A 144,179-nucleotide genomic window follows, 5' to 3' on the forward strand; every position below is an offset into this window, starting at 1 on the left:
AATTCTTGGAATTCCATTCCGACCCTTATATCAAAATCTCACCTATCAACCGAAAATCGCCAAAATATCAACTTCGCCAATTAAAGCCTAATTCTACTCCGAACCTCCAAAAACAATTCCGATCACGCTCCTAAGTCATAAATCACCTCCGAAGCTAACAAAACCATCGAAACTCACATCTGAGCTCTCTAATACATAAGTCAACATCCGATTGATTTTTCCAACTTAAACCTTCTTAAAAGAGACTAAGTGTCTCATTTCTTACCAAATCCTCTCCGAAATCAAACTGATCAATCCGATCATATAAAAGACAGATAACGAAGCATAAAGAAGTAGAAATGGGGAAAATGGAGCGGTAACTCATGAGACGACTGACCGGGTCGTCACAGCATAATTGTCAAAACCCATTCTTACACGATTAAAAAGGGGTAAAGTAACCATTATTGGGAGACCAGACCTGATTTTAGGGAGAAAAAGAAGAGGAGATTCATCTTCAAGTATCAAAAAAAATCAAGAGGAACAACACTTTGGAGCAAGGATTAAAAGAGTTTTTCTAAACTTTCTTCTAGTATCTATTTATTTGATGTTTAAGAGTAATATTGTTGATGTTTATATGAATATGAGTGGCTAAAAACCCAAATATTTTGGGGTCATGGGTGTTAGATGATTATGTTGTTTGAAGCTTAAATTGATGATCTTGAATTTATCGTTATGGGTAATTTATTTGATTCTGCTATTAATTATTTTACTGCGTAGCTAACAGTGAAATACTATTTATGAATCTTGAGTTAAACTTGAAAAAGAAAATGCTTGATTGCATATAGAATCAAATAGAACAAGATCTTGATCCTGGGCATCGGGTGAAAGATTCGCGATTAAGATAGAAATATACTTAATTGCCTTGTTTGGTTGAAAAATAGGAATTGTAAATGCATTTTAGTTAATATTAATGCCAAAGAAATATAGGTATTAATTTAACTTAAATAGGTGCATAAGAATTCGACGGATTCTTATGGATATTATTAATCCTATAATCAATAATCCAGATAATTCAATAAATCATTCTTAAGCTAAAAGCGTAACATGATCTCTAGCAAGCCCATGACCCTGAAATATCTCTTTTATTAATTTTCAAAAGAAAATTGCATCAGTGGCGTAGCAAACTTTGCGTTGTATTATTGTTTGATACTATATAAAATGTAAATTGGTTATTTATGTATTTTGTGATGAATTAGCTTGAATTGATAATTGTTTGAGTTTACATCAGTTGATAAGTTGATCATAACTCTTCGTGGGAACGATACTTTACTTATTAATATATTACTTGACGATCGTATACACTTGCGTGAGTGTTTTGGTCGCAACATTGATGAGAAATCCTATTCCCCTGCCTGAAAGTGTGCTGGAGGGTAACCCTCTGCTGGTGTATTAACGACCTGCAATCATTAACAATTTTGTTAAATAATTTGTTACCCACCTGTATTGCCTGAATTACCTCTGAGCAGTCCGTCTCTATTTCAAATGGGAAGAGTTTTCACTCCTTTGTTGTCCTTAGACCTTCTTGTAGAGCTTTCAATTCTGCTGCTAGTGAGCCATTTGCATGAGTTATTTTTGTAAAACCAACCACCCAACTACCATGTGTATTTCTGAAAACACCACCTAAACCACAATTTTTGTTATAGCTGTGGAAACTGGCATCAACATTAAGTTTGAACCAACCCTTGGAGGTTTGTGCCAATTAATTTTTATTAGTAATTTGGGAGAGTGTATAGAGATTTTTTCCGTAAGTAATTTAAATTCTATGGCCCTCTGCATGATTTGAGAACCACTAATCAGGTTGGTAGTGTTGTTGTGGTTATTATTGTTTCTATTAACCCAAATATGTCAAATGATAAAGGGAAAATAGGTATTCATTTAGAAAAGCATGATTAAGAGGATAGTTAAGGTCCTTTATTTAGGTAAGCCAGTGTTTACCATTTTGGTTAATGTGGTGGTGCCATTGAAGGTCGGCCCAAAATTTGTTGACGGCTTTGCATTCTAGGAAGATATGCTTGATAGATTCTCCAATAGGGCTTTTACAGATGGGACAGTTAGGGACAATGTTTAGTCCAATATGTGAAAGGTATTTTCTGCAAGGGATTCGATCATGAAGGCATTGCCATAGGAAATATTTTATTTTATTGGGACAGTCTAATTTCCAAATCCAGTCAAAATCTAAGTTGATGTTATTAGGTGATTCCAGAAGCGTATAACATGATTTGGTAGTAAATACCCCTTTAGTGGTGAGAGACCAAATAGGTAAATCAATTGAGGGGCCCCTGAGACGAATTTTTATTTTAGTGATATTTGCTAGAAGTCCCGGAGGAAGAGGAAGGGATAGTCTGTCCAAAATTCAATTGTAACCATCAAAGATATCTAATATTTTTGTTAATGTATCCCTAGCGGATGGGGGACTATTACATATTTTCTTAAATTATCAAAATTTGGGATCCAATTTGTCTCCCAGATGTTAAGATTCGATTGAAAGTGGGGGGACCAAATGATGCCCTTGGAGGAAATTTCCCAACCTTTCCAAATACTTTTCCAAACGAAGGAAGATCTATTCATTGAGGAACTACTACAATAGTAAGAGATGATAAGCTTGGCCCATGGAATTAATGCATTTGTAAGAAGTCTCCAACTTAGGCTAGCTAGAGTGCATAGATTTTGATTAGGAGCATTGTGGATGCCTAAACCACCATTTGATTTAGGTTGTCATATGGTAGACCAGTTGACTAGGTGAATTTTCCTTTTTTCTATTGAGCTACCCCATACGAAGTCCCTTTGGACTTTATCAATCTCTTTTAGGGTTTTTCTACGAAGAAGGGTGTATTGCATGTAGTGGTTTGGGATGGAATTTAGGCACGATGTTGCAAGGGTTGTTCTTCCTGCCAAATTAAAGAATTTCATTTTCCATGAGGCAAGTTTAGTTCTCATCTTATCGATTAGGAATTGATAGTCCCTAGGTTTTGGGCTATGGTTTAAGATAGGGAAACTTAGGTAGGTGCCAGAACTATTACTTTTCTTAATTTTATCTCTTATAAGAGTATGGTTACAATTTTTAGAGAATAGTAATTTTGATTTTGTAATGTTGATGCATTGACCTGATAGAGAATAAAATTGGTCAAGACCATTTTTAATGTCTTGAAATGATTTATCATTTGCTCTAGCCATTAAAGTAAGGTCGTCTGTAAATAATAAATGAGAGATTTTTGGACATTTATATCCTAAGGATATAGGATCCCAATTCTTAATGTCCACTTGATGTTCTATATATCTTGTGAGTATTTCTAGGCAGAGGATAAAGATATATGGGGAGATGGGGTCTCCTTGTCTAATTCCTCTACTTGGCTGAAAAATATTTGTAACGGATCCATTGACTAAGATTGCTATATTACTAGTTGAGATGCAACTCAGTAATAATTTGGAAAATTTTGGTGGGAATTTAAACTATTCAAGGGTGTGGCGAACGAATGACCATTCTTAATGATTAAAAGCCTTTTCTAAGTCAATTTTAAGAATCATATAGACCTGCTTACCTTTCAATTTATTAAATTTAGAAATTAGCTCCTGAATGATGATAGCATTGTCAGATGCTCTTCTATTTTTTATGAAACTAGCCTGATATGGACTGATCAATTGATCTAGGAAAGGTTTAAGATGGTTGGCTAGAATCTTAGTGATTAGTTTGTAAATGGTATTGCATAAGCCAATAGGTCTGAAATTTTTAACGTTGTTGGCATTGTGGATTTTGGGAATGAGGCAAAGAAAAGTTTTGTTAATTTCCGGAGGGATTTCCTGATTGTTAAAAATGTCGTGACAAAGATTGAAAACTAATTGACTTATGTGATACCAATATTTTTGAAAAAAGAAAGGGTGCAAACCATCTGGACCAGGAGATTTAAATGGTTTGAACGAGAAGATAGCTCTTTTAATTTCATTGTCTAGAAGGGGGTATCTAGATTATCTAGGTTAATCTTGTTATAACTAAATTGGGGATTTAGGGGGTTAGCCCAGCTAGAATGTGTGTGAGAAGAAGTAAATGTAGAGGTAAAATAATTTTGAACATGATACATAATTTGTCTATGATCATTTATCGAATTACCAGCATCATCTTTGAAGAAATTAATTTTGTTTCTTCTTTTCCTATTGGTGGCTAAGATATGGAAGAATTTTGTATTTGTGTCTCCATCATTAAGCCACAGGATCCTAGACCTAAGTTTCCAATAATCTTCTTATATTTTTAGAATATCATTGAACTCATTTTTAAGGTCTAATTCTAAGTTTCGAAGAAAAGTGCTGGTAGTATAGCTATTGAAAGTTTGGATACCTTAGAGTCTAGCTAATAATTTTCTCTTCCTTCCCATAATGTTACCAAAGGTGCTGTCTTTCCAAGATTTTAACTTATCCACAAAATTAAGGCTAGCTTTGAAGTAATCACTATCATTCCAATTATTTTTTACAATTGTCTGGAACTCCGGGTGTTTACACCAAAAGGTTTCTAGTCTAAATGAAACTTTATGGAGAGACCTATTTCTTGGGATCAACTCTATAAGAATAGGGTTGTGGTCAGAGTGGATTATGGAGCTTTTAGGAAAGAGTTCAATCCATTCCTCATTTCCGAAAACTTTATCTAGTCTTTCTAATATAAGATCTTTCTTATTATGTCTGTTGTTTGTCCAAGTATATTTACTACCTTTGAAGCCTAGATCAAGCAAGTTACACTTATTGATTTTTGACCAAATTAATCTAGCTCTACTATCCTTAATAGGTTTGCCTCCAAATTTCTCACTAGTGGCTAAAATATCATTAAAGTCACCACCTACTAACCAAGGCCCTTTATAATAATTGCTAATATTTTCTAGAAGATCCCACATAATATTTTTATTAAGTACCAGCATATATAGAAGTAAAACACCAAGGTTTACGTATGAGAATTACATCTATTGTTGCATGAATCACTTGATTCCTACGAACTGCATTTTAAACGTTGATTACATCATCATTCCACTTCATTACCATGCCTTCTGACTGACCCTCTGATGGAATTTCAATTATTTCAGTGAATCCAAAATCATTAACCATGGCTGCATGGTTGCCCATCCTTGTTTCCAACAGTGTCACCATGCAAGGCCTATGTGTATCAATCATTTCCCTAAAGCTTCTCCGGAAATTTTCATTATGCCCTCCCTTTATATTCCATATTATGAAATTTGTAGGATGGTTCATTGATATATTAGATTTAGGGTTTAACATCTCTCCATTCTCCCTTAACCCTCCCAGTAGGACAGGATTTCTTCTCATCGAAGGTACTAGAATCATCGCCTTGTTGCCCACTGTTGGGTCATGTGGAGGGTGGATATCCATAGAGCACTTGTATTGGGCTAACGGGCAGCTGAGCACATGCCTCTTCTCTTGCCTCTCCGTGAAGAGAAATTTTTTTATTTCGTCTAGGTTTGAGAGTTCTAGGGTTGGCCCTAAGTGTAGGTTTAGCGGGACATTGTCCTCCTCCATTTCTGCCTCTACTGGATAGGGTAGGGGGTACTAGAGGGGGTGGAGGGGGGCTGGTATCTCTTGGTTCCCCTGGTTGATGTCCCAGGGGAGAAAGATGGGATTGAGATGAGTATACATCTCCCTGGGAAAGAAGGGAAGGTCCAACGGGGCATTTTGAGGATTTATGAGGTTGAACTGGGGTGGCATTCTCCATTGCTCCCTCATTACTTGAGCCATTTGAGGGTTCATTGATGGAGCCATTGGATGGATAATGTTGTTGAGCCAAACTTGATTGAGGTAGTTGTTCATGGCTAATCTCATTCACTTCATAATGAGTTGTGCTAGATATTGGGTATTGTGGAGGATCACAATAGCCTCTTGGCCGTTGATTGGAATTGTGAAGGATATTGCATGGCCCATGAGGCCTAGCTCCATCCAACTGGTAGGTTGGTAGTCTTGGGGTTGGGGTGGTTGTGCATAAATTATCTGGGGTTGTTCTTGAGGGTGAAGGGGGGAATATTTTCCATGTTGAGGGGTCTGTGTTGTGTAGGATTTGAATTAGATGATTCCTTCTTCGTAAGGATGAAGGAACTCTTGACATTTTTGGTGGGGTAAGAAGTATGTTTACCGTGAAAATGATAACAACAATTAAATTTATAAATGGGATTCTAAAAATACGTGATCTATTCCTAATCTAGTTGTTAGAGCAGTTGATGCTAAGAATGTGATGTATAATGATGAAAAGCGAGCTAAAACGAGACAGTAATCAAATCGAGGGGGCCTAATGCAAAGCTGGTCGACAGGGACCTCTGGGCCAAGGTTCGAGCCGAACTCGAGCTATGGGGGCAGTCGGGAATGGGATAACAGGCAGAGATATTATTGAGCGAGGCTCTATGTTACCAATATTGAGCAATGTAGTGTAGAACAAATAAGAGAATGATAAATGCTAAAGCGGCCTGGGGCCGGTGAGAATGAACAAGTTCAGAAGAGAAGAGAGAGAGAGAGAGAGAGAGAGATATTATTGCACTTGTGGAGAAATGGAGCAACATCAGCATGTCCTACGAAGTGGTGGGGATCCCCTTTATATAGGAGGGGAATTTCTTAAAATACAAAATGCGTTAACCGTGAAGGTACAGAGACAGGATGGCTAGATGTGACATCTTGTAAATAGGCCTCAGATAGGCCGGCCTTGTCAGGTCAAGTCGCGTCACTTGGGAACTTCCCCCTCACTCGCTGCAGCCCGCTGCATTAGTCAGAATGCAATACCCTTTGAATCTGCTCTAGTCGAACCCCGAGGATGAGTCTCGACCTTGGCCTCGCGCTTCAAGGGGCATGACCGCAAGACGACTCTATGACGGGAAATTCGGGCCCTGTGATTCACCGTATACAAAGTATTAAATAAACTGGTAGTAGGCATGGGGTTTTGGGTAGAAGAAAGGGGTAGTCGATTGGTGGAAGAACCAATGATTGTTTCTTCCAAGTTTGTGTGTTTTGGGTGCTCTATGTCTTGATTTATAGGACACTTAATAGCTTCTTTTAGGTTTTCTAAGGGTGTGGCCATTTGGCTACCCTTTACTACATCCGATGTCATTTGGCCAACATGCATGGTGGAAGTAATCTTGCCATATCTTAAGGAAGGATCTTGTTGAGATCCTTCGGATAACACAATATTTTGGGTAGATTTTTGTTTAAGGGGTGAGTTTAGGGTAGTAGGGGTTGGATTATTAGAATGGTTAGAAATGTCCGTTATAGAGCCATTTTGCATGGCATTGTTAGTATCTATTTGGTTGGCATCATTTGGTGCACATCTGATTCACTCATACAAGTGTCAGTGCCTTCAAATGCCAAGTCATCATTTAATTGAGTAAATTTATTTTTACTAAGAAAATTTGTATTAGTCGTGGTAGTTTTTGGCAAAATCATTTGCTTATTGTCTATGTAGTGGTTTTTGTTTAGAGTATTGTTTTGTTCCTTAGCAATGATAGGCTAGATAGTAACTTTTGAGGGTTGATTAGAGGTGGGATGATCTTTAATTTTATATTGAAGCAATTGAGTGTCCAAGTATTTACCTATATTAGCATTGAAAAGTTTAACCAAAATACCTGGACCATGGCTGCTTTTAACCTGGTTGATGGTAGGTTGAGGAGGAAATCTTCTACCTTGATTTTTCTTTTTGTTGAATGAAACAACGATCCATTCCGCTTCATTATCTCCATTTGTAGCCGTAGGTTGATGAATTTGTCCTGCATGGAGAGGATCATTGCTTTGTTTCTTGATAAAACTGCACTGCCTTATTGTGTGACCAAAACGACCATAATTTTTGCAAAGAAAATCTTTCCCTTCGTAGTGAATACATTGCTTATGTTGTCCAACAAAAAGGTAGGGTTGGACTGGAATTTCCAGAGGAATTTCGACACAAATTCTTGCATATCGACCTCTGAGGGTCGTTGATGCACATATGTCAATTTTTAATAGGCGTCCTATTGCATTACCAATTTTTTCTAGGATTTTACCATCATAAAACTCTGTTGGCAATTGGGGAAGCCTAATCCATACAGCAGAGGTAGTTAATTTTTTATTTTTGGCCACAAAATTTGGTTTCCATCTAGAAATGGACAGGAAATGGTCATTTATAAACTATGGAAAGTGGATAGATTTATCCATGTTTTCCTTCTTCTTGAATTTGATAATATAATAGTTTTCTCCAAGATCAATAAGAGAGAATTCCTCCACTGGATTCCATAGATCTTGAATTTTCTTTTTTAAATAATGATGTAGCATACGTTTTCCTACTAATTTGATTATGATAGAGTATTTCCACGGTTCATAGATACGTTGTCTATCCTCCGTTGAAAGGAAAATTTTTATGACACCTTCCTTTTACCTTCTGGATCATGCACAATCTCTTTATCTTCCGTTGAGTTTGTGGTGTAGAGTATTTCCTCTTGTTCAATTGTAGGAGCAAAATCCATTGGGTTTGATTCCATCAATTTGTCCTTGAAGGATGTTGAATTTTCCAAATCATCAAGTGGTGGGTTGTGATGGATTATGTTGGGTGGTTTTAGGGGGATAGTGTTTTGGCTTGCAAAAGGTTGGGAGTTCATCCTAGAGAGAAACTAAGAGAGACACTACTACAAAAAAGACCTTTAACGGCAATACAAAACGGCTATTGCCGCTATATCTTTTACCATCCATTAGTGTTTTGCCGCTGATGCGGGGGTCGGCAAAGCCTTTAGCGGCATTTGTCGCAAAAGCTGGTAAAAGGTATGGTTTATTGCTGCTAAAAATTATTATCTTTAGTGGAAATTGTTTGCGGCAATTATAATGGCTACTAAATCCAATAAAAAACAACCAACTATACTTCTTTAGTAGCTATTTTTATAGCCGCTACATTTAAAATAATTGCCGCTAAACGTTCGTATCTTTAACGGCAATTGTTTGTGGCAATTATAATGGCTATTAAATCAAATCCAAACGGCTAATTATACTTCTTTACCATCCATTTTTATAGCCACTAAATTCAAAATAATTGCCGCTAAAAGTTCACGGCAATTGTTTATGGCAATTATAATGGCTACTAAATCCAATCCAAACGTCTAATTATACTTATTTACCCCCCATTTTTATAGCCACTAAATTCAAAATAATTGTCGCTAAAAAGTCCACATCTTTAACGGCAATTAGTTTGCCCTTTTAGCGTCCATTTTAATAGCTAATATGTTTGACTAAATTGCCGCTAAAAATTAATATCTTTAAAAGTCACTAGCGATAATATCAATAATTTGGTGACAATTAATAATAGTTACTAAATTTGTATAAAATATGACCCAAATAATAAAATATATTAATATTAATTCAAAAAAATGTAATATATCTCATTAAATCTTAACAATCAAAAGGAAGTACTAATCAAAAATATTAATATCACAGTAACTTAAAACATAAAAATATATTGTTTGGACTAAATTGCTAATGTCATCATAGTAATAATCCAGAATGATGGACTTCAAATGATTTTCGCAACTTTTCATCATTTTGAAATCTTCCAACCGCTAAATTGTCGAACATTAGACTGTATGACCTGAAATTATAAAATAATTGTGTGAAAGGACCTATTTAAAATTGCCCAATCATTACTAACAGGCATCATTTATTTCGACTGCCATTTAACAAACACTCATGTTTGCAAAGGACTCACACCTTCAGACCACATAACAGCATATCCTTTGGTCCATCTTTGAGGATTGGACATATACAGAAACAGGAATAAGCTACAACCATGAGTGTTGTACAGAAATAGGAATTCTTGATCTGAGAAACAGGAATAAACTGAGTAACTCTAAACATAGCCATAAAGATGAAGTGCTGAAACAGAAGACTAGTGTTATAGCTAACAGCGCATTTTCTTTTGCAGGAACAATTGAATTTTATTCTTTCTCATAGATTTCTAGTGCTGCAAGAAGGCTACAAACTCGACAAGTCACAAACTCCTACAAACAAACTGCTGATATAGTTTCCCATTGTAAATAAAAGAGAGATACAAGTTTCACAACCAAACAAAATGTTCCAGATTTTACGAATCAAAATTTGCTTTTAGGAATATTTCCAAATGTAAAATTTTAACCAAACAATTGGTTTCTTACTATAATGTGGCAACTGTCACTTGAGCTGAAAATACCATCACACACTATGATCAAAACTGAAACAGAAGTGATTAGCAAGCATTCAAATTACGACCTAAATTAATGAAGGCGTCGCGTACCACTGATATCTTACCTAACCAAGTAAGGAAAATAGCCGTTGTCCCCTCCTAATACCCCTACTTTCCACCGCAACAAACAAAGTGTAAGTTTTGCTATCAAGCCAGGATAATCTGAAGTAGTAAGATCTTTTGAGGTTTCCCTGTTTTCTTCATTGTTGATAGAACTCTTGTGTGTTCTGAGCTACTATTTCAGAGAACACTACCACTTTTGGTAAGAGTTTTAATTAGTTTTAAAAAGATAGAACATCATTTAGGCGCTGAAGGAAGTATTAAAGTGGTACCTACTGAACTTTTTTGTCACTAAGCTTAATTAGGCTATATACGCAAGTTTTAGTACTGAAGTGATTAGTACATAGAATAAAATTAAAAATAAAAAGGTAGGAAAACTACTCACTGAACGAGGCAGTACATTTTATTTGTTAAAAGTGAATAGTTACTTTAAACAGACTACATATCTTGTTAATTGATGAATTCAGTTTACTATTACTCTAGTTTAATTGCTATTAAGGTGTGTTGGAAGCACTTGTGCCAGTATATGTCTGGTGTGATGTTAAGTACTTTTCATGAAATATATTTTCCATATACTTGGTGGAGCATAAAAGCTGGTTGCATATGATAGTCGGAGAAGTGGATGGTGCAGCAATTGGAAAATACCTTTCTACTGACTGCAATTAGCACATTAACATTAGCAACGTGAGATTTTGCGATTTTAAGGGAATACGGTGCAAACTTTTTCCAAGAATATCATACGGATTTTTCCCTACTCCATGTATATTAAGGTTATCTCTTCTTTCTTTTGGCATAATCTATACGACACGAATGAAATGAGCAAATACACAAATTCCATAAATAAATCTATTCATAGAAGTATTAGAGATGTTTATTTTCTTGAATGCCCATATGTCTTATTATTCTATCATATGTTCATGGGTCTCAAAAATAAGTAAGTTGGTAAAGTTTATTTCATGATATTAACCAGATGTATAATGGTCTTATGAAGTACTAAGAGATTTTATTGACATATTTTCATGTGCATTTCATCCATCTACATATGCATATTGACTCATGACCAGATGGCATTATATACGCGTATATATATATATATATATATATATATATATATATATATATATATATATATATATATATATGTATATGGGATATTGGAAAGGTTATGGCGTTATATACGTACCACCACCTGATCAGTTGGTATATGTTGATGATTTGCCCACAGTGACCGAGATGATATGATGGGATGCCCTCAGAGGCGTGATGATGTTATGGCGTTATATACGTGTATATATATATATGTATATATATATATATATATGTATGTATATGGGATATGGGAAAAGGGTACGGCGTTATATACGCATCACCACCTGATCAGCTGGTATACGTTGATAATTTTGCCCATAGTGGCTGAGATGATATGATGGGATGCCCTTAGAGGCTTGACGATATTATGTACGTACAGACCTATGCATTACATGACATATACACGCATACGCATGACCTTATAAATATTTCATGATTTACAGAGCTATCCAGATTTACAGGTTGGGTTCTTTACTCCATGTTTCTTCCATGTTCTTTATATACTGATTAACATGCCTTACATACTCAGTACATTATTCGTACTGATGTCCTTTTGTTGGGGACACTGCATTCATGCCTACAGGTATAGACAATCAGTTCGACGAGCCCTCATAGTAGACGAGGTCAGTATTCAGCGAAAGATCGCTAAGACTCCACCTCATTCAGAGTGCAGCCGTGTATATAAGTCATCGTGTTAGAGTTTTGCTACATACTTATGGGTAGGCCGGTACCCTGTCCCATTTTATATCAAATAATCTTAGAGGCTTTGTAGACACATGTTTATTATATACAGTATGTCAGAGGCATTGACGGCCCATATGTATTCATGTTTTATGAACGATGGTTCATTGATATAATATTTGTCCACTTACAATTGTACATTACGAGTTGTGGCTATGTTGGCCCATGATAGTTATAAAAGGAATGAATGAGTTACAGAGTGGTTCGCTTGGGTCAGTGACACCGGGTGCCAACCACGCCTCCCAAGGTTGGGGCGTGACAAAGTGGTATCAGAGCGGGTCGTGTCCTAGAAAGTCTACAAAGTCGTGCCTACTAGAGTCTCACTTATAGGTGTGTTGCGCGTCACATTTATAATTCAGAGGCTATAGGGCATTTAGGAAATGTTAACCTTCATTTTTTTCCAGATCGTGTCATAGAGCTGAGTCGTACGAAGTCAGTATGAAGCTTTCGCTAGATTTTGTATTCATTAGAGGTGCTATCACAACAAAGCTTTAAGGCGTAGATGTAATTTCTACCTTTGTGGAATGGAGGTTATGAACGCGACAGAAAATACAATGCGATACAGAAAGGTAAGTAAGTTAAAAATGAAGAATAATTTATAAAAGGTTGTGAATAGTCGAGACTTCATATATAGTTTGGATTTTAAGTTTACTTTACAAAGGAGATCCTAGTGAAAATTTCGCAAATCTATAAGAGTTAACATTCGAGGACGAATGTTCTAAAGGGGGAAGGATGTTACACCCCATAAGTTTAAAATCCTTGATACCATTATATATATGTTTGATGTGGTATTTTGAGTAGAGCATTTTCGTAAAATTTTTGAAAATATAATTTTAAATAGTTATTAATATTACTACTTCCTAAAATGCTTTAAATTGTACACATAATATGATATAGTTTATGAGATTTTCTTTATCGTAAAGATATGAATTATTTTCTTTCACAAAAAAAGAAGGATATCTTCTTTTTTTACCATTTTAAGAATTAAGTGTACGAAAATTTGTACTTGTTATATGAGATTAGGAAAATTATAAGTTGAGAAAATATATGTATTTTAATATGGATATTTTAATGAAATAATAGTGTATGTATTGATTTTATATTGTATCACATGACTATGATAGTAAAGTATATTATAGTAAGGTGTATAAAGTGTATTAAAAATAAGTATAATTTTGAGTAATTTGAGATAATTTTTAATTATATGGGTAATTAGTTAATTATCGGGTAACAGGTCATTAACTAGTTAATTAATAAGTTAGGGGATAAGATTAAACATCCCACCCCACGTGGCAGCCCCCTTACAAATTTAGATGACTCATTAGTCATTTCTTATAGGTGGCATATTAAAGAACAGTTCTATCTTCCTCCCTTTTTCTCCTTTCTTACTTACTATTTTCTTCATTCTTGATAGAAACTCTTGTGTGTTCTTAGCTACTATTTCAGAGAACACTCCCACTTTTGGTAACAGTTTTAATTAGTTTTAAAAAAATAGAACATAATTTAGGCGCTGAAGGAAGTATTAAAGTGGTACCTAGCTAGTGAACTCTTTTGTCACTAAGCTTAATTAGGTTATATACGCAAGTTTTAGTACTGAAGTGATTAGTACATAGAATAAAATTAAAAATAAAAAGGTAGGAAAACTACTCACTGAAAGAGGCAGTTCATTTAATTTGTTAAAAGTGAATAGTTACTTTAAACAGACTACGTATCTTGTTAATTGATGAATTCAGTTTACTATTACTCTAGTCTAATTGCTATTAAGGTGTATTGGAAGCACTTGTTCCAGTATATGTCTGGTGTGATGTTAAATACTTTTCATGAAATATATTTTCCATATACTTGGTGGAGCATAAAAGCTGGTTGCATATGATAGTAGGAGAAGGGGATGGTGCGGCATAGGGAAAATACCTTTCTACTGACTGCAATTAGCACATTAACATTAGCAACGTGAGATTTTGCGATTTTAAGGGTATACGGTGCAAAAATTTTCCAAGAATATCATACGGATTTTTCCTACTCCAGGTATATTAAGGTTATCCTTTCTTTCTTTTGGCATGATCTATACGACACGAATTATATGAGCAAATGCACAAATTTCATAAATAAATTTATTCATAGAAGTATTAGAGATGTCTATTTTCTTGAATTCCCATATGTCTTATTATTCTATCGTATGTTCATGGGTCTCAAAAATACGTAAGTTGGTAAAGTTTATTTCATAATATTAACCAGAGGCATAATGGTCTTATGACGTACTACGAGATTTTATAAACATATTTTCATGTGCATTTCATGCATCTACATATGCATATTGACCCATGACCAGATGGCGTTATATACACGTATATATATATATATATATATATATATATATGGGATATGGGAAAGGTTATGGCGTTATATACGCACCACCACCTGATCAGTTGGTATATGTTGATGATTTTCCCACAGTGGCCAAGATGATATGATGGTATGCCCTTAGAGGCTTGATAATGTTATGAACATATATGTATATGGGATACGGTAAAAGGTTACGGCGTTATATACGCATCACCACCTGATCAGCTGGTATACGTTGATGATTTTGCCCACGGTGACTGAGATGATATGATGGGATGCCCTCAGAGGCTTGACGATATTATGTACGTATAGACCTATGCATTACATGACATATACACGTATACGCATGACCTTATAAATATTTCATGATTTACAAAGCTATCCAGATTTACAGGTTAAGTTCTTTACTCCATGTTTTTTCCATGTCCTTTATATATTGATTAACACGCCTTACAGACTCAATACATTATTCGCACTAACGTCCTTTTGTTGGGGATGTTGCATTCACGCCTGCAGGTATAGACAATCAGTTCGACGAGCCCTCATAGTAGACGAGGTCAGTATTCAACGAAGGATCGGTAAGACTCCACCTCATTCGGAGTGTAGCCGAGTATATAAGTCATCATGTTAGAGTTTTGCTACATACTTATGGGTAGGCCGGTACCCTGTCCTATTTTATGTCAAATAATCTTAGAGGCTTTGTAGACACAGATTTATTATGTACAGGATGTCAGAGGACTTGACGGCCCATATGTATTCATGTTTTATGAACGATGGTTCATTGATATAATATTTGCCCACTTACAATTGTACATTACGAGTTGTGTCCATGTTGGCCCATGATAGTTATAAAGGAATGAATGAGTTACAGAATGGTTCGCTCGGGTCAGTGACACCGGGTGCCAGCTACGCCTCCCAAGGTTGGGGCGTGACACTTGTCCCCGTGTGTTTGGGACATTTTTTGGCTCTGGGCCATTTTGTGAACTTGATGTTGCCTCATCGAGGGCTTACGAGTTTGAAGCTCCAACCCGTAGGTCATATGGTTTCGAGTTGTTGATGCTAGTCCCGAGTGTTCGGGACATATTTTGGCTATGGGGCCATTTTTGCAAAAAATACCGAGCTTCCTTGAAACGCGAAATGCTTTGATGAAGGGGAAAGTGTTATTTGATTACTTGGTACAAGTATACACATTTTCGCTATTAAGGGTTCGGTTATTCTATACGGACACAGTTCGTTCGACCATTTGGCCCGGTACATTATTTTCCTATCGAGACCTCATTTAGCGCATCTTGGCTTTTTCGAGTAGGTGACCTTTCGGGGGGATGCCCCCCAATATTCAAGGTTGATTGCAAAAGAAACCTTGAATACTTGTTGAGTCTTCCTTATGTAGCATATAGATTTTGCCTCGTTAAAAACCTTGCCGGTAAAACCCTTCTTAGAATAAAAACCTGATCGAAGGAAAAGAGTACAACGCATGCTTTTGAAATTTAAGGCCTTTGAGCTTTTAGCAGTAATAGCGTTTGAGCATTGATACATTCCAATTGCTTGGAAGTTGTTCGCCTTCCATGGTGCCGATTTTGTAGGACCCTTTGCCAACTATCCCGAGGACGCGGTACGGTCCTTCCCAGTTCTGACCTAGCTTTACTTCATTAGTATTTCGAGTGTTCAAGGTAACCTTCCTTAGGACAAAGTCCCCGATTCCAAAATGTCGGAGATTTGTTCTCTTGTTGTAGTATCTTTCGATCCTCTGTTTTTGTGCGGCTATTCGGACCAGCGAGGCTTCTTGATTTTCATCCAATAGTTCGAGAGCAATAGCCATGGCCTCATTATTCGAGCTCTCGGTGATGTGTCGGACTATGGAGGTGGGTTCTCTGACCTCGACCGGTATCAAAGCCTCGGCGTCGTATACCAGAGAGAAAGGCATTTCCCCCGTGCTTGATTTTGGAGTTGTTCGATATGCCCAGAGCACTTCGTGAAATATTTCTCTCCATCTTCCCTTTACGCCTTCCAGTCTCTTCTTTAAGTTTTGAATAATGGTTTTGTTTGTGGACTCGGCTTGGCCGTTTGTACACGGGTGATAGGGTGTTGACAGGATCCTTTTAATCTTGTGATCCTCGAGAAACTGAGTCAATTTGCTTCCGATGAATTGCTTCCCGTTATCATATGTTATCTCAGAAGGAATTCCGAATCGGCATATGATGTGGTCCCAGATGAAATTAATGACTTCTTTTACCCTTATTTTTTTGAAGGCCTATGCTTCAACCCATTTCGAGAAGTAGTCAATAATAAATAAAATAAATCTAGTTTTACCTGGCGCCGTTGGTAGAGGTCTGACGATGTCCATCCCCTATTTCATGAATGACCATGGTGACAAAACTGAATGTAGTTGTTCACTAGATTGGTGGATCATTGGGGCGAATCTTTGGAATTTGTCACATTTGCGGACAAACTCTTTGGCATCCTTTTCTATGTTGTCCCAATAGTAGCCTGCCCTGATTATTTTTCGAATTAAGGTATCGGCATCGGAATGATTTCCGCAGGTGCCCTCGTGGATCTCTTAGAGCACATACTCAGTATCTCCCGGCCCCAGGCATACTGCTAGAGGGCCATCAAAGGTTCTTCTGTAAAGAGTTCTGCTTTTGTCGAGCGAGAATCGGGCTGCTTTGGTACGTAAGCCCTCCACTCTTTTGGGTTCGTGGGTAGCTTTCCGCTCTCCAAATAGTCGATATATTTATTTCTCCAATCCCATGTTAGGCTAGTGGAGTTGAACTCGGCGTGGCCTTCCTCGATCCTTGACTTGGACAGTTGAACAACAGATCCAGGGAGTATGCCATCTTCCTAGACGGACGATCCCAGGTTTGCGAGTGCATCGTCTTCGCTATTCTCCTCTCGGGGTATGTGGACCAGGGTCCATTCTTTGAAGCAGTGCAATGTGATTAGAATTTAGTCTAAGTATCTTTGCATCCTATCTTCCCGAACCTCGAAGCTCTCATTTACCTGATTTACCATCAGGAGGGAATCGCATTTCGCTTCGATGACCTCAGCTCTGAGGCCTTTGGCCAATTCGAAACCTGCAATCATAGCCTCATACTTAGATTTATTGTTAGTTAACCTTATGGTTTTTAAAGATTGTCTAATCACGCCGCCCGTAGGTGGCTTTAGGACTATGCCGAGCCCGGACCCTCTTACGCTCGAAGCACCGTCAGTGAACAAGGTCCATATCCCCGAGGATGTGCCTATTTTGTAGCAAAAGTTCCTTCTCGACCTCAAGTACGAGAGAGGGAGTGAAGTCGGCTACGAAGTCTGCCAAAATTTGAGACTTTATAGCCGTTTGAGGCTGATACTTGATATCGTATCCCTCGAGTTCGATAGCCCATTTGACCAACCTGCCCGATAATTCGGGTTTATGCAATATGCTTCGAAGGGGGTACGTTGTTAAAAGGCAAATATGATGACATTGAAAGTAAGGTTTCAATTTTTGAGATGCACTTATTAATGCAAGAGCTAGTTTTTCCAGATGCGGATACCTGGTTTCGGCGTCACCCAGGGTCCGACTTATATAATAAACAGGGAATCGCGTACCTTGTTCTTCTCAGACCAGCACGACACTTACCGCTATCTCGGATACGGCCAGGTACAAATACAATGTCTCGTCCTCTTTTGGGGTGTGGAGCAGATGTGGGCTCGTCAGGTATCGCTTCAACTCCTCCAAGGCGCGTTGGCACTCCGGAGTCCATTCGAAGCTATTTTCCTTTTTAAGAAAGGAGAAGAAATGATGACTTCTGTCCGATGATCTTAATATAAATCGGCCCAGGGTTGCTATCCGCCCGGTCAGCCATTGTAGACCTTTACGTTATTTACCACCGTGATTTCTTCGATGGCTTTGATTTTATCGGGGTTGATATCGATTCCTCTGTTCGATACCATGAAACCCAAGAATTTGCTCGATCCTACCCCGAAGGCGCACTTCTCGTGATTGATTTTCATGTTGTAACTTCTGAGGATGTCGAATGTTTCCTGCAAATGAGTCAAATGGTCCCCTGCGTACAGGGACTTAACTAGCATATCGCCAATATAAACTTCCATGGATTTTCTTATTTGATGTTCGAACATTTTATTAACTAGGCGCTGATATGTGGCCCCTACGTTTTTTAGCGCGAAGGGCATTACACTGTAGCAGTACGTACCGTACTTTGTGATAAACGAAGTCTTTTCTCTATCCTCGGGGTTCATCTGAATTTGATTATACCCCGAATAGGTGTCGAGGAAAGTAAGGGTTTCATGGCCGGCCATGGCATCGATCAATCGGTCGATGTTGGGCAGTGGGAATGAGTCCTTTGGGCTGCCCTATTTAGATCTTTATAATCTACGCATATTCTTAGTTTATTCCCCTTTTTAGCAACTACCACCACATTGGCCAGCCATTCGGGATATTTAACTTCCCTAATAGACCCTATTTTGAGGAGCTTTGTTACCTCGTCTTTGATGAATGCATGCTTTATCTCGGATTGGGGTCTCCTTTTTTGCTTCACCAGTTTGTATCTAGGGTCAACGCTTAGTCAATGGTGCCTATCTCCGGTGGGATCCCTGTCATGTCTAAATGAGACCAAGCAAAGCAATCGATGTTGTTAATAAGGAATTGGATTAGTTTTTTTCCTGAGTTCGGGGGTTAATCCCGTCCCTAGGTACACCTTCCGATCTGGGAGATGCTCGACCAATACGGCTTGCTCCAATTCTTCAATAGTCAAATTTGTTGCATCTGATTCTTCGGGGGCAATGAAAGTTCTGGGAGCGAGGAAGTCTTCTTTATCATCCTTGGGGGTTGGTCAGTTTTCCAGCTCTTCCGAGGTGGCGTGCACAGAATTCGGTACCTCTTCATGGACCACAAACATTTCCTTCGCCGCGTGTTGCTCTCCATACACTGTTTTATTCCATCCTTTGTCGGAAACTTCATCATCTGATGCAGGGTCAATGTTACCGCCTTCATATTATGTATCCACGGACTACCGAGCAATGCATTGTACCTTGTATCACCTTTAACAGAGTATCTTGAACTGTATCAGATATGTTAATATGGAGGGTGATCTCTCCTTCTGTTTCCTCGCTGGCAATATTGAAGCCGTTGAGGATTCGGGATGTAGGTATGACCTGATCGAGCAATCCGAGTTGTTCTACCACCGTCGATCTAATTACATTGGCCGAGCTACCTGGATTCACGAGTACACATTTAATTTGGATGTTATTTAAGAGAAACGAGATTACTAGCGCATAGTTGTGTGGATGAGACAGAGTTTCAAAATCTTTTTCGCTGAATGCGAGGATGTCCTCAGATGCCCAGCCCCAGGCTTGCCCTTGCGTTGTCGTAGAAACCTTTATCCGCTTGATCCCGGACCCCTGGGGAATGTCGGTCCCTCCGATAATCATATGAACTATGTGCCGAGATTTTCCTACTTCGCTTCCCCTGTTCATTTCTCTTTCTCCCCGGGCGATGTTCTTCCGAATGTCCAGTTGATTTTCTCGGCGTATACTCCTGTCAACGTGAGAAATTACGCCGATTCATTGAGAGTTGTGTGATACCACATCCACGGGAATTGGTCCTGGTGCATTCTCATGGTTTCGGGGTGATACACCAACACCTGGAACATCCACACCATTCTCTCCATGGTCTTCACGGTTGTTGTTTTCACGTGCATTTACTGAGTTAGATATTTTGACCTGAAATCAAAGATCTTAGACAAGAAAAAGCATGAAAGATAACTTGAGTTATGTAGTAAAACCAGCAACAAAATAATCACTATTATTTTTATCCCCACGGTGGGTGTCAAACTGTTTACCTTGAAAATGGTAATTACAATTAAATTTGATTGTGCGGTTCTAAAAATACGTGATCTATTTTTATGCTAGTTATTTAGGCAATAAATGTTAAGTAAGAGACTAGGAAACAAGATAAGAGCTTGTAGATAGTATAATGACCAAACTAGAGGGCTGAAAATCGGGGCCTCGAGCTGGCGTATACGGGCCTCGAGGTCGAATTGGATGCTCGGCTAGGAGCAATCGAGAGGGGATTAACAGTTATGATGGCTTTGATGGAAGCCTTTTATAATCAATAATGGGTAATAAATGAAGAACAATAAACAGAACACAATGAATATAAACAATAAATGCAAGTAATGAGATCAAGGGAATATATTAGAAAGCAGAGAGAATGTTCTTATGTATTCAATATTGAGCATCAGATCCTCCCAAAATGACAAGGGTCCTCTTTTATATATAAGGGGAAAACCCAACATAGTACAAACACATGTGTAATTATTACATAATGTAGCTGGTACAACCACTCAATCAACCTGGTGTAGACTGTCACTGTTTGCACAGGCGTTTGTCAGAAGATACAGCTCCTAGGGAACTTCCCGCTTATCGGCAATAAACGCTGGTCCATTGTGCCCCGATATCGGACGCGAAGACTCCCCGAAGGCATCGAACCCCGGGCTATCTTCCGGGGCTGTCACGACCCAAAATCCACTAAGGGTCGTGATGGGGCCAGACACTGCTGTCAAGCAAGTCAATCATAAATACTTAATTTAGGACTTGTTTTAATAATGTTGAAAACTATGATTTTTTCCTTCAATTGTACTAGTAAAGGATAACCGTTTCGAATTAAATAAAAATGTTTGAAATTAATACAAATACCCCATAATCATCCCAGAATCCGGTGTCACAAGTGCATGAGCATTTACTAGGGAATGACATAAAAATACAGTAACTGTCTGGAATAGAAGTGGACAGAAATGAAATAATACAATACAATATTCTGAAGGAGACTCTGCTGGCTGCGGGGCGTCTCGATAAATGCAGCTCACCTAAGTCTTCGTACCAACCATGCCGTTATGCAACTACGCCACACGTGGACCTGTGCAACAAAAATGCACAGCAAGTGTAGTATGAGTACGAAAACAACGTGTACCCAGTGTGTATCCCGTCTAATCTCGAAGAAGTAGAGACGAGAAGTCGACTTCGACACTTACTAGTGGTCCAATAGTAATATATTATAAAGCGAATAATCGGATTTATTAAAAATGGTAGCAAATTCAAGTAAGTCAAGAAACAAGTAAACATTTCTTTCTATATTAAGAAGTTTCCAAATTGATAATCTATTACTTATTAATTTATCTCAAGCCAGGGAGAGCAAATATCAACATCTATAAATCTCAAGGCAAGCAATACAAGCATGCGCAAATCATGTCGAGGTCGTACAGCCCGATCCAACAATATTTAAATTGTGCACTACCAGAGGGTCGAATGGCGCGAACTATAGATGCATCTATTTAATCTACCGAGGCGTTCGGCCCGTTCCACAGTATATAAACACATTCAAACAGTCAATCAAGAACTCATCAAGGAGCAAATTATCCAAGAAAAGGATATTTCTCTATTAAAGAAATCAAAAAACGATGACTAGCCTTTTAAAAATCATTTACATGTTCGATATGTTTTAAGCATTTTTAAATTAACAACAAGATTCCAAATATTGCACGTAAAGCATGCTTTTAGGGTCCTAAACTACCCGAACTTAAGCATAATAGTAGCTACGCACAGACTCTCATCACCTCGTGCGTATGTAGCCCCCACAAATAGAAGCACATATCTAATTAATTCACCTATGGGGAGAATTCCCTCTTACAAGGTTAAAAAGGAGGCTCACCTCGCTCCGAAGTCTATGTTCCGATTTAAAAACGCGCTCAAACCTCCAATTCGGAGCCGAACGATCCAAAACTATTCAAATGGGGTAAGAACTAGTCAATACATACTCAAAAGTTTATAATTTGATTATTAAACCAATTTTCCAACCCTAAATGCAAGGATTCCTAAAATTCACCCTCGGGCCTACGTGCCCGGATTCCGATAATTCTTGAAGAAAGTTGTTACCCATTCTTATTTTTATCAAAACCCTAGGATTTTCATCTAAACCCTTGATTTTCCCAAATTTTCACATGTTAATCTACCCATAATCTATGTATTTAACTCATGTTTGTGTAGAAATTACTTACCTCAAAGTGCTAGGTGAGAGCCCTCTTCCAAAAGCTCCAAAATCGCCCAAGAGATGAAAGGAAATGAGCTTAAAGGACTAAGTCTCGAAATTAATAGCTGTGCACATGCCTCAGATGTCGCATTTGCGACACCTGGTTCGCAAATGCGACGGTCGCAATTGCGACAAAACAATCGCAAATGCGAACATGGGCCTCCCCTGCCAAGGTCGCAAATGCGACCAACGAGTCGCAAATACGGACTCTGCTAAGGTCGCAAATGCGACCAAAACATTGCAAATGCGAACTCTGCCTCAGGCCAGGCTCCATCGCAAATGCGAACTATTTCTCGCATTTGCGAGACCTGCAACTGCTGCTAAGAACACCAAAAAATCTAGTGTGTTTCCAACCTCTCTCGCACGTCCGAAACTCACCCGAGGCCATCGGGACCTTAACCAATTATACCAACATGTCCCAAAACATGATACGAACTCGCTCGAGGCCTCAAATCACATCAAACAACGTCGAAATCATGAATCTCACTCCAATTCAAGCTTAATAAACTTTAAAATTTCAAACTTCTACTTTCGTTGCTTAAACCTATCAAATTACGTCCGATTGACCTCAAATTTTGCACTCAAGTCATATTTGATATTACGGACCTACTCCAACTTCCGGAATCGAAGTATGACCCCGATATCGAAAAGTCCACTTCCGGTCAAACTTCTCAAAAACCATCAAATTTCTATCTTTAGCCAAATGACTCCAAAATGACCCACGGACCTCCGAATTCACTTCCGATCGCGCTCCCAACACCAGAATCACCATACGGAGCTATTCCCAAACTCGAAATCCCAAATGGATATCGATAACACTGAAATGCACTTCAACCCAAACTTCTGAAATTCTTCAAAAATGCTAACTTCCACAATAGGTGCCGAAATATACCCGGATCTTCCAAAACCCGATCCGGACATATGCCCAAGTCTAAAATCATCATACGAACCTACTGGAACCTTCGAATCTCGATTCCGAGGTCGTTTACTCAAAACTCCAATCTTAGTTAATTCTTTCAACTTAAAGCTTCCGAAATAAAATTCTCTTTCCAAATCAATTCCGAACTTCCCGAAATTCGATTCTGACCCCGCATACAAGTCATAATACCTAAAGTGAAGCTGCTCATGGCCTTAAACCGCAGAACGACGCGCTAGAGCTCAATGACTTGTCGATTGTAAAATTGGTCTTCCCGATTTTAGCCGTATACAAAAATACTGTATATAAGATGTATGCTTGACGAATTCTATAAAATAAAAAATTGTATGCAAGTCGTATATAAATTCTATGTGTTTGACCAGATATGTACATATTTTGTAAAAAAAAAAAAAAAAAACTAGCTACATTTTGTAAATAGAAAAACCTAGCTGAAACGGGTAAATATTATCCTAATTGTGTATCTATAATAAATATTCACCGAAAGAAATGGAAAGAAGGAAAGAAAAGAAAATGAGGCCTAGGTGTGCTATTTCATTTTGTGAATGCCCTATTCAGTATATTTCTCCAAGAAAAAAGAAGAGCACATGATTTTCTTTCCGTGGTCATTATCCCCAAAATTAAGGTGTTACAATTAGAACTGCTAACAGTTTATTCAAATCAGCTACATAATTAGTGTAACATTGAAAGTTTTAGGACCTCTTGTGTGTTTTATGAGTCCTATTATAAATTAGGATTTCTTCAAAAGTTTATTATCTATGACAATATATCGTCCAATATTTTATGTCTTTTCAATCTAGAGGGGATTTACATATATAATATATCTAGTTTTACGGTGACTATTGAAGTTATACTTATATTGCATAAAAATTTACAAGTTTACCTGCTTTAGGCTCAATTTCAGTTAGCGAATTTGAAGTTGAAATTCGCGTTTGAAGTTGCAAACTTAAGATGCACTTCAGATTGTTTTAGTCTAAATCATGCACTTAAGACTTTTTTTAGTCTGAAGTGCAAAAATTACGCCTAAGATGCACTTAAGACTTAATTGGCCAGTGCAACTAATTTTTTTATGCACTTGACTTTAGTCTAAACTCTGAAGTGCGAATTGCCCATAAATAAAAATTTCTTCGTTCCAGCACCCAAATCTATTTCAAATGAGCTCAAATTTGAAACATAACAACAAATCTAACAAACTCATTTTGCAACTAAGAGGAAGAAGAAGAAACCTCAAGCAGTAGCAAAGAGAGGAGCATCACATCAGCTCACTACTGTAAAATACCATAAATCGTCTTAAAATCTTCTCATAAACATCATGTAAATCCATTGTCACCTTTGCTTTCACAGCAACTAAGAAAAAGAAGAAAAAGAAGAAAAAGAAGGGAGGAGAAAATAGTCTGAAGTTACCTGTACTTTGAGTAATAATTAATTTTTTTTAAAAATTAATACAAGTTAAATGAGGGTGATCAAATAGCGCGCCCCGTGAAATTTTTACCAATCTCATTCCTCAACCATCTACAACCAAATGCCTTTTAGAATCCGAATGGGCTTTTCTTTTCCTTTCTTTTTTGTGATATGAAAAAGGAAATATGAACTCTTAGTAGCCACGCACTGTGTTTTTCAGTTTCCAAATAATAAGTTTGAAGGGTTGGGAGAAAATAAAAAGTTTAGAATTAATACTGCATGAACGAGAATAAGCTTTATGAATATGCAATTAAATCAGGCTTCTTTACAACCATTATTCATGGAAATATAGATACATTAAGCAAGAAGCAGCAAAGGGAAAAAACGCAAAAAAGATCTTTCACTCGTATACCTTATTTTTTTGTATTTGCATGCTTTTAATGCTTCTATCGAATTTGAGCAAATTATTCCAGCAGCTACGACCAACAAATGTCAGGAAGACCAATAAACAAATCAGTCTCCACCTCTGTATTCTGGACACTATGGCTACAGCTTGCCGTTTCTTTCTGTTGGGATATTCGTGTTAGGGGAGGTGGTGGTGCTTCTGGTTTCCGCCTTAGCCCACACTATCAACATGATGATAAGAATTGTCAACAAAACCAGTTCATACATAAACTTTATGAGTAATATTTTGGACACTGATGTTATTTAGAACTTTTACAAGATTAGATTAAGTTGATTTTGACAAGAAAATGGACCTTGGACTTAATAACTCCAAACTCTAGTTTATGAGGTTAGAATTACCTAAGACCATATAAGAAGTCCAATTTTCCTTCTCATAGCCAATATGGGACTCAATGGCCCTGTACGCTTAGGACTGAACATCTAGAGTGTGAACAAAATAAGATGGGGGTCAAACATCGAGTAAACAACAAAGTGAGAATTCTGATACCATGATAAGAAAATGAACTTTGGACCTAACTCTACCCTGAAAGTTAGCTCACGAGATGAGGATTGCCCAAAACCATATAAGAAGTCCAAATTTCCTTCCCACATCCGAATGGAACTCAACGGACTTACAACAACAGGTAATTTCTCATATCAAGATTGATATGGTAACCTAGAAAGCAGAGTAATTAACGACCTCTTCTAACTGGTATGGTATATAATTTTTTTTACTGTTAATGCATATAACTTAAACTCATATTTTAGACAGGCTTCAAACTTTAATTATTGGGTCTAAGATTGCTTTAGCATTAACATTAGTCGTATATAATTGCAGAGTTTACTCTCACATGTGGTTCTTGGAATTGAACATGCAGTTTCATAAACTGTAGAGCTTCATTGATCTAAACCCCTTTAAGTTAATTTAGTTTAGAAGAATAAACCAAAAAAAATGATACAAACATGGCCCCGACCACTTTGACAAGATATATTATTATTATTCGGCAGAGCAGATATATGGGAAACTTAATTAATTCACCTCTTCAGATAACCTTTCATTTTCTTCAAGCAATTGTTTTTCCTGCACAAGAGGAAACAAAAGGCTGCTAGTAGAGGGAACATTTAAATAAGTAGTACTAATTAATAAACACCCTGAAATGCGTTGAAGTTGTTTCATCATACCTTGGCTTTTAACCGTTCTATTTCGTCCTTCAATAATTGAGTCTAGAAAATGACCAATAAACAACTGGTTAATCAATGAAGGCAAATCACTTATACATTTTAGGAGTCACCAATTACCAAAGAGGAAGAAAAGGGAATCAACTCCTCTTTGCAGGACACATATTGGTTACACTATCCGCGTATATAATTTAAATTGGTATATTAATACCTTTCTTGCCCTGATATTCTTCAGGCTTTTTTCCAGCTGGCTGTCGATCTCTTGAAGTTCATTCATTGAACATGATCCAATACCTTGACCCATTAGCTTCCTAAGCATTTCAAATTCAAGATTGCACTGAATATGCTGAGAAATATAAAAGAGAGAGTATCACAATGAAGAATGCAGGGGGAAATGTAACTGCTAGCACAATACCTCTTAGAAACTTCAAGGATCTCGATCTTCTTTGCTATGTTTGCTGTTTCTTCCTTCAAGTGCTGCAAATCAAAATCAATTACTATGTAATAGCATGAGGAGAAAACATGGGGAAAATTTCCACGAGGTGAAAAAAAAAAGAATTGCTTATCTGATCCATCTTTACATCACAACTAACAACTTTATGTTCTTTGGGGTGATCATTTCATTTACTGATTGAATATAAACATATATATTACAAAATTATAAACACGTAATAATGGGGGATTGAATTGATCCATGTTTGAGTAATAAATGATGAAGTAAATGTATATTCATCTTTTGGGGGCAAAGTAGGGCATGTTATGTTGGAATAGTAGTGGAATAACAAAAATAATACTGCAATATTATATTATTGAAATCAAAATAGCAAAAATATATTTGGAGAATAGGGGCATGAGGCCTGACCTTCTCAGAATCTCAAAAATAATTGGCATTTCAAACTCGAGAACAAAAGAGACTATAGTGTAGTTTGTATAGGTGCTTTACAATGTACTTCTTATAGATATCCCTATCAGGAAGGTCTATCTACTGAGATCCTACTACAAAATCATCCTAGGGAGTTAGAAACTAATTTATTCTTGCTATTTATCTATGCAGTTTTTCTATCCACTCCAATTCTTTCCTATTTTGCTGCATGTGCATTCTCATCTCAACTCTGCAGAATCCCTCCTCCTTGATTTTCTGCCATACTTTCTCAGCCCATGGTACCTTGTTTTGCCATAGAGCTACATTCCTTGCCTTCCGTTTGCCATATATAACTGCTGCCATTATTGTTATCACAAAAGCTGTACATAGTTTCTCTTTAATTACTCTGCTCAGTCTTTTCCAGATCCCCTGTAGATCAAGCTATCTGAGTCGAATACCCAGCTAGTTAAGCATTGCTTCAATACATTTTCTGGAGGATTGACAGTTAAAGAATAGTGGTTGCAAGGATTTATCATCTGCACCACCAAGTAAGCATGTTCTATCTTGTCTTATACCATATTTGTTTAGTCTATCCAAAGTTGTATAAAGTTGTTGCAAGGATTCATCATCTGCACCACCAAGTAAGCATGTTCTATCTAGCCAGCATATAAAGTTGTGTTTTGGTAGGTTATTCTTGTTCCATACCCATCTTTCATAAGGCCATTGTTCTACCTTCCCTCGACTCTATTTATATCCTTTCTTTACTGTATATTTGTTTCTTTCCTGTAGCCACCCTTTCTGTATAAAACCAGGAGAATAATTATTCTTGATTGTACATATTTTCTTCAAGTGCCAAGCGCAGTCCTGAGGAGGTTGATATTGCCACCATTTTGCATCTTTTAAGTATATATGGTTTACCCATTGAACCCATAATGTATCACTCTTTTTGGCTATATTCCACAGATACTTGGCTAGAGCTGCATCATTCCAGGTTATGCATTCTGAGATGACAAGTCCTCCCTCTCTTTTTGGTCTACATACTATGTCCCATGCCACTAGTGGGGCCCTACTACTTATTGCTTTCGCATCCCACAGATAGTTCCTGCATATGCTAATAATGCTCCATTGTCTTCTTTGGTAGCATGAAGATAGACGCACAATAGGTGTGAAGGTGCATTAGTACTGCATTTATAAGCTGCACTTTCCTTGCATAGTATTGGTTCCTCAACCGCTACCCTTTGATTTTAATCAGCAACTTGTTCATTAACATTTCACAATCCACATCATTCAACTTCTTTGATGATACAGGCACCCCAGGTATATGAATGGTAATGCACCTCTTTGATAACCTGTTAACTCACATAAATTTGCTATCTCTAGCACATTCATGTTTGCACAATATACATTGGACTTGCTTACATTTACTGTTAGACCTGATGCCTTTGAAAAATTCTCAAACCCTCTAAGCATTAATAGCACAGCATGAAATTCTCCTTTACAAAATATTAAAACATCATCACCAAAGCATAAGTGGTTTAACTTCATCCCTTTACTTCTTGTATGATATGCAAACCCCTCATGTTTTGCTAAATAGGCTATAATTCTGGTGAAGTATTCCATGCACACCATAAGTAGGAGTTGTAAAATTGGGTCACTTTGCCTAAGTCCTCTCCTCCCATTAATATTGTCATATGTTCCTCCATTCAACGCAATATTATACGGGAGTGTGGATGCATGCCATTATCACATTATGAATTTCCTAGGAAAATTCATTGCATAGAGCATTTCTTCAACAAATTCCTATTCCACTGAGTCATAGGCTTTCTTTAAGTCGATCTTGATCAAACAAATTTTGATGAAGTTCTTTCTTACCTTACCAAGTCTTGGCACACCAATATATTCTGCTTAATTGTTCTTCCAGCCATAAACGCACTTTGATTGGGTGAAATAATGCTGGGCAGAACCGTCTTCAGTCTATTGCACAACATTTTGGAGATAGTTTAGATTGTATTGCAGCATGCAATGGGTCTATAGTCTCCAATTGTTGTCGCAATACTTCCTTTTGGTATGAGTGTGATCAGTGTACTATTTTAGGCGAAGAGCATTCTTCCTTCTTGAAAGAACTCCAACACTTCACATGTTACATCCTTCCCAACTATGTCCCAACTATCTTTAAAAAATTGACTCGCATAACCATCTGGTCCTGGTGCTTTATCTCTTGGAATATCCCATAAAGCTTTCTTGACCTCGTCACTTGAGAATTATGTTTCTAACATGTTTCTTTGATAAGCTGTTATCACCTTTCCTGCTTTAATTATGTTACTGGCCACATGCACCCTTTTGTATTGTGCAGTCCCCAGCAATGCTTTGTAGAATTCCTAAAATGCTTCTGCTACTTCCTTTGTTGAGGTCACTGTTGTTCCATGTATATTCTTCGCTGTAAAAACTATATTTATTGTTCTTCTTGCCTTTATCATGTTGTGGAAGAATTTGGTATTCTGGTCTCCATATTTTAACCATTGCACTTTACTTGTTTGCTTTAGGAATTCATCTCTAGCCTTCTTCCAATAGATACATTGTTTTGTCGGCATGACCTCCTAATTTATCAGCTTCTCATTTCTAGGATCCTGCTGCCTGACAGACCCATGGATTCTGCATTGCTTTATCTGCTTGCTTTTCTGCTTCTGTATCTTTGTTTAACTTCATGAATATTCTCTTTAGTCTGTTTATCTTCCCTACCAGCTTGTACATTTTTGTCCCATATATGTGTTTAGACCAGCTTTCACTCACCCTTGTCTTGAAGTCCTCAACTAGACTCCACATGTTATAGTATTGGAGGTTTGGAGACAGACTCTTGAGTCTAAGGGTTTCAAATTGAGCAGGTCTAAGGCAGAGTACCTAGAGTGCAAGTTTAGCGTTGAGTCGAGGGAAGTAGGCGGGGACGTGAGGCTTGGGTCACAGGTCATCCCCAAGAGAGATAGCTTCAAGTACCTTGGGTCGATCATTCAGGGAGACGGAGAGATCGACGAGGACGTCACTCACCGCATAGGGGCGGGCTGGATGAAATGGAGGCTTGCATCTGGAGTCTTGTGTGACAAGAAAGTGCCACCGATACTCAAAGGTAAGTTTTATAGAGTTGTGGTTAGACCGGCCATGTTGTATGGGGCAGAGTGTTGGCCGGTTAAGAACTCTCATATCCAGAGGATGAAAGTAGCAGAGATGCGGATGCTGAGGTGGATGTATGGGCACACTAGGATACACAAGATTAGGAATGAAGATATTAGGAAGAAGGTGGGTGTCGCCCCTATGGATGACAAGATACGGGAAGCGAGGCTCAGATGGTTTGGGCACGTGCAGAGGAGAAGCCTTGATGCACCAGTGAGGAGGTGTGAGCGGTTGGCCGTGGTGGGTACGAGAAGAGGTAGAGCGAGACCTAAGAAGTATTGGGGAGAAGTGATCAGGCAGGACATGGTACGACTGCAGATTTCCGAGGACATGGCCCTTGATAGGAAGGCCTGGAGATCAAGCATTAGGGTTGTACGATAGGGGTTGTAGAGCTTTCCTTACTTCATACCGGGGGTGAGGCGGGGTTGGATTAGGGTTGACCTTAGATGACTTGCAGTTTATGTTGAACCCACACTATTCTTGCTGTTTATCTTAGCCCCAGGCCTTAGACCCTGGTTACTGTTAGTGCATGTCATTCATCTTTTGGTTTTTATGCTTCTGTTACTATTATGGTTTCTACTGGAGTTACTAATGAATTCTCTTTTCTTGTTTGTTATTTCCGTCTTTCTGAGCCGAGGGTCTATCGGAAACAACCTCTCTGCCCTATCGAGACAAGGGTAAGGTCTGCGTACATATTACCTCCCCAGACCCCACTATGTAGGATTTTACTGGGTAGTTATTGTTGTTGTAATGATCAAACAGTCCCTCTTGCATATATGCACGTCAGAAGCAGGATGGCTACAAAATCAATCTTTTTTATCAATACCTTGTCGATTCTACTTATTACTCTATCGAGACCCTGTTGCTTGTTATTCCATTTTTATCAGAAGACTTCATATCAAATAAGTCACAGTAGTCTAGGGGTGTCAATGGATATTTGAAAACCGACTAAACCGACCGAACTGCACCAAACCGAACCGATTTTTAGGTTTCTTTCAAAAAACCCGTAGATTTTTATATAAATCTATAACTGTACCGATAATTAGGGTAGGTTTTTTATTTTATAAAAATAAACCGAAAAAATACCGAACCGTACAAAATAAATTTTATATGTGAAAAATATATTTATATAGTAAGTTTAAATATAATAAAGCATTAAATTTTTCTTTGGGTCTTGGAATTATGAAAACTATTACAAGCCAACAAGTAATTAAACTCAAAATACCTATTCCTAAAACCTATTATGCTACTTCTACTTAAACTAAGTTATTTCAAGTATTTGTATTAGCAAGACACAAAGTATTCTAGCAATTATGATTAGTATTGAATATGTTTCCTTTCATATAATTTAGATTTATCTTTTTGAATATTTAATCTTCTATTGACTTTATTCTTGGGTCCCAACTTGGTTAATATCTTTCCACTCGTGTGATTGATATTTTCTTTGCTTTTACTTGGATGCTTTTATGTTGCTGTAGAATAGTTGATGGATCTATACTCTAGTTATCTTTCATGTTTTTTTAATTCATCACCCTTTAAACGGTAAAAATATCTATAGACTTTTGCTAGGTCATATAAAAGAACATATGCTACTGCATTCTACGTCTACTAGTGAATTTTACATGACATTAAAAGAAATACCAAAAAATAATCGAACCGTACTGATACCGAAGAGAAACCGACGTGATTGGGATGGTTTCGAAAAGTTTAATTTTGGTTATACATAATAGAATAACCGAAAAAAGGGTATGGTATAAATTTTATAAAATAGTTGACCGAACCGAACCATTGATACCCCTACAGTAGGCCACAAGGTTTCTAAAGTCTCTGATTTCGGCAATTCTTCCTACTTTGTCCTCTTGATGTAGTAGAGAGTTGAAATTTCCCATCACAACCCAAGCACCTTGCATTTGTCCAGCTAACAGTTCAATGTCTCTCCACAATGTCTTTCTCAATGCGTGATCATTATATCCACACACCATTGCGATGTTGAATTTCTTCCTTGTTCTTAAATGAATAATCTCACTATGAATTAGTTGCTCAGTTACCATTCGCTACAAATAATTAAGGTTTCCACAATAGCCACACCCTTCGTGCTGGATGGGATGAATGATTGATAACATAAGTGTGAGGTCCATACTTCACCTACTACATTGAATAAAAGAAAAAGAAAAAGGAGTGATTGACGGGGAGAAAAACAAAACAGTGGGTGCCAATGGTTTGCAATTGCTAATTGCAATGAACTAATTTATCTAATTGGTTTCTTGGGCAGCAATGATAGCTATAAATAGCAGCCTCATTCTCTCAATTCAAACATACCAAATCGAAAGAATCAACAGAGATTTAGAGAGAGTAATCCACAGATTGTAGTATGTGAGATAAATAGTGAGTGGGAGTAATATTGTAGTGAGGTGTTTAAAATAAAGAGTGTTACTTCTTTCGAAGTTGTAGTAGTCTCATGACACTACCAAGTTGTAATATTATAGTGGTATTATATTGTTCCGCTCAGGTATTGTAATTTACCCCGTTAAAATATTTGGTGTTGTTGTTACTCTCTTATGTCATTGTTATTTACCGTGAATATTATTCCTGGGCGGGATATATATTATTTTTTATCCCAACAACGTGGTATCAGAGCCATGACGAATAATAGTCCGCTGTCTTTTTAGTACCCCCGTCTGACAAAAGATAATTATGAGAAATGGTGTCTACGTATGAAAGCCAATCTTGGCTCCCAGGATGTGTGGGAAAGGGTAGATAGAGGGTATGCAAAACCCGATAATGAGGAAGCTCTGCCTCAAAATGAAAAAGAGGTCTTGGCAAAGACAAAGAAGAAGGATCAACAAGCCTTCATGCTCATCCACTAACGTTTGGATGATGCCATGTTTGAGAAGGTGGCAAATGCTACCACCTCAAAGGAAGCTTAGGAGATTTTACAAAATTCTCTTCAAGGAGTTGACAAGGTGAGGAAGGTAAAACTTCAAACTCTAAGGGCTGATTTTGAAGTTTTAAAAATGAAAGAATCTGAATGCGTTTCGGATTATTGTTCAAAAGTGAAGGCTGTTATAAATCAATTGAGACGATACGGGGAGGACATAGAAGATGTCCGTGTGGTAGAACAGATCCTTCGCACTTTAACACCTAAATTTGATTTTGTGGTGTGTGCTATTGAAGAGTCTAAAGATTTAGACTCAATGATGGTGGAGCAATTGGAGGGTTCTTTACAAGCCCGCGAAGAAAAAATCAAAAGGAGACAAGAAGTGCCACTAGAGAAACTTCTTAAAACTCAGGCATCCTTCAAGGATTATGGAGGTGAAAAGAGCTATCGAGGGAATGTACGGGGACGAGGCCGTGGCGGTCATGGACGAGGAAGAAGTAACAGTAACAACTTCAACAATGAAGCTAAAATCCACCAAATATTCAGAGGTCGTGGTCGTGGACAAAGAGGAGGAAGAGGGCGTGGCTACTACCAAGAAAATAATGGACAAAGGTATAACAAATCAAAAATTAAGTGTTATAATTGTCATAAATTTGGTCATTACTCTTGGGAATGTCGTAGCAATGTTAAGAAAAAAGCTAACCTTGTTGACGACAAGAAAGAAGAAGTTGAGTCAACGTTGTTGATAGCACTCAAGGAAGAAGACAGGGATGATTGCAGCTCGTTGTATTTGGACATTGGAGCAAGCAATCATATGTGTGGATGCAAAGAAAAGTTTGTGGAGATCAATAAAACGGTGAGAGGTAATGTTTCTTTTGGAGATACCTCAAATATTCAAATCGAAGGGATAGGTACAATTCTGATCTCCTGTAAAGATGGTAGTCACAAGCTAATTCAAGATGTTTATTATGTACCAAAATTAAAAAGTAATATTTTGAGTTTGGGCCAACTTCTTGAAAAGGAATATGATATCCACATGAAAAATATGCATCTTTGGCTTAGAGATTCAAGTGGAATTCTAATTGCTAAAGTGCATATGACAAAGAATAGATTATTTTCTCTGAATCTTAAAATAATTGATGCAAAGTGTTTGAAGGCTAATGTGCAAGATGAATCATGGTGTTGGCACATGCGATTTGGGCACTTGAATTTTGAAGCACTCAAATCAATGGGAGAAAAGAACATGGTGCATGGGATACTATCAATCAACCATCCCAATCAATTGTGTGAATCTTGTCGTCTTGGAAAACATGCGAGGAGTTTTCCAAAGGAGGCTATGTCAAGATCAACCAAGCCGCTCCAGCTTGTTCACACTGTTGTGTGTGGACCAATCAATCTACCTTCTTTTGGTAAAAGTAAATACTTTCTGCTTTTTATTGATGAATTTAGTAGAAAGACTTAGGTTTATTTCTTGCACCAAAAATCTGAAGCTTTTGCTGCTTTTAAAAATTTTCAAAGTACTTGTGGAGAAAGAAAGTGGCTATGAAATTAAAGCTCTGAGATCCGATAGAGGAGGCGAATGCACTTCAAACGAATTTAATGACTTCTGTCAATCTCATGAAATTCGTCGCCCTCTAACGGTACCTTATTCACCCCAACAAAATGGTGTTGTAGAGAGAAAGAATCGAACGATTCTTAACATGGCTAGACGTATGTTGAAAGCGAAAAGTATGCCCAAGGAATTTTGAGCTGAAGCTGTTTATTGTGCAGTGTATTTGAACAACAGGTCTCCAACAAAGAAATGTTAGAGATCAAACCCCTCAAGAAGCATGGAGTGGAAGAAAACCAAGTGTCAGCTTGAGAATCTTTGGGAGTATAGCCTATGCTCATGCGCCACATCAAGGGAGAGAAAAGCTTGACGATCGAAGTGTCAAGCATGTATTTGTTGGCTATGATACGAGTTCAAAAGGCTACAAATTATACAACCCAAGCAATGTCAAGGTGGTGGTAAGTCGCGATATTGAATTTGATGAAGAATTGGCATGGGATTGGGAAGCTCAAGAAAAAACTTCATATGATTTTCTTCCATAGTTTGGTGATGAAGAAGAACCAGAGACCGTGGAACCTGTGCAGGATATAACACCACCTCCTTCTCCAACCAATGTTGCATCTCCCTCTTCTTAAGAAAGTTCAAATGAACAGCCGCGACAAGGAGTATTCAAGAGCTCTATGAGGACACAGAAGAAGTTACTAATTTTGATTTTTTATGTTGTCTCTTTGCTGACAGTGAACTAATGAACTTTGATGAAGCTGTTACAAACAAAAAGTGGAGACAAGCCATGAATGAAGAGATTGAGTCAATAGAGAAGAACAACACTTTGAAGTTAACAACTCTTCCTAAGGGTCATCGAGCAATTGGAATGAAATGGGTATACACGACAAAGAAGAATGCTGATGGAGATGTGGAGAGATACAAGGCACGACTTGTGGCTAAAGGCTACAAGCAAAGGCAAGGCATTGACTATGAAGAAGTCTATGCACTTATTGCCCGCATGGAGATGATTCGTTGGTGATCTCTTTAGCGGTGTAAATGAAGTGGAAGATCTATCAACTAGATGTCAAGTCAGCCTTCTTGAATGGCTATCTTGAAGAAGAATTCTATGTTGAACAACCATTGGGTTTCGTGGTCAAAAACATGAAGATAAAGTGTTGAAGTTGAACAAAGCTTTATATGGATTGAAGCAAGCCCCGCGAGCATGGAATAGTTGCATCGACAAGTATTTTCAAGACAATGTGTTTACTCTTTGTCTCCATAAATATGCTCTTTACCTTAAAGTTCATAATAATGAAGATATCTTGCTTGTTTGTCTTTATGTTGATGATATTATTTTCATGGGTAATAACCCAAGTTTGTGTGAAGCTTTTAGGAAAGATATGTCTCGTGAGTTCGAGATGACGAACGTAGGGCTCATGTCATACTACTTGGGCCTAGAAGTGAAGCAGATGGAGGATGGAATTTTTATCTCTCAGAAAAGCTATACAAAAGATATATTGAAGAAGTTCAACATGCTAGATTGCAACCCCATGAACACGCTGATGGAGAGTGGGACAAAAATGTCCAAGTTTGATGAAGGAGAAAAAATGGACCCCATATTTTTCAAAAGTCTTGTGGGAAGTTTGAGGTACTTGACTTGTACCAGACCAGATATACTCTTTGCAGTTGGAGTAGTAAGCCGCTTCATCGAAGCTCTTACCTCCACTCATTTGAAAGTCACTAGAAGAATTCTTCGTTACCTAAAAGGTACGATTGACTTTGGGTTATTTTATTCTTCTTTTAATGATTTCAACCTTGTGGGATATTGTGATAGTGATTATGCGGGAGATATTGATTATAGAAAAAGTACAACTGGTTTTGTATTTTTCTTGGGTGATTCTGTTATTTCTTGGAGTTCAAAGAAACAGTCCATAGTTACTCTCTCGACTTGTGAAGCGGAATATATAGCAGCAACATCATGTACCTGTCATGCTATTTGTCTAAGAAGATTATTGAAGGAGCTCAATTTGCCATAAATTGAGGCTACAGAGATTTGTATTGATAATAAATCTGCACAGGCACTTACCAAGAATCTGGTGTATCACGATCGAAGCAAGCATATAGATACAAGGTATCATTTCATCAGAGAGTGCATTGCCAAGAAGGAAGTCGAGCTCAAATATGTGAAGTCTGATGATCAAGTTGCAGACATTTTTACAAAGCCTCTCAAGTTTGAAGATTTTCAGAGATTGAGAACAAGACTTGGACTGAAGAAGAAAAATCAAAATTAAGGGAGAGAGTTGTGGGGTCCATACCTCACCTACTATATTGAATAAAAGAAAAATAAAGAGGAGTGATTGACGGGGAGAAAAATAAAACTGTGGGCGCCAGTGGTTTGCAATTGCAAATTGCAATGAACCAATTTATCTGATTGGTTTCTTGGGCAGCAATGATGGCTATAAATAGCAGCCTCATTCTCTCAATTCAGACACACCAAATCGAGAGAAGCAACAAAGAGTTAGAGAGAGTAATCCACAGATTATAGTCTGTAAGATAAATAGTGAGTGTGAATAATATTGTAGTGAGGTGTTTAAAATAAAGAGTGTTACTTCTTTCGAAGTTGTAGTAGTCTCTTGACACTACCAAGTTGTAATATTATAGTGGTATTATATTGCTCCGCTCGGGTATTGTAATTTACCCCGTTAAAATATTTGGTGTCGTTGTTACTCTTTTGTGTCATTGTTATTTACCGTAAATATTATTCCTAGGCGGGATATATATTATTTTTTATCCCAACAATAAGGACACCTTGCGCAAAGAATAAGAGAGGCCTTAATTGCCTTAGCCCTCTTAATTATTTTCCAGGAGCCCAAATAATCAAACCTTCTGTTTGTGCATGAACATGTTCATTTCATGTTGTTTGGCTATTTTATTTAGGCCCCTAGAATTCCAGAAACCAAAGCTATCCATAAGGAGGGAGGGGATCGATCCCCCATCCATCCCTTCTGTGCTTCCTCAACTGTTTATTCCTTCCTGGTTACAATAAGTCATGCCCTTTCCTGCTTCCTTTGCACTTATCCCATTGTCCCCTCCTGCTAAAGCTGCATATGTATTTGACCTGTTGAGGATGTACTATCATGTTGTCTCTACCAGTGGTCTGACCTTGTTGAGTATGTACATTCATATTGTCTCCTGCTATGGTCAAGGTCTAAGTATCCTTAGGTTTTTCCTGTTGTGCATCACCTTGTTTTGGCCTTGATGTGCCCTTGCCACTTGCCGCTCCTCCATTCTTATTGGCTGGTTCACCGGTTCCTTCCCCTCTCTTTTCCTCATTTCATCATCAGTTTTATGTGTCGTCTCTTCTCTTACCTGCTTCCTGCACTCCTTCAATTCATGCCCAAAGCTCCCAAACTTAGAGCAAAATACTGGCTTCCATTCATATGAGACTTGTTGTTCAATGATCTTTCTTCACCCATACTCAAACAGGATTTTATTAGGATATTCCTGCTGTAGTGATACTTATATTAGCACTCTAGCATATTGCAGCCTCTCTTTCTCAGTCGTAGCTCTATCGGCTTTTAATGGTTTCCTTATCATTTCTGCTATTTTTGTTAATAATGTTTGTCCCGATACTTAATATCCAATCCAATTAATTGAACCCACATAAGTCTTTCATCAGTCACCTGTTTGTTGAACTCGATGTCTGGTCTCCATGGTTTCACCACAATTGGCTTCTTATCAAAAATCTTAATGCCTTCTTCTACATATTTTGTTCTGTTCTCAATCGTGTGGAATCTCACCATGAAAACTCTTCGATTGAAAAAAGGGCAGTCCGTTGCACTAAGCTCCTGCTATGTGCGGGGTCCGGGGAAGGGTCGGACCACAAGGGTCTATCATACGCACTCTTACCCAGTATTTCTGTAAGAGTCTATTTCCAGAATCCTCCCATATACTTTTGAAGTAACCTTCCATAACCGATTATGGGGGGTTTGACCCCATGCCATAACATATTACGGCTGATTTCCAATAGTCAATTTCATCATTAATGCCATCCATTGTAATTTGATGTTGTTTCCCGTATTCTGCTCCATTGCTAAGTTAAAACCCTATTTGATGGGGGTTTTGCCCTACCACCTCGGTCCATGACCCCTTCAGACCTGAGTTCTCCTTAGGGTTACAATTACCCATTGTTTTGTTCCCTTACGTCTGCTTCTTCGACCATGTCGGCCCCAGATTTCCTCCCTTTACCGCTGCTTCCAGACGTATTAGCTGCCTCAGATGGGTTTGATTCCATCACCGGCCGTTGGCTAAGATCCAACGGGAAAATCCCTTGCATTACATTAATATTCCTAAATTTATTCACATCACTTGAATTTGGTCCTTGCTTCTGCCCAATTTCGATGTTACTACTATTGAATTTGACAAAATGTTTGTCCCACATCGGTGGGAAAACAAAAGTTGGGGGGAAATTTCCCCTATAAAAGAAGGCTTAATGTTTAGGTTTTAAACACACCTCTCATTTGTCTTCTCATCTGTTTAAGGCATTTTTATCTTCTCTCTTTAGTATTATTTCACTTGTATTTTTGGAGTGGAATAAAATATTGGTTGTGTCCGAGGAGTAAGCTAAATTAGCCGAACCTCGTAAATTATGGTGTTCCCTTTATTGTTGCTTTATTGTCTTATTTATTATTTGGTGGTTGTCATAATTTTTGGTATAGTAGTTGTGACTTATTCACACTATATACATTTGGCTTCCGCAACAATTGGTATCAGAGCCAAGGTACTGTCTAAGTATGCTCTGTGGTTGCAGCATAGTCTGATCTTCCACATCAGAAAAGATTTATCTTGGTAACTGAGTCAAGGTTCTGTCTGAGTATGCTCTGTGGTTGCAGCTTAGTCTGATCTTCTACATCAGAAAGGAAATAATCTTGATTTGTGTCGTCAGCTATTAAATAATATTTGTGTCAAATATGGGAGACAATAAACAAGAAGAATCTACATCAAGTGTCAACAATACGTCATCATTGGCATCTTCGCTTATGACAAGAATTGTGTCAAATGCGAAATTTGCGGTAGAAATATTTGACGGGTCCGGACATTTTGGGATGTGGCAAGGCGAGGTTCTAGATGTCCTTTTTCAACAAGGGCTAGATCTGGCCATTGAAGAAAAGAAACCAGATGTTATTGGAGAAGAAGATTGGAGAATTATCAACCGTGTTGCTTGCGGTACCATTCGATCCTACCTTGCTAGAGAGCAGAAATATTCATACACAAAGGAAACTTCTGCAAGTAAATTATGGAAAGCACTGGAGGATAAATTTTTGAAGAAAAACAGTCAAAATAAATTGTACATGAAGAAGAGACTGTTTCACTTCACCTATGTTCCTGGTACCACGATGAATGAACATATCACCAGTTTCAATAAGTTGGTCACAGATTTGCAAAATATGGATACAACTTATGATGATGGTGACTTGGCCTTGATGTTGTTGGCGTCACTTCCTGATGAGTACGAGCACCTTGAAACTACTCTACTCCATGGAAATGACGAAGTTTCTCTCAGAGAAGTTTGTTCAGCTTTGTACAGCTATGAACAAAGAAAGCGAGAAAAACAGAAGGGCGGAGAAGGAGAAGCACTATTTGTGAGGGGTCGTCCTCAAAATCAAACGAGGACAAAGAAGGGAAGATCCAAGTCAAGATCCAGACCCAGCAAAGATGAATGTGCCTTTTGTCGAGAAAAAGGGCACTGGAAGAAAGACTGTCCGAAGTTGAAGAATAAGGCCAAATATAATAATGGAAAGGCCATTATGGATTCAAATGTAGCTGATTGTGATGATTCAGACTTCTCATTAGTTACAACAGAGTCATCAACATCATCAGACATATGGTTGATGGACTCGGCTTGTAGCTATCATATGTGTCCCAACAGGGACTGGTTCGTGGATTTTCAAGAAGGAGAATATGGAATTATTCACACAGCGGATAACAGCCTTCTTACCTCATATGGGATTGGTTCAATACGATTAAGGAACCACGATGGAATGATCAGAACATTAACAGATGTTCGATATGTACCAGATTTGAAGAAGAATATCATCTCTGTGGGAGCCCTTGAATCAAAAGGGTTCAAAATCATTGCAGAAAATGGAGTGATGAGAGTATGCTCCGGTGCACTAGTGGTAATGAAGGCTAATAGGAAGAATAATAATATGTACCGCTATCATGTCAGTACAGTTATTGGGACAGCGACAGTGACATCCAGTGACAACAAAGAGGCAGAAGCAACCAAGCTATGGCACATGCGCTTGGGACATGCTGGAGGAAAATCCTTGAAAACTCTATCAGATCAAGGATTGTTAAAAGGAGTAAAGGCTTGCAACTTGGAGTTTTGTGAGCATTGTGTTAAAGGGAAACAGACAAGGGTTAAATTTGGTACAGCGATCCATAATACTAAAGGCATTTTGGATTATGTACACTCTGATGTTTGGGGTCCTTCCAAAACACCTTCATTGGGTGGGAAGCACTATTTTGTAACCTTTGTTGATGATTTTTCCCGAAGAGTATGGGTGTATACAATGAAGAGCAAAGATGAAGTGTTGGGAATTTTTCTCAAATGGAAGACGATGGTGGAGAATCAAACAGGCAAGAGGATCAAGTGTATTCGCACAGACAATAGAGGTGAATACAAAAATGATCATTTCAATAAGGTCTGTGAAAATGATGGCATCGTCCGACACTTCACTGTTAGACATACACCACAACAGAATGGAGTGGCAGAACGAATGAACCGGACCTTGCTGGAGAAGGTACGGTGTATGTTGTCCAATGCTGGCTTGGGCAAAGAATTTTGGGCTGAGGCAGTTACATATGCATGCCACCTCATTAATCGCTTACCATCTGCTGCTATTGATGGCAAGACACCATTTGAAAAATGGTATGGAAAGCCTGCTGTAGATTATGACTCTTTGCACGTGTTTGGCTCAACTGCATATTATCATGTGACAGAGTCAAAATTGGATCCAAGGGCAAAGAAGGCTATTTTTATGGGAATTACTTCTGGAGTCAAAGGATATCGCTTATGGTGTCCTATGACAAAGAAAGTAATATTCAGCAGGGATGTTACCTTTGATGAATCTGCTATGGTAAATAAGGTAACAGAAGATACCAAACAAAATGAAGGTGCTTCTAAGCAGGTGGAGTTTGAGGGAAAATTTATTTTTCCTACACAAGAAGCAGAGGAGGAAACAAATGAAGATTATCCTCTAGAAGGAGAGCCAGTAGAGGAGATTCCAACTCAGGAACCTCAACAACAACTTGAATCAATAGCAACCAGCAGGCCAAAAATAACAATAACGAAACCTGTTCGTCTCATAAAGACGGTTGCTTGTGCAACCTCAATTGTAGCTGATGATGTTCCTACTACTTATAAAGACGTTGTCCAAAGTTCAGAAGAAGATAAGTAGAGGATTGCCATGAATGATGAAATACAGTCCCTTCATCATAATCATACATGGAGATTGGCCAATTTCCCGAAGGGAAAGAAAGCAATTGGGTGCAAATGGGTATTTGCAAAGAAAGAAGGATTTCTTAACCAATTAGATGTTCGCTACAAAGCAAGATTGGTGGCCAAAGGATATGCTCAAAAGGAGGGAATTGATTACAATGAAGTGTTTTCTCCAGTTGTAAAACATTCCTCCATTAGAATTATGTTGGCTTTAGTAGCACAATTGGATTTGGAACTAGTTCAGATGGATGTAAAAACTGCGTTTTTACATGGAAACTTGGAGGAGGAAATCTACATGACTCAGCCAGAAGGATTCAAAGTTGCTGGAAAAGAAAATATGGTGTGCAAACTTGAAAAATCGTTGTACGGATTGAAACAATCTTCTAGACAATGGTACAAGCGATTTGATGAGTTTATGTTGCGGCAAGGGTACAAGAGAAGCAAATACGATCATTGTGTGTATTTGCACAAGCTTAAAGATGGTTCCTTTGTATATCTTCTCCTATATGTTGATGATATGTTGATAGCTTCCAAGAATTTGGAAGAAATTGATAAGTTGAAGATTCAACTGAAGAAGGAGTTCGAGATGAAGGATTTGGGTGAGGCAAAGAAAATTCTTGGCATGGAGATAATTAGAGATAGACGTTCAAAGAAACTCTGTTTATCTCAAAAGGAATATTTGAAGAGAGTACTTCAACGTTTTGGCATAGATGACAAGACTAAGCCAGTTAGTACTCCACTTGCTTCCCATTTTAAGCTAAGTACTACTATGTCGCCAATGGATGAAGTTGAACGAAAGTATATGTCAAAGGTACCATACGCAAATGCTGTTGGTAGCTTGATGTATGCAATGGTTTGCACAAGGCCTGACATTTCACAAGCTGTTGGAGTTATTAGCAGATATATGCACAATCCAGGGAAGGAGCATTGGCAAGCTGTGAAGTGGATTCTACGGTATATTCATAATACTGTAGATGTCGGGTTAGTTTTTGAGCAGGAAGACAATCAGTCTGTAGTTGGATATTGTGACTCAGATTTTGCGGGTGATCTGGACAAACGAAGATCAACTACTGGTTATGTGTTTACTTTTGCAAAGGCACCAGTTAGTTGGAAGTCTACTTTGCAGTCAACAGTTGCTTTGTCTACAACAGAGGCAGAGTATATGGCTATTACAGAGGCTGTGAAGGAGGCAATTTGGCTTCAAGGATTGCTAAAGGAGCTTGGTGTTGAACAAAAAGGTATCACAATTTTTTGTGATAGTCAAAGTGCTATTCAATTAGCGAAGAACCAAGTTTATCATGCAAGGACGAAGCACATTGATGTTCGGTATCATTTTGTACGAGAAATCATAGAAGAAGGTGGAGTCACAGTGAAGAAAATTCATACTACGGAGAATCCTGCTGATATGCTGACAAAGGTGGTGACTGCGATCAAGTTTCAACATTGTTTGGATTTGATCAACATTGTTGAACACTGAAGATTGAAGATGAAGACACAACCAAAATTTGTTATTGAGAGAAAATTGAAGATGTGGAATTTTGCCAAGGTGGAGATTTGTTGAATTTGACAAAATGTTTGTCCCACATCGGTGGGAAAACAAAAGTTGGGGGAAAATTTCCCCTATAAAAGAAGGCTTAATGTTTAGGTTTTAAACACACCTCTCATTTGCCTTCTCATCTGTTTAAGGCATTTGTATCTTCTCTCTTTAGTATTATTTCACTTGTATTTTTGGAGTGGAATAAAATATTGGTTGTGTCCGAGGAGTAAGCAAAATTAGCCGAACCTCGTAAATTCTGGTGTTCCCTTTATTGTTGCTTTATTGTCTTATTTATTATTTGGTGGTTGTCATAATTTTTGGTATAGTAGTTGTGACTTATTCACACTATATACATTTGGCTTCCGCAACAACTACTTACTTTACTGCTCCCTCCACCTCCGAACTTCGCCTTCCTAGTCATGTTCTACTGAAGCTGAGAGGATGGTTCTCTAGAGAGAGAAACGTTACTTGTTACAATGTATTGTTTAAGTGCTAGTTCTAAACTCCCAAAGGCAAAAATCGTAAATGTATTTCCATTTTGAATAATGACTTAAACACAAAACAATAGAAGTCCACAATCAAACATCCTCATTAATACTTTTGAAAATGAAGTGATGAGCATGATTGACTAGAGTAGGAGGAGAAGGAGAACAAGATGAAAGTGAAAGAGGATTCATGGGTGAGGGAGTTGGATTATGAGTATTGGAAGAAGTTGACATTGCTAGGTTAGGCTCTGCTACAGTGTATTACTGAAGTGCTAGTTAGCGCTAGTTCTAAACTGACAAAGCGAAAGATCGTACAATATATAATTTCATTTTGAACAATGACTTAAACACAAGACAATGGACGTCCATAATCAAACATCCTCATTCACACTTTTGAAATGGTATAGCAAGTACCCTGGAAGCAATTAATCATGTTAACCAGATTATTCATAAGAAATCTGACCTCCATGTGGTGCTCCATTTCAATGCTGTTATTGCTTATTAGCGGTTCTTTTGTATTTTCACGATATCTTTCAATGGTCTTCTGCATGCTGCTGAATTATTCCAAGAAGTTGAAGTAAATATTAAGACTTTATAGAGGTAAACACATTGCAAACAATGAAAGATATATTGAACTAGGTACCATGTTTAATTGCATCAGAAGATAAATGAACAAATTGTTGAAATCGAAATAACAGACGTCACCAAAATCTAAATGATAAAAAATATACAAAAAGAGGCACAATACTGTGATATGGTTTGATCAATTGGCTTATGTATGAGAAAAATACTACTTTAAACAAAAATTATCAAGAGAATAATCTCCAACTAAGCAAAATTATTTTAATAACTACATTGTGGACGCTATTCTATTGTTGGATTTTCAATTTATAGAAGTGCAAACCATTTCCTCCAAAAAAATAATTTGTCAAATATGGTAGTATTTTCCTTTTAGGAAAAGTGAAACTCAATTATGATACTCTTTTTCTTTCCTTCGAGAGAAAAGGTAAAATCGAATATGATAAGAAAATAATGACAAACCTAACAAAAATCTCCGTGGCTATATCCTTTACAATTAAACCTCTCTTAGATTCTTCTGTTGAGTTTTCGACGTGTGAGTTTGTATTTCTCCCTTGGATTGAATCTTGTAGATGAATGCTAATTTAATTGCTTTCAAGTTCCTTTACTTGTCATTAGCTGGTTGCATCAACCATTTGAACGATTATCCTTTCGTTTCTTCTCAATCTTGGGTTAAGGTTTGACCAGAACATCATGTTGGACTTTAAGCCATTGGGATTTAAAGTAGAAGAAGTGTGAATTGGAAATTGAGGGAAATAAAATGGAGGGAAAATGAAAAATTTGAAGAAGTGAACTTTTGTCTTGCACTTTGTCCCTCATTGGTGAGGGACAACCACATTTGTGTGCTTATATATAGAATCACTTCTTAAAGCTCTTAAAAGGAGTTGAAGAGAATGAACCCTCGCGCCGTCGTCGTCGTCGCTCGCTCGGCTCGACTTTGAATTTGGAAAATGATCGATAAGATTATTTTTTGGACAAGTCACTGCTGAAAATACGCCAGAATCTTGCTGAAGATTCAGAGAGCCTATCTGACCGCGGTTCTGCTGCGGTCGCGGTGGAACCGCGGCAGGCAGATTCAGAGAGCCCGGCAGAACCGTGGCAGACAACGTATTCTTCTGAAAAGGCACTTTTTCCAGACACCTCTTCTGATAATTGCCTATAAATTCTGAGGCAAGGCTCCATTTTCTACATACGAAAAATACTCCAGAACTTCTTTCTTTCTGAATACACTGCATCCTAATTCGCAGTTTCTCTCTCTCAAATTCGTAAGTGTGATTTTGCTCCGTTCTTTGAGTTCGTTGGGATCCTGCAGTTTGTATTGCCACTGTTGCAGGAAGGTTTATTCCGTTTTATTCTGGGACGATTTAATTCATTACCTTGACAACGTGTGAGGGGGTTAAAATACCTTAAGGACACACAAGAAAATTGTGGACTCGGAATATTTCTAATTCTTTATTGTGTTCTAGATTTCTTTATTCTTCTAACAGTTTTGTTTTCTGATTTTTGTTTTAACACAGTAACGCTCACAAGCTTAAGGAATTTTAAATTACTAACGTTTCTGTGTTGATTATTAAACTGTTTTCTATATACTTTGTTGGAGACTAAAGCCTTGTTGCTTTCTACTCCTATAATTGTTTCTGTCCGGTTTAAAGTACATAAAAACTTTGCCAGAATAATAAACGTACGGATTTGAAGTATATAAAAACTTCACCATTGTTACGTGTTGTATGTTTGGTTTGGTATTCAGTTTGAAGATATCAAAATTTCACTGATTTAACAAGTTCTGTATTGTTTTCAACTTTATAGAAATATGACGAATGAAACCAAACTAATGGAAGTGTTGCGGGAACGGGTGCTACTGTTACGAGTGTTGCTGCCTCGTCAAGCCGTTCTACTCCTGTTCATGCTATGGAACCGGCAGAAAAACCCGGAAAGTTTTCCGGTATTGACTTCAAACGCTAGCAAATGAAGATGCTCTTCTATCTTACTACGTTGAGTTTGCAACATTTCATCAAGGAGGATCCTCCGGTCATGGCTGAAAATACTCCGGATGATGAACGACTTGTTGTAACTGAAGCATGGAAACATTCTGATTTCTTGTGCAAAAACTACATATTGAGTTGTTTGGAAGATGGCTTGTACAATGTCTATAGTGTCATGGAAACTTCAAAAGCGTTATGGAATGCGCTTGAGAAGAAGTACAAGACTGAGGATGCCGGAGTTAAGAAGTTCGTGGCTGCAAGGTTTTTGGATTTCAAGATGATTGACACTAGGTCAGTCATAACTCAAGTCCAAGAATTACAAGTCATTGTGCATGACCTCCTTGCTGAAGGTATGACCCGAATCAATAATTTTATTAATAAGATTTATCTTATTATTAATTATGAATTTGTTATTGAAGGTATGGTCATAAATGAGGCCTTTCAAGTCGCTGCTTTCATTGAAAAGTTACCTCCGTTGTGGAAGGATTTTAAGAACTATCTTAAACACAAGCGGAAGGAGATGACACTAGAAGACTTGATTGTTCGTCTGAGGATAGAAGAAGACAACAAAAATGCTGAAAAGAAGTCACGTGGAAACTCGACAATAATGGGGGCAAACGTTGTTGAGGAGGCGCCACAAAATAAGAAGAGGAAGAAGGCTTCTGGACCAAAGAATTATCCAAGCAAGAAAAAGTTCAAGGGTAATTGCCACAACTGTGGAAAATCTGGGCATAAGGCCGTGGATTGTCGTGCGCCAAAGAATGTTAAGAAGAAAAAGAATCAAACTAACATGGTTAAAGATGAAATGGAGGACTTATGTGCCATGTTGTCTGAATGCAACTTGGTAGGAAATCCAAAAGAATGGTGGATAGATTCTGGAGCCACCCGCCATGTTTGTGCTAACAAGGAGTTATTTTCTTCTTATGCCCCCGCAGGACCCGACGAGACAATCTTCATGGGAAATTCATCTACGGCCAAAATTGAAGGAGTTGGCAAGAGATGACGTCGGGAAAAATAGTGACTCTAAACCAAGTCCTCCATGTTCCAGAAATTCGCAAGAATCTTGTGTCTACCTCACTTCTTGTCAAGAATGGATTCAAATGTATTTTTGTTTCTAATAGTGTTGTACTTAGTAAGAACGATGTATATGTAGGAAAAGGTTACCTAAATGAGGGCCTTTTTAAGCTAAATGTAATAGCAGTTCCTATCAATAAAGTGAATGTTTCTTCTTACTTACTTGAGTCAAACACTTTATGGCATTCGCGTTTAGGTCACGTAAACTTCAAAACATTGCGGAAGATGATAAATCTAGAAGTATTGCCAAAATTTGATTGCATTAATTCCAAATGTCAAATATGTGTGGAATCAAAGTATGCTAAGCATCCTTATAAGTCCGTTGAAAGGAATTCAAGTCCTTTAGACTTAATTCACACAGATATTTGCGACATGAAGTCAACACCATCTCGCGGTGGGAAAAAGTATTTTATTACTTTTATTGACGATAGCACGAGATACTGCTATGTTTATTTACTTAATAGTAAAGATGAGGCAATTGATGCTTTCAAGCAATACAAGAGTGAAGTTGAAACGCAACTAAACAAAAAGATCAAAATGATAAGAAGTGATAGGGGTGGCGAATATGAATCTCCTTTTGAAGAAATTTGTTTGGAAAATGGCATTATTCACCAAACAACTGCCCCTTACTCTCCACAATCTAATGGAATTGCGGAGAGGAAGAATCGAACATTGAAGGAGATGATGAATGCATTACTAATAAGTTCTGGCTTACCACAAAACTTGTGGGGGGAAGCTATACTTACAGCTAACCGGATAATCAACCGTGTACCTCATAGTAAAACACAGTCCATTCCTTATGAAAAGTGGAAAGGAAGGAAGCCTAGCTTGAAATACTTCAAAGTGTGGGGGTGTTTAGCTAAGGTACAAGTTCCTAAACCTAAAAGGGTTAAGATAGGTCCAAAAACGGTTGATTGTGTGTTTATTGGATATGTAACCAATAGCAAGGCATATCGTTTTCTGGTTCATAAATCAGAAAATCCTGAGATTCACATTAATACGATAATAGAATCAGATAATGCTGAATTCTTTGAAACTATTTATCCGTATAAAAAGGAAAGTGAAGTGACCTGCCAAAAGTCAAAACGACCTCGGGAGGAAATAACAGATGGTATGCCTAATGAAGAAAATCCAAGAAGAAGTAAACGTCAAAGGATATCTACTTCATTCGGTCCAGATTTTCTGACTTTTCTGTTAGAAAATGAGCCTCGTACCTTCAAGGAAGCAATGTCTTCCTCAGAAGCACAATATTGGAAAGAAGTTGTCAATAGTGAAATAGAATCCATATTGAGCAACCATACCTGAGAATTGGTTGATCTTCCTCCAGGTAACAAAACATTGGGTTCTAAATGGATTTTCAAGAAGAAAATGAAGGACGATGGTACTATTGACAAATACAAGGCAAGACTTGTTGTCAAAGGATTTAGACAATGAGAAGGTCTTGACTATTTTGACACATACTCGCCGGTAACAAGAATTAAATCCATTCGGATGCTAATAGCGTTAGCCGCCTAGTATGGTCTTCAAATCCATCAAATGGATGTAAAAACAGCATTCTTAAATGGTGATCTTGAGGAAGAAATTTACATGAACCAACCTGAAGGGTTTGTGGTTCCGGAAAAAGAAAAGAAGGTGTGTAGACTTGTCAAGTCCCTTTATAGACTATAACAAGCACCCAAGCAATGGCATGCGAAATTTGACCAAACAATGTTGTCAAATGGTTTTAAGATTAATGAATGTGATAAATGTGTTTACATTAAGAACGTTCCAAATCATATAGTCATTGTTTGCTTATATGTTGATGATATGCTAATAATGAGCAAAGACATTGCCGACATTCAAGCTACTAAACGTATGCTTGCTAGTAAGTTTGATATGAAAGACTTAGGAGTTGCCGATGTAATTCTAGGAATTAAAATCCAGAGGACTCCTCAAGGTCTAGCTTTGTCTCAGTCACATTACGTGAAAATGGTACTGGAAAAATTCAAACACTTGGAATTTAGAAGTGCAAGAACTCCAATTGACTTAAACCATCATCTTATAAAGAATAAAGGTGAAAGTACGTCTCAATTGGAGTATGCTCGTATGTTGGGAAGCTTAATGTACATCATGAACTACACACGACCTGATATAGCTTGTGCAATAAGTAAACTTAGTCGATTCACAAGTAATCCCAACAAACATCATTGGGTGGCAATGAAACGAGTTCTGGGATACTTGGAGTATACCCAAGACTACGCTTTGCACTATAATAAATATCCTGCGGTTATCGATGGATATAGTGATGCAAATTAGATAACCGGCTCAACAGAAACAAAGTCCACAAGTAGATATATTTTTACTGTTGGTGGAGGAGCAGTATCTTAGAAATCTTCCAAACAGACATGTATCGCTCGTTCTACAATGGAATCAGAGTTTATAGCTTTGGATAAAGCCGGTGAAGAAGCTGAATGGCTTCGAAATTTCTTAGAAGACATTCCGTTCTGGCCAAAGCCTTTGGCTCCTATTTGCATACATTGTGATAATGAGGCTGCCATAGGACGGGCAGGGAGTGTTATGTACAACGGAAAGTCTCGTCATATACGACGAAGACATAACACTGTTAGACAACTACTTTCTAGTGAAATTATCACTATTGATTATGTAAGATCAAAGGAGAATGTGGCAGATCCGCTTACAAAAGGCTTAACTAGAAAGGGAGTTGAGAAATCATCTAAGGGAATGGGACTATGGCCGAGGACAAGTCAACATGGCGGTAACTCTACCTAGAATTTTGGATGTTCCGAGATCTAGGTTCAAGGAGCCAAACAAAGTTATGATTGACCGGTTCAACATTGTCAAAATAAAATCTTTGGTCCATTCTCGTGATGAAGACAATGTTCAGTAACAAGGATAGAACTTTACACGTTCTTTAATGATTACCAAAGTTTGATGAGGTATCTATAAAATAGTGTCAATCTAAAGGATTACACGTTTAGGAATCACCTACGTAAGTGTGAAGTGTAAGCCGCTTCAAGGAGAATTCTGTAAGGCCAATTCTCTATGCACTTATGAGACCAGGCGGTGTTCATGGCTAAAACGAACACAACAATAAGAACCAAAAGACGGTTAAGGGTTGGTTGTGTGACATATGGTTGTCTAGGTATACACTAAAGTTTGACGGTTCAAAGATATCAAATCTACCGATTGACCGAGTATATCCGACATATGTTCACTACAGAAAGTTCAAAGGGAAACCTACTTATCCAGATGCAATTAATCCTTACTTGCAAAATCACATAGCTTTCATCTATGATCTTTCTTGATACAGCCATTCCCATTCATGTGGGGGATTGTTGGACTTTAAGCCATTGGGCTTTAAAGTAGAAGAAGTGTGAATTGGAAATGGAGGGAAATAAAATGGAGTGAAAATGAAAAATTTGAAAAAGTGAACTTTTGTCTTGCACTTTGTCCCTCATTGGCGAGGGACAGCCACATTTGTGTGCTTATATATAGAATCACTTCTTAAAGCTCTTAAAAGGAGTTGAAGAGAATGAACCCTCGCGCTGTCGTCGTCGTCGCTCGCTCGGCTCGGCTTTGGCTTTGGCTTTGGATTTGGATTTGGATTTGTCAAATGATCGATAAGATTATTTTTTTAGAAAGTCACTGCTGAAAATATGCCAGAATCTTGCTGAAGATTCAGAGAGCCTATCTGACCGCGGTTCTGCCGCGGTCGCGGTGGAACCGCGGCAGGCAGATTTAGAGAGCCAGAACCGCGGCAGGCAGCGTATTCTTCTGAAAAGGCACTTTTTCCAGACACCTCTTCTGATAATTGCCTATAAATTCTGAGGCAAGGCTCCATTTTCTACATACGAAAAATACTCCAGAACTTCTTTCTTTCTGAATACACTGCATCCTAATTCGCAGTTTCTCTCTCTCAAATTCGTAAGTGTGATTTTGCTCCATTCTTTGAGTTCGTTGGGATCCTGCAGTTTGTATTGCCACTGTTGCAGGAAGGTTTATTCCGTTTTATCCTGGGAGGATTTAATTCATTACCTTGGCAACGTGTGAGAGGGTTAAAATTTCTTAAGGACACAAGAAAATTGAGGACTCGGAATATTTCTGATTCTTTATTGTTTTCTAGATTTCTTTATTCTTCTAACAGTTTTATTTTCTGATTTTTGTTTTAACACAGTAACGCTCACACATCATCTCCAGATGTTGCTGTTGTATACCACCTAAAGAAGAGAATATGCATCATACTTTTATGAATAGTAATATGGCAATTAAGACCTGAAAATATTTTGGGGCCCCTTTGGGGGTCAGTTGGAAAGATACTCATATTATTTTGATGTTGAACAAATGGTGGAGTTTTAAAGCCCAAAAATAGGATCCATCACGTCATTTTGAGAATAACTCCCGTGGTTATTTGTTGGGAGTTATGAAGGCTTAGTGCTCCTCTAAATATGGTATTAAGAGAATTTCTGGAAGTAGAATATTATTCCAGATTCAATATCATCTGAGATGGGTCATTGATAAGAATTGCAATGGGGTTAGCTGGAATATGCCTTGGAATGCTATTTGTGAGAAGCTGATGGTGATGACTCATTCAGTGAGATGCTTAATGGTGAAGTGGGAAAGACCAACTACTCAAGAACTAAAACTAAACACTGATGGAAGCAGGCTTGCTAATGGTTCTACTGGTGCTAGAGGTATTATTCGAGATCACCAAGATAATTTAGTGATGGCGGTTGCAAAATCATTGGAGATGGGAAGTAATAATTGTGCTGAAGCTTCAGCAACCTTAATCGTGGTTAATGGTGCCACACACATGGCCTTGCTAATCTCATCCTGGAATGCAACTCCATGATAGTCATTGAAATGTTGAGAGGAACATTTAAGGTGCCTTGGCAGTTGCAGCCCATTATAGAAGAGATTAAACAGATAATATACTTGCAAAACATCAAAGTGCAACATTATTTTAGGGAAGGAAACCAAGTAGCACATGCCTTAGCTAAGTGGAGTAATAGAGGACAACATACTATTTTCTTCGGTCCATCTAAACTGCCTAAAGAAGCCTTTGGCCCATACATATTGGACAAGTTGAAGCTTTGAAGAACTCTTATAATGGGAGATGTTGGATGACATGTATATTTTGTCCCGATATATTTTTGCTAAAACCTTTTCCTATTTTCTCTTTCCTTTTAGGTTGTTGTAATTTGTAAACTCTTTTTTTTCTTTTTTGGTGTTCAATACAAGGGGGACGCCACCTAAGGCGTAATTATATTTAAAAAGAAAATGTTGGGTTAAGGTTATTGTGTGCTGAATATAAGGGATCAAGTTTTCCGTTACTTGATTTTCCTTTTTCACTCATCTAATTGGTATTATTATCCCATCTATCCTTAACATTGCTTTCATCATTTTCATAGGTGTTCTTGAGGGCCGAAGGATTTCTCATCGGAGCCCCGCTATTATTTGGTATATAAACATTGAATGATTGGATATATTCTTATAATTGGAACTATCAAAAACTACAAAAAGTTCAAAATTCAAAAACTCCAAAAACATATCCATCATTGTTAAAGTAGCTTCAGACCAAGTTTGCATCCAAAATTGAAATATATTGCTACTTTGTGATTGAAATTGAGTGAGTATTGTTTCATTGACCTTGTATTGTTCTCCCCTAACGATTTGGAAGATTGACTAAAATTGAGAATCACCATTATTGAACCCACTTGAAGAACTCTCGAACATGTGCGGAAAGAAATCTGGTATTCCAAAAGTGGTTTGAATCCGTTCTACTGATTAGGGATCGTTGTGAGTAGTTGAAATAGGTAAAATATCAAATTTAAGTTATTTGGAGTTAAACTGAATCGTTATACCTAAAAGGCACGTAGCTAAAACTTTCTGCTAAAGCCAAAACCGCCCCCACGGTTCGAAAGTGGTCTTAACGCTTTGAAACCATGCACCCTCCACCTATTTTCAGAAAGCAATTTTCTTGGTGGTTCTTGAACAGCCTAAGGAACATCCCTTTGAGGGGAAAAAGGCAAGAGTGGCAAGATTACTACAGTGTGGCTTAAAAGCTTCTAACCTTGAGAGTAAACACGAGGGTTAAGTGAATCATCTCTTGAGTGATATGCAAATGGGGGTGACTTGTGAGGACTAATTTACATTAACCAATTTACTTTACTTTCAAGCATGTGTTTTGCAGGTTCAATGAGATATAAGGTAGGTGTTGGTGGTTGTGATAACCCAAGAGGTAAATCTATGACTAAGAGTGAAAGATGGAGTTCATCTTGTGACTATTTCTAGTAGAAACTCTTATGGGTAGTACTATGATGAATATGAAAGGAGACCTAAAAGAAGTGGAAGAATGAAAATAAGAGGAGCATTTGTAAATTTGAAGTGAGCGATGAGAGTCATTGTGGTTGTATACTTGAAATAGAGAAAGATTTTTGTTCAAACTTCATTAATCAAGAAGATGCCCGAAGAGTGGAGGTGGAGCATGATGGTTTCTGTATACAAGAACAAGGGTGATATCCAAAATTGCAATAACTATCGGGGTATCAAGCTGCTTAGCCATACTATGAAAGTCTAGGAGAGAATGGTTGAGCTAAGGATGAGGAGGAGGATGTCTATTTCCGAGAACCAGTTTAGGTTTATGCCGGGGCATTCGGCTACAGAAGTCATTCACCTTATTAGGAGATTGATGGAGCAGTATTGGGAGAGAAAGAAGGACTTGCATATGGTGTTCATCGACTTAAAAAAGACATTCGATAAAGTTCCGAGGGGGGTTTTATGGAGATGTTTGGAGGCTAGAGGTGTACTTTTGCCTATGTTAGATTGATTAAGTACATGTATGATGGAGTAAAGACCCGAGTGAGGACGGTGGGTGGGGACTCGGACCATTTTCCGGTTATGATAGGGTTGCATCAGGGGTCAGTACTTAGCCCTTTTTTGCTCTAGCAATGGACGTACTGACGCGCCACATCCAAGGGGAGGTGCCGCGGTGAATTCTATTTGCAAATGATATTGTATTGATTGACGAGACTTGAGACGGTGTGAACACGCAATTAGAGGTATGGAGGCAGACCCTGGAATCTAAAGGTTTCAAGTTGAGTAGGACCAAGACAGAATACTTGAAGTGTAAGTTCAATGGCGAGACTCAAGGAGGGGAAGGAGATGTGAGGCTGGATTCACAGGTTATCCCTAGGAGAGAAAGTTTTAAGCATCTTGGTCGATTACTTAGGAGATGGGGAGATTAATGATGATGTCAAACATCGTATTGGGGAAGGATGAATGAAATGGAGACTCGCTTCCGGTGTTTTGTATGACAAAAAGGTACCACCAAAACTTAAGGGTAAGTTCTATAGAGTGGTGGTCATAAAACGATGTTGTATGGGGATGAGTGTTGGCCAGTCAAGGTCGCTCATGTGCAGAAGATGAAGGTAGCAGAGATGAAGATGTTGAGATGGATGTGCGGACACACCAGGTTAGATAGGATCAGAAATGAGGTTATTCGCGACAAGGTGGGTGTGGCCCCTATTAAGGACAAGATGCGGGAATTGCGGCTTAGGTGTTTTGGTCATGTGAGGAGGAGGAGCACAGACGCCCCGGTGAAGAGGTGTGAGAGGTTGACATTGGAGGGCCTACGGAGAGGTAGAGGTAGGCCAAAGAAGAGGTGAGGAGAGGTGATTAGGCAAGACATAGTGCGATTTCAGCTGACCGAGGATTTGACCCTTGATAGGAAGGTATAGAGTAGGTAGTCTAGAGTGTTTATAATAGTAGTATTGGCACGCAGTCTCGCTTTCTATTGGTAGTAGGTTTTTATGACTAACCATTGTTTTCTTTCATTATTGATCACCTTACTATCTTGTTATTTTTATTCTGCTTTTGTATGGCATTTTGTTACTATCTCTTCTTGTCTATATTTTCATTAATGTGGTGCTTATGCTTTCCTGAGCCGAGGGTCCATTGAAAACAACCTCTCTATCCTCACAAGATAGGGATCATAGGTTTCCTAAAAATACAAGAAAATAAATTCAAGACATAAATAATAAATCTTCCCTTGGCTTGAGTTCGCTTTATCAATATGAACAATGTGTCTCTGTCTTGTCCTCAGTCCTTGTTAGGGCTCTATTCATTGCCACATACATTAACCAAGTATGGACAATGTCTAAACTTGTTAAAAGACCCAATTTCTTCGGTTATAGCACCAATCCATTTATCTGCTCCTACATTCGAAATAACTTCTGGATAGTTATTATACTCAAGCACATCAACAGGGCAAAGCAAATCTCACAAGATTTGTATGTCCAAGAAGATCATATCAACTACACTTGCAGACTTTTGTGGTCGGCAGGGGCAGAGGTAGAGAGTCGAGTGCGGGTTCGGCCGAACCCAGTAGCTTTGGTTCGAACCATATATTTGTATTAAAAAGTTCATTGAATATGTATAAACTATTATTTTAGAACCTAGTAACTTAAAACAATTAAAATCTCGAACCCATAAGCTTGAAATTTTAGCTCCGCCTCTGGTGGTCGGTTGATTACTCTCTTCCCTTGGCCTATTGCAATTCTATATTGTTGTTCTTCCGTAGGTGCATCAACGTTATTATTTTGATCAATATTTTGCACTTCATCCACTTCCTCTACTTTTGAACTACTGGTCTAAGCTAGTGGAGATTCAGTTTCTAGCTCTATGCGGTCACTGACACCATAATCTATTTATGCTATTGACTTCTTTCTTTGTCTGTCTAGTGAGGTAGATTCATTGAATGTCATGCCCCTGCTGATAATTAATCATGGAGTCTTCTGATCTACGCACCACAACCTATAACCTTTCACTCTAGTTGCATATACTCTATAAATATGCACCTCTTTGTCCTCAGCTCAAGTTTTTCATCTCACGCATGAGCATTTCAACCTAGTATCCTCAAATTTGAATAATCAACAGACGAACCAGACCATACCTCAAAAAGAGTTTTGGACTTAATAGCTATAAATGGAGATCTATTGACCAAGTGGCAAATTGTGTTGATTGCTTCATGCCAAAAATTCTTGCTAACACATGAATGTAAAAGCATGTTTCGGCCTTGTCACAAAGGGTATTGTTTATACGTTCAGCAACACTATTCTATAGTGGTGTTTCATGCAAGTGCAGTGTCTCATTATGCCCTTTGTACATCAAAAACCATTGAACTCTGAATTGCAAAATTTTAACCCATTATCAGTCCGAAGACGCTTAACTTTTCTTTCTGTCTATTTCTCAACCATCGTCTTTCATTTAACAAATATCGAAAATACGTCATTTTTTTATTTTCAAAAATACACTCAAACCATTTTAGAGTAATCATCAATCAAAGTCATAAAATATATGGTACTACTCTTGAAGGAAGCTTTGTCTAGATCCTACAAATATGAATGCATATAATCTAACTTGTGTTTGGTCATGTGTCCTGCCTTTTTGCTGAATTTTATCCTTGTCTATTTTCCAAATACACAATGCTCATAAAAATTCAAAACTTAATTTTTGTACCCATCGAGCAAATTTTGCTTGCTCAACAAAGGCAACCCCTTGTCACTCGTATGACCAAGTCGCAAGTGTCATAACTGAGACTAATTTAGATCACTCTTTCCAGAAGCTACAACAACTTCGCCTTCAACAAGAATGTAGTTTACCATTTATGAGAACCATGAAACCTTTACGCACTTTAAATGTGTCATTCTCGGAGTATAACTTAAACCCTTGATCATCGAAAGCTGAAACGAAATGAAATTCCTCTTCATCCGAGGAACATGCCAACATTCAATGTTTCTAATAATTCCATCGAACATTCTCAAATTGATATTACTAATATCCTCTAGCATTAATAAATTATCATCTCCCAAGTCGGCAGTCTCATTCATCTACTTGTAAGTTTCAAACTAATTCTTATGTAAACACATGCAAATTGTTGCACCAGAATCAAGAACTTAAGAATTTTTCCCATAACTAGAACTCATGGTGCAGTCTTCCCCTACATAGTCACTTTCATCAGAAGTGTTGCCGATCTCACCAATATTTACAGAATTATCTGCTTTCCGCCTACCTCTTTTCTCTTTTAACTTAAGACAATCTCTCCCTTAGTAAACTTGTTCCCCATGCTCATAGCAGTTCTGCTTTCTTGCTCTAGAATTTGATCTAGCGGCAAACTTTTTCATATTAATGTCTTTCTATTGTATTCTTTCAATACTCATAAGATCCCCCCCCCCAGTTCTGCTATCTGAAAAGCTCTTTTTAAACTCTTTAGATTTTAGTGCATTACTAAAATCTTCCAATGAAATACTGTCTTTCTCATATAGTAACATATCAACAAAAGTATTATAAGATGGCGGTAAAGCTTGTGGCATTAAATATATCATAATATTTGTGTAGCTATAAGACTTTTATAATTAAACTTGTAAATTGAAACATATCACAATATTTGTGGCTATAGAATTATATTATCATTAAAAGTAAAATGGAAAGTTCAAGTTAAATTATTTCTAAACTTAAAAATATGTCATTCTTATCTAAATTTAAAAAAAAAGGCAGCCCGGTGCACTAAGTTCTTGTGGGGAAGGGCCGGACCACAAGGGTCTTTTCTAAATGGACTAATAAGAAAATAGTACCTTTGTTTTTTTGGGGGGAAGGGAGGGGAGTAACATATTTCCCATATAGATGTTTTAATATATTGATATTTGGAACACAAATTGAAAGAGAGTAGGAAAACCAAATTATTTCTTGCTTCTCAGTTTGAAATGAAAGATCCTAGATATGATTTTAGATATTAAAATTGTATGATCATCAAATGGTTTGATAAGGAAAAAAGTACCTTTTCTCAATTAGTCTTAATAATTTATTCATTCAACTAGTAATCTTTTTTCCTAAAAGGAATCAGCCCAATATAGACAATGATAGACATATCAAAGATTTACGTAGTTTTTGTGTGCTTGCTTCATGCACTAACACAATTGAATTTTAAAGTATCTTGGCATAATGGCTCTATCAAAGACAGATCCAATCAGAGTCTCTTAGTGTAAACCAAAGTAGGACCATTGGCCTATCGTGTGTTTCCTATTCAACTACATAGTAAACTATCTCTTATCAAACTACCAGTCAATCTTATAAGGAGGTTCGAACGTGAATAAGTTGGTTTGTCCTTGGCACTAAGCCTGCCTTTGGAAAGGATCCTAAAAAGCAAGACTTTTAGCCAAAAGTGCTCTTGTACTAGTGGAAATCTACTAGTACCTAGCTATTAAAGTCAAATTTACTTCAGTATCATCAGCAGACGCAGAAGAAATGAAAATTTTGATTTGCTGACTAGCATCATGATGGAAGGGAAGTTACTGTGGAAGAAGGCAGTTGTTAAGCAAATGACAATTTTAATGATAAGCCTGCTCCTAAACCATTTAATTCTAGCATCAAATTATTGAAAAACTCTAATAACGTTATTGACTAGTTGGCTTACTCTCAAATGGTTGAAAGTCTTATATATGTCATGCATTGTAGCAAGCTAGATATTGGTTAAGCAGTAAAAACTTCAAGCAACTTTATTAGTAACCCTAGATCAGTTAAACATTAGAATGTCTTAATTCATTTTTATGGTACTTGAAGGGTATGATTAATGTTGACCTGCATTATTCTACATTGTCATTCGTAAAGACTGTAGTGATGTTACTTATAATTTTGATTTGGATGACGCTAACTCTACTACTACTTGTATTTTAACTTTGGTTGGAGCAGTAATCTTTGAAATCAAAGAAGTAGACATATATTACTACTCAATAATGGAACCCGAACTTATAGGTATGTCTTTTGCTAGAGACGAAGTAAACTAGCTTAGAAGTATGTTGATCGATATTCCTCAATAGAGTAAGCCAATGCCACATTTGACTATCTATTGTGATAACAAATGTGCTATATTTCGGGTTTCAGGTGATTGTTATAATGGCAAGTCAAGGCAAGTCGTCTCAAACACAATCACATGAGAAGAATATTGGAGGATGTCATAATCCTCGATCAAAAGGTGAAAGTCATATATTCAAGATGTTCTTGAATGCTACTTGTTGTATGAATTATTTAAATTCTTGGAGATAGTACTGGTACCATTCTTTTTTTTTAATCATGCACTATCACAAAAAAACGTCTTTACGTGTCCCTAAGCCTAAGCAAGTTTGATAAACGACCAAAAATGTATGTTTTTCGGTGTACTTTCATCTCACAACTTGTGTGGTTACATTAGGTTACATGAGTTTTTGTAGTGAATTATGCTCATTACGTCCATTCCTATGTATAGAAGCAAGTTGGACAAAATGTGAGCAAAAGAAGTTGATTCGGGACCAAAAGACAAAAGAAGGACTTTAATCGTTCACTCCCGCATGCACACAAGAGAGTGAACGAGCTATTGAGGAAAAGCTTGGGAAAAAAACAACGAAGTATAGCAAAAAGGCATGGAAGTGCACGAGAGACCTAGGAGAGAAAAAAGAGAAGAACTTTGCTCGTTCACTCTCGTGTGCGCACGAGAGAGTAAACGAGTTAACCTAAAAAGGTTGTTTCGAAGTGGGCTTGTATTCTTTTACCCCATGATAACCCTATCCATATAAATAGTCTTTAAACTCACTTTTGTGAGGGGAGGACGTGACTTGTAAAGGAAAAACATGACTTTTGAAGGGGAGAAGACGCTGGGAACATTCTTGGAGGAGAAAATTATCGAGTTCTTCATTCATTCATCTTTTATTTGTAATTTGTTTATGCAGAGTACTTGGAAAATTAATGCTACGAACATGAATGGACAAGCACTCTAGTTTCTAGGGTTGTGGATGACATGATTATTAACGTTTATTAATTACATTTCTGTTAATTCTGATTATTATCTTGTGGCTGTTTCTTTAATTCTAGTTTTAACTTGTGAATTGTTGTAGCTTCCAATTCACCCTACTATCTATGTTATGCTTGGGAAAGCCATATTTAGATTAGAGTAGAATTAAAGAGAGCTTGTTTCTGAACCCGTGGCCCGGGAAAATATTTCGTGGTTAGGATAAAAATATATCTAACGGTCTTTCTCAGTTGAATACCGTATTATATTCGTTCATGATAGACTCAGTACCATAGTAATATAGGATTGATATATTGTGGACATGTGAGTAGTATTGTGGGAACATATTATTTATATAAACGATCTGGTTAATTAGCAATCATAGATAATCTAGATTAACAAGATTGATTATTGAACTTAATAGGATTGATAAACCAATCACAACCCTAGAATCTCCGTCTCCTCTGAATTAAAACCTCAGCATACACATTTGCATTCTTGTTAAATTAGTTGTTACTTGGTTAATTTCTGCAATAGTAGATTAATAGAAAAACATCACTCTTGATTACCTTGGACAATTAATTGGTTTTAGTTTACTTAATTAGCGATTGATCTAAGTCTCTGTGGGTTCGACATCCGACTTTCGAGTCACTTTATTACTTGACGGCCACGTATACTTGCGTGTGTGTTTGGTTGCAACAAGTTTTTGAAGCCATTGTCGGGGTCTTAGTTATTGATTGTCTATTTAAGTTAAGCTTTTATTCGTTATTTGTTCAAGTTTTACTTTTTAGTTTGCTTTATTTGTGATAATGCAGGCTCTTCTCTTGAATGCGGTAGAGTAGAAGTGCAAACAATCTCCTTCCTCTTGATCCTGAAATCGAATGAACACTTCATAGAGTGAGGAGGGAAGCCGAAGCTATAACTGGAATAGAAAGAGTGTTGGACATCATAGTTCAACCACAACCAATAGAGATGGCAGGTCATGAAGAGCGTCCGGTGATAGAAGGGGCAAGGCCCAATCTTGCTAATATGACTCAGGCTCTTGTGAAGCTTGATATCACGGTCACTTTAAACTCAAAAAGTACATGGTGCAACTGATTTTGTCCACCAGGCAGTATGTGGGTCTATCTCATGAAGATCCGCAGAGGCATATTCAGAACTTCCTGGAAATTATGCACACTTATAATTATCCGAACGTTTCCAAGGACTACGTCAGGCTGACACTGTTCCTTTTTTATTGATGGGGGAAGCTAAGGAATGGATGCAAAAGGCGGCTGCAAACTCAAGCAACACTTGGGATGATCTAGCAAGGAAATTCTTAATCAAGTTTTTTCCCACTAAGAAGACAAAGTCGCTGAGGAGCCAGATTCTTGGGTTTCAACAACGAGATGGCGAGACTCTTCGTCAAGCTTGGGAAAGATACAAGAAGCTACTCAAAGACTGCCCACATCATTGTCAGACTGATGAGGTGTTGGGTCATACTTTCGTTGATGGGTTGTACGAGGCATCAAAGGTGAATCTTGACTCAGCATGTGGGGGTAGTTGCATGGCAAGACCATATAGTGAGATCCAGATCCTGATAAACAATTCATTTCTAATGACAATAATTGTCAAAGAGATGGGGAACCACGAAAAGCACTTAAACAAAAGGCAGTAGGTGTGATTGAGCTTGATGATTTCTCAGCCATGAGGGAAGATGTAGCGAGATTAGCAAATTAGATGAATAAAATAGCAATGCACCAAGCACAACAGATACAACATGTGCAACAGATTTCTACTTGTTGCGAGCTATGTGGTGAAGGTCACACAAGTGATATATGCCCCGTGAATCCTGAATCCATCAATTATATTGGGCAACAAGCTATAGGGCCGATGAATCAAAATGCTCAATATGGTAACACATACAGTCCGAACTGGAGGATTCATCCTAACTTCTCTTAGGGTGGAAATCAGAATAACAAGCCTCAAGCTAACTATAATCAGCCACCTAAACCCCCACAACAAGTAGAAGAGAGTTTGACTGACATAATGAAAAAGCTCTTGATAGACAATCAGAAAGTTATAGCTGAGAATCAACAAGTTGCGCACAGAGTTCAGAAATTTAGAGAGGAAGTTTGGGAAAATGGCTAACACTCAGAATATTAGACCTGCTGGAGCTCTCCCTAGTGATATTGAGCATAATCCTAAGGCTCAAGTCAATGCGGTTAACTTGAGAAATGGAAGGGTATTAGAAGAAGTTCCAAAGAAAAGAAGTATAAAGCTAGTTATGAAGGAGAATTAGTTCCTAAGCCAGTTGAGGAGAATGAGAAAGAGAATAAAGGATCAGAGCTAGTAATTATGACAAGGCCACCACCTCCGTTTCCACAAAGACTGCAAAATCAAAAAGATGACACTAAGTATAAGAAATTCTTAGATATTTTGAGCCAAGTGCGTGTGAATTTTCCTTTGGTGGAAATTTTGCAGGAAATGCTTAAGTATGTAAGGTATCTTAGAGATATTGTGGCAAACAAGCGAAGACATATAGAGTTTGAAACAGTTGCACTTACTGAAGAGTATAGTGCTAGAGTTTAGAGTAAGCTTCCTCCTAAGTTGAAGGATCCTGGGTGTTTCACAATTCCTCTGTCTCTTGGAAAAGAAGAAGTTGGTAGAGCCCTATGTAATTTAGGGGCTAATATAAATTTGATGACATCCTCTTTGTTCAAGCAACTCAGATTAGGGGTGCTTAGACCTATTACAATCATTTTACAGTTGCTAAATAGGTCACTAATTATGCCAAAAGAAATTATTGAGGATGTGTTAGTTCGAGTGAGAAAGTTTATTCTTCCTGCTGATTTTATTATTCTTGGTTACTAGGCATATGAGGAAGTTCCCATTATTTTGGGACAACCATTCTTAGCTACAGGTGGAGCGATTATTGATGTTAGGGAAGAGAAGTTGAAGATGAGAGTTGACGATAAGGAAATCACTTTTAATGTGTACAAGGCACTTAAGCTCCCTAAGCACTATGAGGACTTGTACATGATTACTGTGGTAGAACTGAAAGGGATAGAGTAGAGTCCTTATGTGAATTGTAGTGATTCGGATGGAACAACTGAGTTAGATGAGATGGTGTTGCAAGTTGAGTGTGTAAGGATGATTGAGAAAAGAGCCAGAGATGAAATAGGAGACCTTCGGAGAACGGGTAAAAAGGCTAGACTTCATGGGAGAAAGAAGAAGAGAAAGCACCCAGCCTGAGAAGAGTAGCAGAGTCATGCCGCGACGTTAAATCAGGTGCTTGTTGGGAGGCGACCCATCTTTACTCCTTTCTTTTATTTTTATTTTTATTATATTATTTTTGTAGTGTCTGTTTTTATTTTGTAGGATTATAAGCATAGGAAGCAAAACCATTAGAAGAGTGCAAAAGTGATCTAGATGGTGAGAACTAAGTGTGAGATACCGGCACAAAGGACCATCAGTGGGAGAAGTCTGAGTACCCCATGAGCCGCTATTGCTTCGGCCTTTGGCCTTTAGGGAGTCTCTTGTCCACCCTCGTTTGTATTTTGCTTTATTTGTGCATTGGGGACACTGCACTCTTTTAAGTTTGGGGTGGGATAATTTTTCTAGATAATTAGTAGTAATGTGTTAGAAAAATGTTAACTTCTTAGAAATATCAAATAAAAAATTGAAAAAGTAGAAAAATTGGACTTCTCCCTACGATAGATTTCATTCGACAGGTTTCTTAAGGGATTAAAGTCCAATAAATAAAATTTTTTATAGGTAGTGTAATAATTCCCCCTTAGTTTTTCTTTGTCCCGCGATTCTTTTCCAAGGGTTTTGTTTGAACCAGGTGTAGTTAGTTTTATTTTTTTAGGAATAGGAGCCATTGTGCTGTGATTGGAATTGAGAAAATATCTCTTGATTTTGTTATGCCTTAAGAATAGTGAGTACTTTGGTTGTGATGCTTAGGCTCAGGTTTTGACTTTTATATAAGAACCTTAAATTGTATGATTTTAACTTTGCTTAATTGCTTTGACTAGAGTGTCTTGATGATTTCAATCCTGAATGAGTTATGTGCCATGTGTGTGTGAGGTTTGTGTGTCATTCTATTTGTTGCATTTAATATCTAGAACTTGCCCCGTGTATTTGCAAAGCAAAATAGCAGTTTTGTTCAGTCTTGGAAGTGATATAGACGTTTCATTATTGAGCCAGATATATATATTTTACCCGTCTAATTGTTACGTATCATGGTTAATCCTTTGAGTCTGTAATCCTATTTTTTTGGCGTTAACCACATTACAAGCCTTACCCATTTTTTTTGAATTAACCATCTATTTCATCCTTTTCACCTCTCATGAGCACTTGAATTTTAATGAACTTTTTAAAAGTTAAAGTGTGGGGTGCTAGTTTGGCTTTTGAGTGGAACCAATGAAATAAGGAGAAATGTGCACTATTTTGAAAAAGTAAGAGCCACTTGAATTGAAAAAAAAAGTAGTTCTATTGTGTGAAAACTATTCCTTGATAGTTGGTGACTCTTGATATAATTGTGCTTAAAGAAGTATGGAGTTAATTTACATTAATGTGAAGGTGGAGCTATGGTTTGACATAAGTGTGTGATTTTAAATGTTAAAATGTATGCATTAAAGTGCTTAGGGAGGTGTAGTCATTCATATATCTAAATGTATCCTACCCGTCCCGCAGCCTACAATACAACCAAATAGAGTTCTAATTGATCCTTGACAGAATGATCTCGATTAGTAAAGTAGTACATTATGGGCAAGCCTATGGTTCATCTTTTGTAGGATATGAATGTTGTTTCTGAGAGTGAGTGAATTCATTCTATATTGAGTTCCTAATTGTTCTTGAATTTTATGTGTGTGGAATTACTCTCTTTTGTGGTGTGAGGGCACTTGATTCATGAAGGAAAGGTAATGTCGATGACCTCTATATTATTTAGAGTAAGTGAGCGGGTTGTAAAAAATGCATGGTGCTTGTTAGTCAAATTTTGAGGTGAGGATGTTACACTATTGTGCTTAGCCTATTTTAAATATTCTTGGTGTGATGAGTTATGAGAGTGGTTTAAAAAGGTTGTGTTGTTGTAAAGTGTAGAAAGTTGCTCGAGGATGAGCAAGAGTTTAAGTGTGGGGTGTTGATAAACGGCCAAAAATGCATATTTTTTGTTACAACCCATATCCACACGCGTTAGTTCATGCCATATATTAGTTAACATAAATTCAAGAAGGAATTACATTTGAGATGATAAGAAGTTAATCCTATTGGTCTTAAGTGATACAAGGGTGTATAAGGGTGATTAACAAGTATTAGAAGTTAAACGAATCAAGGATGTTGTAACTCGTATTTTCAGGTAAACCTAGAGGTTCTTAATACACTCAAGGTCATGTATTAAAGTGTTTGAATCATATAATATCCGTATCATAAGTCTTGAAGTCAAACGAGTTATGAAACAAAAGTCGACAAACGTTGTCGCAACTTAGGTTCATAATTTTACTTAAACATTAGGTTAAATGTTTCTAAGTTTTTCTCCTAATTTACAAGGAATTACGGGGTGCTCTACCTACCAAATTAAAGATCTACGAGTCTAGTTTCCAACGCATTAAACCATTTGTCAATAAGATCTCGGAGTATAGATATATTTATATTTTCGCAAGCCTGCGCAGATTGGTAGATGACAAGTAGGTGCATCACCTACTTGCCAAAATGATAGGACAAAATTAAAAGACCTAAGTCGGCCAAGAGAGGAATTTTAAGGGGTTATGAACTCAGTTATTTCATCCATTTTTCAGACCCTCAAAACCAAAGTTAACCCCTGCAACTCCTCCCCAAAAATCCCACACAAACCCTAATCGATTTTCCCTCTCTTTCAAGTTCTATTTGAAGGTAAAACCTAGAGTTTGAAGAACCAAGGGAAGGGCTGAGTTATCCAACAAGTAAGGTAAGTTACTGTCATCTTTCATACATTTTTCTCTGCTGTGAATTCATGGTAAGTCGTTCTATACATGTAAGAACTCACGGGACGGTGATCGGAAGCCGTGAGTTCGAGTTATTCACTTGTAGCGGACTGTTTTGTGGATGGTTTTGTGTTGCTATTGGGCTGCATGTTTTACTACTATTTTGTGGAGTTTTGGAGGTGGAAGGGTGTGTAGGAACACCATATATATGTAGGGTTGTGGGCTGATAGTGATTCGTAACATTTCTGGGTCGTTTGACACGACTACAGTGGTCGTCGTATGTATGATGTAATTAGGTTGTGCGTGGACTGTTTTGGGAGGCTCAATATATTTATTATTTATGTTGTTTGGGCTGTTTGGTTATTGTTTGGAATGGTATGAAGTCATATATATAGGGGAGGTGTGGTCCGTTTCAACGTAAAATAGGTTGTGATCGATACATAATAGTTATGACGCTTAAATGATAACGATAGTATCGTTTCTCTTATTGTAGACTAAGGAGTTGTGACAATTGCATATCTTGTGATTGGGGAAGTATATACAAGGTATGTGAGGCTATCCCTTTTCTTCTTTTGCACGACTCCGATTGTACATAATGTAATGAACGAGCTTCCAAAGATACTCTACTCTTAGAAGCTAGCAGTACTTACATTGCTTTCCCTCTTATGGAACGATTGATGTTAATGTTGCTTCTCTTATTCTTATGTTATCAATGTTGCTGGTACTTCCTGATTCTTATAAGGTTCGTAATGAAGAGTTGGTCCTAATAACGTGTACAGAGGATACCGACCTTATGTCACTCCGAAAGGTTTAGAATGTGATTCCATGAGTCGAGCATGCATTATATATATGTATCTATTTTACTCTACCAAGTCGCGCTATAGTCGGCCGGGTACGGCACCTATTGTACAACCACTTATCAGTTGGGTTTTACCGAGCTCCACGTGGTCGGGTACGATTCTACCGAGCCTTATGACGGTCGGGTACGTTTTTACCAAGCCTATTATGGCTGGGCACGATATATGATGATGATGCCCACAGAGGCATATGTTTTAAAAGTTTATGTATACATACATATGTATCATGCATTTCATGTCAGTAGCCCTCAGAGGTACTCAGATGTTCCAGGTTGTATATTCTCTATCCCTGCTTACATTACTGATCATATTTATGGTTCCCTGCCTTACATACTCAGTACTTTATTTGTACTGACGTCCTTTTATTTGTGGACGCTGCAGGTCCTGATAGACAGGCAGGTGCAGCTCCCCCACCACAGTAGACTGTCCAGTTCAGCGGTGATTGGCGAGATCCCTTCTCCGGACTTGCCTTGGTCTTGGTATGCAATTTTTGTTATAGACATTATGGGTATGTCGGGGCCCTGTTCCGGCTATGTTGCAACACTTATGTTCTTTTAGAGGCTCATAGACAGGTGTCGGCTCATGTATAGTTTGGTATGCCTTGTCGGCTAGTTTTTGTTGTATAGTCTTTCATAGTAGCGTGGTAGCTCATACCTTATACGTAGTTTCTTGATTGTCTGGTCATCCCCTGCTATGTATGTTCATGCCGTCATATTTTATTGCTGGTTGTCCATGATCTAGGTCTACCATTTATATTGATCTCGTCAGCCTTAAAAGATAATAATGAAGGTTAGATGAAATGTACGTTGGTGCTCGGCAAGTGTGGTCGGGTGCTAGTCATGGCCCTTCAGTTTGGGTCGTGACAAACTTGGTATCAGAGCAAGTCTGTCCTAGGGGTTGTCTATGAGCCGTGTCTAGTAGAGTCTTGATTATGGATGTGTAGCGCGCCACATTTATAATCAGGAGGCTACATGACATCTAGGGTTGTTACCTTCTTCCTGAATCTAGATCGTGCGTAGAGTTGAGTCGTAAGTGTTTGTCTCTAATATTCACCTTGTTTTCTTTCAGTGATGCCTTCGACTAGGAAGCAAACAATTAGTAGACGGCTTGATACAGCTACGGGAGAGGGTACCAGTCTGGTGCCCCAAGCCAGAGCAGGCCAAAGTGAGGCTCAGAGTGAGATGTCGTCTCATACCTCAGCTACCCCGTCTCCTCCAAAGGATATTAGGAGGCACCCAGCACCTCCAGTTCCTCCGTCTGGCATTACAGACCAGGATATGCGGAGTGATTTGCAGTTATTGACTAGCTTGGTAGCTGCTCAGGCTCAGAGGCAAAATACAGGTGCTGCTGAGAAACCAGTTAGTATGAGAGTTCGTGATTTTATTAATTTAGACCCTCCAGTGTTTACCAAATCAGAACCCAAGGAGGACCCACAGACTTTTATTGACCAGGTTCATCGTACACTTCGGGTTATGCATGTTAGTGATACAGAGGCAGTAGAGTTGGCTTCTTATCGGCTACGGGATTTAGCGGTTCTCTGGTATGATAGTTGGGAGAGATCCAGGGGTCCGAACCCTCCTCCAGCTGTGTGGAAGGAATTTTCTGAGGCCTTTCTTCGTCACTACTTGCCAGTTGAGATACGACGAGCTAGAGCTGATAAGTTCTTGAACCTTAGACAAGGTAATATGAGTGTGCGAGAGTACAGTATGCAGTTTGATTCTTTGGCAAGGTATGCTCCCCATATGGTGGCCGAGATGAGTGATAGGGTGCATATGTTCGTGAATGGGTTGGGACCACATCTGATAAATGAGTGTACGACAGCCTCCTTGGTGGAGGGCATGGATATTTCCCGTATTCAAGCTTATGCCCAGACCCTAGAGGATCGTAAGCGCCAGCAGAGGGCAGTTAGGGAGCAGGATAGGGGCCAGCATAAGAGGGCGAGATTTGCAGGGTATTCTGATGACTTCAGAGGCCGCATCAGGCCACAGTTTTCGAGGAGTTCGGCGCCACCTGTAGCTAGTGCTCCTCCACAGTTTCAGAGGCCTCGATATGATCGATCCTATTCTGGTCCAGGTCAGAGTTCGCGGGCATCTGGCTCGCAACATCACAGGGATACTAGTCAGATGAGACCCCCAACACCACATTGTGATCAGTGCGGCAAGGCCCACTTTGGACTGTGTCGTCGAGGTTCTGATGCATGCTATTCGTGCGGGCAGCCTGGCCATATGATGCGGGATTGTCCTAATAGAGGAGGTGATGGTATGGCTCAGCCGACTGGATCTGTGTCTGGTTCTTCCTCATCAGTTCGACCTCCAGCACGGGGTTTTCAGCAGTCGACAGGTCGTGGTAGGGGTAGAGGTGCAGTGCCGAGTTCGAGTGGTGCTCAAAATCGAACCTATGCTCTAGTAGGTCGACAGGATCTCGAGTCGTCTCCAGATGTTGTTACAGGTATTATATCTGTGTTTTCTTATGATGTATATGCGCTGATTGATCCGGGATCTACATTATCATATGTTACACCCTTTGTGGCTAATAAGTTTGGCATTGAACCTGAATTGATAAGTAAACCCCTTGCGGTATCTACTCCGATAGGAGATTCTGTGATTGCTAGAAGGGTATATAGAGGTTGCACTGTGATGATTTGTAGTCGTCAAACCTCGGCAAATTTATTTGAGTTAGAAATGGTTGATTTTGATGTGATAATGGGAATGGACTGGTTGGCCTCATGCTATGCAAATGTTGACTGTCGTACGAAGATGGTTAGGTTTCAATTTCCTGGTGAACCCATCATTGAATGGAAAGGGAATATTGCTACACCAAAAGGTAGGTTTATTTCCTATCTTAAGGCAAGGAAAATGATCTCAAAAGGTTACATTTATCATTTCGTTCGCGTTAGGGATGCGGAGGCGAAACCGCCTACTTTACAATCAATCCCCGTGGTCAACGAATTCCCAGATGTTTTCCCAGATGAACTCCCAGGCCTTTCTCTTAAAAGGGAGATTGAGTTTAGCATTGATGTGTTGCCTGACACTCAACCGATCTCTATTCCTCCATACAGAATGGCCCCGGCAGAGTTGCGAGAGTTGAAGGTGCAGTTGAAGGACTTGCTGGATAAGGGCTTTATTAGGCCTAGCACTTCACCTTGGGGTGCACCAGTCCTATTCGTGCGGAAGAAAGACGGGTCGTTACGGATGTGTATCGACTATCGACAGTTGAATAAGTCTACTATAAAGAACAAGTATCCACTTCCAAGAATTGATGACCTGTTTGACCAACTCCAGGGTGCCAAGTATTTCTCCAAGATTGATTTACGTTCAGGGTATCATCAGGTGAGGGTTAGGGAGAAGGATATTCCAAAGACGGCCTTCCGGACAAGATATGGGCACTTTGAGTTCTTGGTGATGTCGTTCGGGCTAACAAATGCCCCAGCAGCTTTTATGGATCTCATGAATACTATATTCAGGCCCTATCTTGATGTGTTCGTGATTGTATTCATTGATGACATTCTAGTATATTCTCGTTCGGAGGCGGAACATGCGGGCCACTTGCGGATAGTATTACAGACGCTTCAGGATCGTAAGTTATATGCTAAGCTCTCCAAATGTGAATTTTGGCTGAACTCAGTAGCGTTCCTTGGCCATGTGATATCTGACGAGGGTATTAGTGTCGACACTCAGAAGATCGATGCAGTAAAGAATTGGCCGAGACCTACAACACCATCAGAAGTCCGCAGCTTCCTAGGGCTAGCAGGATATTATAGGCGGTTTGTGGAAGGGTTTTCCTCTATATCATCACCATTGACTAAGTTAACACAGAAAGATACCAAGTTCCAGTGGTCTGACACTTGTGAACGTAGTTTTCAGGAGCTGAAGAATCGATTGACATCCGCACCAGTGCTCACTCTTCCTGAAGGAACAGAAGGTTATGTGGTATATTGTGATGCCTCAGGTATAGGTTTGGGGTGCGTATTGATGCAGCGTGGGAAGGTGATTGCTTATGCATCAAGACAATTGAAGAAGCATGAAAAGAATTATCCAACCCATGATTTGGAATTGGCTGCAGTAATATATGCTTTGAAGATATGGCGGCACTACTTATACGGCGTCCATGTTGACATCTACACAGATCACAAGAGTTTACAATACATCTTCAAGCAGAAAGAGTTGAATTTGAGGCAGCGTAGGTGGCTTGAATTATTGAAAGACTACGACGTCGAGATATTGTATCATCCCGGTAAAGCCAATGTTGTGGCAGACGCTCTCAGCCGTAAATCAATGGGAAGCTTAGTACATATTGAGGCAGGTAGATGGGGGTTGACTAAAGAGCTTCATCAGCTAGCCAATATGAGAATCAGATTGTTAGACTCTGATGACGGAGGTGTTACTGTACAGAATACATCAGAATCATCTTTGGTAGCCGAGGTAAAAGCACGGCAATATGAAGATCCTATCTTAGTACGATTAAGAGAGAGCATTCAGCAGTGTAAAAGTATGGCTTTTGAGATCGGAAGAGATGGGGCACTGAGATACCAGGGCCGATTATGTGTGCCTAATGTGGCAGGGTTGCGAGAGAAGATTATGAATGAGATTCATCAATCCCGATATTCCATCCATCCCGGCTCGACAAAGATGTATCATGATGTCAAGGAGCAGTATTGGTGGGATAACATGAAGAAGTCTATTGCAGAATTTGTAGCCCAGTGTCCCAATTGTCAACAAGTAAAGATAGAACATCAGAAACCCGGTGGATTGCTTCAGAATATAGAGATTCCGACCTGGAAATGGGAGGTGATTAATATGGACTTCATTATTGGATTACCTCGCTCTTATCATAAGTTTGACTCCATCTGGGTGATAATTGATCGACTTACAAAATGTGCCCATTTTCTGCCAGTTAAGACAACTTACACGGCTGAAGATTATGCGAAGTTGTATATCAAGGAGATTGTTAGGCTTCATGGTGTGCCGGTATCTATTATATCAGACCGAGGAGCTCAATTTACAGCTAACTTTTGGAGGTCTTTTCAGAAGGGTTTAGGCACACAAGTGAATCTCAGCACTGCATTTCATCCGCAGACTGACGGACAGGCTGAACGTACCATTCAGACACTGGAAGATATGCTACGAGCATGTGTTCTAGATTTTAAGGGAAATTGGGATGACCATCTTCCACTCATAGAATTCGCCTACAATAATAGCTACCATTCCAGTATTAAAATGGCCCCATACGAGGCACTATACGGGAGGAGATGTAGATCACCAGTTGGATGGTTCGAAGTCGGTGAAACAGAATTATATGGGCCAGATTTGATTCACCAAGCTATTAAGAAGGTGAAAGTGATACAGGAGCGATTGAGGACGGCACAAAGCAGGCAAAAATCTTATTCTGATGTCCGACGTCGTGATCTAGAGTTTGAGGTTGGTGATTGGGTTTTCCTGAGGATCTCACCAATGAAGGGTATTATGCGTTTTGGGAAGAAAGGTAAGCTGAGTCCAAGGTATATCGGGCCGTATAAAATTCTTCGACGGATTGGACAGGTTGCTTATGAGTTAGAATTGCCATCCGAATTGGAATTTGTCCACCCGGTATTCCATGTATCTATGTTGAGGAAATGTATTAGAGACCCTTCTCGAGTCGTCCCTATCAAAGATGTACAGGTTACAGAGGACCTATCATATGAAGAAGTGCCAGTGGCTATATTAGATCGACAAGTCCGCAAGCTGAGAACAAAAGATGTAGCTTCCATCAAAGTATTGTGGAGGAACAAGAATATGGAAGAAATAACATGGGAAGCAGAAGAGGAGATGAAGTCTAAATACCCGTACCTATTCCATAATGAAGATAACAAGGATGCTGGTGGAACACATAATACATTGGAAGGTGAAATGGCTCTATGAGGTAAGCAATAACTTGAGAAAACTCTTCCTTAATACAAAATGGCGATATGCAGATAATCTACATGTCCATAATGCTTTGCATACTCTTGTAAGGCCTCGGGTGTGTTTCGGATGCCCAACGTGTCATTTTGGAAGATTTTTGCCGTTTTGAACATAAATGTAATGATCTAAAGGTTCATTTTTAGTTCTAGAGATCCAAATTTGATTTCGAGACTTCCAGAATTTAAATCATTAATTATAGGACTGATCTGGAAATTTTGGTTTAATTTCATCAAGTCGCGATTGGGTTTTTGACGTGAAATGTGAGTTAATTGTTTAACGAGCGAAATGGGTATTGAACTGAGCAAACGAGATCCGAATTGAGTTTCGATTGAATGGTTGTGTTTGTATTATAATTTGTGACTCATAGGAACAAGAATCGTCTAATTCAGAGTTCATATGATGGAGTTAGAGCCATTTTAGAGAAAAATGGTTGTGCTGCAAATTTCTTAAAAGCTGCTGTATTTTCTCCAGTAGTGAACAGTACCCGCGCGTGCACAGTAACCGCGCGGGTGAACAGTGCACAGTGACCTCACGCACATGAACAGTTCCCCTGCGTGAACAGTACCGAAAATTTCTGGACAGATTTAATGTCCAGCAGTCCGAGTTTGGTCATTTTTTTAGACTTCCAAGCTTGGATTTTGGGCGATTTTTAGCAAGAAATCTTGGGAAATCTTGAGGTAAGTCACTTGTGATTATTTCTACTCTATAATATTGAATTATCATCGAATAATCCGACTAGATTATATGTTTTTGAGGAGTAAATTGAAGATTTAGGCCTAGGGATTTGAAAATAAGATTTGAAGATTTGAGGGGTCATATGAACTCCGATTTTGGTAAATTTTATATGTACGGACTCGTGGAAAGACGAGGAATCCGGTGATGTAACTTTCGTAATTTTTTGAGAAGTGGGCCCGGGGCTCGGGTTTTCGAATTTCGTGAATTTCGATATTTTTCGAGTCTTTTTGATTGGGTTATATTCCCTTAGCCTATTGTAATGTATTCGTTGTGGTTTTAACCAGATTCGACCCGGGAAGAGGTAAATTTGAGAGGCAAGGGCATAGCGGAGTAGACATTGGACCGTCTTGAGGTGAGTAATGATTTTAAATGATGCACTGAGGGTTTGAAACCCCGGATTGCACAACATACTGCTATGTTGAGATGAGACACGCGTTGTATGACGAGCGCGGGGTCATTTACTATTGGGGATTGTGACTTGGTCCATCCCAGTTGATATTTTTACCGCGTAATTGATAAAGATTTATTGTTTTTCACTATGATTGGGCTTATTGCCATATTTGGGCTTCGTGCCAATTATCTGAAATCTTTTGTGAATTTACATCACTATTTTCCTCACGAATTGAAATATTATTTGAACTCAGTCCAATTGAATTATATTATTTTGTGAACTCAGCTACATTTATACTCAACTTGAGATTTAATGATATTTATAATGCTGTTGAGCTGAGCACTATTGTTTTACTGATGCCCAAGAGGCTTATGATTATTTTCTGGACTGATTGAGGCTGAGGGCCATACGTGAGGATATGTTGAGTGATGTGAGGAGGCTTTCAGGCCTCGTCTGTGATGTGTGAAGGCTTTTAGGCCTATTGATATTGCGCTTGGGCTGTAAGAGCCCCTCCGGAGTCTGTACACACCCCCAGTGAGCGCAGGGTACCCAGGTGAGTTGGGAGTGGGCCCGAGAGGCCGTTGCTTGTGTGTGGTGAGTTGGGAGTGAGCCCGAGGGGCTGATGTTGTGTGCTGGTGAGTTGGGAGTGAGCCCGAGGGGCTGATACTATACTGAGATTTACATATTGAGCCCGAGGGGCAAGCTTTTGATTTATCCTTACTGTGGAAATTATTTGTCTTTACTGTTTTAAAAGAAGAATTATCTGATACTCACTATTTTACTGTATAACTGATTTTACTGCTTGGGATAGCGCTATATTGTGCCGTTATGAGATTTCATGTTTTCAGTCGTTATTTATTTTTATTACTCACTGGGTCGGAGTACTCACATTACTCCCTGCACCATGTGTGCAGATACAGGCAGAGCTGAGTTCGCTCCTGAGCGCTGATTCTTTCCAGACCAGGCGGTGACTAGGAGTAACGAGGTAGCTGTTGACGTCCGCAGCCCCGTTTTCTCCCTTATCTTTGTTATTTATGATAATTCCAGACTTTGTAAAATATTAGTAAACTCTGTAGTAGCTCATGACTTGTGACACCCCGATTTCGGGCTGAGTTGGGAGGGTTTTCCTTGTTCTATCACGTTTATTTCGCATTTAAGATTATATTGCCCATGATTTAGACTTATTCCTGCTAAGTAATTATAAAGAGATGTACTGTTTTGTTGATTGGCTAGCCTTATCCTCACGAGAGGCGCCATCACGACCGGGTTGGGATTTTGGGTCGTGACAGATCCCTTCTCCGGACTTGCCGTGGTCTTGGTATGCATTTTTGTTATAGACATTATGGGTATGTCGGGGCCCTGTTCCAGCTATGTTGCAGCACTTATGTTCATTTAGAGGCTCATAGACAAGTGTCGACTCATGTATAGTTTGGTATGCCTTGTCGGCTGGTTTTTGTTGTATAGTCTTTCATGGTAGCGTGGTAGCTCGTACCTTATATGTAGTTTCTTGATTGTCTGGTCATTCCTTGCTATGTATGTTCATGCCATCATATTTTATTGCTGGTTGTCCATGATCCAGGTCTACCATTTATATTGATCTCTTCAACCCTAAAAGATAATAAAAAAAGGTTAGATAAAATGTACGTTGGTGCTCGGCAAGTATGGTCGGGTGCTAGTGATGGCCCTCCAGTTTGGGTCGTGACATTTTTCGGTGTACTTTCATCTCATAACTTGTGTGGTTACGTTAGGTTACATGAGTTTTTGTAGTGAATTATGCTCATTACGTGCATTCTTATGTGTAGGAGCAAGTTGACAAAATGTGAGCAAAAGAAGTTGATTCGGGATCAAAAGACAAAAAAAGGTTTTTGCTCGTTTATTCTCACGTGCACACAAGAGAGTGAACGAGCAATTGAGGAAAAGCTTGGAAAAAAATAGCGAAGTATAGCAAAAAGACATAGAAGTGCACGAGAGACCTAGGAGAGAAAGAAAAAGAGAAGAACTTTGCTCGTTCACTCTCTTGTGCTCACGAGAGAGTGAACGAGCTAATCTAAAAAGGCTATTTCGAAGTGGGCTTGTTTTATTTCATCCCATGCTAACCCTATCACATATAAATTATCTTTAAACTCACTTTTGTGAGGGAGGACGTGACTTGTGAAGGAAAAACGTGACTTTTGAAGGGGATAAGACGTTGGTAACATTCTTGGAGAAGAAAATGATTCATTCCTTCATCTTTTTTTTGTAATTTGTTTATACAAAATACTTAAAAAATTACTGCTATGAACATGAGTGGCTAAGCATTCTAGTTTCTAGGGTTGTGGTTGATATGATTATTAACATTTATTAATTACATCTTTGTTAATTCAGATTATCATCTTGTGGTTGTTTCTTTAATTCTAGTTTTAACTTGTGAATTGTTGTAACTACCAATTCACCCTACTATCTATGCTATGCTTGAAAAAGCTATATTTAGATTAGAGTAGAATTAAAGAGAGCTTGTTTCTAAACCCTTGGCTTGGAGAAAGATTTCGTGGTTAGGATAGAAATATACCTAACAGTCTTTCTCAATTGAATACCATATTATATTTGTTCATGATAGACCCAATATCATAGGAATACCTGATTGATATATTGTGGACAGACGAGTAGTATTGTGGGAACATGTTATTCATATAAACGTTCCGATTAATTAACAACCATAGATAATCTAGATTAACAAGTGTGATTATTGAATTTAATAGGATTGATAAACCAACCACTACCCCAGAATCTTCACCTTCTCTGAATTAAAACCTCAGCTTACACATTTGCATTCTTGTTAAATTAGTTGTTACTTGGTTAATTTCTTCAATAGTAGATTAATAGAAAAATATCACTCCTGATTACCTTGGACAATTAATTGATTTTAGTTTACTTAATAGCAATTGATCTACATTTCTGTGGGTTAGACATCCGACTTTCGAGTTACTTTATTATTTGACGGCCACGTATACTTAAGCGTGTGTTTGGTTGCAACAAAGTTTCCTTCGATTTTATTATTGTTGTTACTGCCATCATTATTTTAATACCGTTGTCAAAGGCATTTTTTACAAACATTATTAGTGCTCTTGTTATCGTTGTTGTTACTCATGTATCTTAATATTATTGAAGCCATAACTAATTTGCGGCTGATCCTATGGCAACTTCGCTTATTTAAACCTCAACTCACACTAATACAAAAAGTAACTCCTATACAAGTAATTAGCTTATGTAATCAATTTTGGCTTGGTTAAAACCTGAACTAAGATATTTTATATACATAGCGTGGTTCGCTGTACATTATTAACCTATATATATACACACACTTTAGTCCAAGAATTATTGTGGAATATATTCTGTCCCAAAGTACAAACAACCTCAGCATTCAGTTGAAAATAAGCATCCGTTTGAGCATAGATTTTGGGTATATTTTTTCAAAAAGGAAAAATTTAAAACATTGTTTATTTATGGAGCATGATTAGTTTTTGAAAAAAAAAATTAATTTTTTTAAGTTCCCAAAAACCGATTTAGGATAGGTTTTGGATGAATTTTTCTCTTCTACTTAATTAATTTTTTCAAAGTTGAAGTGTTTAGCCAAGCTTTTGGAAGAACAAAAAGTACTTTTGAAGAGAAGCAGAAACAGTTTTGGAAAAGCAGAAAAAAAATATTTTTTTCAAAAACACAAAAAAACACTTTTGAGAAAAATATATTTAGAAGCACTTTTTAAAAGCTTGACAAAACACTAATTGCTGATCAAAAGTATTTTTTAAATTAATTAGTCAAACACTGCTTTTCACCAAAAAAACTTTTGAAAAAAGCGTTTTTGAGAATAAACACTTTTAAGAAATAAGCCGATCATTTTAGAAATTTGACCAATCAGACTATAAGAAATGATACCTAGGACGACCCTCCCCCGCTCCACTTTCCTCAACAAAGGAACTTTTGGAAAAAAAATGTATTCCATGTCATTATAAGACTTTACTTTAGATGGAAAACAAATGTGTTCCATGTGTTATAAGACTTCAACAATAGATTGAAAATAAATGTGTTCCATGTGGTACAAGAAAAAGATCACGGATAACCCAAATACGTATAAAAGTTAGCTCACAAGGTAAGCACTACCTCAAAGACTATAAGGAGAAAATAATTCATTCCCTCCACTAATTTTGGACACTCTAACACTCTGCCACTCCGAGCTGGATATTTGAGCATGAACGTCATATATAAAATGAGGATATATTCAACATTGAGTAAACCGAGAATAACTCTAGCTCATATGTCATGTAGTTAAAGAAGAAGGACTTTGGACCTAATTCATTGACGTGAAGATTTCTCAAAGCACGAGAAAACAGCCCATTGGCTCCACCAACGTGGGAAACTCAGGCAAACAGAAACTACATAAAATGGTACAAAGCGCTAGCCCATGTGACATTGCTGCAGCCTAAAATTTCTCATAGGTCTGCTCATGTCCTTATCTAAATCCTATATCACTCGGATAAAATCTCCTTAATTCACATCATATAAGCAAAGATTATAAAGACTGCCACTACATGGCTGTAACTCTCTTTAGTTCCGCGAAATAAGGTGTACCAGAAAACAGAAAGACTAACACAACTCAACAGCGTTATTCATGAGTGCGTGGAAGATAAGAAATGACTGGACGAGAAAATGTACAGCACACTGACGAAGAAAACAAGTTACACTAATAGAATAGTACTGGTATCAATATGGGTCTTTTATAGGGATGCAGTTTTTGAGAAAGTGAGTTTTCTTGCTATAGCAATAAGTTTTCTGGAAAAATCCCAAGTACACGAACCCCATGCTTCCTTACTTCATCAAACTGCAGCGGAATTACTAACCAAGTACTAGAGGTTCTTTCTAAAAATGATTATTAATTTCTTGATAACGAGATCCTAGATATATAAAAGTTTTAAAAAATTATACAATCAGATCTCGGATGAGGAAATCTATTAAGAAAGTAGAAACATGCATACCTGGAGCTTGAGAATTCGTAGAGTCTTCCTTTTTGTGAGAAAATGATGACAGCAACTTCAGCATCACAAAGAACTGAGAGCTCATAAGCTTTCTTCATAATTCCATTTCTACGTTTCGAAAAAGTCACTTGCCGGCTCGTCGCATTCTCAATTCTCTTCATTTGTACCTTCCCTCTCACCATTTTCCTGCACATTAATATTTTCGTTACAACTACTGTAATAAATAAATTCTAGAAACAAATATCATGACTATCAGTATAATATAATTATCCTACCAAAGATTAGCAAGAAACTGAGATAGCTTGTTAGTATTAAGCTTGGGGATTGAACAAGATCTTGAACAAGCTGACAGTTGAATATCGAACTAAAGAAGAAATAGTAAGAGCCCAAAACCCTAAAAATATCTAAATCAAAAACTGAAGCTTTTAGCTGACCTTACAGAAGAAGAATAAAGCCAGAAAAATTGAAAAACCCTAGCTTTGAGAGTAGAATAACATTTACCTTGAAAAGATTGAAGCATAAGAAATTTAACCCAAAAGCAAAATAAGCCCAAGAAAGGGATTTTGCTGGAAAATGGGAATAGGATGAAAAAGAATATATAAGCAACTGGATTCGAAGAAGAAAAAGCACTAATAGACAGACAATGACATGAAATTTGGGTTATTCGTCGTTGATGCATCAATCTCTTTATTTTGAGACCAGAGAGAGTCCATTATTTCCTAATTCATCGTATTTCTCTTATTCCCTTCGTCCTTCACTATCTGTCTTAGCCACAGAAAAGGAAAAGCACAAAAAAGTAAACATAAGAAAGTCCCATCCGAGCAAAAGCACTCATTGTTACCTTGTTTTGGAAAATATAAAAAATAGACATTAATCATACAGAAACGGTAATCTTTGAAGTCATAAATGGGAGTACCAATTATTTAATACTGCAAAAAAAAAAGGTTCTAACTTCTAGACGGAACGAAAAAGAAGAAGTCCGGGTTGGGGAAAGGGTCGGACTATAAAGGTCTATCGTACCCAACCTTATCCTGTATTTCTGCAACATGTTGTTTCCACGAAATCAAAATGAAAGTTTTTTGTTCATTTAAGTTATACTTCTGTAAACGAATTTATACTATCAATGTAATTTAATCAAATATAAATGGTTTATTTATTTATTTTTTTGGTTAATATACCACATTTGACATGAAAATTACCCGTCGTGATTGATCAATTTAATCTTATATACTAATACTTATTACTACGTCTTTATTCCAAACAAGCTAGAGGTCGCTATATTAATTACGTTACTCCATTTATACTAGTCTTATGCCAATTCAATTTAACCGGGTAATACAAGAAAAATTACAATATCACCATAAATATTATTGGGGTGTTAAATTAAAAAAAAGGGTTTATGTATAATTAGTGTAACATCTAAACCAAATAGGAGTATGAATAGGGTGGGTTTTAGAAGTGATTAATTTTTAGGGTGGGAATGGCTTATTGATGTGAACGCGTCAACATCATCGTACCACGATCTGATGTATCAACAAATAATGGATTGACACGCATAATATCTATTTATGTTTGGCACTTAGGGCCAATGAGAGCAAAGTCTGTCACGTTGCTGCCTTTAACTTCGTTTGGTGCGTCCATTCACTTTTGTGCTAAAACTATCCTTTAGTAAACTATACTATGTTGTGCAGTTGTGCTTTATATCCTACAACGCAATATTCCAACCTTGTTCCATAGTGTAATCGATAATGGTGGATTGTTGGTGGGCGATACGGTATTTTTCTTTTACTAGTATGATTTTTCTCTGTTTGGTTTAGAGATCTCCATATCTTGTCTGATTACATGTATCATAATGGGTGAAAAATGCATATTTTGAGTATATTTGCATATTATTTCTTACGTGACTTGTAAGATAACATATGGTTTTTAAAGTGAAAATCTACTCATTACGTGTTTTTTATGTGTGGAAATGAACTTGTGTGGAAAAGAATCAAATTGGAGAAAAAATGGCTATAAAAGAGTTGGAGAGAAAAGTCTTGGACAACGAAGCGGGGTTCTCTTTGCCAGACCAAGACCAGAGCAGAAAAAAACAGCAATTGGGAGTGGTCTGGGGTGCGCGCCTAGACGCGCCTCCAGTTTCTCCAATCCGAAATAGGAGAAGTCAAATCCACCCCAATTCAACCGTACTTCATATAAATATGATAGCTAGCCACTTTTTGAAGGAGAAAAGACTTTGGGGGTCAGGAAAGAATACGCTTGGAGTTGTTAGTATTAAGCTAAATTGTTACCAAATTTAGAAAGGGTTCATTCTTTTTGGAACGGACCAAAAAGGAAATAGGTTCACATAAACTGGAACAGAGGGAGTAGTATTGTATTTTTACATACTAACATGAGTAGCTAATTTCTTATCTAGGGTTTCGATGGAACCTTTTGGAGGATGAGTTTTTGTAACGTTTTTAAGTAATTGAGTCTTTGAATTTCTCGACTTGTTTAACTACATGCTTATTCAGTTGATAGAATGGTCATCAATTGACTTTGCCTATTTATTAAGATTGCTTGGAAAATATAACGATCTGGCCGGTCTTTTTGAGTATTTTAGCCCCGGTCCCCTAATTTACGCTTCCTCTATATTATATTATGGTTACGTGACTTGTCAGGTTGTTTGATTTTGGCTTCGGGTGAGTTCTGGAGTGAAATGGGACACATAGTCCCTAAGTTTGAAGTTTAAGTTGTAGGAGTTGACCATAGTTTGACTTGCATAAAAATGACTCTGGAATGGAGTTTGATAGTTCCAATAGCTCCATATGGTGATTTTGATCTTAGGAGTGTGTCCGGATGTTGATTTGGAGGTCTGTAGTTCATTTCAGCATGAATTGGTAAAAGTTGAAAAATGAAAGATTTTTAAAAGTTTGATTGGGAGTTGACTTTATTAATATCGGGGTTGGAATTTGATTTTAGAAGTTTGAATAGGCCTGTAATGTCATTTATGACTTCTGTGCAAAATTTGAAGTCAATCGGAGTTGTTTTAGTATGAATCCGCATATACACTCGTCACCTTGCATCTACGTGGCTCCTATCATAAATCAAGTAGCAATCATGATACATATGGGAAAAATTTCCTCTTAAAAGGATAGACAAGATATTTATCTCCACCCGGCAACCTCAAATCAAGCAAAAATTACCTAACCATCGAAATTCAACTCCAAATGACCCAAATCTAGTAAAAAATATCTCAATAATATCAAATAAATCCATAGAAAATAATCTCAAACAATAAGGATTCGATCTTTACACGAATTCCCAAAAATCAATAAAATCAACCCCGGCTCAAACAGTTAAAACCCGAGTCAAGGGGTAGATACCAACTACTCATAATTCCACAAGTCCAAATACGTAATTAGATTTCAAAACCAAGTCCAAATTGACTTTCAAATCCCAAATTTATACTATCTTAAGTTATAGACAAAACCTCCAAATTTTTCTTTAGAAATTTATATTTTAGGTGTAAAAATTCATGGGTAATTAAGATATAAAGTCAAATCTAAGTAGAAAATAATTACCCTCAAAGTAGTGATGAAAATCTCCTAAAACATCGACTCTTAACGAGCTCCAAAACTCAAAATAATAAAAAATAAACTAACCCTTCGAAATATATGAAACTGCCATTCCTCTTCTGTGGACAAAATGCCGCTTCTGCAAAGTCGCTTTTGTGACCCAGCTCTTGCATCTTCGAGCTTCACTTATAGATCCACCCATTGCATTTGCGGAGAAAATGCCGCTTCTGTGGTTCCACATGCGCGAAAACAAAATATGCTTTCGTGCTCTCTCGTGAGCCAGCCAAATCTCGCGTATGCACAACAAAAACCGCTTATGCAAAATCACAGGATGCAACCTAAACCTTGCTTTTGCAGCCTTGCACCTGTGCAAAAGTACCGGAGGTACGATACACCGACACCAGAACTGGCAACCTTCACCAAAATGATTCAAAACTCATCCAAAATATACCGGAGCCCCCTGGGCTCCATCAAACCACACAAACAAGTTCCAATACCTTATCTGAGCATGTCTGAATGCTCAAACTACCACGACTAACATAAATCATGAATCGACGATCAAAACATATGTTAAGCTTTTCTTAAGTTCATTAACTTCCAAACATCAAACCAAGCGTCTGATTCAAGCCTAGTTAATCCAAATTATATCTAAATTTTATATACAAGTCCCAAATGATAAGCGAAACCTATTACAACTTTTGAAATCAAAATTTGAATCTGATATCATCAAAGTCAACCCCCGATCAAACTTAAGAACTCTCTAAACCTCCAGATTGTCAACTTTCGACAAATAGTGCCAAAACATCCTATGAACCTCCAAATTTAAATTCGGACATACACAGGGGTCCAAAACCAACACACAAACCTATTGGAACCCTCAAATTACCAATCCGAGGCCGTTTACACAAAAGTCAAATCTTGGTCAACTCTTACAACTTAAGCCTCCAAAATAAGACTAAGTTTCTCGAATCCCTCTCAATCCTTTCCGTAACTAAGCCAACCACCCCCACGAGTCACAAAATAACAAGCACATATACTAGAAGCATCAAATATGAAAATAGGGCTCAAATACGCAAATCGACCGACCAGTCATTACAAATATGATATATAAGTATACCAACATGATATATAGTCACCACAACATTTTAGGCCTTTAACCACACCTGAAAACTGTGGCTTAAACTATCAGAAAGTATGGCCTTTGACCAAAGGCAACACTTTCGGATCTAAGGTAACGTTTTTTGAGGAGTGGCCTAAATGAGCGTAACCTTTGCCCTAAGAGCACTCTTTATAAGTGTTGCTTTAGAAGCCACACTTGAAAAACGTGGCCTAACAATTAATAAGGCCACGCTTGTAGTACCCTCTATGGTAACACTTTTCGATACTATAGCAACACATGAAAAACGTGGCATTTGTAATTACTCTTTAAGTCACGCTTGAAAGTGTTGCTTTTGCTATATTTCAACAACAAATTTTCCAATTCCTATTGCCACACATTTGAGGTGTGGCAATTGTGTCTAAGTTATGAAGTAATTTGTTTTATATATATTTATATAAGCCATATGTTTGCGTTCAATAAAATACATTTTTATATATATCTCATAATCACGTCCGAAGATCACAAGCATTCAGTTATGTAAAAAATAACAAAAGAATAATTCCAATTCATATACTTGCAATGAACTTCAAAAAAAGATTAAATCTTGCATAAACAACGAAGCAAATTATTTCAAGGTTCATTCTTGTAACTTTACAAAATCAAATGTATTAATGTATCAAGAATTACAAAAATCGTAATTGTCCAATGTCTTCATCGTTAAATTCCAATAGATCAAAGAGTTTTCTGGCACCATTTTTAATTGTCTACCAGAATATTCCTACAAAATAAAATTAGTAATTAGATAGAAATACATAGTATGCAAGTACAAACTCAGAGCAATGTGGTAGAGTTTGCCCCTTGGGGACTCGGAACAATTTTTCAACCTATTTATTAAATTAATACTGATCTATTTTCATATAGTTGCACCAATATTTATTAGTTAACGAGTCTATATAATAATGTTATCTACTATTTCATGAAAAAGTAAAATAATAATAATTATTTTAAATACAAATTTTATCCAGAATTTTCTCAATTTCTTCGAGTACTTAAATAATAAAATTGTAATTTAAAAAAACATTGTAGAATTTGAATAGACTTGAATGTATGAATATGCTGTGTATTACATGTTCATAAAATGATATCATTAACATGCTTTTTTGTGTATGTCATATTTTCCAAGTAATATTTTCTAATGAAAAATTATATTTATTAATATTCTCCACGCGATCCACGAGTACAAATACTAATAAGTAAGAAAACAGCTCGACAAAAATTGATAGACCAACTATTATAGATATGTGTTAGCTTTCATAAAAGAATATTTGGAGGTCATTACTCATTAGCACTTAACAGTTAAACAAAATCTCATCACACATGAAAGAAAGCAATTTAAATAGGAAAACATTGTCGTCAAGCGGAAAAAGAAAAAAAAAAAGAAAAAAGAACAAGAACAAAGCTTTGGTAGAAAAATATAGAGAAAGGAAGATGTGACTCAATTGACCCCAAGTGAAGACATGAAACCAACTACTCCTATTTGTTTTGAGATGAATGTTTCCATATCGTATTGCATTATTTGCATACGGCCAGAAAGCATTGACATTCAAGTTTAACAAAACTAATGAGTTACAACTACCCTTTTATTAAATTTGTCCAAGTCCTCATAAATCAAGAAAACATACACAAAATCGATAATCCAACATTTTCTTCCCCAATACAAATTAACTATAAACATCTTTTATTTCCTTCCACCAGCAAGTCTCTCTTTCAAAATCTTCTGCCCCATGTACCTGCATCACATTAATACAAATCATCATCACCTATGAGTAGACTATACAGAAACATGATCAAGATTTGTTAAACTTAACTTACCTTCCAAGCATCATGACAGTGGCTTGAGGATTAGTGCCAGGGGAGTATATAAAAGTGGATCCATCAATAACTCTCAATCCATCAACCCCAAAAACTCTATAATTTCTATCAACCACTTTTCCAACTTGACAACCTCCATGATAATGCCATATGGTCATTACTGTGTCTATACAAAATTGTTCTAAAGAAACAGAGGCACTCAAATGTCTTGGCCTCAAGTTAAGTGGAAAAGTCAACATTGTATCCATTAAAGATTGTGCTGAAGTAAAAGGGTATCTGAATTTGGAGAAAAATGTTGATTCTATGACTTCTGCTATTGCTTTCATGCCTTGTACACATCTTTGTAAGTCTCTTGGATCTTTGAAATAGTTGAAAGTTACTTTTGGATTTTCATTTGGGTCTTTGCTTTTAAGTTCAAGAAAACCTGTTGAATATGGTCCTGCTACTTTTTCTAGGATGAGACCAGCTTGCATTGGGGTGTGTAGAAGGTGTGGGTTGATACCAGGTATGCCTTTGGGGAAGTGCAATTCTGAAGGTATTTTCAATGGGTCCATGGTCTGCACCAAATGAAAAAAAAAAAAAAATTACAATATTTCACCGATGACCATTATAAATTACACTATCAAAGATTGTATAGCTTAAATCCCTCTAGTTACTGCAATACAAGTACAGTCAACCTCTCTATAACAGTATCTCTATATAACAATACTTCACTATAAAAGTCAAGTTTTTCCGGAATCAATTTTTATGTTATGTTATGATATATGTTCTCTATAACAACACTTCACTATAATATCCAAAAATATTCGGAACAAACGAGGCTGATATAGAGAGGTTCGAATATCTCCTATTCTCTTTTTTCTAGTCAATCCCTTAAAATGTTAGCTAGTCAGAATTTACTAGTGGAACTGCTTGCATAGTTATTTTGAAAGAATTGTCTTGCTTCTCAAATTCTTCTTTATTATGAAAATGAGCTATTTTGATCTCACCTGATTAGCTATATTTTTAAAATCATGGGCGATCCTTCGCATCCAATCCAATTCCAAAGGCCCACTGGCAGCTTCAATGTAACTTTTGAAGCCAGTAATACCAACCACTTGAATAAGAGAAACTTCAACAGGGTGAGGAGACGGAACAAAGACAGCATTCATTGGGTTATCTGACATACCCATACCAACCATGGGCTGATCCACCAAAATATAAATCCCATGGGCCTTCAATTGCTTTGCCGGCCCAATACCACTCAACATTAACATTTGTGGGCTTCCCAATGCTCCAGCGCTCAAAATGACCTCGTTTTTGGATCCCTCCTTCAGGTACGCCATGTGGCTATTACCTTTTGAATCTTGAAACCGAACTCCATAAGCTCTTGGCTTCCTTCCTCCTGCTTCATTTCATTTTCAGTAAAATAAATGACAGTGTTAGTATTAGGAAAATGTATATATTTTTCTATATATTAACGCATAATATATAGAAAACATACTTAGTACATATTTTTTGTATATGGATATAATTATTTTTGGTCGCTCGACCAAGTAATTTGCCCGTTAGTATTCCGTCTGTTTTAAAAAAAAATGTCATACTTCTCTTTTTTAGTTTGCCCCCAAAAAATATTATATATTTCTTATTTAGAAAAAAAATTAACTTAATATTTTTAGTGAGATGATTCATAGTTATAGATATATTTATGACTTGTTTTAAACCATAAGTTTTAAATACTTTCTTTTCTTTTTTAAACTCGTCAGTCAAAAACTACAAAAAAGAACAGATAGTGGACAATGTGAATGATTACTAGATTTTTGTCGGTACCATTTGACTTTAAGACTTGATAGTATGACTTATGGTACTTTTTATTTGATTTCAAAATATACAAATCTCATTTTTAGAAATTAAGAAATCGATGTATGAATAAACGAGACAATCATGAAAACAAAATAATCCCATCCTCGTACTCTAAATCTTGTAATTTTATTTGTATATACTCATTTTGTAAAAATTAGGAGTTGTGAATCTTGAGAGAGAAAAAATAAAAAAAGAAAAAGGAAACGAAAAAGAGAAATGAAAAAATTTAAGCAGTTACCTTCTTTTTTGAACAAGATCTGTTGCACGGTTGCATACAAATAAACAGTAATTTTGGTAGGATCAGCATACTCTAATAAATCAGCAGCGGTATGTCTATGACCTTGTGGATCAAAAATGGTACCACCAACTTTAGTTCCAAACAAATGTTCATACGTAAAACCATTATATGGTTTCACCCCTACTTCCACAAGACCATTTCTCACTGCCGATTGCCACTGCTTTATCTGAGGTTGAAACGCCACTTTCTTTTCAACCCATTCATACGCTTCATTCACTAACTTTTGATCCCATCCCATTTTCTTAACGTAGCCTTTGCTTGCCCGTGAAAAGAACCCGGCATTAACGGCCGAGCCGCCGCCTAAGACACGGCCACGGTGGTTGAATACACCGTCCGTAGATATGAAGAGTTGTGCGGGCGATGAAGGAGAAGTGTCTGCTAAATTGTTGGCAAAACCAGTAATGTTTGTGATGTTTGGGTTACCATAAGGCAAGCCACCTCTTTCCAATAACAAAACATTGGAACGTTGTGAGAGAGTTGCTGCTAATGCACAGCCAGAAGTTCCTCCTCCTATAACGATATAATCGAAGAATACCACCTCTGGTGCTGATGTAGCGTCCTTTGCGAATGTGGAATATGGGGCTGCATGCATAGAAACCAAACTACTTTTACCACCTTCATTTTTATCAAATATGTTTACAAAGAGCTTAATTTCTATACAGTTTACTAACGTGTCACCTAAAAAGAGAACTAAATGCAGTTTCTCACAAAAAGTGGAATTAGTAACCTAAAAAAATAAGATAAAACATGCTAAAGCATGTTAGAATTAATGCACTAATACACCAATAATGTAAAAAATTCTCTTTACGCGAAAATCAAAACATGCTTTTTCATTACTCATCATTAATTCGATCTTTTCAATAGATCTTGCAAGACAGGAGAAAATGGAAGAAAAAAGAAGAATTAATCACGGCAACTTTAATTTAGAGCATGAATAGATACATATATACCTTTCTCAGAAAAACAAGGAACGGTGAGAATGAGAATTGCAAGAAGAGAAGAAAAAATGGAGAGGCTCCAATTACTTGAGCTATCCATCTTCTGTTTCAAAATTTATTTGGTTGTGAGAATTAACAAATGTCACAGAACAATACACTGAAACAAATGTTCTTTTTATAGAGAGATCATTGAAAGGAACGATTATAGAGGCAAAACATTCTGAGAGGTGCAAAGAATTCTGGGCCAGGCTAACAGAGAATTATAGTTCAACAAGTCAGATGGTGCACTAATCCATGTAAAAGATAAGCAAGTCGGTGGTTGAAGACCGATGAAAACTCAAAGCTTCATCATTTACTTTAAAAGAGCCTGTTTCTCTAACTCTCACCTGCCCAAAAGAAGCATCATTAAATACTTCTTACCTCTAATTGACGGCAAGTTAATGTAAAGGAAATTAAACTATCACAACATTTAAAAAAGATAAAATACTGTTTACAAGTACCATTAACTAGTTGGTTCAGAATTTCCAGAAATTCACGACACTACAAGAAAATCAAGAATTTTCACCTGAAATTTTTTGTCGGAAATTTCCGACGGAATCCGTTGGAATTGTAAAAAAAATATCACCTACATATTTTCACTACTAGAACTCCGGAAAAAAGCGACCAAACTTTAGCGACCAAAGTTGATCGCTAAATTGGCGAAAATAATAAAATAATTATTTGATATAGATTAGCGACAAGGTTGGTCGCTAATTTCGTCAAAAATATTGACCGGACTGGTCAGACTTGCTTGGTCAAAGGTATACTCAGATTAGCGACCAACGTTGGTCGTAACAGGGGGACCCACTTATAAAATTATAATAATTATAATATTATTTAAAAAATATTATAATATAAATAAATATAATTTAAAATTAGCGACCAAAGTTGGTCGCCAATTAAGGGGTAAGCAGATAGCGACCAACTTTGGTCGCCAAAAATGGGACCCAGTTATAAAATTTTAATAATTATATTTTTATTTAAAAAATTATAAAATATAAAAAAATATAATTCAAATTTAGCGACCAAAGTTGGTCGCTTAAAAAAATAGAGACCAACTTTGATCGCTAATCTAGGACCCAGTTCTAATGTTTAACAATTATATTATTATTTTAAATATTATATAAAATATAAATAAATCTGATTTAAATTTAGCGACCAACTTTGGTCGCTAATTTAAATTTATGTATATTTAGCGACCAAAGTTGGTCTCTTTTCAGGTCAACAATGGTCAAAATTAAAAATCACTTTTGTATATATATATATATATATATATATATATATATATATATATATTCGATATAATGTTAGCTAATGCACTAATACTTAGTGCATGGTATAGTATAGTATATATATACTAAGTGTATTATATATACTAAGTGAATTATATAATACACTATACTATATATATAGTATAGTTTATTATACATCAAGGTATATTCGATATATATAGTATAATATAGTATATAAGCTCTCTCTCTCTCTCTCTCTATATATATATATATATATATATATATGAAGTGCTCGGAACACAGGGACGGGTTCTTTTAGGTATTGATACACTTGTAAATTGATTTATCGACTTATAACCCACTCATATGCATATATATATATATATATATATATATAAAAGCTATATTCGATATAATATTAGCTAATGCACTAATACTTAGTGCATAGTATAGTATAGTATATTGTAACGACCCGACCGGTCGTTTTGAGCTCTAGCGCGTCGTTCAGCAGTTGGAAGTTATGAACAGTTTCATTTCAGGTATATTGACTTGTACGTATGGTCAGAGTTGAATTTCGGGAAATTCGGAGTCAAATTGGAAAGAAACTTTTCATTGCGGCAACCTTAAGTTGAAGAAAAAGGCTAAGATTGGAATTTTGAGTAAACGACCTCGGAATTGGGATCTGAAAGTTTCAGCATGTTCGTATGATGATTTCGGACTTGAGCGTATGTCCGAATTTGGTTTTGGATAACCCGTGAGCATTCGGCGTATATTGTGGAAGTTAGTATTTTAGAAGAATTGCATAAATTTGGGTTGAAAGGCATTTCAGTGTTATAGATATCCGTTTGGGATTCCGAGTCTGGGAATAGCTCCGTATGGTGATTCTGTATTTGGGAGCGCGATCGGAAGTGAATTCGGATGTCCGGAGGTCATTTTGAAGTCATTTGGCTAAATATAGAAATTTGAAGGTTTTTGAGAAAATACGACCGGAAGTGAAAATTTTGATATCGGGGTCGGAATGCGGTTCCGAAAGATGGGGCAAGTCCGTAATGTCGAATGTGACTTGTGTGCAAAATTTGAAGTCATTCCGGAATGATTTTGGTAAGGTTTGAGACACTTAGTCTCTTTTAAGGAAGCTTAAGTTGGAAAAGTCAACCGAATATTGACTTATGTGTTAGAAATGCGAATGGTTCGGATAGTTTTGTTAGGTGATTTGGGACTTAGGAGTGTGTCCGGAATATTTTTGTGATGACCGGTGTAGAATTAAGCTTGAATTGGCAAAGTTAGTATTTTGGCGAATTCCGGTTGATAGGTGAGATTTTGATCCGAGGGTCGAAATGGAATTCCGAGAGTTGTTGTAGCTTCGTTATGTCATTTTGGACTTGTCTGCAAAATTTGAGGTCATTCGGACTAGTTTTGACGTGTTTCAGCATCAGATGTAAAAGTTAGAAGTTTCAAAGTTCATAGGCTTGAATCTGAGGTGAATTTAGTATTTTTGCGTTGTTTTTGGTGATTCGAAGGAACAACTAAGTTTGTGTCATATTATGGGACTTGTTAGTATACTTTGTTGGGATCCCATGAGGCTCGGATAAGTTTTGGAAGAGTTTTTGGAAGATTTTTGCCGTTTTGAGCATAAATGTAATGATCTAAAGGTTCATTTTTAGTTCTAGAGATCCAAATTTGATTTCGAGACTTCCAGAATTTAAATCATGAATTATAGGACTGATCTGGAAATTTTGGTTTAATTTCATCAAGTCGCGATTGGGTTTTTGACGTGAAATGTGAGTTAATTATTTAACGAGCGAAATGGGTATTGAACTGGGCAAACGAGTTCCGAATTGAGTTTCGATTGAAGGGTTCTGTTCGTATTATTATTTGTAACTCATAGGAACATGAATCGTCTAATTCCGAGTTCGTATGATGGAGTTAGAGCCATTTTAGTAAAAAATGGCTATGCTGCAAATTTCTTAAAAGCTGCTGTATTTTCTGCAGCAGTGAACAGTACCCGCGCGGGTGAACAGTGAATAGTGCACTCACGCGCATGAACAGTGCCCCCGCGTGAACAGTACCGAAATTTCTGGATAGATTTAATGTCCAGCAGTCCGAGTTTGGTCATTTTTTTTTTTGACTTCCAAGCTCGAATTTTGGGCGATTTTTAGCAAGAAATCTTGGGAAATCTTAAGGTAAGTCACTTGTAATTATTTCTACTCCATAATATTGAATTATCATCGAATAATCCGACTAGATTACATGTTTTTGATGAGTAAATTGAAGATTTAGGCCTAGGGATTTGAAAATAAGATTTGAAGATTTGAGGGGTCATTTGAACTTCGATTTTGGTAAATTTTATATGTACGGACTCGTGGCGAGACGAGGAATCCGATGATGTGACTTTTGTAATTTTTCGAGAAGTGGGACCGGGGCTCGGGTTTTGCGAATTTCGTGAATTTCGATATTTTTCGAGTCTTTTCGATTGGGTTATATTCCCTTAGCCTATTGTAATATATTTGTTATGGTTTTGACCAGATTCGACGCGCGAAGAGGTAAATTCGAGAGGCAAGGGCATAGCAGAGTAGACGTTGGACCGTCTTGAGGTGAGTAATGATTTTAAATGATGCACTGAGGGTTTGAAACCCCGGATTGCACAACATACTGCTATGTTGAGATGAGACACGCGTTGTATGACGAGCGCGGGGTCATTTACTATTGGGGATTGTGACTTGGTCCATCCCAGTTGATATTTTTACCGCGTAATTGATAAAGATTTATTGTTTTTCACTATGATTGGGCTTATTGCCATATTTGGGCTTCGTGCCAATTATCTGAAATCTTTTGTGAATTTACATCACTATTTTCCTCACGAATTGAAATATTATTTGAACTCAGTCCAATTGAATTATATTATTTTGTGAACTCAGCTACATTTATACTCAACTCGAGATTTAATGATATTTATAATGTTGTTGAGCTGAGCACTATTGTTTTACTGATGCCCAAGAGGCTTATGATTATTTTCTGGACTGATTGAGGCCGAGGGCCATACGTGAGGATATGTTGAGTGATGTGAGGAGGCTTTCAGGCCTCGAGTGTTATATGAGGAGGCTTTCAGGCCTCGTGTGTGATGTGTGAAGGCTTTCAGGCCTATTGATATTGCGCTTGGGCTGTAGGAGCCCCTCCGGAGTCTGTACACACCCCCAGTGAGCGCAGGGTACCCAGGTGAGTTGGGAGTGGGCCCGAGAGGCCGTTGCTTGTGTGTGGTGAGTTGGGAGTGAGCCCGGGGGGCTGATGTTGTGTGCTGGTGAGTTGGGAGAGAGCCCGAGGGGCTGATACTATACCGAGATTTACATATTGAGCCCTAGGGGCAAGCTTTTGATTTATCCTTATTGTGAAAATTATTTGTCTTTACTGTTTTAAAAGAAGAATTATTTGATACTCACTATTTTTACTGTATAACTGATTTTACTGCTTGGGATAGCGCTATATTGTGCCGTTATGAGATTTCATATTTTCAGTCGTTATTTATTTTTATTACTCACTGGGTCGGAGTACTCACATTACTCCCTTCACCATGTGTGCAGATACAGGCAGAGCTGAGTTCGTTCCTGAGCGCTGATTCTTTCCAGACCAGACGGTGACTAAGAGTAACGAGGTAGCTGTTGACGTCCGCAACCCCGTTTTCTCCCTTATCTTTGTTATTTATGATAATTCCAGACTTTGTAAAATATTAGTAAACTCTGTAGTAGCTCATGACTTGTGACACCCCGATTTCGGGCTGAGTTGGGAGGGTTTTCCTTGTTCTATCACGTTTATTTCGCATTTAAGATTATATTGCCCATGATTTAGACTTATTCCTGCTAAGTAATTATAAAGAGATGTATTGTTTTGTTGATTGGCTGGCCTTGTCCTCTCGAGAGGCGCCATCACGACCGGGTTGGGATTTTGGGTCGTAACATATATATATACTAAGTGTATTATATATACTAAGTGTATTATATAATACACTATACTATATATATATAGTATAGTTTATTATACATCAAGGTATATTCGATATATATAGTATAATATAGTATATAGTATATAAGCTCTCTCTCTCTCTCTCTCTCTCTCTCTCTCTATCTATGTGTGTGTGTATATATATATATATATATATAAGAACATGAAGCGCTCGGAACACAGGGACAAGTTCTTTTAGGTATTGATACACTTGTAAATTGATTTATCGACTTATAACCCACTCATATGCATATATATATATAAGCTATATTCGATATAATATTAGCTAATGCACTAATACCTAGTGCATAGTATAGTATAGTATATATATACTAAGTGTATTATATATACTAAGTGTATTATATAATACACTATACTATATATATAGTATAGTGTATTATACATCAAGGTATATTCGATATATATAGTATAATATATATAAGCTCTCTCTCTCTCTCTCTCTCTCTATATATATATATATATATATATATATATATATATATATATATATATATATAAGCTATATTCGATATAATATTAGCTAATGCACTAATACTTAGTGCATAGTATATATATACTAAGTGTATTATATAATACACTATACTATATATATAGTATAGTTTATTATACATCAAGGTATATTCGATATATATATTATAATATAGTATATAGTATATAAGCTCTCTCTCTCTCTCTCTCTCTATATATATATATATATATATATATAGAACATGAAGCGCTCGGAACACAGGGACGAGTTCTTTTAGGTATTGATACACTTGTAAATTGATTTATCGACTTATAACCCACTCATATGCATATATATATATATATATATATATATATATATATATATATATATATATATTAACAATGAATTAAAATGTCTCAACTTATATCAATTAATTTTATTAGTTTATTATTTACTCTTTTCAACTTTGTGAATCAAATTCCTTATTTTCTGTTTTTTTTTTTAAATATATATGCTATATTCGATATAATATTAGCTAATGCACTAATACTTAGTGCATAGTACAATATAGTATATATATACTAAGTGTATTATATATATTAAGTGTATAGTATAGTGTATTATATAATACACTATACTATATATATAGTATAGTGTATTATATATCAAGGTATATTCGATATATATAGTATAATATAGTATATAGTATATAAGATTATATATATATAAGAACATATATATATATAAGAACATGAAGCGCTCGGAACACAGGGACAGTTTCTTTTAGGTATTGATATACTTGTAAATTGATTCATCGACTTATAACCTACTCATATATATATATACATAATTTTAAATTGAATTAAAAGTAATTTAATTTTTTTTAGAAACAGCGACCAACTTTGGTCGCTGTTTTGGTCAAACGCTCAAAAAATAGCGACCAACTTTGTTCGTTATTTTGGTCAAAAAGTCAAAACTTATTTAGCTACCAAATTAGCGACCAAAGTTGGTTGCTATTTTTAATTCCAGTGTCAAAACCGGGTTTCCCCTCCCATTCTTTCAAAAAAATTCCCCAAAATCTCTCTTTTCTATCTCACACTCAAGCCCCCCCCCCTCCGACTCCCAGCAGCAGTGACGCCACCCATGCCACCGACGACCACCGACGGCAGCAGCTCCACCGCCGGCGACCTCCATTCCCAAGGTAGGTTTCTCTCTCCTTTCTTTGTTTTTTTCGAAATACACTGATTTTGTTTAATTTCTCCATGTTAGGGTTCAAAGTTATATATTATTTGTTCAACCATGTTAGGGTTCAAAGTTAATTTCTCCATGTTAGGATTCAAAGTTAGCTCAACCATGTTAGTGTTCAAAGTTATAAATTATTTGCAATTTTTAGGGTTCTTATTAATACATTTAGTCCAAAATATTTTGTTGTACCTACTAATTTGGGGAAGAAATTGTTTGAAGAGAAGAAACCCTAAGAGTTGCACCTTTAGGATTATGTATTGGAGTTTTAGTTTATAAATTGAAATTTTAGGATATGACTTGAACTTTTGTGGATATGAGTTGAACCTTTATGATATGAATTGAAATTTTGGTTTATGTATTGGAATTTTAGATTATAAATTGAAATTTTAGGATATGACTTGAACTTTTGTGGATATGAGTTGAACCTTTAGGATATGAATTGAAATTTTGGTTTATGTATTGGAATTTTAGTAATTTTAGGATATGACTTGAACTTTTGTGGATATGAGTTAAACCTTTAGGATATGAATTGAAATTTTGGTTTATGTATTGGAATTTTAGTTTATAAATTGAAATTTTAGGATTTGACTTGAACTTTTGTGGATATGAGTTGAACCATTAGGATATGAATTGAAATTTTGGTTTATGTATTGGAATTTTAGTTTATAAATTGGAATTTTAGGATTTGACTTGAACTTTTGTGGATATGAGTTGAACCTTTAGGATATGAATTGAGATTTTGGTTTATGTATTTGAATTTTAGTTTATAAATTGAAATTTTAGGATTTGACTGGAACTTTTGTGGATATGAGTTGAATCTTTAGAATATGATTTAAAATTTTGGTTTATGTATTGGGATTTTAGTTTATAAATTGAAATTTTAGGATTTGACTTGAACTTTTGTGAATATGAGTTGAACCTTTAGAATATGATTTAAAATTTTGATTTATGTATTGGAATTTTAGTTTATAAATTGAAATTTTAGGATATGACTTGAAATTTTGTGGATATGAGTTGAACCTTTAGGATATGAATTGAAATTTAGTTTATAAATTGAAATTTTAGGATATGACTTGAACTTTTGTGGATATGAGTTGAACCTTTAGGATATGAATTGAAATTTTGGTTTATGTATTGGAATTTTAGTTTATAAATTGAAATTTTAGGATATGACTTGAACTTTTGTGGATATGAGTTGAACCTTTAGGATATGAATTGAAATTTTGGTTTATGTATTGGAATTTTAGTTTATAAATTGAAATTTTAGGATTTGACTTGAACTTTTGTGGATATGAGTTGAACCTTTAGGATATGAATTGAAATTTTGGTTTATGTATTGGAATTTTAGTTTATAAATTAAAATTTTAGGATATGACTTGAACTTTTGTGGATATGAGTTGAACCTTTAGGATATGAATTGAAATTTTGGTTTATGTATTGGAATTTTAGTTTATAAATTAAAATTTTAGGATATGACTTGAACTTTTGTGGATATGAGTTGAACCTTTAGGATATGAATTGAAATTTTGGTTTATGTATTGGAATTTTAGTTTATAAATTAAAATTTTAGGATTTGACTTGAACTTTTGTGGATATGAATTTAAATTTTAGTTTATGTATTTGAATTTAGTTTATAAATTGAAATTTTAGGATATGACTTGAACTTTTGTGGATATGAGTTAAACCTTTAGGATATGAATTGAAATTTTGGTTTATGTATTGGAATTTTAATTTATAAATTAAAATTTTAGGATATGACTTGAACTTTCGTGGATATGAGTTGAGCCTTTAGGATATGAATTGAAATTTTGGTTATGTATTGGAATTTTAGTTTATAAATTGAAATTTTAGGATTTGACTTGAACTTTTGTGGATATGAGTTGAACCTTTAGGATATGAATTGAAATTTTGGTTTATGTATTGGAATTTTAGTTTATAAATTGAAATTTTAGGATATGACTTGAACTTTTGTGGATATGAGTTGAACCTTTAGGATATGAATTGAAATTTTGGTTTATGTATTGGAATTTTAGTTTATAAATTGAAATTTTAGGATTTGACTTGAACTTTTGTGGATATGAGTTGAACCTTTAGGATATGAATTGAAATTTTGGTTTATGTATTGGAATTTTAGTTTATAAATTGAAATTTTAGGATTTGACTTGAACTTTTGTGGATATGAGTTGAACCTTTAGGATATGAATTGAAATTTTGGTTTATGTATTGGAATTTTAGTTTATAAATTGAAATTTTAGGATTTGACTTGAACTTTTGTGGATATGAGTTGAACCTTTAGGATATGAATTGAAATTTTGGTTTATGTATTGGAATTTTAGTTTATAAATTGAAATTTTAGGATATGACTTGAACTTTTGTGGATATGAGTTGAACCTTTAGGATATGAATTGAAATTTTGGTTTATGTATTGGAATTTTAGTTTATAAATTGAAATTTTAGGATTTGACTTGAACTTTTGTGGATATGAGTTGAACCTTTAGGTTATGAATTGAAATTTTGGTTTATGTATTTGAATTTTAGTTTATAAATTGAAATTTTAGGATTTGACTTGAACTTTTGTGGATATGAGTTGAATCTTTAGAATATGATTTAAAATTTTGGTTTATGTATTGGGATTTTAGTTTATAAATTGAAATTTTAGGATTTGACTTGAACTTTTGTGAATATGAGTTGAACCTTTAGAATATGATTTAAAATTTTGATTTATGTATTGGAATTTTAGTTTATAAATTGAAATTTTAGGATATGACTTGAACTTTTGTGGATATGAGTTGAACCTTTAGGATATGAATTGAAATTTTGGTTTATGTATTGGAATTTTAGTTTATAAATTGAAATTTTAGGATTTGACTTGAACTTTTGTGGATATGAGTTGAACCTTTAGGATATGAATTGAAATTTTGGTTTATGTATTGGAATTTTAGTTTATAAATTGAAATTTTAGGATTTGACTTGAACTTTTGTGGATATGAGTTGAACCTTTAGGATATGAATTGAAATTTTGGTTTATGTATTGAAATTTTAGTTTATAAATTGAAATTTTAGGATTTGACTTGAACTTTTGTGGATATGAGTTGAACCTTTAGGATATGAATTGAAATTTTGGTGTATGTATTGGAATTTTAGTTTATAAATTGAAATTTTAGGATTTTACTTGAACTTTTGTGGATATGAGTTGAACTTTTAGGATATGAATTGAAATTTGGTTTGTGTATTGGAATTTTAGTATATAAATTTAAATTTTAGGATTTGACTTGAAACTTTTTGGATATGAGTTGAACCTTTAGGATATGAATTGAAATTTTGGTTTGTGTATTGGAATTTTTGTTTATAAATTAAAATTTTTGGATATGACTTGAACTTTTGTGGATATGAATTGAAATTTGGTTTATGTATTGGAATTTTAGTTTATAAATTAAAATTTTAGGATTTAACTTGAACTTTTGCGGATATGAGTTGAACCTTTAGGATATGAATTAAAATTTTGGTTTATGTATTGGAATTTTAGTTTATAAATTCAAATTTTAGGATTTGACTTGAACTTTTGTGGATATGAGTTGAACCTTTAGGATATGAATTGAAATTTTGGTTTATGTATAGGAATTTTAGTTTATAAATTGAAATTTTAGGATTTGGCTTGAACTTTTGTGGATATGAGTTGAACCTTTAGGATATGAATTGAAATTTTGGTTTATGTTTTGGAATTTTAGTTTATAAATTGAAATTTTAGGATTTGACTTGAACTTTTGTGGATATGAGTTGAATCTTTAGGATATGAATTGAAATTTTGGTTTATGTATTGGAATTTTAGTTTATAAATTGAAATTTTAGGATATGACTTGAACTTTTGTGGATATGAATTGAACCTTTAGGATATGAATTGAAATTTTGGTTTATGTATTGGAATTGTAGTTTATAAATTAAAATTTTAGGAAATGACTTGAACTTTTGTGGATATGAGTTGAACCTTTAGGATATGAATTGAAATTTTAGTTTATGTATTGGAATTTTAGTTTATAAATTGAAATTTTAGGATATGACTTGAACTTTTGTGGATATGAGTTGAACCTTTAGGATATGAATTGAAATTTTGGTTTGTGTATTGGAATTTTAGTTTATAAATTGAAATTTTAGGATATGACTTGAACTTTTGTGAATATGAGTTGATCCTTTGGGATATGACTTGAAATTTCTGTTTATGTATTGGGATTTTAGTTTATAAATTTAAATTTTAGGATATGACTTGAACTTTTGTGGATATGAGTTGAACCGTTAGGATATGAATTGAACCTTTAGGATATGAATTGAAATTTTGGTTTATGTATTGGAATTTTAGATTGTGGGAGGATTTTGTAGAAGGGGTTGATGACTTTATTAGACATGTAATGGAACTTCCACCAAGAATAACTAAGACACGGTAACCGGTAGAGTGTGCCTTTAATTGTTCTTCTCATTAGCGACAATGATAATGAGAAGGCAATGGCATGTGTATCAAATAGTGATGTTGTAGGTAGGAATTTAACATTTCCTAAGTAGATAAAAGAGGTTATAGAGGAATTCTCTACTTCATTTTCCAAGAGGAAAAGAAGTTTAATTGAGAGTGACAAGGTTGTTGGTGATGGAATGTTTTACCGTTGGTCGTGGAAGTTCCCATAAAATGGGGATCATAAGACTCTATGATGACAAAGACGAAAGGAAGTTTTATTCTCAACTTTCTTCCAAGTCTGATACGTAAAAGCTTAATGAAATAGGTGATATTTATTCGGATTCAGACAATGATTTGAGTGACAAAAGTATGGAAATGCTAATAAAAAGAATTAAAGGTAAAATATTTTTCTTGGAAGAGTAGGATGCTTCACGTTCATGCAGAGTTAAGCATCCTTCTCTACCAAGAAAAACGTTTTACCTTTAATTCTTTTTATTAGCATTTCCATACTTTTGTCAGTCAAATCATTGTCTGAATCCGAAGAAATATCATCAATCCCATTAAGCTTGTACGGATCAGTCTTGGAAGAAAGTTGAGAATAAAATTTCCTTTCGTCTTTGTCATCATAGAGTCTTATGATCCCTGTTTTATGGGAACTACCACGACCAACGGAAAACATTCCATCACCATGTCACGACCCCAACCCCGGTCATGATGGCGCCCAACACTCTGCTAGGCAAGCCCGACCATTCAACAACATTATCCCAAATTCTTATTCAGATTATAGATAAATATCACAGAGAATTTACTAAGTCATTTCATTCAAGTGTATAATTAATAATAAAATCTGCGGAAGTTCAATTAAAATACCACACCATAGCCCAACAGAATCCGGTGTCACGAATATGAGCCTCTAATACAGAATATCCACCTATTACAAGTCTGTCTAGGAAAAATATGGAATAAAAGATAGAGATAGAGGGGAGAGATCAAAGCTGCGAACGCCATGCAACTACCTCAATACTCCCGGATACTGCCTGCTCAGCTAAACAATTCCTCACTTAGCCTGTGGTGTACCTGGATCTGTACGCAAGGTGCAGGACCCAGTGAGTAATAAACATAAATAAAGGCTGAGAATAAGAAATCATGGAAAAATACAAAGTAAACTATAACTGGCAGTTTAGAACAACAAATAGTGAAGCAACAAGTCAATTAAGTCAGAGTACCAAATACTGAGACAAGTATAACAAATAAAAATAAATGCATGAGTGCAATTCAATGCATATGATGGTACACTCTAGTACCCACTACGGCGTGCAGCCCGAGCCATCCATTTATTTATCGTTGACGGCGCTCACTGGGGGTGTGTGCAGACTCTGGAGGGGCTCCTATAGCCCAAGCGCAATATCAAGCCATCTCGTGGCATCAAATCTAGGCCCTAGGCCTCATATCAATCTCAGTATAATCAACCAGGCTCTCGGCCTCAATATCAATGTACTCTACCAGGCTCTCGGCCTCAATATCAATTTAATACTGCTGCGGTGCGCAGCCTGATCCATGCTCAGTCCAGAAACCATCATAAGCCCCTTGGGCATTTGTACAACAGTAGTTCTCAGCCTGAAATATCATTTAGAAATATCATTTAAGTTTTTAAATCTTAGAAAGATGGCTGAGTTTGCAAAACAGTATTTAAAACCTTGGACTGAGGTCAAATGATATGCAAAATATGCGAAAGCAGTGATATCAACCCTTGAAGGATTCAAATAATTGGCAAGAAGCCCAAATGTAACAATTAAATTTAAGTAAGAATGATTCTCAATTTAGTTCAAGTAGAAAACACGGTACAAACATCTCTCGGGACGGACCAAGTCACAATCCCCAATGGTGGTCTACCCCATGCCCATTATCCTGCGTGCAAGTCACCTCAATATAGCGTTATGATGTGAAATTCTGGGGTTTCAAACCCTCAAGACATTATTTACAATCATTTCTCACCTCAAGACGGTCAAAGTCTAGCTCGCTATGCCCTTGCCTCTCAAATTACCCTCCTCGTGCGACGAATCTGCCTAAAATCACAACGAATATGTCGCATTATGCTAAAGAGACAATACCCAATCGAAAGCAATCGAAAAATATCAAAATTCACGAATTTGATAAAACCCGAGCCCCGGGCCCACGTCTCGAAAAATCAGAAAATTAACATCACCGGATTCCTTGTCTCGCCACAAGTCTATACATACCAAGAACTCCCAAATCCGAGTTCAAATGACCCATCAAATCCTAATTGTTTGGTTTCAAAATTCAAGCCCTAGTTCTTGATTTGTAGGGTTATATTTCATGAATCTCTAGGTGGAATTCACAATAAAAACGAGTTCTAAGTCCAAGAAACTTACCTCAAGTCGTTCCCCCTTGAATCCCTCTTTAATCTCCACCAAGAAGCTCTCAAAATGATCAACCATGGAGGAAAAACGACCCAAAATCGCGGATGATTTGTTTTGTAAACTCAATTTTTTTGGAAGTACTGTTCACCCGCGCGATTACTGTTCACCCGCGGTTACTGTTCACGATGCTAAAAAAAATACAGCAACGGCCAAAGAAATTGCAGCACTTTTCTTTTTTTACTAAGATGGCTCTAACTCCATCATACGAACTCGGAATTCGATAATTCTTGTTCCTATGAGTCACACATAATGATCCGAACATAGTCCTTCAATCAACACCCAATTCGGAGCTCGTTTGCTCAGTGCGATATCCATTTCACTTGTTAAACAATTAACTCATATTTCGTGTCAAAACTCAATCGTGACTTGATGAAATTAGACTAAACTTTCCAGATCACTCCTATAATTCATTATTTAAATTCTGAAAATCTCAAAATAAAATTTCGATCTCTAGAACTAAAAATGGACCTTTGGACCATTACATGCTTATGCTCAAATGACAAAAATCTTCCAAAAACTCTTCCAAAACTTATCCGAGCCTCATGGGACTCCGGCCAAACATGCCAACATAATTCATAACATTATTCAAACCTCTTCCAATCATCAAAACACCTCAAACAATATCAAATTACCCAAAACTCATCGAATTCAAGCCTAATTTTCTTAAAACTTCCAAAATACACTTTCGATCAAAAACCCGACCAAACCATGTCCGAATGACCTGAAATTTTGCACACACATCCCAAATCACCTAACAAAGCTAAAACAACTCTCGAAATTCCATTCTGACTCTCGGATCAAAATCTCACCTATCAACCGGAATTCGCCAAAATACTAACTTCGCCAATTCAAGCCTAATTCTACACCGGACCTCCAAAATTACTTCCGATCATACTCTTAAGTCACAAATCATCCCCCGAAGCTAACCGAATCATCGGGATTCAAATCCGAGCCCTCTAACACATAAGTCAACGTCCGGTTGACTTTTCCAAAACAAACCTTCCTTAAAGAGACTAAGTGTCTCCTTTCCTACTAAAACCAATCCAAATCAACTCGTTCACACCCAACACTGATAATGAAGCATAAAGAAATAGGAAATGGGGAAAATGGGGCGGTAACTCACGAGACGACGGGTCGGGTCGTCATACACCATCAACCTTGTCACTCTCAATTAAACTTCTTTTCCTCTTGGAAAATGAAGTAGAGAATTCCTCTATAACCTCTTTTATCTACTTAGAAAATGTTAAATTTCTACCTACACCATCACTATTTGAAACACATGCCAATGCCTTCTCATCATCATTGTTGCTAATGAGAACAACAATTAATCAAAGACACACCGTGTCAGGTACTGTATCCAAGTTATTCTCTGTATCCAAGTTCATCCCGAGTAATAGTACCACGAGGATAATCACCAAAGCCACCAGACAGCTTTATGATACCAATGAAGCAAGATAAGCTATTCAATGAAACTCGTATTGTAAAAAAGAAGAAAGAGACTGATTCAGAAAGGTGGGTCGAGGGTCGAGCCTCGACTATACATGTAAGTTTTTTACTTTTCATTAAGTATTTTGATTTACTTTTATATAAATTTTGAAATACTAATTCAATATAATTTTTCTTATAGGTTCGCTTCACAGCTGATGTGGGGGAATTCATACGCAGTCAGCCACCTAATGAGTCGGGCGAGGCAATCCAACTTTCGGATGAGGATGCTGAAAGAACACTCCTTGAGTACTTTATATACTTTGAACTAGACAATAGAACCAGTTTTCGAATGCGATTGTAATAAGCGTTAACTTAGTTTTGTTAGCTTAATGTGTTAGTTCTATTGAACTTTATACTTTGTTGCTTTTAATTGTTGTTGTTGTTGGCATAAAATGCATATTTAAGATTTTTGGTAAGCTGGCAGGTGATGTAACTGCCAAAACAGGCCGTTTCTGCCAAAAATATACCAAGAAAAGCGACCAACTTTGGTCTCTAGTTGGTCGCTTTTCACTTAAAAAAACAATTTTTTGGGCAATAACGACCAACATTGGTCGCTACTTAACCCAGATTTCTCAAAAAAGCGACCAACTTTGGTCGCAATTCCATTAAAAAAATAATTTCTAAAAATATTGCGACCAAAGTTGGTCGCTTATAATTTTTAAAAAATTAATTCTTGCAGTTGACGACCAATTTTGGCCATTTATTTTAGAATTGTTTTATAAAAATTAATAATAAAGAGACCAACTTTGGTCTCTATTTTCCAGATTTTTAAAATATAATATTTTTTCAGATCAAAGTTGGTTGCTTTTTTATGATTAATAATAAATAAAAAAACCTAATTTATATTTGGAGACCAACGTTGGTCGCTACTTTCTTTATAGGAATATTTGGTCCTTTTACCTTAGAGACTAAAGTTGGTCGCTAATTAACGACCAACTTTGGTCCCTAAGGTAAAGGGACCAACTTAATATTGACCAACCCATTTTGGTCGCTATTTGGTTGCCTTTTGGCCAATAAGCGACCAAGTTTGGTCGCTTTTTTCTGAATTTCTAGTAGTGTTTTTAAAAAGATTCGACCACATTTCCGACCAAGTCGATCGTAATTTTTGGTGGAAAATTTTGTTTGACATGTTTGACTTCAATTCTGACCGATTTGGTCAGTACTTTTTAAAAAATTAAAATTAAAATTAAAATTCCGACCGAATCTGTCGGAATTATTTTTTAAAAGCCCTACCCAACCCCCTCCCCAATAACAGAACCTCTCTTTTCTTCCTTCTTCTCTCATCCCCCTCCTCTCTCCCTCTCATCATTCTCCCCCAATTTAAATGTATTTTCGCTCTCTCTCTCTCTCTCTCTCTCTTTTCCTCCTCCCTTCTCCCTCTCCTTCCTCCTCCCTTTTCTCCTTAATTTATTAACTTTTTTACCCGTTTTGCAGTAGTGGTGCTGCGGCGGTGGCAACGGCTCAGTTGACTTCTCCGACATTTTTTCCGTCGAGGTAAGTAGTTCGTCGACATATATATCTTGTTTTCATTGTTAAATTTGTAGTAATATTCTATATATGAACATCCTAGCTAGTTGAAGTAGGTATGATTAAAATTTTAGGGATCATACTTTTCTAATGATACATAATAAAAAATGAAAAGAGAGAAAAATATGTTGAATTACATATCATAAATTTTGGGTTAAACAAGAATATGTTAAGAAATCCTAAATCTAATTTTTGAATTTGTTAAGAATTTGTTGAATTAGTGTTTGATTAACTAATTTATTTTCGAAATAAAAAAGGTGACATGTTGGCATAAAGTAATTAGGAAAACAACGATAGGAAAGAAGGAAACCGAACTTTCACCTTTACTTCCAACGGTAATTATATTAACTAGTTATAGTGTAAAGCTTTAGTGTAAAGTTTGTTGTACTAGGTTCATTGTTGCTTGTTAGTTTTATTATTAGAATGATATTAAATTTAAATTTTTTCAATTTCAACATTAAGATTAATTTGTAAATTTGAGAAATCATTAGTTAATTTGGATTAAATGAACATTTAAGAAGCTATTTAAATTAATTTAATTATTATAGTTAAAGACTTATATTATTTAGAATAAGGATTAATGTGAGAAATTATTAGTTAATTTGGATTATATGAACATTTCGAGTGTTAAAAAATATTAATTTAAAAAATAGAATATATCAATTAAAGTGCTTTGACATAATGATATATATATACCAAAAATGAACCTTTGAAAGAATATAACTTTGTAACCAGTTTAAATAAATCAAATTATTTTAAATATCTCATTTCTAGATTTCTATTTGTGTAGATGGAATTTGTGAATCATAGATGGATTGTAACGACCAGACCGGTCGTTTTGAGTTTTTGCACTTCGCTCTGTTATTTGAGGGTATGAGTAGCTCCATATGATGTATTATGACGTATGTGAATCTTAGGTTTTGGTTTTCAGGTTATTCGGAAGAATGATTCTCAGCTAGAAGCTTTAAATCTAAAAGTTTTGACCAAGTTTTGACTTTTTAGTATTTGACCTCGGATTGGATTTCTGATGGTTTCGTTAGCTCTGTTGGGTGATTTTGGACTTAGGAGCGCGTCCGGATTTTGGTTTGGAGATCTGTAGTAGAATTTGACTTGAAATGGAGAAAGTTGGAAATTTTGGAAGTTTGACCGGGAGTGGACTTTTTGATATCGGGGTCGGATTCTGATTCTGGAAGTTGGAATAGGTCCGTAATGTCAAATGTGACTTGTGTACAAAATTTGAGGTGACGTGATTTGATAGGTTTCGACATCTGTTATGGAAGTTAAAGTTTCAAAGTTCGATAATTTTGAATTAAGGTGTGATTTTGTCATTTTGATGTTGTTAATTATGTTTTGAGGCCTCGAGTAGGTCCGGATTATATTATTGGACTTGTTGGTATATTTGGACGAGGTCTTGGGAGGCTCGGGCATGTTTCAAATTGATTTCGGGCTATTTTCCTTCATTGTTGCATTGCTGGTCTGTAGAATTTCGGGGTTCTTAATTGCGATCGCGGAGTATAGATCGCGATCGCGTAGGGTTGTCTGATGGTTGAGTAGGATTGCTCATCGCGTTCGCTAGTCCAGAGCAGTGTTCGCGGAGGTTGAGGCAATTGTTCACTGCATTCGCGTCTGTGGTGATGCGTTCACGTAAGAGGAATTTCAGCTGGTGAGCAATTGTTCTATGCAAACGCGTGGTATTGTCCGCGTTCGCGAAGTGTAATGCCTGGGCAGATTATAAAGTACTCTATTTCGAGGGTTTCGACCATTTTTGCATTTTTGGAACTATAGAGCTCGGATTGAGGCGACTATTGCAGCAATTTTCACCATATGAATTGGGATAAGTATTCTTTACTCGGTTTTGGTTATATTCCATGAATCTATCTTTAATTTTAGCTTTTGGTTGATGAATTTTAAAGAAGGAATTGGGGGTTTAATTTTGGCCTAAAGTTTCACAATATGAATTTTTGAATTTTGAACACTGATTTGGAGCCGGATTTCAGTGAAACTAGTATGGTTGGACTCGTAATCGAATGGGTTGTTTGATTTTGTGAGTTTTGTCGAGTTTCAGGTTGTGGGCTCGGGTGTAATTTTTGGCCAAATTTGGGATTTGATGTAGAATTCGATCTTTATCGGATGTAATTGCTTCCTTGGGCTTTATCTGATGTATTTGAGTTGCTTTTGGCATGTTTTGAGCCGTTCGGAGGTCTCTACGCGCGTGATGGCATTCTTGGAGCATCGCTTGGCTTGCTCGGTGCAGGAATTGGCATGTTTAAGATAAGTAACTCTTCTAAACTTAGTACTGAGGGTATGAAACTCCGAATTATATGTTATGTGATCGGTGTTGAGGTGACACACATGCTAGGTGACGGGCGTGTGGGCGTGCACCCTATGAGTTGTGACTCTGTTGTTTCCAGGGCACTGTTTAGTGTCCCACTTTGTTGATATTTGTGTTTTTCACCATGTGATAAAGTAATTGAGCTATACATCATGCTAGATATTATGTTTAGGCTTTATGCCAATATTATGGGACCCCTAGCGGTCGTTTCTTGCTGCCATCTCATTGATTTGTTGATATTTCGTACTCAATCACATTCATGTATTCATGTCATATCTCAGTCTAAGTTGTTACTTATTGATATATCATATCATTATTTCGGGTCAGTTTTCATGACATTGTGAGTCTGTGGGTGAGACTGGAGAGGTTGATGACTGAGTGAGGCCGAGAGCCTGATTATGAGTGATAGCTGTAGGATCGTGCTGCACGCCGCAACATGTTTTATTGATTTATGCCATGATTGACTTGTTATAGCGCTTGGGCTGAAGGAGCCCCTACGGAGTCTATACACCCACAGTGAGCGCGGATGGTATTATTGAGGGATGGATTTCCCTAGGAAACGGATTTATCCAAAATATTTGATATCTGGAGATGGATTTCTCGATAGGTTTGGATTTGCCCTTTTTCTCGGTACTGAGTGACTTATAGTCAGTGTTGTGTATGTTCCGGGATGGATTTCCCTGGGTTGCATGGGCCATATACAGTACCGAGTGGTTGAGCATTTATATATTATTGAGGGATAGATTTCCCTGGACATGGATTTGTCTGAAGTACTTGACACCTGGAGATGAATTTCTCCACAGGGTTGGATTGCCCTTTTTCCTCGGTACTGGGTATGGCTGTCCAACGGGATGGGACGAGACAAAATTAAGGGACGGGACGGGACGTGACAACATTTAGGTAGGACGGTGGTGGGACGAGACGAAACAGAACGAGACAAACAGGACGAAACAGTCGGCCCATCCCGTCCCGCTAACAAACAGGATGGGACGGGACGATACAAGTTCGCGGGCCTTAAGTGCAGTTTTAAAAAAAAACGTTTAGTTTTTTGATAATGACTAAGTTTTTAAAGTTTGCAACAACTAGTTTTTTGACTTATTTAATAAACTTAAATGTTAAAAAGAAATTACAAAACTAAGTAAAGAATTATAAAATATTAAAACAAAAGACTTGTACTGAAATATTCTAGTTATTATAATAGAGTTATAATTTATTTAATATAATTTCAAGATATTAAGTAACTGAGACAACTCATAAAAAAATCAACGCTTAGAGCCTTTTATTTTATTAATAGAACTTTCAAATCTCACATACAAATATAATTCTTTTGAAGAGCATCTAATCTACGCAGCCATCTTCTTGGAAGGGTTCTGTTTGAACTAGGCCTCTTAGTAGCCAATTATAAATTATCATACTAATATTTGCAAGCTCTTATAGCTTCTTTGTAACTTATCAATAATTTCTCTCGGACATTGTTCTGGAATTGATACTGTTGATGTTCCATGAGCTCCATGCCATCATTGCTCCTAGTGCTAAGTATCTCATTGTATTCTTCTTCTACCCTAGTGATTAGGAGATGGAACGAGTGCACCGTGATTAAATATTGAAACTTGAAGAAATTGCCCAAAATATTGCTCCAAATACTTGACGAATTAATTTGAAGCTTGAAAGTTGCTCCAAAAATATTCCTAAATACTTGAAAGTTATCACTTGATAGTTGATAGTAAGAAAATTAAAAGACTAATATAAATAGAATATAAGAGATTTGAGAGAGGATGATTGATTTTTTGTGGGAAAAATGAAGAAGGATGAGAGGTATTTATAGTAGAAAATAGGGCCAAAGTGTAATTTGATAAACTTAGGGATTATATTTAAAGTTGGGGGTGGGGGAGGGGGTGGAGGCCATTTTTGGCCATTGGGAACGACTATTTTTGCAATTGAATCCATTACCCAACGACAAGAAATAAAAAAAATATTTTACGCGGGGCAGGCGGGACGGACGGGACGAAACGGGATGGAACAAACGGGAAGAAATGGCCGTCCCGTCCCATCCCGTGTCCCATTTAACATTGGCCCATCCCGTTTAAAATGAAGTGGGAAGGTATGGGACGGGAAGCGGGATGGGACGGGACGGCCCGTACCATTAGATAGTCATAGTACTGGGTGACTTATAGTCAGTGTTGTATATATTCTGGGATGAATTTTCCTGGGCCGTATAGGCCATATATAGTACCAAGTGGTTGAATATGATGAGTGAAAAGTGTGATACAGTAAGGTTGAGTACTCTGAGAGTGTGAGTACATGATTAATCTATGAGATATATGACATTGGCATGCATACATGCATAGAGACACATTTTCCTCATGTTGTACGGTATCACGTCATTCATGACTTTTTATACACATTGATATATGGACATAGGGTGGTGTTTCACACTTGTTATTTAGGAAGGAAACAAAATGTTTTTATTTATTGTGAAAATGATTTTTTTTCCAGGAAATTACAGTTTTTCAAACTATCTCATAATTTTCGATAAAGGATTTGAGTTTTCACTGATATTCTTGAAAAGTGGAACTATTTTCGGAAAACTATGCAAAAGCTGAATATTTTACCTATGTCACGACCCAATTTTGTAACCCGGTCGTGATGGCGCCTCTCGTGAAGACAAGGCCAGCCAACTAACCCAAATTGTATCTTTAACAATTATTAAACATAAATGAATAAATAAATACAGCTTAACGACAATAATAACCAGTGTTTAAAGCCCAACATAACCCGACCGGGGTGTCACAAGTCACGAGCATCTAAAGAAATCCTGAACACAACTACAGGGCCAATAATATACAAAATTAAATTATGAAATTCTAAAGACAATGTCCGGTGCCGCGAACGCTGGCGGTAACCTTGCTCAGCTACAATAGTAATACCTTCAATGAGCTAATATCCCGCTACCGGGTGATCAATACCTGCAGCTGCACGCGAGGTGCAGGGAGTAAAGTGAGTACTCCGACCCAGTGAGTAATAAAAGTAACTACAGTCCGAAGATAAGAAAATCCAGTAAATACACAAAGTAAGCTAAAATCCAAATATACAGCAACATATGGAACTGAGCAGCTAAACAACAGTATAAATACAAATACATGAATGCAATGCAATGCATATGATGGTACATTCCAGTACCCACTGCGGCGTGCAGCCCGAGCCATCCATATTTATTTATCGTCGACGGCGCTCACTGGGGGTGTGTACAGACTCCGGAGGGGCTCCTACAGCCCAAGCGCAATATCTTGGTCAGTCATTGTTACCTGACCGGTCAGCCATTGTTACCTGACCAATTTATATCATACAGTGCCATTGTTACCACTGTTCCAAGTATATCATACAGTGCCATTGTTACCACTGTTTCAAGTATATCATACAGTGTCATTGTTACCACTGTTTCAAGTCACTTTATAATCAGTCCCAGAAAATAATATAATAAGCCCCTTGGGCATTTACAAAATAGAAGTTTCCAGCCCGAAATACATTTAAAATGTCATTTGAGTTTTCAACACTTAGAATTACGGCTAAGTTTGCAAAACAGTAATTAAAACCTTGGACTGAAATTAAATGATATTAATCCCCGAAGGATTCTACAAGTCGGCACAAGGCCCCCAAACGTGGCATTAAGCCCAAATATCATCAATACATGTGCGTATCAGTCGCCAACATATTATAAGTATCAATACAATGTGCGAATCAGTCGCCAATATACTATAATTATCACTCGGGATGGACCAAGTCACAATCCCCAATCATATACGACCCCGCACCTGCCATGGGATGCGTGTCACGCCTCAATATAGCATTACTATGTGAAAGTCCGGGGTTTCAAACCCTCAGAACAACAGTTGCATCAATTACTCACCTCGAACCGGCTACTTCTTTAGCTCGCGATGCCTTTGCCCCTCAAATTGGCCTCCACGTGCGTCAAATCTGCCCAAATTTGCAACGAATATGTCGCATTATGCTAAAGGGACAATACCCAATCGAAAGCAATCGAAAAATATCGAAATTCACGAAACTTGCAAAACCCGAGCCCCCGGCCCACTTCTCAAAATCCAGAAGTTTTTACATTAAAATGTTCCTTATAGCGCCACGAGTCTATACATACCAAATTCACAAGAATCAGAGTCCATTTGACCCCTCAAATCCCAAATTTAGAATTTCAATTTCAAGCCCTATTTTCTTACAATTTGGCTATATTTTCATGAATTTCAAGGATGATTGCACAATATAATCATGTATTTAGTTCATAGGACTTACCTCCAATCACTTTCCGTCAAAACCCCTTCAATTCCCATCCAAAAGCTCTCAAGGTTGCTAAAAAATGGTGGAAAAATGGGTTGGGTTCGCGGATGAAATGTTAATATTTCGGAAGTACTATTCACGGGTCACTATTCACGACCCTGTTCACGGGTCACTGTTCACCCGTCACTGTTCACGGGTCACTATTCACGACATTGTTCACTGTTCACCCGCGGTTACTGTTCACTGTTGCAGAAAATACAGCAGCTTTTTATGAAATTTGCAGCACAGCCATTTTTCACTTAAATGGCTCTAACTCCATCATACGAAGTCGGAATTAGACGATTCTTATTCCTATGAGTCACAAATAATAATACGAACACAACCCTTCAATCGAAACTCAATTCGGAGCTCGTTTGCCTAGTTCAATACCCATTTCGCTCGTTAAACAATTAACTCACATTTCACGTCAAAAACCCGATCGCGACTTGATGAAATTAAACCAAAATTTTCAGATCAGTCCTATAATTCATGATTTAAATTCTGGAAGTCTCGAAATCAAATTTGGATCTCTAGAACTAAAAATGAACCTTTAGATCATTACATTTATGCTCAAAACGACAAAAATCTTCCAAAAATGACCCGTTGGGCATCCGAAACACACCCGAGGCCAGTGGGACCTCAACCAATCATGCCCACATAATTCATAACATCATTAAGACCTGCTCCAATCATCAAAACACCTCAAACAATATCAAATTATCCAAAACTCATCGAATTCAAGCCTAAGTTTCCAAAAAATTCCGAACATACACTTTCGATCAAAAACCCGACCAAACGATGTCCGAATAACCTGAAATTTTGTAAACACATCACAAATGACATAACAAAGCTACATAAACTCTCGGAATTCCATTCCGACTCCCGGATCAAAATTTCACCTATCAACCCGAATTCGCCAAAATACTAACTTTGCCAATTCAAGCTTAATTCTACCCCGGTCATCACAAAAATATTCCGGACACACTCCTAAGTCCCAAATCACCTAACGAAGCTATCCGAACCATAAAATTTGCATTTCGAGCCCTCTAACACATAAGTCAATATCCGGTTGACTTTTCCAACTTATGCTTCCTTAAGAGAGACTAAGTGTCTCAAACCTTACCAAAACTAGTCCGAATGACTTCAAATTTTGCACACAAGTCACATTCGATATTACGGACTTGCACCAACTTTCAGAATCGCATTCCGACCCCGATATCAAAATTTTCACTTCCGGTCGAATTTTCTCAAAAACCTTCAAATTCCTATATTTAGCCAAATGACTTCAAAATGACCTCCGGACATCCGAATTCACTTCCGATTGCGCTCCCAACTCCAAAATCACCATACAGAGCTATTCCCTGACTCGGAATCCCAAACGGACATCTATAACTCTGAAATGCCTTCCAACCCAAGTTTATGAAATTCTTCTAAAATACTAAATTCCACAATATACGCCGAAATGCTCACGGGTTATCCAAAACCAAATTCGGACATACGCCCAAGTCCGAAATTATCATTTGAACATGCTGGAACTTTCAGATCCCAATTCCGAGGTCGTTTACTCAAAATTCCAATCTTAGCCATTTTCTTCAATTTAAGGTTGCTGCAATGAAAAGTTTCTTTCCAATTTGACTCCGAATTTCTTGAAATTCAATTCTGACCATACGTACAAGTCAATATACCTAAAATGAAGCTGTTCATGACTTCCAACTGCTGAACGACACGCTAGAGCTTAAAACGACCGGTCGGGTCGTTACAACCTCTGAGATTATTTCCTTATTTATATTCTCTCCATTGTATGAACTATTATTAGTTATTTGTGTTGGACCCGACCTATATTCCAGTTCGTCATTGCTTTCAACTTGAGATTAGGTTTGTTATTTTTTGAGTACATGGGGTTGGTTGTACTCATACTGCACTTCCTGCACATTGCATGTAGATCCCGAATGTCGATGTTTCTGTGTTCGATGGTTGCTGGATTTGAAGGCGTACCTGCGTTCCTACTGTAGCTGCCTCTTGTTCACGGTAGCCTTAGATTATAAAATTTTGTTTATGTACTTTTCAAACAAAAGATGTATTTTCTTCATATCAACTTTGTAAACTCTATTCTTAGAAGCTTATGATTTGTGCTACCAAACCTTGGGAAATGTAATAGATCCAGATAATTTAGTTTGTTTAATTGACTTATTAGAAATCTTGAAATTGGATAGTTATTAGTTGGCTTACCTAGCGAGTTGGGTTAGGTGCCATCACGACTAGTGGATTTTGGGTCGTGACATTGATATATAATAGAAATCATCCTAATCGTGCAGGGCTAAGGGATGAATTTATTGAAGGGGTTGCTGAATTTATTGCTAAGGCTTAACACTTGATGATTTTCTTATTGGAGGAAGGATTAGGTGCCCTTGTGTGAAATGTAAGTGAGTTAAGTTATTGAAAATAGACGAAGTTAAAGTTCATCTCTACAAGAAAGGGTTTGTAGAAAATTATTATATATGGACTGTTCATGGGGAGAATCATGCTAGTTTAGATGATGTTAACTTTTATAATTCTTTTGGTGGTGAGGGTAGCCCTATTGTGGAGCATAATGTTGAAAATTCTCAATCCAGATAATGGCATTAATGACCCATTTTTACGTGATATAGCTTGGGGACCTGACCGCAGATCCAGAATGATATCTAAATACTTGGTCAATGGGTACAATCTTCATATAGAAGCATGGTCTAATGAAAAGAAAACCAACAATAGTGGGGTGTGGGTGAAAGGCGATGGAGATGTTGAAGATATGATAAAAGAAATTCGTGATTTCAAGCAAAAGTTGGACTCCCAATTTGGAACATTTGTTAAGATGCAAAAATTCATGAGAAAACATGGGCATGATCTATCTGACGATCAGGATGAACAAACTGAATCAGATGTGTAGTAGCTTAGGTGTAGTGTTTTGGTTGATATGTAGACTTGATTGTGATAGACAACTTTATGCTTTATTTTTAAACTTGAATATGGGCTACTATTTGGATATTTTTATGCCCAAAATTATTAGATTTAATAGTTGGTATTGTTGGTTTAGATTGTGTCAATGGTTGATATTATTGGTTTAGGTTGTATTAATGGTTGGTATTGTTGGTTTAGATTGTGTTAATCGTTGGTACTACTGGTTTAGATGTTATATTTGTTGATTGGTTGTCGGCATTATTATATTGTAATAGTTTGACAGGTGGTGTATCTCAAAATTGAGTAGAATTCTGCCTATTTTTGTAAGGACCCAACCGATCGTTTTGAGCACTTGCACTTCGCTCGCCCGTTCTCGGACATGACTAGCCCCGTATGATGTATTAGGACTTACATAAATTGTCGGTTTGATTTTCAGGATAATCAGAATAGATTTGGAAGAATAATTCTCAACTTGAAGCTTTAAATTTGAAAGGTTTGACCAAGTTTTGACTTTTCAGTATTCGATCTTTGATTTGGATTTTTATGATATGGCTAGCTTCGTTAGGTGATTTTGGACTTGGGAGCACATACAGAATGTGATTTGGAGTTCCGTGGTAGATTTAGGCTTGAATTCGCAAAATTGGAAATTTGGTATTTTCCAGTCGGTAGTGGAAATTTTGATATAGAAGTCGGAATGGAATTTCGGAAACTCGAGTAGGCCCGTTGTGTCATTTGGGACGTGTGTGCAAAATTTCAGGTCATTTGGAGATTATTTGATAGGTTTCGGCATCGTTTGTGGAATTTGAAAGTTTATAAGTTCTTAGGCTTGAATCCGAGGTTGATTTGGTGTTTTGATGATGTTTTGAGTGATTCGAAGGCTCAAATAAGTTTGAATGATGTTATGAGATGTGTTGGGATATTTGGTTAAAGTCCTGGAGGCCTCGAGTGAGTTTTGGGTGGTTAACGGATCATTTTAGACTTTGGAAAGATAGCAGATTTACTGGTATTTTTGTTGCAGAAATTTGTTCTTCGCATTCGCGAAGATTGAGCCGCATTCGCGAAGGTTGGAGTTGATTTGCATCGCGATATCGATAGGGAACTCGCATTCACGTAGAAGGGTGAAGCATGCTTGGCATCAGGCCCTAAAGCATCGCATTCGCGGCCAGATGAACGCGTTCGCGTAGGCTAAGCTAGGCAAAGCATCGTGTTCGCAAGGTGGAATTCGCCTTCGCAAAAGAGGAATTTGAGAAGTGGATTTTCTTGTGCTTCGTGAGCGTGAGGCTGTGACCGCGTTCGAAGAAGGGCGCACCTGGGCAGAGTTATAAGATTCAAAAATCGAGGGTTTTGGTCCATAATCTCAAAATTCATTAGAGAGCTCGGGAGAAGAAAATTTGGAGAGTTGATTTTGAGAATTTGGATGACCATTTGATGTCGGGTTTTGGTGAATTTTATATGGGTAGACTCGCAAGCGAATTGGCTTTCTAGTTTTGTGATTTTTATCGAATTTCGAGACGTGGGCCCGGGGGCTGGGTTTGAGCAAATTCGAGATTTTTGGTCTAAATTGATAATTTTATTATGGGTTTCATTCCTTTAGCATATATTGATGATAATATACTGATTTTGGTTAGAGTTGGAGCATTTGGAGGCCGAATCGAGAGGCAAGGGCATCGCAAGCTAGAGTTTGGCTTGGTTTGAGGTAAGTAACGATTCCAAACTTGGTTCTGAGGGTTCAAAATCCCAAACTATGTGTTCTAAGATTACTATTGAGGTGACACAAATGACAAGTGATGGGCGTCTGGGCGTGCACCGTGAGAATTGCGGCCTGAATCATTCCATGGCATCGCTTAGTGGATCTTTCATGCTGATATCTGTGTTGTGATAATGTGATTAAGTTAATAAGTTGTAAATCATGCTAATTATCATGTTAAGGCTTCACACCGATATTGTTGAGACCCGAGAGGTGTCACGACCCGGATTTTCCACCCTCGGGAGTCGTGATGGCACCTACTAATGTGATCTAGGCAAGCCAATCCTTAACTGCTTACTTCATTAACAATTTCTTCTTTTGACAATTATCAGTGACAACATGAAAGCAACGGAATTTAAATAATTATGCGGAAGACTTAAATTAAAGAATACGAAACAATAATGCGAGAATCAACATATGCCTTTACCCAAGAACTGGTGTCACATTACTCACGAACTTCTAAGAGTATTAAATAAAACCGTTTGAAAGGAAAATATAAGCTGTTTGTCTCAAAATACAGGAGATAACAGACTGGAATAAATGATAGAGGAGACGCCGGGCCTGCGGACGCCTGCAAGGCTACCTCGGTGTCTCACTGGACTGAAGGCTGACTCCCACGCTAATACTGCTGTCCAAGACCTGGATCTGTGCAAAAGAGCACAGAGTATAGTATCAGCACAACCGACCCCATGTGCTGGTAAGTGTCCAGCCTAACCTCGGCGAAGTAGTGACGAGTCTAGGACCAGACTCCAAATAGACCTATGCAGTTCATATATATATATATATATATATATATATATATATATATATATATATATATATATATATATATATATATATATATATATAGCAGGAAAGAGATACAGAAATAACCAGTCAATGTGGGAGGGGGAAACATGTTGTAGAGAGATAACAGTTTCAAATAGAAATCCTCAATAACAGAAAGAAGCAGCAAAGCCAGAATATCAACAAGAATCAAAAGTTAGCAATTTGCACGACATCACCCTTCGTGCTTTTACTCTCATTCTCACCAAAACAATACACGACATCACCCTTCGTGCTTTACTCTCTTCCTCACTCAAACAACAATCACAAGGAAAATAGGGTAAGAGAATCTATATCCTCGAAGTAAATCAAATAACAACAAGTAATGAAAGAAACAACATGACTCAGATATCAACAAGGAATCAGAAATCAACAAATGCACGGCATCACCCTTCGTGCTTTTACTCTCGTCCTCACCAAAACAATCATATAATAAAAATTATGCACGGCATCACCCTTCGTGCTTTTACTCTGTTTCCTTACCATATAATCAATAAAATCGGCACGGAATGGTACATCGTGCGGCATGGCATCACCCTTCGTGCTTTACACTCTTTCCTCACAATAGCAAACAATGCACGACATCACCCTTCGTGCTTTAACACTCTTCCTCACCCAAACAACAATCACAAACAAAAGGGCAAGGGAGTAGACAAATAATGGTAGGAATCCCGACAAAGGAATACAATTAAGTAGCTAAGTCCCGGCAATGGAACAATATCAATATTCTCAGCATCCCGGCAAGGGAGATAATCAATAAGGCAACAAACATCCCGGCAAGGGAGAAATTTAATAATTCTTCCTCTTTCTTTCACTTGCACTTCTTATCTCACTTTACCACCTAAGCCAACACTCCATAGCGGTTCAATCATCTCGTATACTTTCACAATTCGTATTATAACTCGAGCCAACACTCCTCGAAGTGCAGGGATCAAAATTTCTTTCACATGCTTGTTACAATATATAGAAAATCATCATTAAGGCATGGAAGATACAACAAAATCAGAATATCCGCAATATAAAGACTCACGGTCATGCTAGACACCAATGTATAGATACTCGTCACCATGCCTATACGTCGTACTCGACAATTAGCACGTAGCAAATAAGACTCAACTCCTAATCCCTCAAGCTAAGGTTAGACCAAACACTTACCTCGAAGCTTTGAACACCACTCAAGCCTCAATTATAGCTTTACCCCTTGATTCCACCACCAATCCGCTCGAATCTAGTCACAAGTTACTTAATTACATCAATAAGTGCTAAATGAATCAACTTTCCCAAAGTTTTACTCAAAAAGTCAAAATCACCCCCGGGCCCACGTGGTCGAAACCCGAGGTTCAGACCAAAACCCGTTTACCCTTTCCACCACAAATCCAAATGTATAATTTGTTTTGAAATCGGACCCCAAATTGAGGTCCAAATCCCCAATTTTAGAAAAAACAACCTAGGTTCTATCCAAAACACCCATTTTCCCCCATGAAAATCTTTGATTTTAAGTTGAAATCATGTTAAAAGATGTTAAGGAGTGAAGAAAATGAGTTAGAAATCACTTACCAATCATTTTGGAGAAGAAAAGTTGTTTAGAAAATCACCTCTTATGTTTTGAGGTTTTGAAAAGTGTAAAAATAACTGAAATTCACGTGAATTTATACCCCTATGAAGCCCCCACCGCGGACCGCGCTAAGCCGACCGCGGCCGCGCTGGCGCCTCCTGAAGACCTGCGGATCTTTGCCCTTCGCGAATCGCGCAAAGCTGACCGCTGCCACACAACACCCATCGTGGACCGCGCAAAGGCGACCGCGGCCGCGCTGGCCCCTCCGCGGCCACACGCGATTCCTCGCGGGCCGCGCTAAAGGGTTTAGAGGCCTGCAATATTTTCCTGAACCTGCAACATCTGATCTTTTATGCCTACATCATCCTGGAACCCACTTGGAACTCACCCGAGCCCTCGAAGCTCTAACCCAAGTATGCACACTACCTCAAAAACACTCTATGAACATATTCGTGTGGTCAAATCATCAATATAACATCATGAACATTGAATTAAGCCTCAAGATCAATGAAATTTCTTAGATTTCCCTTTAAACATCAATTTCCCAATTTGGGTCCGGATCACGTCAAACGACGTCCGTTTTTTAACAAAACTTTACATGAGTGATTCAAAACATATAAAAGACTTGTACCGGGCACCAGAACCAAAATATGGGCCCGATACCATAGTCTTCTAACCAAATTTCATTTCCAATTTCCTTAATTATTTCAAGAAAATAATTTCACTCAAAAATTCATTTCTCGGGCTTGGGACCTCGGAATCCGATTCCGGGCATACGCCCAAGTCCCACATTTTCCTACGGACCCTCCGAGACCGTCAAATCACGGGTCTGGGTCCGTTTACCCAAAATGTTGACCGAAGTCAATTTTTTTTATTCATTTTAGTATCCAAACTTAGGATTTTTCACAGAATTTCATATATAAGCTTTCCGACTACGCACCCGGACTACGCATGCAAATCAAGGAAACCCTAAATAAGGTTTTCAAGGCCTCGGAGACACGAGATTCAATTAGCAACAGGTAAGGGGTCATCACATTCTCCACCTCTAAAACAACCTTTCATCCTCGAACGGGCAAAAGAAAGAAGTACCTGAGTCGGGAAATAGATGAGGATAACGGCTCCATGTGTCGGACTCGGACTCCCAAGTCGATGCCTCAGGGGGCTGACCTTTCCACCGAACATGAACAGAGGGGAAATTCTTGGATCTCAATTGACAAACCTGCTGGTCTAGAATAGCTATCGGCTCCTCTTCATAGGACAAATCCTTGTCCAACTGGACAGTACTGAAATCTAACACGTGGGATGGATCGCCGTGATATTTCCGGAGCATAGACACATGAAAAACTAGATGCATGGCTGATAAGCTAGGCAGCAACGCAAGTCTATAAGCCACCTCTCCCACTCGGTCAAGAATCTCAAATGGACCAATAAACCTAGGGCTAAGCTTGCCCTTCTTCCCAAATCTCATCACGCCTTTCATAGGCGACACTCGGAGAAATAGTCGCTCACCAATCATGAAAACCACGTCTCGAACCTTGCAATCTGCATAGCTCTTTTGCCTGGACTGAGCTGTACAAAGCCTATCCTGAATGGTCCTGACCTTGTCCAAGGCCTCCTGAACCAGATTCGTACCTAACAACCGAGCCTCTCCCAGCTCAAACCATCCAATTGGAGATCGACACTGCCTATCGTATAAAGCCTCGTAAGGAGCCATCTGGATACTCGACTGGTAGCTATTGTTGTAGGCAAACTCTGATAAAGGCAAAAATTGATCCCACGAACCTCCAAAGTCAATAACACAAGCCCAGAGCATATCCTCCAATATTTGAATAGTCCGCTTGGACTGTCCATCTGTCTGAGGATGAAATGTTGTACTCAACTCAACCTGGGTGCCTAACTCTCGCTGAACTGCTCTCCAGAAACGCGAGGTGAACTGCATACCTCGGTCCGAAATGATAGATACCGGCACATCATGAAGGCGAACAATCTCCCGGATATAGATCTCAACTAACCTCTCAGACGAATAGGAGACTGCCACAAGAATGAAATGCGCTGACTTGGTCAGCCTATCAACAATGACCCAAACTGTGTCGAACTTCCACCGAGTTAGCGGAAGCCCAACAACGAAATCCATAGTGATCCGCTCCCATTTCTACTCGGGAAGCTCAATCCTCTAAAATAAACCACCAGGCCTCTGATGCTCGTACTTAACCTGCTGATAATTCAAACACCGTGCCACATATATGTCACACCTCCTTTTTCACATCACCCCCGGAAGGGTATAACGTAGTTTTTCCAATTTAAGTGACAATCGACACGGGATTATTTTATTTAAAATTCAGAGTTGCCACTTGAGATAATTTTATGATGTCCATAGTCACCGGTTCAAAATCCTGAATCGAGGAAAAGATTGACTCTGTATTACAGTCCGCGAACACAGAAATCCGGGTAAGGAATTCTGTTAACCCGGGAGAAGGTGTTAGGCACTCCCAAGTTCTGTGGTTCTAGCACGGTCGCTCAACTGTTATATTTGGCTTAATTATCTGATTTTAACACATGTTTTGGCCTATGGTTCAATTTTAACTTTAACCACTTTTATTCATTTTTAAGAAGATTGCAATGTTATTAAAACACGTCTCGAACCACGTCACATAAATGGACCCGTGGTCTTCGACATATTTTAACATTGTTGAGATTTGGATTTGGGTCACATAAATGCGCACCTAAATTTAGGAAAGTAGATTATTACAACAACGCGCCTAGAGCAACTACACGTTTGCAACTTTGCGAGGGCCATAAAAATTTGTTAAATGGTGCGCCTCGAATTCGAGGGATCAAATAAGATTAATTAAACGAGGGCCAGGGATTATAAATCGTCTAATATGGTTCGCCTCAAATTTATTTTAAGACAAACTAGTAAAAGAAATGAAGGGACTAATTGATTGTTTGCAACTGCGTAGAAATCGACAGATGGGCTGTATCGAGTAACCAATCACCTGAAATTTGCACTTACGCCAAAGCCTAAATAAGTGAAAGAACTGCATTTGTATGAAGCGAAACAAATCCACAGAGGTAAAACAATCTATTACAAACATATTCGGCTTTAGGCTCAAATGTGCCCAAATTGATAGTAGCCAAGTAGTCCATGGCATGGCATACGCGCCTGAAATGAGGCTTTTAGCACTTGGACCAACACCAAGCCCAACGTTCGAAACCATACAATGATGCTCAACCCCTTAACATGCAAACACAATCATAAAACACGCTACTAGATTGACATTTTGTTTGTGCATTTTTAAAACTAATTAAGTCCTAAATAGTCTAACCCAGCATTCTGAGGTTCGATTCTGGGTTTAAACGTATTCAACATGCCATCCAAAATAAATCAATGCATGTTTTTACCCTTTTTAAGCAGCCTGAACCATTTCCTTTTCTACTAACAGGATTATGCGTACGCTGTCACACCTCCTTTTTCCGCACCCGAGGGGGTGCAAGGGAGTTTTTTCCAATTAAAGGACAATCGAAAGGGGATTCATTTATTTATTTCAGAGTCGCCACTTGGGAGATTTAGGGTGTCCCAAGTCACCAATTTTAATCCCGAATCGAGGAAAAGAATGACTCCATATTACAGTCTGCGTACCAGAAATCTAGATAAGGAATTCTGTTAACTCGGGAGAAGGTGTTAGGCATTCCCGAGTTCCGTGGTTCTAGCACGGTCGCTCAACTGTTATATTCGGCTTGATTATCTGATTTTATACAAATGTGAACTTATGTGCCAATTTTATCTTTTAACCGCTTTTATCATTCAATGTTATTTTTATAGGACTTGCAACGTCGTGAAAACATATCTCGAACCACGTTACATCAATGCACCCGTGGTTATTGACATATTTCGACTCAGTTGAGATTTGGATTTGGGCCACATAAATGTGCACCCGAATTTAGGGAGATATCATTATTAAAGTCGCGCCAAAAGCAACTAGCGCATTATTATTTTTGGGGTAGGGCCGTGAAATTTGCTAAACGGCCCGTCCCGGAATCTAAGTATTTAATACGTATATTTTGTGAGGGCCCCACAATTTGTCCCTTTTATTTGGCGAGGCTCGCCTCATTTTATTATTATTATTTTTTAAAAGAATTGTACCCGTGATTAGAAACACATTTCGACTCCGTTGAGACTTGGATTTGGGTCACATAAATGTGCACCCGAGTTAAGAAGGTAACATTATTAAATACGCGCTTAAAGCAACTAGCGTATTGTTATTTTGGGAAAGGCCGTGAAATTCGCTAAGCGGCCTGTCCCGAATTCTAAGAATTTTAATAGGGTTCCTATTATTCCTAACTTTGCTAACGTATTGTTATTGTTATTAAACCCAACTTCCATTACTAACAAATGAGAAATAAGGTTTAAACGCTAGTAGTCATGATTTTTTTTCATTCAGACGTTCACATACCCATTACAACGAGAATACATAATATATGCGAGCACATATGTTCGCAACAAATCACCGGATGTCAAATTGTTCCCTTAATAAACACAAATATATGCATAGAAGTAGACATTCTCGTACAAAAAACTTAAGTTCACAATATGTTCTCACATTTACTTTAAGCATATGCAGTAACTAATCATAAGACGAACATTTTTAACAAAAGCGACGAAAATTGCATTGTTGACATTCATCTTAAACCATAATATGCGAATCGAACGCAATGAAACAAAGGACGAAGAACACTAACCTTCGAACCTTGACAATCCTAGAACGACAAACAGTGCCTCCTACGGGACTCGAACCTGACCTTACTCGACGAGGAACAATGACGAAACCTCGGACAAACACCTCGAACCGGACCTCGACTAAGCTTTTGGACTTTGGACTGGAACTGACTTCAACACAAGGTCGGGCAACTCACCTCCATGAACTCCGGTTCAGCTAGTGGGCGTGAGGATGAGGGAAACAGCCGTAGGGCTGCTTGGCGTGAAGCTGATGGATTGTTTGGTCGACGATTGTGGGGTTGACGGGCAGTGTTTACTGGATAGAGGCGTCGCTGGACATGGGGGCGACGAACAACAATGTCGTCGGAGTAGTGGTCGAGGACTGAGCTGGTGGTTTGGACAGTAGGGTTGAGGGGTTTTTGGACGTGAGGCTGGTGGCGGGCTTTGTTGATGGTGGTGGTTGAGCTTGGGAAGGTGACGGGATGGAGAGGGAGCTGGGCGATGGTGGTTGCTGGTGGGTTTGGACGTGGTGGTTCCGACGTCGTTGGGTCGTGACTGGTGGTGGTCGAAAGGTGGGTTTGGACGTGGTGGTTCCGGCGTCGTTGGGTCGTGACTGGTGGTGGTCGCAAGGTGGGTTTTGGGTAAGGTTTCCGTTCGTTCTTCTTCTTTTCTCGAGGAAGAAGATGAACAGTGATCGCCAGGTTTAATGGAGGATCGCCGGACTGGTTGGATGGAGCTAGGAGGAGTATGAGTGGTCGCGCAGGCAGTGACGACGATGGAGGTGGGAGCTGTTGGTCGCTAGGTTTTTCTTTTTTTTTCCGTAGGTTTTTCTTTCTTTCTTCTTTATGAAGAAGAAAGATGAACAGTAGTTTTCTTCCAAATTTTTCAAAGTCTTCCCATGCTTTTGCCTTTGTCCGTGTTTTGTAATGTTTTGCCAAGAAAAATGAGCCCCACGCGTGGTGGGGTTCAAGGTTTATGTCCCCCACGCGTGGTGGGGTTCCCCATGTGTCCTGGACACGGTTTATTATGGGTTAGGTCCGAAATTAGGCCTAAAACCGGGTAGTTTGAACCCGAATATTATTCTTTTGCCCGGACCCGAGAAATAGGAACACGTTGCTTAACTAGTCCTATGTAAGCAAAATAACTACCAAAAATAAGACTAGTATTCAAACAAAACTATATCTTTTTAAATATTTTTTCAAGATTTAAAATAGCTACAAAATATTAATAAAACTATTTTTGTAATTTTCGTTTTTTAAATATTAAGATAAAATATGAAGCAATATTTTTTGTATTTTTCAAAGTTAAAATGACTATAGAATATTAATAAAACTATTTTTTGTAATTTTCGTTTTTTAATAAAGACAAAAATATAAAGTAATATTTTTTGTATTTTTCCAAAATTAAAACGACTACAAAACATTAATCGAATTATATTTTTTTGTAATTTTTGAATTTATATAAAGTACCAAAATAAAGTACAATTTTTGTATTTTTCAAGTTTATGAGAAATACATAAACTAAAATTTATATATATATTTTGTGTTTTTTTTCTTTTTTGCAATGAAATAAAGTAAAATAGTTAAAATGGCTATATTAGACCCAATTTCATATTTATGCTAAAGAAAATGTGAAAATCCTCGGGGAGGGTCAAAAATCACGTGCTTACAGCTGCCCCTCTTTGACTGGAAACACGAAGAGTTTTCCGACAAAGAACGACTAGACGTGTTTTTGACCCGACCATTACTTGGACGGACTACACTTAAGGAAAGGGAGGGAATGTGACCGAGCCCTGGTATCTGAGCTGCCTACATATCCTTGGTTATACAGGAATCAGGCCACGTGTAGTTCGGGAATGAGAGAGATAGTGAAGTGTACCGAGGTGAAGAGCCGATCGAGGTGCCGTTCCGTTGAGGTTCCGGTCCGCGGTCCTGTCATTACAACAAAAATGAAGACTGAAAAAGACTAACTAAGCCTATCAGCTACTAGTTACAGGGATTCCTGTCTGTAAGTCTTCTGAAACTTGGTCTTGAGTCTTGAATGGTGCTTCATACAGACTTCAGATTTGAACCTTGATACTGCTAGTTGTAGGTGCTAGTTCTTGAGCGGACCACATCTGTTCTCCGCTTCCGTACCTCGGGTTCTTTTCCCCTCTTTTTTTCTTGTTGTCTTTTTTGACCAGCCTTTTGTGAATGCTGGGGATTTTTATTGCTTCCTGCTGGGGATTCCTGTTGTATTCCTCTGCTTCATTGATTCTAAGTGTGCTCCTTTCTCATATGAGCGGGCTTTTGACTTCAATACTTCAATTGTATTCCCTTATTCTCCAGGTGGGTGCCTGATTTCTATTTCTTTTATCCTTGTTCTCCAGGTGGACGCCTGATTACTTCTTTTCTTTGTCCTTGTTCTCCAGGTGGACGCCTGATTTCTATTTTTCTTTGTCCTTGTTCTCCAGGTGGACGCCTGATTTCTTCTTTTCTTTATCCTTGTTCTCCAGGTGGACGCCTGATTTCTTCCTTCCTTTGTCCTTATTCTCCAGGTGGACGCCTGATTACTTCTTTTCTTTGTCCTTGTTCTCCAGGTGGACGCCTGATTACTTCTTTTCTTTGTCCTTGTTCTCCAGGTGGACGCCTGATTTCTATTTTTCTTTGTCCTTGTTCTCCAGGTGGACGCCTGATTTCTTGTTTTCTTTATCCTTGTTCTCCAGGTGGACGCCTGATTTCTATTTTTCTTTGTCCTTGTTCTCCAGGTGGATGCCTGATTTCTTCCTTCCTTTCTCCTTGTTCTCCAGGTGGACGCCTGATTTCTATTTTTCTTTGTCCTTGTTCTCCAGGTGGACTCCTGATTTCTTCTTTTCTTTGTCCTTGTTCTCCAGGTGGACGCCTGATTTCTATTTTTCTTTGTCCTACAACAAACTCCGTTCTACAGGCGGGTCTCCTATTGGTAAGATTAAACTTAGGAAGTGCGTCTCCTATGGTGAAACTAAACCGAGGAAGTGCGTCTCCTATTGGTAATGACATGCCTGTATTTATACTTGTGGGCGACCTAGAATATGGAATGAACAGACAAAATGTATTCCCTCATTATACTGGTGGGCGACCTAGAACTGAAATGTATTCCCGCATTATACTGGTGGGCGACCTAGAACTTAAAAGTATTCCCGCATTATACTGGTGGGCAACCTAGAACTTAAAAGTATTCCCGCATTATACTGGTGGGCGACCTAGAACTTAAATGTATTCCCGCATTATACTGGTGGGCGACCTAGAACTTAAAAGTATTCCCGCATTTTACTGGTGGGCGACCTAGAACTTAAAAGTATTCCCGCATTATACTGGTGGGCGACCTAGAACTTAAATGTATTCCCGCATTTTACTGGTGGGCGACCTAGAACTTAAATGTATTCCCGCATTATACTGGTGGGCGACCTAGAACTTAAATGTATTCCCGCATTATACTGGTGGGCGACCTAGAACTTAAAAATATTCCCGCATTTTACTGGTGGGCGACCTAGAACTTAAAAGTATTCCCGCATTATACTGGTGGGCGACCTAGAACTTAAATGTATTCCCGCATTATACTGGTGGGCGACCTAGAACTTATAAGTATTCCCGCATTATACTGGTGGGCGACCTAGAACTTAAATGTATTCCCGCATTTTACTGGTGGGCGACCTAGAACTTAAATATATTCCCGCATTATACTGGTGGGCGACCTAGAACTTAAAAGTATTCCCGCATTTTACTGGTGGGCGACCTAGAACTTAAATGTATTCCCGCATTATACTGGTGGGCGACCTCGAACTTAAATGTATTCCCGCATTATACTGGTGGGCGACCTAGAACTTAAAAGTATTCCCGCATTATACTGGTGGGCGACCTAGAACTTAAAAGTATTCCCGCATTATACTGGTGGGCGACCTAGAACTTAAATGTATTCCCGCATTTTACTGGTGGGCGACCTAGAACTTAAATGTATTCCCGCATTATACTGGTGGGCGACCTAGAACTTAAATGTATTCCCGCATTATACTGGTGGGCGACCTAGAACTTAAATGTATTCCCGCATTTTACTGGTGGGCGACCTAGAACTTAAATGTATTCCCGCATTTTACTGGTGGGCGACCTAGAACTTAAATGTATTCCCGCATTATACTGGTGGGCGACCTAGAACTTAAATGTATTCCCGCATTTTACTGGTGGGCGACCTAGAACTTAAATGTATTCCCGCATTATACTGGTGGGCGACCTAGAACTTAAATGTATTGAAATTGCTTCCCCGTTCTTCCGAGAAAATTTTTGACAATCGACAGAAAATTTTCTGCCCCGGTTTTTGGTGGTTTCCCTGGCGTTGCGTCTTGCTGCCATTATCAATCCTTTGTTCTCCTGCAGCAAACAAAAGGATTTAGTCAGTTTTAATCGTGGTGGTAGAGGGTGCCTCTCCGTCGAACGATTTTTCTCTCTTCCCCTTTTCTTGCTCCATGTCCCCATAATTGATTAATGGGCAGAGTTGCCTGCTGGGGGTCTCTAGCCTGCTGGAGGATTGGCTTTCAATTAATCCCCTTTTCTGCTTTCTCTTTAAGCTCATGCTGTGGGAGTCTGTTTTTAACTCCCGAAACCACTCCCTTTATGAGCTTACTTCCTCCAAAATTGCCGGGCACGATCACTGCATTGCCTGGGATCGGCTTTTAAGACTGTTTGTACTATCCTGCATTGGGTGAATTCCCCTCCGGTTTCTGGTAGTAAGCTTTGAAAAATCCTTTCAAGACAATTTTTAGGAAAAGAAATAAAAGATAGAAAAAGGAGAAAGTCTTTCTGAACCAATATTTGGTGGGAGAAAAAACTCAAAAGAACTTATCTGGAGGACCTGACTGGTCCCCGTGATCATGACGTGCATCACAGATTCCCGACCCAGTCTATTTGTACCAATGGGTTTTCCCGATGGTCTGATTTGCTGGGGATGATAAAGGAGTGTCCATTTCGTTTCGAATGTGGTAGCTTTTGTGGATCTGTCTTGTCGCCTCATAGTGCCCTTCGAGGGGTTTTCACTAATGAGACTCTCTCTTTTCTCTCATCTCCCGGCGCCTTATGGTGCTTGTGAAGGTTTTCACCAATAAGAGTCTCTCATTTCATATCCCTCATCTTACATCGCCTCTCGGTGCCTGTGAAGGTTTTCACCGATAAGACTCTCTCATTTTATTTCTTTCGAGGAATCGGGGCGTTGTAGATACGATCCTCTCTTCTGGGGATTCCTTTGACCATCAATTCATTCCCAGTCTTACGATCCTCTTCTTTGCTGGGGATCGGTGTATTATTCTCGGCCTCATTTGCCTGACTCAACATCTCTTGAACATTGATCGGGAGGTCTTTTGGACGTTGATGTTGGTTTTGGTGTGGAGTTAAAGAAAGGCTATAAAAATGAAAATAATTTGATGGGTGATGTGCTACAACTTTTGGAATCAAACCTTTGTTGGAACTTAAAACATAACCTCTGCCCCAGTTTTCTTACTTGGGGAATTTATTTTTTACACTTATGTTGCGCTATGTGCGTTACGCACACTGTGCCTATTATGCACACCATGTACATTATGCATCCTATATTCGCTATGATGCATACTATGACCGAGCCGTGAGGCGCCTACGTATCCTCTTTGAGGAATCAGGTCAAACGTAGTTCCCACGGTTTTGTATTTCTTGTGATTTTATCTTCTTCTTTTTTTCTTTCCTTCTTTTCATTTTCTTTTTCTTTCTTTTTTTCTTTTTTTTCATGTCTTTTCCATTAGTGATTCCAAAAGAGGGGTATGAAAGAATTACTTAAGGCTCAAAGGGGGAAGCAAGGGTTAAAAGTGTTTGGATAGAAGAAAGAATTGCCTCCGTCATCTCATTATCCAATAAATGCCAAATACAAACAAATAAACCAACAATTGCCATAATTAAAGAAATTATGCATAATATCTCTTGACTGCATCTGAATTGATAGCCATGTCGACACATCTCCCCTCGACATCTGTCAAACACAAAGCACCGTTGGACAATACTCTGGTCACGATATAAGGCCCTTGCCAATTTGGGGCGAATTTGCCTTTTGCCTCGACCTGATGTGGGAGGATCTTCTTCAATACCTGCTGCCCTACTTCAAACTTCCTGGGGCGCACCTTCTTATTATATGTTCTTGCCATTCTCTTCTGGTACAGCTGACCATGGCACACTGCTGCCAATCTTTTCTCATCTATCAGGCTCAACTGTTCCAATCGAGCTTTGACCCATTCATCATCATTAATCCCGGCTTCAGCGACAATTCGGAGGGACGAAATTTCGACCTCCGCTGGTATTACGGCCTCAGTTCCATACACCAACAAATAAGGAGTTGTGCCTATGGAAGTTCGGACGGTAGTGCGGTAACCCAACAAAGCAAAGGGTAATCTCTCGTGCCATTGTCTGGACCCTTCCACCATTTTTCGCAGTATCTTCTTGATATTCTTATTGGCTGCTTCGACTGCTCCATTCGCCTTGGGACGATATGGGGTGGAATTGCGGTGTGTAATCTTGAATTGTTGGCATACCTCTCTCATCAAGCTGCTATTAAGATTCGCACCGTTATCCGTGATGATTACTTTTGGGATCCCAAATCTGCAGATGATATGGGAGTGAACAAAGTCCACCACTGCCTTCTTGGTTACTGATTTGAAGGTTTTAGCCTCAACCCATTTGGTGAAGTAATCAATGGTCACTAGAATGAACCTATGACCGTTGGATGCTGCCGGCTCGATGGGCCCAATGACATCCATGCCCCATGCCACAAACGGCCAGGGTGCTGACATCGTATGTAACTCTGTTGGCGGAGAATGAATCAAATCTCCATGTATCTGGCACTGATGGCATTTCCTCACAAAAGTGATACAGTCGTGTTCCATGGTGAGCCAATAACACCCTGTTCGAAGGATCTTTCTTGCCAATACATATCCGCTCATGTGTGGCCCACAAACTCCAGCATGTACCTCTGCCATAACCGTCGTTGCTTGACTGGCATCTATGCATCTCAACAATCCCAAATCCGGGGTTCTTTTGTACAATACTCCTCCACTGAGGAAGAAACCATTCGACAAACGCCGAAGGGCTCTTTTTTGGTCTCTAGAGGCATGTTCTGGATATATCCCCATTCTGAGGTATTCCTTGATATCATGAAACCAGGGTTCGCCATCTGCTTCTTCTTCTATGGCATTGCAGTAGGCGTGCTGATCACGGACCTGGATGTGTAGAGGAACAACATACATTTTGTCAGGGTGGTGCAGCATTGATGCTAAGGTGGCCAAGGCATCCGCAACCTCATTGTGAACTCTCGGGATGTGTTTGAACTTCACCGATCGAAATTGCTTGCTCAGATCATGCAAGCATTGTCGGTATGGTATGAGCTTTAGATCTCGTGTTTCCCATTCACCCTGAATTTGATGTACCAAGAGGTCCGAGTCTCCCAAGACCAAGACGTCTTGGACATCCATGTCAGCAGCCAAGCGCAGACCCAGAATGCAAGCCTCATACTCGGCCATATTGTTGGTGCAATAGAAGCGTAGTTGAGCCGTAACAGGATAATGCCGTCCTGTTTCAGAAATGAGTACTGCTCCTATTCCAACCCCTTTTGCGTTTGCAGCTCCATCGAAGAAAAGCTTCCAACCCGGTTCCTCAGGTAATTCCAACTCATTCGTATGCATCACCTCTTCGTCAGGAAAATACGTTCTTAAGGGCTCGTATTTTTCATCAACGGGATTCTCTGCCAAATGGTCTGCCAGCGCCTGGGCTTTCATGGCCGTCCTCGTCACATAGATGATATCAAACTCTGTGAGCAGAATTTGCCATTTTGCCAACCTTCCCGTGGGCATAGGTTTCTGAAAGATATACTTCAATGGGTCCAAGCGGGATATGAGATAAGTAGTATACGAAGACAGGTAGTGTTTCAACTTCTGAGCTACCCAAGTTAGGGCGCAACATGTTTTCTCGAGTTGAGTGTACTTGACCTCATGTACTGTGAATTTCTTGCTAAGATAGTAGATGGCTTGCTCCTTCCTTCCTGTGTCATCATGTTGCCCCAACACACAACCAAATGAATTTTCCAAGACCGTCAGGTAAAGAATTAGGGGCTTCCCGGGCTTAGGCGGGACCAATACGGGTGGATTAGACAGATACCCTTTGATTTGGTCGAAAGCCTCCTGACACTCTGCCGTCCAACCTACTGCAGCATCCTTTCTCAGCAGCCGAAATATGGGCTCACAAGTTGCTGTGAGTTGAGCGATGAACCTGCTGATGTAATTGAGTCTACCCAGCAAACTCATTACCTCTGTTTTGTTCCTTGGCGGTGGCAAATCTCGGATGGATTCAATTTTGGATGGGTCTAACTCAATCCCCCGTCGACTGACGATGAATCCTAGCAACTTTCCTGATGGAACCCCGAATGCGCATTTGGCCGGGTTAAGCTTGATATCATACCTCCGGAGTCTTTGGAAAAATCTCCTTAGGTCTGCCACATGGTCCTCCTGACGCCAAGATTTGATGATCACATCATCGACGTACACCTCTATTTCTTTGTGTATCATGTCATGAAATACAGCAGTCATTGCTCGCATGTATGTTGCCCCGGCGTTCTTCAGTCCGAACGGCATTACCCGATAGCAGTAAGTTCCCTATGGCGTAATAAACGCTGTTTTTTCCGCATCTTCTTCGTCCATTAGGATTTGATGATAACCCGCATAGCAATCCACAAAGGATCCGATCTCGCGCCCATCGCAATTATCGATCAGGATATGAATATTGGGTAGCGGAAAATTGTCCTTGGGACTTGCTTTGTTGAGGTTGCGGTAGTCGACGCACACCCTGATTTTTCCATCCTTCTTTGGGACTGGTACCACATTGGCCAACCACTCGGGATATCGAGTGACCCGAATGACCTTCGCTTGCAACTGCTTAATCACTTCTTCTTTGATCTTTACACTCATTTCTGTTTTAAATTTCCTTAGTTTTTGCTTGACCGGAGGGTATGCCGGGTCAGTGGGCAATTTGTGAACCACTAAATTGGTGCTTAATCCAGGCATATCGTCATATGACCATGCAAAAACATCTTTGAATTCCATGAGGGTTTTGATCAATTCTTCTCTGACATTCGGCTCAATGTGGATGCTAATTTTGGTCTCTTGGACGTTATCAGCGTCTCCTAGATTCACAGCCTCAGTGTCATTCAGGTTAGGCTTGGGTTTCTCTTCAAATTGGCACTGTTCTCGGTTTATCTCTTCGAAGGCTTCCCCTTCGTCACATTCAGATTCATCGTCACAAACGACCTCTTGCATCATTGAGTCGGTTTCAGATTGATTTATTAGACTAGGTCGAAGATCCGCTGTGCATGCCATGTCATTAGAACCAGTAAAAAGAGAACTGTTCAGAAAGAAAAAGAACAAAACAAAATTAAAATGGGACAAAAGAAAAGAACTTTATTAAACTTGCGGGATAAAAGGGTTCACACTTTTACAAAACGAAAGTAAAATTTGGATTACACCCTTGAATAATCCGGACAAAACAAAACACACAAAACATAAATCAAAGCCTACTACCAAGACTCCCCTCGGACAGGAAGAGGAGTAACCGTCCAATTGTTGGTCTTGGCCTCAGGCCCCACAAACTGTATCTCTGCTCTGCTGGACCCTTCTCCAGCCTCCACCACACTGACATCCACGAATAGCCTCTCAAAACTCTGATTCAGGTCTTCATTTATACCGATCAAAGGTCCTAGAATCTTTGGGACCGGTGACACCTTGGCACTTGCTTTGACAAAAGACCTTGAGAGACGTGGCACTGGTTTAGGCAGAAACCAAACCCTCTTCTTCATTTTTCGCGCTTGCTTCCTATCTGCTGCGGTTGGTTTGAACCCCAATCCAAAAGTTTCCAGATTTTTAGGAAGGGAGACAGGTTGGAAAATCCCTTGAAGCTCGACTCCCAGGCCTTTTCCTGGCACAAATCCATTACCCAGCATTTCTGAGACCATCATGACTGTTGCGGCAGCTACCCTAGGGTGCGGGATGATTTCTCCTTCAGAAATTTTGTTGGCCGACCCTGTATCGAAAATCTGGTAGACCCAAGGACCTTTGTCATCAGCGGTCTCTATGAAAGGTACAATGGTTCCGCCCATGGTGCACGTTGTATCCTCGCCGTGTAACACGACCTCTTGTCTTTCCCACTCGAACTTCACCATCTGATGTAGGGTGGAAGGCACCGCTTTGGCTGCATGAATCCAGGGTCGTCCCAACAGCAGGTTATAAGATACTGTGGCGTCCAACACCTGGAATTCCATGGTAAACAGGATTGGACCCATGGTCAGTTCGAGTACAACATCCCCTACAGTGGCTATTCTGTTTCCGTCAAACCCTCGGACACAGATGCTATTCTTGCGGATTCTTCCGCGGTCGATCTTTAACTGGTCCAGAGTGGATAATGGACAAATATTGGCGCTTGAGCCGTTATCCACCAATACTCGAGTTACCACCGAGTCTTCACATTTGACAGCTAGGTATAGAGCTTTGTTATGCTCCGTACCTTCCACCGGCAGGTCATCATCTGAGAATGTTACCCTGTTCACCTCGAAAATCTTGCTGGCAATGGTTTCCAGGTGGTTTACAGAAATCTCACTGGGTACATGAGCTTCGTTCAATATCTTCAACAGGGCCCGACGATGCTCCTCAGAATGGATCAGTAACGACAACAGTGAGATCTGGGCCGGTGTTTTTCTCAGCTGTTCGACCACAGAATAGTCCTGTACTTTCATCTTCCTCAGGAACTCTTCAGCCTCTTCTTCGGACACAGGTTTCTTGGTTGCAACTGGGTTGGTTCTTCTTAGCTCCACCGGAGCAAAACATCGACCTGATCGAGTCAGCCCTTGCGCTTCACAACTAACTTCTTCCACCTGTTTTCCTTTGTACATCACCACCGCCTTTTCATATTTCCAAGGCACAGCCCTGCTGTCAATCATCGGCAGCTGGACCACAGGCTTTATGGTCACCCGTTCTCTACATACCCCTTTCAACACGACCGCCGGTGTGGGCGGGATCCCTGGTATTACCAACTTGCTTGGCTCGGGTTTGCTTGTTATGGCGGACGGGCTCTTCCCCAATATTACCACCGGCTTGACGCCTTCTCCCTGCGACTGCACACTCGTTCCTCCATTGGTTGAGACTTCTTTCGGGGCGTCTTGGATCATCATCACTGTCTGTGAGGGTTTTCTCAACTCTCCTCCCTCACACACCAACTCAATCATGTGAGTTTCGTGGTGCGCTGGCAGTGGGTTTTGGTTGATGTTAGGAGCTTCTGGTGTCTGGACCTCGATCTTATTGGTGTCGATAAGATCCTGTATGGCATGCCTTAACTTCCAACACTTCTCGGTGTCATGCCCGAGCATCCCTGAGCAGTATTCACAACTTATTGATCGATCCAAATTCTGAGGTGGGGGATTTGGTTCTCGAGTCTGGACAGGACTAACCAAACCCAATTGCCTCAGCTTGTGGAACAAAGCGGTGTAGGTTTCTCCCAACTCCGTGAAAGTTCTCTGCTTCCGCAACCTGTCATTCCTAGCATCTGGATTTCCCCGGAAGCCTGCCCCTGAAGGGTTTCTATACGCCCTCGGTGGAGGATAGGTGTTTTGTGGTGGTGCATATATGTTCTGGGGAGCCGGCGCGCGCCATTGTGGGCGAACCGGAGGCTGAGTGTATGCTTGGGCCTGGTGTACGGAACAATGTGGTTCTCGAGGCGGATAGAAATTTTGTGGTGGGTTGTATGGGTAGTTTGACCTGTGAGGTCTGGGTTGGTTGTAGTGCGGCCTGCCAGCCCTGGACCAACTGCCTGCCTCGATCGTGGCAACCTCTTCTTTCTTTCTTCTCAGCGCACCTCCCGTGCCGCTTTGAATAGCCTGGGTTGTGGCTTTGAGTGCCGAATAGTTCAAGATTTTGTCAGACCTCAGACCCTCTTCTATCATGACCCCTATCTTGACCACCTCGTTGAAAGATTTTCCAACTGTTGTCACCAAGTGACCAAAATAGGTTGGATCCAGTGTCTGCAAGAAATAGTCCACCATCTCTCCCTCTCTCATGGGAGGATCGACTCTAGCTGCTTGCTCTCTCCAGCGGAACCCGAACTCGCGAAAACTTTCCCCGGGTTTCTTCCCAGTTCTCAATAATGTGAGACGGTCAGGGACTATCTCGAGATTGTACTGGAAATGACCTGCAAAAGCCTGCGCCAGATCATCCCACGTGTACCACCTGCTGGAATCCTGCCTGGTATACCATTCTAGTGCAGATCCGCTCAGACTTTGGCCGAAATAAGCTATCAGCAGCTCATCCTTGCCGCCTGCCCCCCTCATTTTGCTACAGAATCCCCGCAAATGTGCCATGGGATCACCGTGCCCTTCATATAAATCAAACTTAGGCATCTTGAACCCAGCCGGGAGTTGGACGTCTGGGAAAGGGCACAGATCTTTGTATGCTACGCTGACTTGATTGCCCAGCCCGTGCAAGTTCCTGAAGGACTGCTCCAGGCTTTTGAACTTTCTCAATACTTCATCCTGTTCAGGGGCCTTAGCCGGCTTCTCAATCTCTGCCGGCACTTCCAAATGTGGATTGTAAGCCTGTGGTTCGGGGGCATGAAACGTAGGCTCGGGGGGGTAGTATTGTGTATCGTGAGCCTGAAACAATGGCTCACTGGTCGTTCTTTGCAAAGGGGCTGATGTTGGTCCCACAAAAATGGGAATATTGGGTGTTGGGAGAGGTTGATGGGGTGGTGGAGCTTGGGAATCATGAGGGCTTCTTTCTTGATGATAAAGGGGATTTGGGCGGCTTGTGGAAGGGCCAGAGTGAGGGTATTCCGGCATGTGCCCCAGTGTTTCAGGGCTCTTTTGTGTTTTGGCTATGGCTAGCTGCATTGCATTCATCTCTAGTCCCATCCTTTCAATCTTTTCCATCGCTTCTTTTAGCAACTGGCTCATCGGCCTCTCTTCCTCATTACTATTCTCTGAAGTAGTCATGCTTGTTGCTATCGGTCCTTTGGATCTGGTTTGATAGGAGTGTGTTGCCAGAGTTCTTTAACAACTAACTTGTCTGGATCAGACAACAACAAACTTTGTTAGCGTTAGAGTTTAACAGATTTAATCTTAACACATAGAGGATGCAATGCTCCTAGGCAGTTAACCGTTTCTACATGCTTTGCTTTAAACAACATGCGTCATCCCGGTTTGCTCATTTATCCCCTTTTCTTGTTTTTTTTTTATTTTTTTATTTTCCCCCTTTTTTATTTTTATATTTTCTTTTCCTTCTTCATTAAAAGCGGTCGAATCTTATGGGGATTGCCTACGTATCACGTCCCCGCGCGAATCAGACCAGGCGTAGTTCTGCCTTAAAGTAAAGAAACACAAAATTCTTGTGAAATCGTTAAATTCATTCTCAAAATTTTGCTATTACAAATTACTTCAAGCAAGGAATAGCAATAGTACAGACTCCACAGTTCTTAACCCGTTTTGACTAAAAGAAAAGAAAACAACATATGGAAAAGCAACAAAGCCAAATAAACAAGACTCAACCAAAGATTAATTTTCCAACTTAGGGGCCCGCGAGGCATCATTCGGCCTTTCCGCGGCCCTTGGTGTGAGGTCCCTCTGCAGGCTTTTCAACTCATTCATGATTCGGTGGACGCAACCCATGATGGAAACAAGGAGGGTCTTCCGAGGCATTTGCTCGCATGCCAGGCATCTCATGTAGATGTAATGCCCAATCTCGTCGATCCTTCCTCGAATGTTGTCCCTTTCTGCGAACAAATGCCTTATCTGTCGGTTCTTCAATCCCAGTGTTTGCGCACTGTTGGCAAGCTGATCCTGGAACATCTCCATTTGTCTTTCCATTCTGGCCATTGCATCGTAACATCGTCTTCTGTCAGCTTGGGCATCTCGTGTTTGCTTGAAGATCCTCTCTTGAAGAGAGGAATTCGTTTCCCTTAATGTCCCGATGCTCAGTTCATAATCCCTTATGACTTGTTGCAGGCGCTGCCTCCGGGCCATTGTACCCTTTGCCCACTTGGTCCGCAATCTTGCTGTGCTAGCCTTGGCTCTTTCCAAATCTTCCTGGCATTCCGCAACCTGATCCTTTAACCCCGCTATCAATCTTTTATCCGCCCGGCTTCTCAGCTGGTTATCAGCCTCCTTTTTCATCCTCCGGATCTGAGCTTTGAGGATCTCGCCTTCTCTGATTAATCTGTTCTTTTCTCCCTTGTGGGCAGCAGACTGTAATTGGCATTCAAACCTCATATCCTGAACTTGTTGCTTCAGTTTGCCTGTTTCGGCAAGATATTCCCGCTCTTTGGCCAACCAGCCCCACTGCTCTTGTGAAGATTTGGCAAATTCTTGCAGGTGAGGTCTTTTGGTCGGCCTTCCAGATGATGTCTCCCCTTTGTACCAGGCCTGATACCCGGGCGAAACTTCCCCTTTTGCCCGATTCATTACACAAGTATTTGCTTCTAAGTATTGACATTGGCTCCAAATTTGACGAACCCTTGCTTCAGGAAACTGGCCGTCGGGACTGATCTCGATTACCTGGATGCTCAGATCCTCGTCTTTCGGCACTATCTGATACCTCCCAAGTTGCCTTAAAACCCGATGCGGCGCGTATGGTTGAATGCTCTTAAGTCCCATTAAGAGAAAATGGGGCCTGGCTGCTGGCATGTATATGACTTCGTCGATCGGTAACCATCCTAGCGCCCACTGTATTTGACTGGCGTTGAGGGTATGGAAATATGAGGTCCATGCTGTGACTCCTTCCGGTAGGTAGGTCTCATTAACTCTGGTATAGAACTCCTCTATGCAGGTCTTTTCAGCGGATCCATGGCTCAGAAACTGGGCTCGGTGACATAGGTGTTCGGTCATCCACATTTGCAACAACAAATTGCAACCCTCGAAAAAGCTTCCTCCGGCTTTGCAAGACGTGAGAGCCCGGAACATATCAGATACTATCATGGGCGCCAACGTACTATCTCTCTGTGTGAGCAACGTACTGACGACCCCTGCTATCTTTATGTCAATATTCCCGTCTTTTCTTGGGAATACTAGTAGTCCTAAGAAAGTTATCATGAAAGCAATCCGTCTATGTTCTTCCCACTTTTGACGATTACTTTTGCTGCACAACTGGTTTTCTGGCTTGTCGAATCCTCCTATGTGACCATATCTTTGATATATGAAACTCATGCTGCAAAAACCTTTTGCCAAGTCAGGGTTATGAATTGTTCTGACTATTTTTAAGGAGTCCAGAAACCGGTGTATTGCTACAGCTCTTGGAGCAATCAGATATTTGTGCCTCAAAGGAGTCTCAGCGCTGCCGATATACCCTGCTATTTCTTCTAAAGTTGGGGTAAGTTCAAAATCCGAGAAATGGAAGACATTGTGCGCAGGATCCCAGTGGGGGACTAGTGCCCTTATGATATCTCCTCGTGGCCTGATATCCAACAAACTCGTGAGGCCTTTCAGATACTTCTTGATTTCGTCATGCCCTTCTTTGCCTAAATCATTCCACCAGAGCCGCAATTGGAGGGGGATTTTATTCATGATTGAAAAGGGTTCATTTGGAGTCGTGCTCATTCTGCACATTTATTAATAAGATTTTAACAAACGACACTTATTCTGATAAAAAACAAAAATATATGCGATTTTTCTCAAAAGGATTTCTGAACACGACCTCTCAGCACTTCATGAACGAAGATTTTTAAGGTTGTGTGAGGAAAAAAACGAGGTGGCCGTCTGTACCAAGGCACCCTTCCGGAGTTCCTTTCGGGAACATTTGGCCATTTTTGACATAAGCGGCATCACCCGGACTTGTTTATGACTCTTTTATCATTTTTCAAAAATAGAAAATTCAACATTGCAAACACGACCTTTCAATGCCTCGGGGACGAAGATTTTTAAGGCTATGTGGGTCGACTGGACCAAGTCTTAAAAATGACCCAAAGGTGGCTGTTTATGCAAAGTCAGTCTTCCAGCGTCCCATTCGGGAACATTCGGCTATTTATGACAAAACAACATCACCAAAATTAAAATTTGACATATACTTTTTGTTATTTATTTATTTTTGGCTTTTTTTAGCAAAAGGTGGGGTTGGACCCGATGAGGGTTGCCTACGTATCTCACATCCGGTGAGAATCAAACCCGCATAGTTCGGGCTGATCATGAATAAGTAAATGAACTAACATTTTTTTTTAATTATTATCATCTTTGTGAAAGAACTACTTTAAAAGAAGAAAGGAAGTATTGATTTTCTTTTTAAAAGAAAGACTTCTAAGATATATTTTTGAATTTTCATTTGTTTTTTTTTCTCTTATTCTAAAAAGAAAATATTTTTGGAATTCTACTTTTAATAAAAGAAATGCTTCTAAAAAAAATATTTTTGAATTTTGAATTTTCTTTTCAATATTTAAAGAAGAGGGAAAATATTTTCGGATTCTTTTTATTATATATATATACGTTTTTTTTTAATAATTAAAAAAAACTTTCTAAAGAAGTCAATAACGGAAAATATTTTTGGATTTTTGTTTCGAAAACTGGGAGTCTAAAAGAACTTTTCTAGACTTTGCAAGACAAACATTTTCGCAACAAATAAAGATATATATACATTTTAGGAAATAATGAAAAACCTTTGGATTTTATATATATATATATATATATATATATATATATATATATATATATATATATATATTTGCAACTAATAACAAACTAATTTTTTTTAAAAAAACAAACTACTTTATTATTTTTTATTTTTATTTTGGCATTTTCATAAACAAATAAATGAATAAAAACCCATTTCAAAACAAGACTCTTTTTTTATTTTCATTTTTATGGCAAGACAAACTATTTTTTTCTAATTTGTTTTTTTTTTGAAAAACAAGGCAAAGCCACTACTCTTTTTTTTTTTATTTTTACCTTGCTTTTAATAAAACAAACTAATAAGACACTTTTTCATTTTCTCAAAATTTCGGCAGAGTTTTGACAGTATTTGTGTATTAGGTTTTTTTCAAAAATAAACAATCAATTCCCTAACCGCTATTTCTTTTTTTTTCAATTTCACAATATTCAAAATATTCAAACACCGGTCAGCGAGACAAAATAAATGCACGGAAAACAAATAGGATGCCTCAGGATGGTCTATTATTTTCAGGTTGCTTGTCCTAGACGGACCCAACCCCTGTGTTGAGTCCCCTAAGTCAAATGCACATGATGCAAACAAACGTTCCTACTAGGGATCCGGCATGAAGTCACGTTATTCTATGTTCAAAACCTGGGTCGGTGTTCTAGACAGTGTACCCGAGCGGACAACTCGAGCTGAGGAAGGAGCTCCTTTCCGGGAACCAAAAGGCCAGCCGGCTTAGAAACTTTCCGAGCCTCTTTTATTCAGGGTATGACACTAACAGAATAGGGAGTCTCAACCAGTAAGCACATCCCCGGAGGTAAGAAGAGAAAGGTTTCGGCACAATTTATATACAGTTCAAATAATATTAAAGCGGTAAAAGCATCACTTAGCACATTGAGCCCAAACATATAATAAAATCAGATAATAAATAAAGCCAAATAATAACAATTATTCTAAGCTCGAATTCTTAACCCTGAACCAGTGGTTCTGGGTAAAGAAATCCCCAGCAGAGTCACCAGAGCTGTCACACCTCCTTTTTCCGCACCCGAGAGGGTACAAGGGAGTTTTTTCCAATTAAAGGACAATCGAAACGGGATTTATTTATTTATTTCAGAGTCGCCACTTGGGAGATTTAGGGTGTCCCAAGTCACCAATTTTAATCCCGAATCGAGGAAAAGAATGACTCCATATTACAGTCTGCGTACCAGAAATCTAGATAAGGAATTCTGTTAACCCGGGAGAAGGTGTTAGGCATTCCCGAGTTCCGTGGTTCTAGCACGGTCGCTCAACTGTTATATTCGGCTTGATTATCTGATTTTATACAAGTGTGAACTTATGTGCAAAATTTAACTTTTAACCGCTTTTATCATTTACTGTTTTTATCAAGAATTGCAACGTTGTGAAAATGTATCTCGAACCGCGTTACAATCAATGTACCCGTGGTCGTCGACACACTTTGACTCCGTTGAGATTTGGATTTGGGTCACATCAATGTGCACCCGAGTTTAAGGAAATTAAATTATTAAAGGCGCGCCTAAAGCGTCCCTTTTATTTGGCGAGGCTCGCCTCATTTTATTATTATTATTTTTTAAAATAATTTACAACGTTATGGAAATGCGTCTCAGACCACGTCACAATCAATGTACCCGTGATTAGAAACACATTTCGACTCCGTTGAGACTTGGATTTGGGTCACATAAATGTGCACCCGAGTTAAGAAGGTAACATTATTAAATACGCGCTTAAAGCAACTAGCGTATTGTTATTTTGGGAAAGGCCGTGAAATTCGCTAAGCGGCCTGTCCCGAATTCTAAGAATTTTAATAGGGTTCCTATTATTCCTAACTTTGCTAACGTATTGTTATTGTTATTAAACCCAACTTCCATTACTAACAAATGAGAAATAAGGTTTAAACGCTAGTAGTCATGATTTTTTTTCATTCAGACGTTCACGTACCCATTACAACGAGAATACATAATATATGCGAGCACATATGTTCGCAACAAATCATCGGATGTCAAATTGTTCCCTTAATAAACACAAATATATGCATAGAAGTAGACATTCTCGTACAAAAAACTTAAGTTCACAATATGTTCTCACATTTACTTTAAGCATATGCAGTAACTAATCATAAGATGAACATTTTTAACAAAAGCGACGGAAATTGCATTGTTGACATTCATCTTAAACCATAATATGCGAATCGAACGCAATGAAACAAAGGACGAAGAACACTAACCTTCGAACCTTGACAATCCTAGAACGACAAACAGTGCCTCCTACGGGACTCGAACCTGACCTTACTCGACAAGGAACAATGACGAAACCTCGGACAAACACCTCGAACCGGACCTCGACTCAGCTTTTGGACTTTGGACTGGAACTGACTTCAACACAAGGTCGGGCAACTCACCTCCATGAACTCCGGTTCAGCTAGTGGGCGTGAGGATGAGGGAAACAGCCGCAGGGCTGCTTGGCGTGAAGCTGATGGATTGTTTGGTCGACGACTGTGGGGTTGACGGGCAGTGTTTACTGGATAGAGGCGTCGCTGGACATGGGGGCGACGAACAGCAATGTCGTCGGAGCAGTGGTCGAGGACTGAGCTGGTGGTTTGGACAGTAGGGTTGAGGGGTTTTTGGACGTGAGGCTGGTGGCGGGCTTTGTTGAGGGTGGTGGTTGAGCTTGGGAAGGTGACGGGATGGAGAGGGAGCTGGGCGATGGTGGTTGCTGGTGGGTTTGGACGTGGTGGTTCC

At 38.2% G+C, this 144,179-nt stretch overlaps 2 protein-coding genes and 1 non-coding gene across 9 annotated transcripts; all 3 read right to left on the bottom strand.

Moving 5' to 3' along the window:
- Nucleotides 1–25,167: 25,167 nt before the first annotated feature.
- On the bottom strand, nucleotides 25,168–80,664 carry LOC104239900 (MADS-box protein AGL42-like). Of its 6 annotated transcripts, none has more exons than XM_070174535.1 (9): nucleotides 80,649–80,664; nucleotides 80,309–80,373; nucleotides 79,808–79,993; nucleotides 44,943–45,033; nucleotides 26,930–26,991; nucleotides 26,726–26,825; nucleotides 26,518–26,559; nucleotides 26,375–26,416; nucleotides 25,168–25,517 (listed from the first exon to the last, which is right to left on the bottom strand). In XM_070174535.1, exons 3-9 carry the CDS (start codon nucleotides 79,987–79,989, stop codon nucleotides 25,368–25,370), a joined length of 669 nt encoding a protein of 222 aa, XP_070030636.1. In that variant the 5' UTR covers nucleotides 79,990–79,993; nucleotides 80,309–80,373; nucleotides 80,649–80,664; the 3' UTR covers nucleotides 25,168–25,367. The 6 variants fall into 6 exon arrangements, with proteins under 6 accessions (XP_070030636.1, XP_070030640.1, XP_070030639.1 ...); XM_070174539.1 differs by lacking the exon at nucleotides 80,649–80,664 and adding an exon at nucleotides 80,083–80,171 and having other exon boundaries at nucleotides 44,943–45,030; nucleotides 80,309–80,454; XM_070174538.1 differs by lacking the exons at nucleotides 80,309–80,373; nucleotides 80,649–80,664 and adding exons at nucleotides 25,696–25,776; nucleotides 80,083–80,165 and having other exon boundaries at nucleotides 44,943–45,030.
- Nucleotides 62,283–62,389, bottom strand: LOC138869843 (small nucleolar RNA R71). Its single transcript, XR_011400094.1, has one exon. It is a non-coding gene; the product is annotated as a small nucleolar RNA R71 (small nucleolar RNA).
- Nucleotides 80,665–86,068: 5,404 nt separating the features above from the next.
- On the bottom strand, nucleotides 86,069–89,735 carry LOC104228853 (protein HOTHEAD-like). 2 transcript variants are annotated; one of them, XM_009781399.2, is made up of 5 exons: nucleotides 89,423–89,735; nucleotides 88,413–89,054; nucleotides 87,322–87,716; nucleotides 86,333–86,889; nucleotides 86,069–86,250 (listed from the first exon to the last, which is right to left on the bottom strand). In XM_009781399.2, the coding sequence occupies exons 1-5, from the start codon at nucleotides 89,508–89,510 to the stop codon at nucleotides 86,199–86,201; spliced, it is 1,734 nt and encodes a 577-aa protein (XP_009779701.1). In that variant the 5' UTR covers nucleotides 89,511–89,735; the 3' UTR covers nucleotides 86,069–86,198. The 2 variants fall into 2 exon arrangements, with proteins under 2 accessions (XP_009779701.1, XP_009779700.1); XM_009781398.2 differs by having other exon boundaries at nucleotides 87,322–87,719.
- Between the last annotated feature and the right edge of the window lie 54,444 nt (nucleotides 89,736–144,179).

Source organism: Nicotiana sylvestris, chromosome 5 (assembly GCF_000393655.2).
Source record: "Nicotiana sylvestris chromosome 5, ASM39365v2, whole genome shotgun sequence".
NCBI lineage: Eukaryota > Viridiplantae > Streptophyta > Magnoliopsida > Solanales > Solanaceae > Nicotiana > Nicotiana sylvestris.

Bases quoted from the DNA above. Each gene is read 5' to 3' on its own strand.
- LOC104239900 (XM_070174535.1), bottom strand. From the start codon at position 79,989: ATGGTGAGAGGGAAGGTACAAATGAAGAGAATTGAGAATGCGACGAGC. The intron at 26,417-26,517 runs GTATGATGAAAC...CCTCTTGTGCAG, and splicing joins TAGAACGGTTAAAAGCCAAG to GAAAAACAATTGCTTGAAGA. The intron at 25,518-26,374 runs GTGAATTAATTA...TCATGTTGATAG, and splicing joins ATGAAAGGTTATCTGAAGAG to TGTGGGCTAAGGCGGAAACC.
- LOC104228853 (XM_009781398.2), bottom strand. From the start codon at position 89,510: ATGGATAGCTCAAGTAATTGGAGCCTCTCCATTTTTTCTTCTCTTCTT. The intron at 89,055-89,422 runs GTATATATGTAT...CTATGCATGCAG, and splicing joins TCCTTGTTTTTCTGAGAAAG to CCCCATATTCCACATTCGCA. The intron at 86,890-87,321 runs GTGAGATCAAAA...CATTTGGTGCAG, and splicing joins TTAAAAATATAGCTAATCAG to ACCATGGACCCATTGAAAAT.